Source organism: Brachypodium distachyon, chromosome 1, assembly GCF_000005505.3.
Source record: "Brachypodium distachyon strain Bd21 chromosome 1, Brachypodium_distachyon_v3.0, whole genome shotgun sequence".
Taxonomy (NCBI): Eukaryota; Viridiplantae; Streptophyta; class Magnoliopsida; order Poales; family Poaceae; genus Brachypodium; species Brachypodium distachyon.
Window position 1 is genome coordinate 66,904,199 of NC_016131.3, and position 138,369 is coordinate 67,042,567.

Genomic DNA, 138,369 nt, shown 5'->3' on the forward strand with positions numbered 1-138,369 from the left:
CTTCCAGAGAGAAAAATAATTCATCATCGATCGATCTTCTCTCTGTGTGTACATATATTCATGTTGTATGTTTGTGTGATGGATGTATCGAATATCGATCGATGCGAATTGGGAAGAGGGACGGACACGAACGACGTACAGTGCGTGGTTTTCGTCCGGCCCCCTTTGCTAGCTCTTCTCTCGCATATGCATGTTTGCTTCACGCAATCTTCTAGCCCTTAAGAGAGCGAAAGAGCAGAAAGAGAAGTGTGTAGAGAGGGAAAGAAAGAAAGGAAGAAAGAAAGAAAGAGAAGGAGGCCGGCCGGGTGGTACCAGCCAGCTGCTGCTGCTAGGCTTCCTTCCATGCCGTGGCTTTAAAGTCTCATCAATACCACAAAAACAAAGAAACTACACATATATTGCTAGTAGCAGTAGGACGAGCAGGGAAAGCATATGTGAGAAAACGGAAAGAAAGAGAGGGGAAAAAAACGAAAAATCGAACTGGAGCTGTATCTGTAACCCCCCATGACCTTCTACCAATAGGACAAACACCAAAAAGGAGGAGAGATCGGAGAGAAGTGGGCTTTTCCATATTTACACATATGCCCTTCCGGCCTCTCCAGCCGCTTCTCTTCTTCCCCTATATTGGCAGCCTGGCCTCCCCCATTCGACCCTCTCTCCCCGTCCCTCTCTTTCTCTCAACCTCTGTGCCAAGTACCAACACTGGCGATGAGCACTTGTTTTATCCTATAACGAGCAAGTGCCCAGAGCAGATATAAGGATCGGAGCGCGAGCGCAGCCAGCAGCTGGTAGTAAAACCCTCTCTCGGGAGAGGGGATCGATCGTTCGATCCGGCAATGAGCTCGGGAGGCGGCACCAGCGCGCACGGCGGAGGGCCGAGCGGAAGCGGCAGCGGCGGCGGCGGTGGCGGGCCGTGCGGCGCGTGCAAGTTCCTGCGGCGCAAGTGCGTGAGCGGCTGCATCTTCGCCCCCTACTTCGACTCGGAGCAAGGCGCGGCGCACTTCGCGGCGGTGCACAAGGTGTTCGGCGCCAGCAACGTGTCCAAGCTCCTCCTCCAGATCCCGGCCCACAAGCGCCTCGACGCCGTCGTCACCATCTGCTACGAGGCCCAGGCCCGCCTCCGCGACCCCGTCTACGGCTGCGTCGCCCACATCTTCGCCCTCCAGCAGCAGGTATATCCTAGTACGAATCACCCGGCCGGTGTCAGCTCCATGATCGATGATCACTCCTGTTTGCCTTGCATGTCCATTCGATGATTACCCTCTGGAAACCTAGCTGGTTAGATAGTAGCAGTAATGCCATGCACCGCGAGCGGAGGCTCGAATCGAATTGCTGACCAGTTTTGCATGCCATGCGTATGGATCTGGGGTCTTTCTTCCTCGTCCTGGAAGGAACTTGGCGTGTTTCTTTCTCCAGAAAGGTAAGTCTACTTTGGGGAGGGAGGAGAGGAAATTAACACGGCCAAGCCAAGCAACGGCAGTGCGAAAAGGGGCACGCCAAGCGCTAAACCTGGAGGCTGCTTCCCCCAGCTGGACTTTAATTAATTAATTTGCGATGAATGATATATATATTTGCAGCGCATGACGTCTCATCCGCCGCGTCGACCGATCTTCGAACCCCCCCGTCCGTAAAATCGTACACCCATATCGTCCATCACGCCACGTATGTACACACACAAACGCACCATGCATATACTTGCGTTACTACTAGGAGCAGTAGTAGTCCATCTTGGGTTCCGAAGTTCCATCTGTGACCGGCCCCGTGCATGATGAAAAGAAATTAAGCCCTAGCCAGCCAGCACCGATCTCTAGTCCTAGAAGTCCCAACCAAACTCGATCGCGTCGTTTTTTTAGATCTTTTGTCACCTTTCAGACCCTCACTTCGTCGTGATGTCTCCGTTATTATATACACGCATGCATGTGATCGATGACTCTACATTTTCGCAATATTGTGTGATTTGAATCAATACTAATGTAATGCACGAGTGCATGACTGACTATACTGTATATGTGTCCATAACGCCGTGCGATGATCATTTCCTTCCCTGCAGGTGGTGAATCTCCAGGCCGAGCTGACATACCTGCAGACCCACCTGGCGACCCTGGAGCTGCCGTCCCCGCCGATCCCGGCCGCCACGCCGCAGATGCCGACGATGGCGCCGCCGGGCCCGTTCTCCATCTCCGACCTCCCGTCGTCGACCCTCAACATCCCGACCACCATCGACCTCTCCGCACTCTTCGACCCGCCGGCGCAGCTGCCGCAGTGGGCGCTACAGCAGCAGCATCACCACCACCAACACCAGCTCCGGCAGCCCCCCTACGGCGGCGCACAGGCTCCCAGGGCTTCCTCCAGCATGTCAGCTGCCGAGGCCTCAGGGGCTGGCGGCGGCGGCGGCGACTTGCAGTCGCTGGCGCGGGAGCTACTTGATCGCCACGGCCGGTCCGGCGTGATCAAGCCCGAGCAGCTGCCGCCGCCACGGCCGCCGCATCCAAGATGATCAGAAGCTTCGGTTCTTCAAGCCGCGCGCCATGGCCCGTTCAACGATTACGGACGTGTATTTGTGGAAGAAGGCCGGACGGGTGACATGGCGCGCGCCAGAAGAGAGTTTGGGCCTGCTTGGGGCGCGGGATTAACGTACTAGAGAGGGGTTTTGGGATCGGTGATATGGTGAGCAGCGATCAATTATAATCGAGTAGGTAAAGGATGCAGCTAGCATTGGCCGGTTTTCGCGTATCCACCTTGTTGTTAACCAAGGGTGCAAGGGCGCCCACTTGCTCGATTATTATACCACAATTAACTTGGCTTTCCTCCAACGGAGGACGGTGGAGACTGGAGAGGAGATCGTTTCGTTCGGGTGTCGCGTAGCGCCAGTAGTGGTACGAGCAGGGTACTACTTCCAGTAGCAGTTTGACATGTAGCAGTGTTTTCTTTTGTCACCGGACGTCGTTCCATTGATTGCAAGATTTTTAAGAAGCTTCCATTCCTGGCTTATACTACTCCGTACTCCTATATCTCACCTGTTGATCACACTAGCTACTTACTCAATCGAACTACAGTAGCTGTTTTCAATGCATTTATGACCTTCTCTAAATTGGTTTTTCCATCTATAGATTGTGTGCATATTCGGACGAGCTAGGAGAGATCGTGCACAAGTATAACTTATTTATTTTATTCATTTTTTCGACGGAGAGTTACAGTAGTACGTGCTGTGACGCAACGTACAGTACGCAGAAGTCACTTCCTACTTGGAGTCATGAACAGCTCCTCAGCTTCTCTGGATAGGGGGACATGTGGCTATGCATGATCGACCCCACGTTTGAGTAGATGAGAGATAAAAGGAATATGGTTTTGGTCCGTAGTCGATTTGTCAGCGATCCAGCTTTGACTATGACCAATGTTATGTGTTGTCCGCCGCGCTGTTGCTTGTAGGTTTACGTATGCCCCCGTATCCCGGTGTCGGCTGGAAAGGGAAATTAATGTGTGCAAGTATAACTTGTGTACATCGTTTTTAATTGTTGTAGATTCGTGCATTTTCAAAATGAAATCATGCACATGAATGTCCACTGAATTTCCAACCCCTGTGAAATCCGCCTTGTTGGTCAAACAATCTAGCTGATCGGGTTTTGCCGTTTATAAATTAGAGGCGTGACCTGACCATCAAGTTTAGAGGGATGATCTAGAGTCTGTTCATAATGCAAGAAAGTTGTCACAGCTAATTAATTACCTTTAGCTATCCTTATACGCGACGAAGTACAAGCAGCTTTAAATAAAGTCTCTTCTTAATTTCCCTCCCTATCTAACAATAAAAACGACTGGAAGTGCATGATTACTTGGGCAACCAGTTTGGATTGCTGATCTGCGGAAACAATTCCTGATTGAATCAAGTGATGTTACGTGTTGTGACACTGGGGTGTAGGGCTCCACAAAGAGCACGCAACGGGTCAATCATTTCCCTGCGCACGCATTCCATCAGTACGTACACGAGCTAAGTACACATCACACTTCCTTATCTCCAAAATCCAAATGTACTAGTACTCCGTATTTATGATATGATCGACTTGTCATGTAATGCAAGATCAATAATCCCAGCACCCGCGCATGCCCATATTGATGAACGATCGATCATATCATTTCATGTGATGCACCATCCATTAATCGTGTTTCACAATCGATGGGCATTAGGCCATGTCTCATCTCCTGGTCACATGAGGCAACGAGTCTGTACTGTTTACGTTTTGCTTGGTTTTTTCTGACACTGATCTCTGTATCCATACAGTTTTTTTTTGAGCGACTGAATCCATACAGTTGATGTGCAATAGTCAGACAAGTCGCAGGACACAGGCTGTCAAGTGCAATAGTGGATTTTATTTGGCCCATCGACTGTCTTCTCGATCAAGCTGGGCCTGGTAGCAAAAATTGTATGGGCCTTAAAGCAGACGAGGCTATTAAGTCAATATCGGCCCGGCCCAAGGCTTGTACCCTGCCGCCGTTGAAGTCATCCCACTGTCAGTGGAATAGCATCACTCACCCTCGATCGCAGCAGCCTGCCTCTAATCGCTGACTGGCAAGTGGGGCCGACATATGGTCGTTCCCACCAGCCAAATCTACGCACGCGACCATCTCTCTCTCTTCTTCTCCCTCTTCGCCCCACTCGGCGATCCGAACCCCCGGATCGCACCGCGTCAGTCCCCTCCCCGCCCCGCCCAGATCCAGATCCACACACGGCGCGGCACAGCCGCGGCCACCCGGAATCCTTCGAGGAATAATGGCCTCCGCGGCAGCGGCGCCGCCGCTGTCCTCGCCGGAGTCCGACCCGCGCCTCGTCGAGGCCTTCGTGCCCTTCCTCGAGAAGCTTGTGAAGAACGCCTCGTGGCGCAACAAGGCGCACTCCAAGCTCTCCCACACCGCCAAGTCCATCCTCGACCGCCTCGGGAAGCCCCCGCCCTCCTCACCCACCGCGGCGCAGACCCCGTCCACCCCGACCTCACCATCCACGCCGACATCGTCCTCATGGCAGCCGGGCCCGCTCCGCAGCCTCTCGCTCGAGGACTCGGAGCTGCTCCTCTCTCCCATCTCCTCTGCGCTCGGCTCCGGTAGCGCCAAGCTCGCTGAGGCCGCGCTCGAGCTCCTCCACAGGCTCATCGCGCACTCCTACATCCACGGTGAGGCCGACCCGTCGGCTGATCCCTCGGCCCAGCTTGTGGCGTCCCTTCTCGAGGCAGCCTGCAATGCGCTCCACCTCGACGACGAGCACATTGAGCTCCTCCTCCTTAAGACTCTCCTCTCGGCGGTCACCTCCACCTCGGTGCGCCTCCATGGCGACTGCCTGCTCCGTGCCGTGCGCGCCTGCTATGATATGTACTTGGGGAGCCGTAGCACCGTGAATCAGGCCACTGCCAAGGCGTCGCTCGTGCAGATGTTGGTAATAGTGTTCCGCCGCATGGAGGCAGACTCGTCCACTATTCCGGTGCAACCCATCGTAGTGGCTGAAGTGATCGAGTTGCCTGACGCTAGTTCAGGAGCATCACCCACCGCCGATGCCAACTTTGTACAGGGATTCATTTCAAAGATCATTGGGGACATTGATGGTGCACTCACACCTCTGGCACGGACAACTTCGTCAGCTGGGGCAGGGGCTGCTGTGGCTCATGATGGTGCTTTTGAGACAACAGCAGCAGCGGAGGAAGGGGCAAACCCCGCAGACTTACTTGATTCGACGGATAAGGACATGCTGGATGCCAAGTACTGGGAGATCAGCATGTACAAGACCGCGCTTGAGGGTCGCAAGGATGAGCTTGGTGTAGAGGGAGCAGTGGTGGCCACTTTGGATGACGATGCTGACGTGAGGATTGGGAATAAGTTGCGGAGAGATGCTTTTTTGGTTTTCCGGGCATTGTGTAAGCTCTCGATGAAGACACCGCCAAAGGACGCGCCAGCTGATCCATTAGTAATGCGGGGGAAGATCCTTGCTCTTGAACTTCTTAAGATCTTGCTTGAAAACGCAGGGGCTGTGTTCCGTACCAGCGAGAGGTACAAATGCCCTTCCCTGAAACTTGATCTATTTATTTTGCCTCAGATATTGTAAGTTCCTTTCTATAATCTGGCAACAACAACATTTAGCAAAATTTAGTGTACCACTGTATTCCGTGAAAAGATTAAGGAAAGCAGGAGCTTTTAGCCAATTATCCATGAAAAGATTAGCCACTATTTTTTTTAAGGGTAGCTCAGTTGAATTAATCTGTAGTTATGTTGCTGCTTTTAATACCGATGCTACACAAAATCAGTATTGAAATTCTCGTTGCAATTTACAGAACTTATAGGCGTGAATCAGTATTGAAATTCTCGTTGCAATTTACATAAGTTATAAGCGTGTAGTTTATACTTGTTACTCAGATATTGACATTGGAATTCACTGAAGTTGATCGTTCTCACACAAAAAAGAATTGGTAAGGATGATTCTGCTATCGGCATTTCCTGACAACATTACCAGATCCTGCCCTGATATCGATGTTAGGTTTACAATCGTAATGTGTACCAAAGTGTAGTTGCTAAATTTTATTGGAAATGTGTAATTGCCCTTAACAGTGAGAAGTGCAGCGTGATGTCTGGGAGGTGTTGGGTACTATGTAAACAAAATATATAGAGAGAGATGGTATAGTTGTAAAGACAATCAATGGAAGTGTGAGGCGAAAGGGTTGAAAGTTTGCTAAAGCCCAGCCCTACATAGTCTTTGTTGCCGATTAAGCCAAAAGGTTAACCAGGAGTTCTGTATGTTTGGACCATCAAGCATTTTATGCTACTACTCCACTCTATAAATCTCCATTCGGGGATCAATCCTCCCACCACTAAGCAAATTGCAAACTTGGAAGGTGGCCAAATTACCAGCAGGTACACATTGTTGCCGTGTGTTCTCCAGTGGACCACACGCCTGCACCCTCATGCCATGATGGTTATGCTTTGATGCCATATGTAACGCCCCAGAGGTCTAAAGTTATGTAAATCCAGACACCATGCTCAACGGGCCAGTAACAGTTGCCAGCTTGCTTTGCTGCTGTACACTTTAAGCTCTGGACGTGGGAATTATTCCACAGCTGCTTCTCTTTTGCCACATGGGACACCATTAATTGGACGAGGGTTTTATAGGAAGATCATGGAGTATAAATAGATAGAGAAATATATAAACTCAGTTCCATTTGAGAGGAATTAGAAAGAGAAATATATAAACAAATAGTACAGGATCACTATTCATGCTGATTTATTTGGACTTGAAATTTTACAAGTATTACTTGTTGGGATTTTTTTGGAACAATTATACGTTTTCATGAAGTGATAGCCGCCAAAGATACGCTGCTATGAGAGTCGATTGTGATTATGAGATTATCTGTGTTGTCTTTGCTGGTTGTTTGTGTTAATTGTTAAGTTAGAAACACAGGAAGCTTGTTACTGAGAGATGATTGAAGTAGTAGTATTGGACATGTGGAAGTCAGCCTACCGAGGAATATTGTATTGTGTACTTTCCACATAGAGCAGCGCCTTGTCCAATATTATGCTCCGCTGGTGTAATTAATAAAGTTGTATCTTGATACTGACATTGCTATACTAGCACTTTCTTATCAACTGCAATGGTGTTCTTTTACCCTATGTTACATAGTACGGGGATACGGGTACGGGGATACAGGAGAACTGCATTTTTTAAGCCTTACGGGGATACGGCGAGTATAAGTATAAATACAAGAATAAGCACCAACTAAAAAATATTAAGTGGATGAGAGATTGAAGATGGACCAAGATTGGATGGAGCAGCGACCAGCGAGGTGTTGCTGGCGGCGTGCTGACTTTGGCGTCGTTTGGCGATGCACCTAGAGGAGAGAGCTGCACCGATTTGGCACCTTTGTGCCGTATCCCTGCATCCCTGCCTTTACCCATCTTCTTGATGTTTTTATTCTTCATGAATAACATTACAATTTTGTCTAACTATTTTATTTCATCTTGCTCAGGTTTCTAGGTGCTATTAAGCAGTATCTGTGCCTATCACTTTTGAAGAACTGTGCCTCGTCACATATGATTGTTTTTCAGTTATCTTGTTCTATTTTTATTAGCCTGGTTTCAAGATTCAGGCCAGGATTGAAGGCAGAGATTGGAGTATTTTTTCCCATGATCATTCTGAGAGTTCTGGAAAATATTGCACAACCAAATTTTCAAGCAAAGATGATAGTTCTTCGTTTTTTGGAGAAGCTCTGCACTGATTCTCAAATCTTGGTTGACATTTTCATTAATTACGACTGTGATGTCCACTCATCAAACATATTTGAAAGGTACTGCACCACTCACATTTCATTACTATACTTGAGTATTATTAGTGAGGTTTCTTATTCTTTAAAATGTCATCTCAGAAACTTATTTAGTTCTATGTTACATTTTCTTGATTTTGTGGAACAGGATGGTCAATGGTCTGCTAAAAACTGCTCAAGGACCTCCTGCTGGTGTCTCTACCACACTGGTGCCGCCTCAGGATACCACAATGAAGAGTGAAGCAATGAAATGCTTAGTTTCCATTCTGAGATCCATGGGAGATTGGATGAATAAGCAGCTACGTATTCCAGATCCTGACTCTCCTAATGTTGAATCAGAGCAAAACGATAACGATGGTGGAAGTGAGCTTCCCCAGATAGAGAACAATGGAGATGCTTCTAGTGAAGCATCTGATTCACATTCAGAAATATCGAATGGGGTTTCAGAGGCTGCATCTTTGGAGCAGCGCCGAGCTTACAAAATGGAACTTCAGGTGGATCTCATTCTACATCTAGTTATTTGAATCTGCATTTGTCGATGAGACTGTGACAATGTGCTGTCTGCTGTTCTTTCATGAATGACTTGCCACTGTTGCATTATCTTATAGTTATGTTGTTTTGTTCCCCCTTTTTTAATGTGGCTGATTGATTTTTGAATGGCAGGAGGGTATCTCTCTTTTTAACCGGAAGCCTAGAAAGGGAATTGAATTTCTAATAAATGCAAACAAGGTTGGGGAGTCACCTGAGGAAATAGCTGCTTTCCTAAAAAGTGCTTCTGGCTTGAACAAGACTATGATTGGTGATTACTTAGGGGAGAGGGAAGATTTGTCTCTCAAAGTCATGCATGCATATGTGGATTCATTTGATTTTCAAAACATGGAATTTGATGAAGCGATTAGAGCCTTTCTTCAAGGTTTCAGGTTGCCTGGAGAAGCTCAAAAGATTGACCGGGTTATGGAAAAATTTGCAGAACGTTACTGCAAATGCAACCCAAAGGCTTTCTCCAGTGCAGATACAGCTTATGTCCTTGCTTATTCAGTCATAATGCTTAACACTGATGCACATAACCCAATGGTCAAAAATAAGGTATTTTTAAATTATACTTGTCGAAATTATTTACACATTTTCTGATGCTTTTGTAATTTATATTAATTGATGCAGATGTCGCCTGAAGATTTCATAAGAAACAATCGTGGTATCGATGATGGAAAAGACCTGCCTGAAGAATTTATGAGATCCTTGTATGGAAGAATTTGGAAAAAAGAGATTAAGATGAAAGAAGACGACTTTGTTCCTCAACAGCATCAATCAACAAGCTCTAACAAAATTCTTGGGTTGGATAACATTCTTAACATTGTCATACGCAAACGAGGTTCGGCTATGGAGACGAGCGATGATCTCATTAAGCATATGCAGGAGCAATTCAAGGAAAAGGCTCGTATGTCTGAGTAAGTTAAGCTGGATATCTAGATGGATAATTAGAAATTAAATTGCACCCTTTAATTGATCATTTTATTATGTTTGCGTGTTAGTTTATGCAAGTATTATTTTCTGTTAGTCCCTTTCATTGTTAATAATCTATTTATTGTTTTTTTCTCATGAATGATTTAGGTCAATATTTTATCCAGCAACTGATGTAGTAATTTTGAAGTTCATGGTTGAGGTTTGCTGGGCTCCTATGCTTGCTGCCTTCAGCGTCCCACTTGACCAGAGTGATGATGAGATTGTCATATCCCAGTGCCTCGAAGGATTTCGCTGTGCAATACATGTCACCGCAGCTATGTCGATGAAGACTCAAAGGGATGCTTTCATCACTTCGCTTGCCAAGTTTACATCACTCCACTCTGCTGTGGATATCAAGCAGAAAAATATTGAAGCCATTAAGGTTTGTTCCTCATACTATGGTGTAATCTATAGTGTGCAGCTGGTGTACTGCTCGCAGCAAAGTTAGTGGTTGTCTAAGAAGACAATTAAAATCATTACATGAAACAATGGTACTCAGAATTTTGTTTTGTGTTGGTTGACTTGAAAAGGGTATGTTTAACTGGTTTATGACTTAGATGGTTCTGTGCTAAATGTTATACTCCCTCCGTCTCAAAATCACTTACTTTGGGACGGAGGGAGTATAAGTATTTTGTTGCAGCTGGGATGTGATATTCTGAGGAGAACAGACCAGCCTGGTTTCTCTGTCAGGGCTGCTATATTTACTGCTTGCATGCACTGAATATTTGGCATCTTTGCCATTATCACCGTCATTATGCATGACCGGGAAAATGTTCCAAAATTACTGCCACATAGCTTTTTATCTTTAGTACCTTTTGTTTTGCAAATTGAATCATTGAATGTTTTTGTATTTTTGTTGCACAATGCCACACTTTGTTACAAGCATTTGCTGTGGTGCTAATTGCAGTTTATTGTATTATAGTGTGAGCATAATGATAAAATCCTTTGCCATTCTCACATTCTTGTGATGGTGAATTGCCTCCTAGGCAATTCTGTTAATTGCAGATGAAGATGGAAACTACTTGCAAGAAGCATGGGAGCATATATTGACTTGTGTTTCTCGTTTCGAGAATCTACATCTTGTAGGGGAAGGTTCTCCTCCAGATGCTACTTTCTTTGCACTGCAACAGCCAGACCTTGATAAATCGAAACAGACTAAATCCTCGATTATTCCTGGTTTGAAAAAGAAGGCTCTTAATGCTGGTGCTGCTTCTAAAAGGGGTACTTATGACAGTGCCGGTGTGGGTGGCAAAGCTTCCGGTGTCGATCAAATGAATAATGCGGTGACAAGCCTCTTGGAGCAAGTTGGCATGGTTGAAATGAACCGTGTATTTGTAAGAAGTCAAAAGCTCAACAGCGAAGGTATAATTGATTTTGTCAAGGCTCTTTGTAAGGTTTCGATGGAGGAATTACGGTCTGCATCTGATCCACGAGTTTTCAGTCTGACAAAGATTGTTGAGATCACGTAAGGAATCCAATACTTCAGATAAATGTATCTACATCTGAGTGTCTTTGCATACACTTGTCTTCCTGTTACATACTCACTGAAGTATGATTGTTTTGTTTTCTCTTGTAGGCATTACAATATGGACCGCATCAGGCTTGTCTGGTCAAGCATATGGCATGTCTTGTCTGATTTCTTTGTTACCATTGGCTGCTCTGAAAACTTGTCAATCGCAATATTTGCTATGGACTCATTGCGGCAGCTGGCAATGAAGTTCCTGGAGCGAGAAGAGCTAGCCAACTATAATTTCCAAAATGAATTTATGAAGCCTTTTGTTGTTGTAATGAGGAAGAGCAGAGCTGTTGAGATAAGAGAACTAATTATCAGGTGTGTGTCTCAAATGGTATTGGCTCGTGTTAGCCATGTGAAGTCAGGGTGGAAGAGCATGTTTATGGTATGTTATCTTTACTTGGTACTCATGTACTTTGATTTTGGTATGAGACTCTTTGGAGCAGACTTATCTTTGTTTCTGAGGATTGATTGTTTTGTGCACTATTTTCAGGTCTTTGCAACAGCATCATATGATGACCACAAAAACATTGTACTCTTGGCCTTTGAAATTATCGAGAAGATTTTGCGGGAGTACTTCCCCTATATTACTGAAACCGAGTCAACAACTTTCACTGATTGTGTGAACTGTCTGATTGCATTTACCAACAGTAGGTTTAACAAGGACATAAGCCTTAATGCAATTGGTTTTCTTCGATTCTGTGCGGCAAAACTGGCAGAAGGTGACATTGGATCCTCTTCAAGGTTGAAGGAGAGTCCATCTTCAAGCAGCAATCCACCCTCGCCTCATTTGACCAAGGATGGAAGACAAGACAGTATAGTTCTTGTTGATAAGGATGATCATATTCACTTCTGGTTTCCTCTATTAGCAGGTAACTATATTTCCCTTTTGTTCTACATAGAACTTTCTACAGCTTTCAGCTGACTTATTTACTAGTAATAAACTAATAATGTGTCCCACCAACTTTTCAAACCTTGCAGGATTGTCTGAACTTACTTTTGACCTCAGACCTGAAATCAGAAAAAGTTCACTGCAGGTGTTATTTGACACATTAAGAAACCACGGCCATCTGTTCTCACTCCCTTTGTGGGAGAAGGTGTTTGATTCGGTACTTTTCCCAATATTTGATTATGTACGGCATGCTATTGATCCATCTGGTGGTTCTTCACAAGGGCAAAATGTGGAAAGTGATCCTGCAGAACTTGAACAAGATGCTTGGATGTATGAGACATGCACTTTGGCCCTTCAACTAGTTGTAGACCTTTTTGTCAAGTTCTATGACACTGTCAATCCACTTCTGAAGAAAGTTCTTTCGCTCTTAACAAGTTTCATAAAGCGTCCCCATCAGAGTCTTGCTGGTATAGGAATTGCTGCATTTGTTCGCCTCATGAGCAGTGCTGGATCTGTCTTTGTGGATGAAAAATGGCTAGAGGTCGTATTGTCTTTGAAAGAAGCTACCACCGAGACACTTCCTGACTTCTCTTATATTGCGTCTGGAGCTTACCTTGAAAATGTACCTATAGAAAACGGAGGCTCTTCAGATAACAGAGAAGAAGATTCTCGACCATCAGATGATGGTACTGAAGAAACATCTAGATCAAGGAACTTATATTTTGCAATTGCTGATGCCAAGTGCCGAGCTGCTGTCCAACTCCTATTGATCCAGGTTTGTAGCATTTTTTCTAGAGCTGATGTTTACTTTTGCATGCCTCGATGCATATTGTTTGCATCATCCTTCTATTGTTATGGTCAAATTTTATGCCAACACCTTGGCAGAAATTGTAGCATGTTAAAAAGTGAGGTGAGAGCGTGTTGGAAGGAGGGGAGAAAAGGTATAACTAAAGGCTATATTCCACCTTTCTAGCTAGGGTTCTCTAGTATAATTCAGGGTATATAAAGCTTTGCTGGTCCATATAGATACAACTCTACACGAGAAATCAAATGTCTGTACAGGAATTTCCTGCATCTTAAGGAAAAACATTCTTAGTTCCTGATGATACTGATGGTCTCTCTAGTTGCACTGCAGGAAACGGTTCAGATGCAACAATTGTATTTTTGGGAAATTTATGGCAATGCCACTAGTAGCTCCAGAGATTATGGTTGTGCCATTGCTTTTTGGATAATTATGAACATACCACTGCTGCATTAGTTTTTTTTAATACTTTTCCATTGCCGTTACTCTTTGGTTGTTAGCATCCATCAACCCATTTAACTGACTCCACCAGCCAGTCATTTTGACCGCCGTGTCTTCTCTTCCCTGCATGCTGGAGAGCAAGCTGGAGGAGGCTCTCCGGTGCTGGCAGATGGGCCACCGCCGTCCACCTCAGCGTCTTTGTCTTCATCACCCTGCCCAAGGGCTTCCTCGACGCCAATGGCAGCACAGATTATTTTGATGAGCTCACAGCTTACAAATTTCATTGACTCATCAGTTTTGGTCTTGAATACATATGCAAATAGATTAGGTGCAGGTTCTTGGGCTGATGTAGCAGTTTGGCATCAAACATCACCTACAGCCATGATGAACTCAAGGCATTCAGCTCGCTTGGGCACAAGGGGAAATGCAACAAGGCGCTAGATAAGATGGCGGACGCCAGGAATCGAGCCAGACCCACAGGTGCACAACATCCTAGCTACCGGATACGTCCACGCGCACAGCCCTCTGGCAAGGTGGACGAGCTCCAGCAGCACTTGGACGCCTGAATCGCTGCCACAATTGTCGATCTCCATCTCCCTCCCGTCTCTGCTCGATTCCTCTGGCCCGAAACTCTGAGATGACACCACGAGGGACCCCTTTGTCTATTTGGAGGGATAACGACCATAGCACTGCTGCCGACAGCTTCTTCCTCGACTCTGATTGGCTTTTGCAACCACGGTGCTCTGACACCCGCTACCTTCGGCCACCTCAACACTGGCAAGCCGGGGCCCTCTCCTCCTCTGTTTGTTCCTTTCTTCTCTGTTGGAGGCCTATTTCTGAGGCCGCAGCAAACATGTGCCACATCCACGGGGTACATGGCTTGTTTTGTCAGTTTACACTGCACTAACTACGAAACGTATGATAACAGCTAAGATGTGACGCAGTGGAAAAAATGCAAGAAGTTCTATCGGAGGAGTGGCATTTACATAATTAACCCAAAAACGATTGCAATCATAGTTTGAGAAAAAACTAGTGGCAAGGCATTGTCATAAATTTCCCTAGTAGTTTTGTTGAAGAACCAATTATTGGTTTTAGCTTGCTTTTAGTATGAACCTATCAAGCGTGTCCGCTGGCTTATGATTTTTTTTCCTGAGGGAACCAGTGGCTTATGATTAGTTGAGTATCAGTTATCAACTTATACCTTTTTCCTCCACTCTGAACCTTTTGTCTCGCCATTTTTTAGTTACTGAAGCAATATTCTAGTCCTTCATTAATTATAATTTGTGCATGCGTTCTGCTTTATCATGTTTCTCATGCAATAGGCTGGTAATTTCATCATGACCCCTCTTTTATTTACTTCTATGTGTCCACTTTCTGTAGGCTGTGATGGAGATATATACCATGTACAGAGCTCAGTTGTCATCACAGAACACAGTAATCCTCTTCGAGGCCTTGCACACTGTTGCCACTCATGCTCACAAAATAAACAGTGACAACGACCTGCGGTCTAAGTTGCAGGAGTTGGGCTCGATGACCCAAATGCAGGACCCGCCATTGTTGCGCCTTGAGAATGAGTCATATCAGCTGTGCCTTACTATCCTCCAGAACATATTCTTAGACAGAGCTCCTGATGAAGGGAGCGTAGAGGTGGAAAGCCACCTTGTTGGCCTTTGCAAGGAGGTCCTTGAGGTGTACTTGAGCACAGCAAGGCCTGCTCAGCTTTCCAGTGGTATACAGCCACTTGGCCAGTGGCTTATTCCAGTTGGTTCTTCGAAGCGGAGAGAACTTGCAGCCCGAGCACCCCTTGTTGTCTCAACCTTGCAAGCTATCAGTGGTCTGGGTGACTCGTCTTTTGAGAAGAACCTCGGCCAGTTCTTCCCCCTCCTAGCTGGTCTCATAAGCTGTGAGCATGGTTCAGGCGAAGTGCAGGTGGCCTTGAGTGATATGTTTGGCACTTGGGTTGGCCCGCTCGTGCTGCAGTCCTGTTGATGCCGAGCACCCTGTGATATAGTATACCTCTACATGTAAGTCATTCTTTGTTTCAGTGTCATATCTCTCTGCTGCTCCCTTTCCCCCATTTTGTTGTGTTTATCATTTTAGTCGTTGTGGGAAGTGATTTAGTGCCGAACAAATCATGTAGATCATTTTCCCTTTTATGCTCTTGGTTTTCCGCATTGGGAAGAGTGTATGTTACAGGATGATTAAATTATATGCCGTAGTACAGATTTCACCAAGGTATGTAGTAATGCTGCTTTGCATGGTGTAATTGCCGCTGCTGGAAACACAGGCAGCTTCAGCACTGTGCTCAACGTTTTGTTGATCTCCATTCGGCGTCAGAAATTCACGTCAATGCATTAGAATGACCACAGCGGCGTACTGCACACCCTAGATACTACTAGGCTTACAGTTCTTAAAAAAACCCTCAAATGTTATGCCAGGCAGCGATACCGAGCAGTTGTTCCTCGAGCTTACAGCAGGTCTCAGACGCATGCATTGAATCGTGGTAATATTATTATTATTCAGCTACGGGGTTATATTTGTATGGTCGAGACAGAATACACTGAAGTTTGACAAAAACAAATCAATACTCCAGATTTGTAGAAGCCGTGTTGCATGATTGAGTACATCGCAACCGTGAACGAGACTATGAGAACATAAAGTACAGATTGCACGCTCCTGATATTTAAGGGGAACCGATCTTCCATTGTAATCCATTCGTTCCATATTAAGTGTCAAAATATTACGTGTATCTAATTTTTTTTTAAATACATTCATATTTAGATAAATTTGAGTCACTTAATATGGGACTCCCGGAGTATGAAATTTTGATGTACACGGATCTTCCAATTGTTTTTCTCAGAGGAGGATTTTCCAATCGTTATTCTTTTCTCTGCCTCAAAATGATGCATGCACGCAAGATTGCCGTCGAGCAAAACCCACGAGGATCCAGGGATGAAGTGAATCCATCCAGTTGTCGATGGCAGGTTTACAGGCCTGTTGGATCAAAACGGCCCACCTCGAGCCATCTACTCGGCCTACCTCAAATGTCCACTGAATGTGCGGCGGGGCCCAGAAACGAAATTTCCATTTCCCACGAGAAAGCGCGGAAATTCCCGCCCAGTTTTCTTCTCCGATTTCCATTTCCATTTCCTCCGCGCGCTCCAGCTCCCAAAACGCAACCGTGCCGATCCGCGCTCCCACCGCTCCACCAATAGGAACCAACCCTTTCCCGATCCTACGGCCAGGACCATCCGGTTCGCACCTCATGCGGATCCATCCCCGATCCAACGCTTCCCACGCCCCCCTCCAACTCTATATATCCCCTTCCACTCTCCTGCTCCCAATTCATCCAATTCCTAAGGCGAAGCAAAAATCCCCAAATCTTCCTTCGTTTCAGAGAGAGATGTCTGGGCGCGGCAAGGGTGGCAAGGGGCTGGGCAAGGGCGGCGCCAAGCGCCACAGGAAGGTTCTGCGGGACAACATCCAAGGCATTACGAAGCCGGCGATCCGTCGGCTTGCGAGGAGGGGCGGCGTGAAGCGCATCTCGGGGCTCATCTACGAGGAGACCCGCGGCGTGCTCAAGATCTTCCTGGAGAACGTCATCCGCGACGCCGTCACCTACACCGAGCATGCGCGCCGCAAGACCGTGACCGCCATGGACGTCGTGTACGCGCTCAAGCGCCAGGGCCGCACCCTCTACGGCTTCGGCGGCTAGGCTTTCTCTGTATGGTGGTTGCTTGTTCCGAGAGTACCTGTCTGTGTCGTTGTGATAGTCTGGTGGTGTCAAATGTTGTGTCATTGATGTAATCGTACACTGCTGCAGTGAAGATAATGCTAGTTATGTTTGGATGAATGCTACTAGTTGTGTCCCATTAAATGTCAGCCTCTGTCGTATGAATCTTTGTTTATGTGTATTTTAATTGTTTTTGTGCACATTTCAGGTCTTGCAACATCATATGACGACTAGAAAGTACTTGGTGTGTTCTTGGCCGTTGAAATTGTCGTGAAGATTTTGAGGAGTACTTCCTCTATTGCTGAAATGTTGTATGGGAGAAGAAGCTGAAGAAGGCTTGAGGATGGAGCTCAGATGCTCAATAGAGTGTTCACTGTGTCCTATGCAATAGGACATGGATGGGCACCGGCAGTCTGGTAATTGCGTTGTAGAGCAAAGATTATGGTGGATGTGATCTGCCTCGGGTGGAAGGATGTGCAGGAGTTCCAAGAACTTTGTCTTGTTTCTTTTCAGCTCCTATTTTCTTTCAGCTGCTGCATTTGTTCTTTTAGTTTATGCAGTGTTTTTATTGTTTGAGCTGTAAGGCATCTTGTTTTGTGCTGAAGGGTCTAATAGAAATCGATGCCGGGGTCCCATAGTTTCTGTTTATCTTTTTACCTAAACGGAGTGCACAACTTTTACTGATTGTGTGAACTGTCTGATTGCAGTAACCAGAACTAGGTTTAACAAGATATAACCATTAGTACAATTGCTAAACCTACTTCTTTGGAACTTCTTTGGTTCATTGCTACAAAGCCGGCAGAAGTGACATCGGATCCTGTTCAAGGTTGGAGGAGAGTCCATCTTTAAACAGCAGTCCACCCTTGCCTCATTTGACCAAGGATGGAAAGCAAGACCGTGAAGTTCTTGTTGACAAGGATGATCATATTCACTTCTGATTTCCTCTATTAGCAGGTAATTATATCTTCTTTTTTTGTTCTGCGAACTAGCCCTTGGCGTAATGCTTAAGGGAACAACTCTAGTAGCACTCCTCGGGTCCTGAATTTGACTCCTTGTGGGAGCGAAGTTCAGGTTGGGGTTAAAAAATCCCCTCGTCTGCTCCACGTCTTAAGCACAGACCTAAGGCCTGCCTGCTCTCACACGGGCTTCAGTACCGTTGTGTATGGTGTGGAGCAGGGGTTCGGGGGTTTCTCGACCTGCATGAGAAGGTCTTCTTAATGCAAATGCTTGCGGGTAGCTTACCCATTTGCAGGTGAGTTTTTTTTGTTCTATGTAAACTCAAGCCCTTGTACCACTTTCAGCTGTGACTTATTCACAAGTAATAAACTAATAATGCGTCCCACCAACCTTTCAGACCTTGCAGGACTATCTGAACTTACCTTTGACATCAGACCTGAAATTAGGAAAAGTTCATTGCAGGCGTGTTTTTTTCCATCTAGAATACAAGTTCATTGCAGGTGTTATTTGACATTAAGAAACAATGGACATCTTTTCTGTCTCTGTGGGAGAAGGTATGTGATTCGGTACTTTTCCCAATATTTGATTATGTATGACATGATATTGATCCATCTGGTGGGTAAAATGCTATTGATCCTGCAGAAATTGGACAAGATGCTTGGATGTATGAGACATGCATGTTGTTTCTTGTTTTAAGACCCAGCAACTGCTAGCTTTTGCTGTATAAACAGGTAGAAGGAGCAATGTTCATGCCCAAGGGCAAGGATAGAAATAAGAAGAACAAAACGGAAACCTCAAGCTAAATGTGGATGGATCCTTTTGCTATGAGAATGGGCGAGGAGGAACAGGCGCCATCCTTCGAGATGCTTCTGGGATACTATCTTCATGTCTTGCCAAAACCTTTGATACTGCCAAGATCCTGTGGTGCGGAGCTTGCTGCGTGCGACGATGGTATTCAGATGGCGCTCCATTTGTTAGAGTTGTCTTTTGTCATTGAGAACTGCCCTAACCTTTCTAAGTATAGCTCCCTGTGTCGTCGATCCGACAACTCCTCTGTGAGAGACCTGGTACTAAAATGGCAAAATGTTCTAGAGATCAGAATTCTGTTAGTCATTGCCTGGCAAATGTCGCTAGGATTGAAACTCGTATTGCCTGTTGGCTGGGTGGAAAACCGGATTTTATATCTGTCGCTCCGTGTCAAGACTGTATTCTGTTTAATCTTTAATGAAGTTTTTGCCCGCAAAAACAGGAAACAAAAACTAAAACTGAAGGTGGAACTGCGGTGATGTCTCTCCGGGGGGTTCCCCATACAGGGTATCAAGATGAGCCTTGCGGTCTGCTCGTGCTCGCCATGTAGAGATCAGACATGCATTTTGGCACTTCAGTTAGTTGAAGACCTTTTTGTCAACCCTATGGCACCGTCAACTCACTTCTGAAAAGTTCTTTCTCCCTTGACAAGTTTCATAAATCATAAAGCGTCCCAAATTGGAGTCTTGCTGGTATTGCATTGCTGCATTTGTTCACCTGATCAGCAGTCCTGGATTTGTGGTATTACTGACGTTTCTTATATCACATCTGGAGCTTGCACTAAATGTAACAATAGAAAATGGAGGTTCTTCAGATAACAAAGACGAAGAATCTCGACCATCTGATGATGGTACTGAAGAAACAACTAGTTGAACTGTTAAATGAACTTATATTTGGCAATTATTGATGCTAAGGTCTGTTTGGTTTGAGCCCAAGTTAGCCCTACCAAAAATTTGGCTTGCCAAAATATTGGTCATGGTTTTGCTTGCCCATGAATTGGCCAACTTTGACCTAAAAAATGAACTAGAGTTGGCTATAGAGCATTGACATTGCCAAATACCATCCAAACAAAGACCAACTTTTAGTCAATGACCAAAAAATTGGTGGGGTAGATGTTGGCTTCAATCAAACACACCCTAAGTGCCGAGCTGCTGTCCAACTCCTATCGATCCAGGTCTGTAGCATTTCCATTTAGAACTGATGTTTACTTTTGCATGCCTGGAAGCATATTGTTTGCATCATCCTTTCAATATTCTGGATTCTACAAAATCTGTGCCAAACGCCTTGTCAAGTACAGTAGCACGTTTTGAGGGATTTTTTAATGAGGAAAAGGTGAGCTCGGGCTCCCGAAATAAAAAAAATTCAAAAATCATAAGACGTTTAAAAAATATAAAAACATTTGTATTTACACACACGTGCACACACACACATACATGCATGTACAATTTCATGACTAAATAGTTTAACATGTTAATTACAGAAAAAAGACAAAGGAGTGGATTTCATATAGCTAACAATATACCTATTAGAATTTTTTCCTCTTGTAAAGCACAAATGAACATATATCTCAATCAAATTTTACAGGCATGGAATACACATCCATATGTACATGTATAGTATTTTTTCAGAATTTTTTTGGATACCAAAAATGTAGTTTCTGATTTTTCGAAATAACGGGCTCATTTGAGCACCAGCTCATTTTTAGGCTTTGCTTATAATTGAAGGCTATATCGCATCGTGTCTATCTAGGGTCCACTAATATACTCCAATTGTACAAAGAAATCAAATGTCTGCATGTGAATTTCCTGCATCTTAAGGAAAAACATTCTTGGTTCCAGATGTACACTCTCTAGTTTTTTCGTGTCTGTCAAACAGACACAGTCTCTCTAGGTACACATTGTAGGAAATGACTCCGATGTGATAGTACTCCTTCCGTTCCAAATTAGTTGTACACGAAGTCTTACAAAATGAGGCAAAAGGAAAAAATGTATTCCCATGTAATTTATTACGCCATGTATTCAATCTTTGTCCAATCACTAATTTTCTTCATCTAATAACATAATAACATGATAGCATTAAAATTGTTTGTCTAGCAAAAGTGTCCAATCACTATCTTTCTTCATCTAATAAGATGATAGCATTAAAAGGCAATATGATAGCATTAAAAAGCTAGAACTCGAATTTGAAATCTTTGGCTCTGATACCATGTCAAGCTTCATGCGCTAGCCAACACAACCGAAAGACCGATCTGATGGAAAGGAGACATGAACCGGGAAGACCAACCGACGCTGTGTGATTCCACTGCGACTGCTAGTACTACCCCGATTCATCCACAAGAGACAAGGAGACACGAACCGGGAAGTCCGGGCGGGCAAACAAAGCGGTCCAGTGAAACGAAAATACCCGGAAACTGTAACGGAAAAAACTGGGTTAAACAGTGGAATTCAGAGAACCCGGCTTGAACAAAGGAAGTCGAAAAATGCACTCCACTGTTGAAAACACTTTTCGAATGAGCACTATTCGAACTCTCGGAGAAAACCATCGCAAATAAGACATAATTCGGGGAGAAGAAAAACTCTGGAAAATCCCAAACACATTACAGGAGCGGTAAAGCGCAATCGCACCATAGCAACAGCAGAAAAATACAGTGAGGTCTTATTAAGGTTGCAGACAAACAGCAAACCAGAAAAACTCGAGCAGAAGAAGATACTGACACCTAGCACCCACACACAGTCTAGCCTCACCCGATCGGCTGCAAGATAAGCATTATCCAGCAACTGAACCACCAAAGACATCACCTCAAATAAACACAAGCAGGTTTCGCGAGTGGCTCTTGAGATTCATGACCTGCGCTGATCTGTCAGCCAGGTTCCGCATTAGCGCTTTGGCATCAGTACATTGCAACAATATTCGGTCAGATTTATTCAACGGCAGTCTGCGTAATCATGAACATTTTATTTTTATAAATCAAAAGTATTCAAGAACATCATGAACATTTTACTGTTTCACAAGCTGCATCACAAGAGCACATCAATACAATTTCACAAAGGGAGTGACATTTCACAGCAGCAAAGGTCTCAACATATTCAAAAAGGTCACAGCAAGAAGTATTACAAACTGAAAAAATGCAGCCTACTAGCGTCCTTCAAAGCACGAACCAAATCCAGTTTGTACCTGTTGGTCTTCTAATAAGCCCTGTTGGTCTGCACCGATCTCACAGGTGAAGAGCTGTGACAGAATCCGGTATGTAGTTTGCCGATAGAACTTCACATCATCATTCTTCATATCGACACGGACTAAGTACTGCCTTTTGCACTCCAAATGACTGCCCACCACCCTCATATCATTAAAGACTACATAAACAACGTTGTCTTCATGCTTGCTAAGGAAAGGAAGAGAAGGCGCTAGCTTCCGCATGCCATGTAACAAATGAGTCCCATTCTCCCAGATCTTTCCAAGATTGTACATCTTGCCATCCTTCCACTCTGTAAGGTCAGAAGAAAGAGTCCATATATTCATCTCTAATTTGTGCCCAGGCAGGTGCCCAACTTGATCATCCACGCTAACAAACTTGATCTGGCCGCCAACACACCCAATGGAACGAAATTCTTGCACCTGCAGCGTTTGATTCTCAGGGCTGAAGAGATCATAAGTGGGGCAATTATCAGGCAATGCAATATAACGGAACTTCAAATCGTTGTCTTCTTGCAAGTTACACAACTCACAGACCAGCATGCCTTTGGAGAGATCTACCCAGCAGAGAAAGCCCCCAAATGAGAAGCACTTGTCGGCGCAGAAATCAGTGGTGGGCGAACAAGCCTCGGGCGGCAGCACAGCAATTTTACTAACCCAACCTGGACTAGACGACTGCCACAAGAAGAGTTCGGCTTCGGAGCCTTCCTTGAGCCTTTCTTTTTTCGTCAGTTCGGCAAGAACATATCCGGCTCCCTCACCTGCGCCATCGCCATCGAGGGACACAACAACCGCCGTTTCGTACCCGATGGCGGACTGGGACATGTGGTATGGGATTTCTGGAATCGGCGAGAGAGAGTTCTTCCTGGCGTCGTAGATCAGATAACCTCCTTTTCTACCATAGATGTCACTGCCAGGCCGGTATGGACCGGCATACAGGGCAAACAGATGCTTGTCTATGCTCGAGATCCAGGCTGAGTCAACGACCCCGCACAGGGGTGGGACGGATTCCGTCGGCCGGAGTAGACGGATGTAAGATATCTCCGGTGGATCCGCGAAATGCGCATCGGGTTTCAAGCTTTCTAGGTATGCGGTGATCGCTCCTCGCGTCTCTTCAGGACGTGGTGGTCTTCCTTCGCTCATCCAGCCCTTTGGCTGCTGGCTGGCCTCGCTGAATAGCCCCACGTCGTGGGTGAACGGAAGTTCGGGGCGGAGCAAAACCCACGACGGGGCCATGGTTGGTTGAGGAAGGGGAAAGGCAGCCCTGCGATTTGGGGGTCGAGGAATTGGAGATGGCTAGATCTAAAACGGCGGCGCAAGAAGAGACGGCAACTGGCAAAACCTAACGATCCCGGGCGTCTAAGGAAACGACGGGGCCCAAGTGAGATTGGGATTGGGAGGAGCCCGAGTGACGCGGTACAGATGGCCGGCCATCGGGCCGTTCTTTTTTGAAAATACCAAAAAGCCCAGCAGGCTTGGCCCGTTTGCACCAGGCTCGGAGAAAGGTAGTTTTTTTTTTTCGCCGGAGCTTCGTACCGAGGTCCACGGGCTGGACTAGCCCGGCACAGCCCGATTAACATTTTTCTTAAAAAAAATCTAAAATATGGAGGTGAGGAGAGTGGCCCTCAATATTACATATGTGTTGATCACCAGACCACATTAGTCGTTGTGCTAGGCTACACGGAAGTCAGGTTTTGACCCATTAAGGTAGGACCCACAACATTTTTTTACTACTACTTAATTTCGAGTTTGGTACGTCGTTCGTACGTCATTTTTATCCAAATTACATCGATGCCACCGCCTCCGAGATGGCTCTCCCAGGTCCCGACTCCCTCCCCACGAGCCCACGAACGAAAAAACAGGAACAGAAACTCCTCTTCCCGTACACAAAAACTCCTCTCCCCGACCCCTCTTCCCTTGAAACCGCCGCCGCTTCATGGCCTCCTCGCCCTTCGCCTCGGGACGTCGAAGGCGCGACCAGCAGACGGTGCCGCCGCTCCATCGCCGGCTCCTCCTGCTCCGCAACTCTCTCCCGATGCCGTCAAGATCTGCCTCCCTCGCCACCACCGCGAACACCGCCACCCTTGGCCTCGCGACGCCTCCGTCGGTCGTCTGCGCCGCATATCCTCCTAGCGCCGCTCACTAGCTTGCCTAGGGTTGAATCTAAGTGGTGTTTTTCTTCCCTAATTCGGGTCAGAATCCTGTGGTTCTTGTTTTTTTTTCCTTTGCCAATTTTCTCTGCTCGCTTATATGCTTACGCAATCCGCAAATTTGGTGCGTATTTTGGTTGAGGCTTTCTGATGCTTGATTTTCTGCAAAAATGAAATCTCTTCTTTTCCCACAAAGTTCGGATCTTTACAGCTAAACAATCGCTTTCAGCACTTGTAGGTTACATATGTGTTGACCCTCACGTAACAAATCGGGACTAGCCCAGTACAGCCCGATTAACATTTTTCTTAAAAAAAATCTAAAATATGGAGGTGAGGGGAGTCGCCCCTCAATGTTACATATGTGTTGACCACCAGACCACATGAGTCATTGTGCTAGGCTACGCGGAAGTCAGGTTTTGACCCATTAAGGTAGGACCCACAACATTTGCTATAACAATATAAGAGTTCCACAATGTTTAAGGCCGACTTAAGCCATAAGATGGAGCCCACATGTTTGAACTTCTTTTTCCCACCAACCTCGCCTCTTTCCTTCCTGCGAGCCCACATGTCGAGACAGAGTTGGCTACTTTATATGCCAAACTGCGACTTTAACAAAATTTAAATCCCCGTGATTTCAAGAATTTCAAACTTGTTCCAATTTTTTTGAAACTTTTTCTGTAGGTGGGAAACACCATTTTTAACAAACCCTCTGAGTTCGTTTTGACCATCAAACAATTTGTACAAATATCAAAACGTGTTAGTGTAATAAGAAAGAATACCTATCCAATCTCCGGCGAAGACCCCGGACAGCATCGGCCTTTCTTTCCCCAACCAGCAACCGACGCGCGTCCCACCCGAGTCCCGCGCCCGGTCAAACCGCGTGAGCCCCTCTCTGCCTTCGAATTGGGAGGAACCCAAGTGACGCGGACACAGATGGCCATTGGGCCAGTCTTTTTTTAAAAGACAAAAAAGCCCAGCAGGCTTGACCCGTTTGCACCGGGCCCGGAGATAGCTTGTTTCTTACGTATTTTTTTCGCCGAAGCTTCATACCGAGGTCCACGGGCTGGACTAGCCCGGTACGACCCGATTAACATTTTTATAAAAAAATCTAAAATATAGGGGTGAGTAGAGTCGAACCTGAGACCTCCACCTCAATTGGTATCAGAGCCGTTAGGTTCTGAGGAGTCGCCATGTTTGCCGACGGCGAACGCACTAGCCCGGCGGTGGCCATGGGTGGCGACGCGCGCTCCGTTACTCCGCCATGAACACGGCCGCGTCCCCAGAGCCGTGGGCGGAGCAAGGCGCGCCGTGGAGGCAACTAAATCGTCATCCACGAGCGCACGCTGCAGGAGCGCCTCGTCCCGAGCGGCGCCATTGTCTGGCCGATGCTCACCCCCACCAACTACGTCGAGTGGTCCTTGGTCATGCAGATGAACATGGAGGCGAGCTACATGTTGGACGTCATGGAGGGGCATCCGGCGAGCGTCCACGACGACAAGCTGGCGCACGCCGTGATCCTCCGCGTCGTGCCGCCAGAGATGGTCAACACGCCGGTGATCAAGAGGACGGCCAAGGAGGCATGGGATATGGTCTCCACCATGCGCCTCAGCGTCGAACGCATCCAGGAGGCTACGGCCCAGCGCCTCCGGACTGCATTCGAGAAGATCGAATTCCACGACGGCGAGATGCTGGAGGCATTCGGCATGCGCATCACCACGCTCGTCAACAACCTGCGCACCCTTGGGGACACTGTTGAAGAGGTAAAAATTCTGCAGAAATTCCTCCGGTGTGTGCCTTCGCAGTACATGCAGATCGCCATGTCGATCGAGACTCTCTTGGACCTGAAGACGCTCTCGGTTGAGGATCTCATCGGTCGCCTGCGCTCTGCTGAGGAAAGCTACCTCAGTGGGCGCATGGATGGCGCCGGGGGGCCGCAGCTACTGCTCACGGAGGAGCAGTGGAACGCGCGGCAGAAGGAGCGCACGCAAGGCCAAAGCTCCGGCGGCAACGGCAATCGCCGCCGTGGCAAGCAGCAGGATCGCAGGCGCGGCAACGACAACCGCGGCGCCCGCGACAGCAAAAACCAAGACGGTGGCGCGCCAGATGCCGCGCAAGGCGGCGAGCGCAACATGTCGACTGTCAAATGCTACAACTGCAACAAATATGCCGGCCACTACTCCAAGCACTGTCCCGAGCCTCGTCGCGAGCGCAAGGAGAAGGTGAACCTGGCACGTGCAGATGGGGACGACTCCGAGCCGCCGCTTCTTCTCGCCACGGTGTGCGCGCCTACCACGACAGCGACCTGCGACCGCGTCGAGCAGGTGCATCTCCGAAGAGAGATCCCAGGCCAAGGCGCTGAAGACTGGCGAGAGCTGCGGCACCGCCTGGTACCTTGACACGGGTGCCAGCAACCACATGACCGGGCGGCGTGACATCTTCTCTGAGCTAGACACAGGCACGTACGGCACTATGAAGCTCGGTGACGGCTCCGAGGTGCAAATCGAACGGAGAGGCACGATTCTCTTCCAATGCCGGAATGGCGAGCACCTAACCTTGTCGCAGGTTTACTACATCCCGCGACTACGCAGCAACATCGTCAGTCTTGGCCAGAGGGACGAGGTTGTGCGGCACGGCTTCCTCAGTCTACGTGACCCTGCCGGCCGGCTCCTAGCTCGTGTACAAAGGAACAAGGGGCGCTTGTACGTGCTGCACCTGTCGCTGGCCAGGCCGGCGTGCTTGATGGCTAGCGGCAACGACCCGGCATGGCTATGGCATGGTCGCTATGGCCACCTGAACTTCCGCTCGCTGCGGGAGCTCGAACGCTCTGACATGGCAACGAGCATTCCCCTTGTCGAGCTGGTGCACCAGGTGTGTGATGGCTGTGCGCTTGGAAAGCAACATCGCCTTCCATTCCCGCAGGCGACGACGTACCGCGCCGACGAACTTCTGGAGTTGGTGCACACGGACTTGTGCGGGCCAGTCACGCCAGCTACTGCAGGAGGGAATCGTTACTTCCTCCTGGTGGTGGACGATCACTCACAGTACATGTGGCTGGAGGTGATCAAGACCAAGGCAGAGGCTTTCGCCCGCTTCAAGAAGATTCAGGCACGAGCAGAAGCTGAATCGGGGCGGTGTCTTCTTGCGTTCAGGTCAGACCGAGGCGGCGAGTTCAACTCGATCGCTTTCCGCCAGTACTGTGATGATGGAGGCATCAAGCACTGCACGACGGCGCCGTACACGCCTCAGCAAAATGGCGTCGTGGAGAGGCGCAATCAGACTACCGTGGAGATGGCTCGGTGCTTGCTGAAAAGCATGGGCATGGGGAGAGGCGGTGCGCACGGCTGTGTACCTCCTCAACTGGGCTCCAACGCGTAGCGTTGACGGCATGACTCCCTACGAGGCATGGCATGGGCGCAAACCTGCCACGCACCACCTGCGCACGTGTAACATCCCAAAATTTCAAATCCTTTCATATGCATTGCATTCATGAGCATCATGCCACAATTGCATATTTGAATTCAAATTTGAATCTCAAAAGGCTTTAAAAGATTTTATTTCAGTTTAAACCCTAGGGTTTTCACCCATTTGAGCTTTGGATCTTCAAACCAATAGGGTTTATTTATAAAAGGGGTTTATTGCATAAATAAGCTATCCCATAATTTTTGGATAATTATTTGGAGTTGAAAAACTATTTTATTTAAATAGTTATATAGCCCTAAAGGCATTTATAGGGAAAATGTATTTTTAGATATTTTATTTTGAGGGGTGTCGTCGCACGGTGCTCCGACACCGGGGGCATGCGGCCACGGCCCCCTTTTAGGTTCGGTAGGGGCGTCTGGGCATAGCCCCGGCGATCACCGGCACGGCCGATGGGGCCCTGTGGGACCGGCGAGATGGAGTGATAGTGGTGCGCGCTAACCCAAGAACAAACACACGCATGTTTTTTACCCAGGTTCGGGCCACCCGGAGGTGTAAAACCCTACGTCCTGCTTCTCTGAGCTGGTATTAGTTTGGAATTGAGTGTTTACAAATTGCCAGGCAAGTTCCCGGGCTTCCTCTCGGTGTCTAGGTACTCCTTACCACGCTCTGCCAATGCTGGAAGCTATGAGCCGGTCGAACCCAGCCCCCAATGTCTCCTGTAGCCAACTAATCTTCTGCCTAGCCCTTGAAAACGTCCCCCCCTGACCGTTGGCATGGGTCCTCCTTTCATACACAAGGGGATGCCATAGGTGCCACGGTGCATGGGTTACAAGTGTCCAGCGGAGAGGCACACAACTCCCCCCAGTGAGCTGGTGGCGTGCCTGGGTGCCACCTCCGCTGCTAAGGGCCTAAAACCCTAGGGTAAGATTGGACAACCACTGTTCCTTTGATCGAACGGGTAACTACCCGTCGGTCGGCTCATTTACTGAGCCGTGCGCCTTACTCCTTGCCTTGGTGGGACCGCGCGTCCCACGCCCGTCACACGCCCGCGTGGCGCTGTCCACAGGCACGCGCCCAGGAACCCCCAGTCCCAGCAAGTCGACCCCGGGAAGCACCCGGGCCCAACGCACCCGGGATCCCCCTCCCGGGAAGCAGCTTCCCCGGAGGTGCCCAGGCGGGAACATTCCCCGAAGCCCCGCTAGCCCCTTCCGGGCTGCTAGATTGCCGGGGAGCTCATAGACGCTCCCCGGGATGAGACCTTCCCAGGAACTCGGGAACGGGGCCCACGCGTCGCGCAGCGGTGGAACCCCGGGTGCCACTGGTGCGACAAGGGGAAACTAGTCCCAAAAGTTGAATCATGATAAAACATGATTTTACAAATTTTTCTGGAATTTATTTGTACCAATTTGGAGTTCAAAATCAAAAGATATCAAAGAAATGAGAAAAAGGAACAAAAGAAAAGGCTAAAAGAAAAAAAAAGGGAAAACCGGACCGGCCCGGCCAAATGGGCCGAACCGGCCCAGCTTCACCTGCGCCCGAACCGGACCGAGCCGGCCCAGCTCCGCTCGCGCGCGCAGCCGCAGCCACTGACAGGTGGGGCCCAGCTGTCAGGCGCTTCTTCCCCGGAAGGAAAGCCGCCCGCGCCGCCCGCCAAATCCGCGCCGGACACCACGCCGCCGCCATCTCCGGAATCCGCTAATCCCGACGTTCCCGAAGCAAGCCGAGCGTACCCCTATAAAGCCCCGCCCCTCCTCTCTTCTTTCCCTCTGCTCGTCCCCTCTCGCACGCGCCCACGCCGCCGAATTCCCTCGCCGGAGCAAGGAGCCCGGCGCCGCCGTTTTCGCTTCGGGCCGACCTCGCCGGTGAGTCTCTTCGCCCGAGCCTTGAAATTTCTGGACCGCATCGACCTCGCGCCCGTTTTGACGCGCGCTGTTTTGATCTTGGTGCACCCTAGCAGCCGGAGTAGCGCCGCCCGACCTCGCCGGAGCCCGCGCCCACGCCGCCGAGACCCTCCGTCGTCCCAGGCGTGGCCTCGGACCTCGTCTCGCCGTGCCGACCGCGTCACGGCCTTCACCTCGTCGCGCCGCCCTCGCCGGAGCTTTCCCCGAGCCGCCAGCTCCGCCGGAACGCCGGCCGCCGCCCCGCCCATGCCGCGCCGCCGCCGGACTGCGTCGGCGGAACCCTAGGGTTTCCCGGACGTGAGCGCGAGCCCTCACAGCCGTCGGATCTTGGCCAACGGCCAAGATTAGAACATATTAATTCTTTAAATCTAATTGGTACCGACGAATGAGAAGCCGCCACGTGTCTCGGATTAAAATTAAAAGGTTAAATCCCGGTTTAATTAAATGGCACTTTTGCAGAAAAGCCCCTGTAAGTTCGAATGCTTATAACTTTTAAACCCTTTGGCCAAATTTGACAATTTTTACCTATTTGGAAAGCTCTCAATCGGTAGAATCTTTTGGCACTGTTTAAATTGAAATTTGAATTCTTGAATCACAGTCAATTTATAGAATATGGTTTAATGCCATTTAATTAATAACTAATTATTTAGAAGTCCTTTTTAATCGAAACCAGTGCCCAAAAATTTGTTTTATTATCCTCTGTCAATTGGGATAGAGAAATAAATATTTTGATTTAAATTAATGGGCTGAGTTCAACAAAACCTTGTTTTAGGGTTTAAACCCTAGTTTTTGTTTTTTCTTTTTAAACCTGATGCATTAATTTTAATTACCAATGCTTAGGATCAATGATCACCCAAATAAAATAAACCAAATCATGTCACATGTTTTGCATTGCATCATGGCATATATTTACTTTTGATTGTATTACGTGTTTATATATGCATTGTTTGTATTTGATTAGTTTTCTCGGAGAGCGAACTTTGTGATTGTGAAGAGTGCGTGAATACCAACTGTTATCAAGGCAAGTTCACTTTGACCATCATCCTATTATTTTATTATGCATTAAATTTTATTAGTTACATTGTTAGGATTATTATTGTATCTATGCTAGCTATGACCTCTGCTAGTAGTATATGATACCCTTGCGATGTCCTCGCCATCAATTGCCATCGTAGTAGCAAAATGCTATGCTATGATAATAAACGAGGGTGGTATTATACAATGTGATACTATTGAATTACAATATGGTTTTCCTAGTGTATGGCAAAACAAGTAATTCAATGAACCGTCCTGGGTGGACTGCTTTGAGAATTGGAGATGTATGTGACGTCAGGTCCATTTCTATGGGTCCATTTTTATGAGTAGCGCCATTTCTATGGTAGCGCCTGCATCGCAAATGAGGAATGCCACCCGGGGTAACCAGAGACTGGACTAGTTTCCTGTTTAGTAGCTTCCAGTACAACCACATGGTATTATGGCTCTGTCAGGATGGATGTAAGAAATATGAACCCGGATCCGAGCTGACATCGGTATGTAGCAGTGTAGGTGGGGGCGCGTCCCTCAGGTGGTCTGGGGGATTATGTTCTGAAAATTCCTGTAGTCGATGCCGTTGCTACTCTACCCTGAGGACAACAAGGGATTAACACGTCGATTTCTTGTGAGGAATGTGTACAACTTCTCGAGAGTGTCAAACTAAGTAGTTAGCCATGTCCCCGGTTACGGACAATTATGAGCAACTAGATATTGGGGTTGTAAGAAAGGTCTCACTCATTCCAATTTCCTAATAAAATGAATGGATTGAACTGGGTAGGAGCATTGATGTATCTACTTAATGTGCCTAGGTTAATAGGAGCATGGGTGTTTCTACCCCGTGTCCAATAGAATTTAAAACTATTTATTTAAGAATGATAGGATTGAACTATGATGCTTTTATGCAAACAGCCAAACTCCACATAGCCAAATTATGCATGTACTTGGTAGGTCTTTTATAACTCTGACGAGCTTGCCAATACATTCAAATGTATTGACCACGTTCCAGTCGCACCGCGTCACGGTGGTGTCCGGGTTCTGTCTTGAGCGAGCCCTCACCAACCGTGAAGCCACCGGGAGGGTGGCCGAATGGAGGATGGAGCTGTCGGAGTTCGACCTCCGCTTCGCCACCTCCAAAAGCATTAAGAGCATGGCCCTGGCGGACTTCATCGCGGAGTGGACGTCCACGGGCGTAGAAGAAAGCGAGCCGGAGACCAGCCTTCCCGGCAAGTTGGACGAGGGCCACTGGGTCCCCTCCAGCAATCGAAGGAACCCCTGCAGCAGCGGGGGTCCATACCGCTGATACAACGGCATGCGTTGGCAGGGAGATTCCCCCCTGGGCGGCAGAAATCGCCCGCTGTTTGAAGGGGGAGGCTCTCCCGGAGGATGACGTCGCCGCGGAGCGTGTAGCGCGGCAAGCCAAGATGTACACTGTGGTAGATGGTAACATCTACCGCAGGAGTGCGAATGGTGTCAAACTCATCTGCGTGCCGCAGGAAGAAGGGTGCGCACTGTTGGAGGACATACATCGAGGCACATGTTCACACCATGTGGCCTCCCAGGCTCTAGCCGGCAAGGCGTTCCGGCATGGCTTCTATGGGCCGACGCAGAGCGGCTGGTGAGGACGTGCGAGGCGTGCCAGTTCCACTCGAAGAGGAGCAACCAACCAGCGCAGGCCCTGCATGTCATCCCGTCCTCATGGCTGTTCGCGGTCTGGGGACTGGACATCGTCGGCAAGCTACCAAGGGCGGTTGGCGGTTACGAGTATTTCTTCGTGGCCACCGACAAGTTCTCCAAATGGGTGGAGGTGGAACCAGTGCGGAAGGTGACTGCCCAGGCGGCCATCAAGTTCTTCAAGGGCATTGTGTGCAGGTTTGGTGTTCCCAACAGCATCATCACCGATCACGGCACGCAATTCACGAGCGCAGCATTTCAAGCCTACTGCGAAGACATGGGCACTAAGCTGCGCTTCGCGTCCGTCGCTCACTCGAGGAGCAACGGACAGGCGGAGGGAGCCAACGCAGAGGTTCTGCGGGGGCTCAAGATGAGAACCTTTGACAAGCTCAAAGGCCACGGGAAGCACTGGATCGAAGAACTCCAGCCCGTGCTGTGGTCCATCCGGACCACACCTAGTCGGGCAACGGGCGAAACTCCTTTCGCCCTTGTCTACGGGGCAGAAGCGGTGCTGCCCCTCGAGCTCAAGTACGGATCTCCCCGAGTACGCGCGTACGGCGACACCAGCCAACACGAGCAAAGGGTCGATGATCTAAACTTCATCGAAGAGCTTCGATGCCGGGCTGCTGTGCGAGCCGCGCGCTACCAGCAGGGACTCCGTCGTTATCACGACAGACGAGTCCATGCCCGAGGGCTCGAGAACGGAGACCTTGTCCTGCGCCGGATACAAGGAACGAAGGCCGGGAACAAGTTGACTCCGAAATGGGAGGGGCCCTTCCGGATAGTGCAGGTGACTAGGCCGAGGGCTATCCGCCTGGAAACCGAAGATGATTTGCCGGTGCCCAATAGCTGGAATATTGAGCACTTGCGCAGGTTCTACCCATGAAGCGGCGGAGCCCGACCCTCAGGTGATGCCTCCGATGCATACCTCTCGAACTAGTGTAACCGGGCAGCCCCCGTGTGTAAACCGCTAGTTAATCGTGAATAAAGATAAGTGTTTCGCCCCTGAGCTTTCAGTTTGCCTTGTTTATTCGCGTGTTTTTTCTTCTGTTTCCTGCTTTAAGTGCACAAAGGTGCCTTTCCGTACTTGGTTATGAGCAGGGGGCTGTTGTGGCCTCGAAACGTAAACCCGTTGTCGCATCGCTCCGGCACGGGACATGCCGTTGGCGGGCTTCCCGCAACGTGCATCACTGGCCGAGCAGTTGCTAACCCCCCACCAGCGGCTAGCACCGCACAGTCGCTGCGCCTGGGAAAGGAAATGCTCACATCCAAGTTTGGCATCGACCCCTTTGTGCCCGGGGGCTGGGAAGCAGGAGGGATTTATCTGATTTACCTGTGTTGCTTGTTTTCGTGAGTTTCGAAATTTTTTGCAGCACCTCGGGCCTGGTAAGAGTCTAACCTGCAGGAAAGGGTGGAATCTTGTACACTGTGGTGCCCGTGAGCTGCCCACGGGTCGCACCATACACCGGTGCCTTGTGGTGCGGGAGGACCGCAACACAAGGGGCTCACCGCACTCCGAGGCTTCTGAGTTGACAGGTTGCCGCCACGTGTGCCGCGGTCGCCTGGTAAACCTGGCGGCGGAAACTGCGCCGCGTTCGAGGGAAGAGCGCCACGGTGCTGTGCGGGTCCGTCGCGCGCGGTCGCGAACCCCCCTCCCGCGCCTATAAAAGGCGCGCCCCAACCATGGAACGGCTCAGAGCGAAGCCGAGTTCGGGGCCGTTAAGGCAGGTGGTGCCACGAAGGCACGGAGGCGGTGCTTCCCGCCGGCGCCTAGCTCGGGCGGGTGCGCTGCCATCGCACCCCTGCTGCATCACCCCATCGAGCCCGCCCCGAGGGACGCCACAGAGGCACGATGGGAGTGCATGCCATCGGCGTCCTATGCCGACGGTTGCACTGCCGTTGTGCCCCTGCCGCGCCCCCTCAAGGGGGCGGCTTCTGGGCGAGGGTCGCCGCAGAGGCACTGTTGCACTGCCCTTGTCGCCCCCCTCCATAGGACACCTCCGCAAGGAGCAGGGGCTGCCGCGGAGACTCTATAGTAGTGCATGCCATCCGTGCCTTGTGCCGACGGGTGCACTATCATAGAGACCCGGCCACATTCCCTTTGAGAGAGCCTTTTCGGGCGCGGGTCGTTGCGAGAACGCTGTGATGGCGCCGGTGCCGGTGCTCGTCGCCCGTTCCGGCCCATCACCGCGTCCCTGCCGTGGCCCTCGAGCAGTTTAGCTCCCGGGCAACCAGGGCCATCACATCCCTTGGGACGAGTTCCCCCAGAAAAAACCCAGGTCTCCCCAGTTGTGGGGGCTGTCGCTATGAGGCTATAACTTCCTCGCCACCCGTGCCCGCCGTTCGGGGTGGGGCGAAGCCGGCGGCGAGGACGTTATAGCCGTCTCGCGGCTGCTCCTGGGGCGGAGTCCTTCTAAGCCAGGGTTCCTCCCTAAAAGCCAGGGCCAGTCCCTGAAGGCGAGGGTTGCCGCGTGAGCGGGTGGTAGCATCGTCGGCGGCGGTTGCCGCTGGCGGCGATCCTGCCCCCGCGCTCCTGTCGCATCCCTCAGAGATCGTCTCCCTTGAACAGGTACCCAAGGTGGTTTCCTACCAAGGCAGTGCCCCGTCTGCACTCTACCACCGAGCGTCACGAAGCATTGGACCGAACGGAAAAGCTAAGTGTCTGAACATGAACACTGAATTTGCTAAGAGCTGAACGAAACTGAGCTCTGTCCCGCTGGGTGCGGCCCCAGATCCCGCGCGTAGCCGGAGTGTTAAAAGGGACGCTTGCGGGGGGAGTGCGCTCCCCGTGTGGCTTCGCGGGTCCGTCCCGGAGGGGCACGGCTTGGAGTAGTTACCCCACAAGTGCAGATGCTCCCCGCTACCGCTTGGCCCCAGGTCGGCACCACGGGTCCGTCCCGGGTCCCTGGTCTGGTCAAGGGTGAGGCGCGCGCGAGTCCCCCGCAACACAAGGCAAAATACGCAAGGGTTAAAAGGGGCCACCCCGCTAGACAACATCGAAAACAACGAACTTGTCAAAGAAAAGTTTGCTTAACTAAGAATTAACACTGCTTTGCCGAGTGTGGTCCCGGAACCGGCGCGCGGCCGGGGTGTCAGGAGGACGCTTGCGGGGGGAGTGCGCTCCCCGTGTGGCTGCCGGGTCCGTCCCGGGAGGACACGGCTTGGAGTTGTTACCCCGCAAGCGGAGTGGCTCGCCGCCTACCGCTTGGCCCCAGGTCGGCATTGCGGGTCCGTCCCGGGTCCCTGGTCTGGTCAAGGATGGAGCGCGCGAGTCCCCGGCAACACAAGGCGTATCCTTGGGGTTCGACCCTGCCGGCACCCCCGTCGGCCGGCCTCGGACCCGCTCCGGGGTCGTTCGGGCAATCTCAGGAGAGATGCCCGATGTCGCCACAATTGAAGCAGGCGCCGGCGGCGCGGCGCTCCTCGTGGCGCTGCTCCCGCCGCCGCTTGATCCCTTGTAGGACGTGACAACTCTGCGCGTCGTGGGTGGAGTTGTTGTGGATAGGACAGCGGGACGCGTCGCCCTGCTTCCCGCCAGATTCTCCCCCCGGCGAGGCCTTCTTCGTGGGCCTCGCGGCAGGAGGCCCCGAGTCCGCAGCGAGGACTTGCTTCCCGCTGCGCTTACGGGAACCCTTCTTCTGCGAGCCCTCACCCGGGCTCGCGGCAGCCTGGGCTGCCAGCTCGGGCGCTAGGCGCCCCTCCTCGGCCATGGCGCACTTGTGCGCCAAGGCGTACAAGTCCTGCGTCGTCCGGATCCGATGCGTGCTTAGCTTCTCACGCATCTTGGGATTGCGGACGTTGATGGCGAAGGTGTTTATGATGGCGGCGGCCTCCACCTCCGGGATAGAATATGAGAGATTGGAGAAGCGGTTGACGAAGGCCCGCAACGTCTCTCCCGGTTTTTGCACGATGGTGTGCAGCTCCGCCATGGTTCCTGGGCGCTTATAGCCGCCCTGGAACGCGTTCACGAACTGCTCGCGCAGGTCTGCCCAGGTGGCGACGGATCCGGCGGGCAGGTTGAGCAACCAGGTTCGCGCTGATCCCTTCAGGACCATCGGGAACCAGTTCGCCCTGACCTTGTCGTCGGCGCCGATGGCATGCATGCCCAGCGTATAGGTCAGGAGAAAATCTTTGGGGTTAGCGGTCCCGTCGTACGTACTGAGCGCAGGTGCTCGGAACTTACGGGGCCACACCACCCGCCGCAACTCGCGCGCGAACGCAGTGCAGCCGTCTTCTGGGCACAGGGGAGCATCTTCTTGCTCCAGTGGGTGCCGGCGCTCCAAGCGCCGGCGCAGATCCTCCTGTTGTCAGGCATTCAAGATGCCACGTGCATCGCCCCCTGGGACGGTGGGCGATGAATTCGAGGACCCCTCCGGGCTCCCGTCTACTAGGCCCCGCTGAGGAGGGGGCGGGTTCTCCCCCTGTCGTGAGGCGGACGGCGCGCCTTCGCGCTCTGAGTTCGGCCCGTGGCCGGAGCCTACTGGGGCGCCCTCGCCTTGCGGCTGTTGGGCGGCCAGGGCGAGAAGCGCCTCCAACTCCTCGCCGCACGTCTCGTGCGCCGGCATGCCCTGCTGCGGCTCGTACCGCACCATGACGCGCGCGGCGACGATGGCTTCAGCCGGGGTTCGCACGGGGGGCAACCGGTTTCCTGAACGGCTGCTTCCCGCCCTGGCCCCGGACGCCTCCGGGCGTGCAGGGTGCGAACCTCCAGGGGTCGCTCGGGACGCGGCGTGCTCCGGGTGCCGCTGCCGCGGGGCATCCTCGGGTCGCGTCTCCACCCGTTGGCTGGCCCGGGCGACGCCATGCGTGCTCGCCCGACTGCCCCCAGCGCTGGGGGCAGCCGGTCCCCTCGGCCGATTGTCGGTCGACGGTCGGGGAGGCGGTGGAGGCAGCTGCGTTTGCTGCACCCTCGAGGGCTCGGGATTCTCTTGAGCTCCCGATTCGGGTCGCACGTCATGCGACCGCGTGTGCGCCGCTGGGGCCTCACGCGGGTCTATGCGTGAATCACCAGCCCGCTTGGAGGGCATGGTGACAAGGCTCGTCGACGAAGAAGAGTGAAGCCGATGCCGATGGGAACTTCCGCTGCCGGCGATCTCCGGCGCCGTCCACCCCCGCGCCCCCTACCTGGCGCGCCCGATGTCGTCGCTCGGTGCTCCGACACCGGGGGCGTGCAGCCACGTCCCCCTTTCAGGTTCGGTAGGGGCGTCTGGGGTGGAGACCAGATGATCGCCGGCACGGCCGACGAGGCCCTACTGGGCCGGCGAGGCAAAGTGCTAGGGGTACGCGCTAGTCCAAGAACAGACGTACGCACGATTTTTACCCAGGTTCGGGCCACCCGGAGGTGTAAAACCCTACGTCCTGCCTGTCTGAGCTGATATTGATTACGGATCAAATGTTTACAGGTTGCCGGGCAAGCTCCCGGGCTTTCCCTCAGTGGCTAGGCACTCCTTACCGCTCTCTGCTGGCTGCCTGCTGGAGCCACTAAGCATCTATCGAGCGAGCTTCGTCCGAACCAATTAACTGACCAACTGACTAACGTGTCAACCCTCTTTTTCTTCTCCGTTGGCATGGGTCCTCCTTTTATACGCAAGGGGATGCCACATGTGCCACGGTGCATGGGCTACAAGTGTCCAACGGGGAGGCATGCAACTCTTCCTGGTGAGTTGGTGGCATGCATGGGTGCCACCTCCGCTGCTAGGGGCCTAAGACCCTAGGGTAGGATTGGACAACCACTGTTCCTTCGACCCGACGGGTAATTACCCGTCGGTCGGCTCGTTTACTGAGCCGCGCGCCTTACTCCTTGCCTTGGTGGGACCGCGCGTTCCGCGCCCGCCACGCGCCCGTGTGGCGCTGTCCAGTGGGCCCCACGACCCGAGGCGGGGGCACGCGTCCGGGAGCCTCCAGTCCCCGCAAGTCGGCCCGGGAAGCACCCGGGCCCAGCGCGCCCGGGAACCTCCTCCCGGGAAGCAGCTTCCCGGGAGGTGCCTAATCGGGAATAATCCTGGAAGCCCCGTAGCCCATTTCGGGCTGGTAGCTTGCCGCGAAGCTCGTTGGCGCTCCCCGGGATGAGACCTTCCCGGGAACCCGGGGGAGGGGGCCACGCGTCGCGCAGCGGTGGTACCCCGGGTGCCACTGATGCGACAGTTCCGCATCGGCCAGGGCCGTCGGCCAGTAAAATCCATGCCGGAACGCCTTACCGGCTAGAGCCCGGGAGGCCCCATGGTGTGAACATGCATCTCGATGTATGTCTTCCACAGTGCGCACCCTTCTTCCCAGGACACGCAGATGAGTTTGACACCGTTCGCACGCCTGCGGTAGACGTTACCATCTACCACAGTGTACATCTTAGCTTGCCGCGCTACACGCTCCGCGGCGACGTCATCTTCCGGGAGAGCCTCCCCTTTCAAATAGCGGGCGATTTCTTCCGTCGAGGGGGGAATCTCCCTGCCAACGCATGCCGCCATATCAGCGGCAGGGACCCCTGCTGCTGCAGGGGTTCCTTCGGTTGCCGGAGGGGCGTCCCCGGCAGCCGGCTGGGGGGCAACTGAAGGAGCCACTTGCTTCTGATAGAACACCCTCACCTGAGGCTTCCGGCGCTCTGCTGCCATCTTGGCTAGCTCGTCAGTAGCGAAGTTAGCCTTCCGCTTGATGTGCTCGAAGCGCAAACCTTTGAACTTTCGCTCTAGCTTGCGAACCTCCTCCACGTACGACGCCATTCGAGGGCAGTCGTAGTCCTTGTTCACCTGGTTGATCACGAGCTGGGAATCGCCGCGAACAACCAGGCGCTTAATGTCGAGGGCGACCGCTGCCCGCAACCCGGCAAGCAGGCCTTCGTACTCCGCCGTGTTGTTGGTGGAGTTGGCGAAGTCGAGTTGAATAGCGAACCTCAACTGGTCCACTGTTCGTGACTCGATGACGACCCCAGCGCCTGCTCCCTGAAGACTGAACGCACCGTCGAAGTAGAGGACCCAGTGGTCCTCGTCCAGCTTGCCGGGCAGGCTGGTCTCCGGTTCACTTTCTTCTACGCCCGTGGACGTCCATTCCGCGACGAAGTCCGCCAGGGCCGCGCTCTTAATGCTTTTGGAGTTGGCGAAGTGGAGGTCGAACTCCGACAGCTCCATTCTCCATTCGGCCACCCTCCCGGTGGCTTTACAGTTGGTGAGGGCCCACTCAAGGCAGAACCCGAACACCACCATGACGCGGTGCGCCTGGAAGTAGTGGCGCAGCTTGCGGGACGCAAGGAGAATCCCCAGAAGGAGCTTCTGTACTTGCGGGTACCTTGTCCGCCCGTTGCACAGCACCGTACTAATGAAGTACACCAGGTCCTGCACCAACCGCTTCCGCGGTGCCGAGGTTGCCGACTCGGGGGTGGTCCTCGGGTCCTCGGCGGTTGCCGGGGGCCGCTCAGCCCCCTGCCCCACAGCCCCAGTCCTCGGGACGTATTCCTCCCTCTCAGCAACCAGCACCGAGCTGACCACCGGGTCAGTCGCCGCTAGGTAGAGTAGCAGCGGCTCGCCCAGCTTGGGGGCGACGAGGATGGGCGGCGACTTGAGGTACTGCTTGAGTTCCTGGAACGCCGCCTCGGCCTCGGGAGTCCAATCGACTGGGCCCTTCTTCTTCATTACCCTGAAGAAAGGCAAGGCACGCTCGCCCAGCCTGGAGATGAAACGCCCCAGCGTGGCAACACAGCCGTTGAGGCGTTGGACATCTTTCACCTTGCGGGGGGCCTCCATCTTCTCAATCGCTTCTATCTTGGTCGGGTTGGCCTGTATCCCCCTGTGTGAAACCAAGAAACCTAGAAGCTACCCGGAATTGACACCGAAGGTGCACTTATCGGGGTTCAGCTTGAGCTTGATCCTGTGGAGGTTGTCGAACGTCTCCCGCAGGTCATCAATCAACGAGTCCCCACACTTTGATTTGATGACGATGTCGTCCATGTAGGCCTCCGCGTTGCGGCCTAGCTGGGGCCCCAAACATTCGCGCAAGGCGCGCTGGAATGTGGAGCCCGCATTCTTCAACCCGAAAGGCATGCATGTATAACAATAACAACCAACCGGGGTGATAAATGCTGTCTTTTCCTCATCCTCGACCGCCATCTTGATTTCGTGGTAGCCGGAGAAAGCATCCAGAAAACTCAGCAAGTCACAACCAGCGGTAGAATCAACTATTTGATCGATACGGGGTACAGGGAAGGGATCCTTGGGGCATGCACGATTAAGATCAGTAAAATCTACACACATGCGAAACTTATTCCCTACTTTAGGCACTACTACAGGGTTAGCCAGCCAAGTGGGGTACAGAACTTCCCTGATTGCCCCGGCAGCCTTAAGCTTGTCCACCTCTTGCTTGATGAAATCTTTTCGCTCTTGTGCTTGCCGCCGAATCTTCTGCTTGACGGGGTGCGCATGTGGGCGCACCGCGAGCCAATGCTCAATCACCTCCCTGGGGACTCCGGGAAGATCCGACGGTTCCCAAGCGAACACGTCGGCGTTATCCCAAAGGAAGGAGATGAGGGCGCTTTCCTATTCGGCGGTAAGGTTTGCACCGACGGTTTGGAGGGGCAGCTTCTTCACCTTGAACCCAACTGTTAGTTGGGTTCACCCAGCACGGCTGTTGGGTTCAGGGGTAATACCCTTCGTCGTCTCGCCGATCATTAGCAACATCACGGTGACCAAGGTGCTGGTGGACAACGGAGCGGGGCTTAACCTCCTGTCCGCCAGGCTAGTGGAAAAACTCCAGTTGCCGATGGAGCAGCTGAAACCCACCAACCCGTTCCGGGGGGTGAACCACGGGGTTGTGCGCCCGCTGGGACGCATCATGCTGCCGGTCACCTTCGGGTCCCGGGAAGCGTTCAGGACCGAACACATAGTGTTCGACGTGGCGCATACCCCGTTGCCCTACAACGAGATCCTTGGTCGGCCCGCACTGATCAAGTTCATGGCAGCCACGCATTGCGCCTATGGCGTGATGAAGATGCCGTCCGTCTATGGAGTCCTCTCCATCAGGTGCGACCTCAAGGACGTGGCCTGGTGCGTTGGCGAAGTCGTCCGGGCTGCTGCCACAGCTGACGCCGGCGACGAGGATGCTGCCGGAGACGACAGCTTGCCGGGCGATGCCCCGGCAATGAAGAAGGCCCGCGCTACCCCGCAAGAGCTTGCCGGGGAGGCGCAGGCTCAAGTTCGCACCCCGGCAAGGGGCAGAAGCTCCGGGAGGAGGCCGCCAAGGTGAAGAAGCTGCCCCTCCAAGCCAGCGACAGGGAGCGCGTCCCTCAGAAACAGTTTTCCTTGAACAGGTACCCGAGGTGGGTCCCTACCAAGGCAGTGCTCCAGGTGCACTCTTCCGCCAAGTGTCATGAGGCATTGGACTGAACAGAAAAGCAAAGTGCCTGAACACGAACGCGGAATTCGCTAAGAACTGAACGAAACTGAGCGTTGTCTCGTTGGGTGTGGCCCCAGGTCCTGTGCGTAGCCGGAGTGTTAAAAGGATGCTTGCGGGGGGAGTGCGCTCCTCGTGTGGCTTCGCGGGTCCGTCCCGGAAGGGCACGGCTTGGAGTAGTTACCCCGCAACTGGAATGGCTCCCCGCTACCGCTTGGCCCCAAGTCGGCACCGCGGGTCCGTCCCGGGTCCCTGGTCTGGTCAAGGGTGAGGCGCGCGAGTCCCCTGCAACACAAGGCAAAATGCGGAAATGCTAAAAGGGCCACCCCACTAGACAGCACCGGGAACAATGGACATGTCGAAAAACTTAATTGACTAAGAGTCGAACGATTACATGGGCGAATCTGAAGTATAATTGCTCAAACGGCGCTAAGCGCCACACTTGCAGGGAAAGCAAACAAAAGAAGATACATCGATGAGCAACAAGCACGGCTGGGGGTTGCGGCAACTAGTCACCGCCGTCTTCGGCCGGGGGGTCGGCGGGGAGATCGGAGAAGAAGGGGATCAGCGTCGTGACATCTGTCCCATCCACTTCCGCTGCCTGCAGCTCAAACTTGGGCAGCAGGTCGCGCAGCGCTTGGGCGATCTTCAGCAGCTTCTCCGTCTCGATCTGCCGCTGCCCGATCAGCGTGCCGTGATGGAGTCGAGCGTCGTGCGCGGCCTTTTTAGCCTTGCGGACATTGCCTTCCGTCGCCGCGAGCTCCGCGGTCTTCACCGCGATCTCGTTGCCGGCCTTGGCAAGCTCCTCCCGGACGGCGGCAAGCTCGGTCTCAAGCCTGGCCGCTCTGTCCTTGGCGGAGCCAAGCTCGGTCTCATGCCAAGGCGCCGCTCCCACCGCGTCTTCGGTGGCCTTGACTTGCACCTCCAGCATGACGCAAAGGCCTTGGATTTCGCCGCGGTAGTTGGTGATCAGGACACTCTTCTCGTCCAGCCGGATCTGGGCAGCAGCGACCACCTCGGCATGTTACTTCCTGGTCGCCTCGAGGGTGGCCGCCATTGAGTTGAGCCTCCCCTGGAGCTCCATGCGCTAGGCCTCCAGCTGCCGGTGGAGCTCGGCCTCCGGGACCACCGGCTCCCAGACGTCCTCCAGGGCTTGCCGGGCCAGTCGCGCCTCCTCCTCGACGAAGCGCGTCTCCTCGTGCAGCCGGGACAATTCTCACCGTTCTCTCTCCACAGCCTCCCACACTCGCCGAGCTGGTTCTTGGCGGCAGCGTGGTGCTCCCTCACCTCATTGAAGGAGGTGACGAAGGCCTGTTGCTGGTCCCTAACGGCGTCCAGGAACCGGTGCCCCTGCTCGAAGATGCTCGGATCCCAGGTGAGGGGGTTCCAAGCAACCCCGGCGAGGGTGCCGAGGTCGGTACTGGGGAGAGCAGCCGAGGACGACGAAGCCCCCGCTGCCGATGTGGGGCTGTGCGCGGGATCGCCAGCCTGCTCCCGGGGGTCTTGCTGTCCTTCCCCGGCAACTTCACCTGCGCTTGCGCCCAGGGACCCCGGGACTAGGGAAGCCTCCTTGCTCCCGGCGGGGGCTGTCCCCTGCTGGGCAGCAGGTGAGCCCGCGCCAGTCGCGTCCACAGCTGCGGACGCGTCGCCGGGCGCCGTCACAGCGGCGGCGGTGTCCACCGCGGCCACTGTCTCCGCCACGGCGGGGCTTGACGTGAGAGCCGGTTCTGGCTCCACCTCCGCCCCCGCGGCTTCGGCGACCGGGTCAAGATCGACCACGGTCGCGCCCGTTCCAGATGTAGGCGCACTTGTGCCTACAATGATGAGGAGCATGAGAATCGGCGAGTAACGGGGCTATCAAAAACGGACAAAGGAGACCTGGATGGTTACCTTGCACGGCTGTCAGGCTTGCGGGGGGAGCCTCTCCTGCCTCGCCTGCACCGGCGAGAGCGTCCAAGAGGCTTGCCGCGGGCGAGCTGCCGCTCACTGCGAAAAGAGGTACGTTCATGAGTTTGGCTAAAAAAAATCGTAGCTGCGGAGAAGTAACGAAGACATACCGGTTGCCGGCCCTGCCTCCGTGGGGGCTGGGCCGTCAGGGGGCGTGATCGCAGCGCTACCAACCCCTGCGGCGGTGGGGTCGGCGGCGCCGCTCGCTTCGGCGCACGCCCTCTTGCTTGGTGTGCCGGGCGGGGAATCGCTCCTTGCCCTCTTGCTGGCACCCGCCGGTGAGTTGGACTTCGGGGGGTTACGCCAGAGCGCGAAGCCCTGGAAGACTCCCCAAGTAGGTGGCGCCGTAGGCGCCCGCGGGGTCGACGTGACCCGGAGAGCCCCGGGTGTCAACGGTGATGCCGCCGCCGTGCCGAGAGCCCCCACCGACGGCATCACCCCCACGAACGCCTTGCAGAGGAACTGGAAGGTGGCGAGGAGGAATAGCGACGTGGGGTGGAGCTGCGCCACCCGCAGCTGGTAGGACTCCATCAGTACGTGGAGGAATAGTGAGAAGGGCGGCACCAGGCCGCAGAGGAGGAAGCGCGCGAACACCCGGAAGTCGTTGTCCTGGTGCTCGACGCCCGCCGGGAAGATCAGCGTCTCACCGTGCTCGTTGAAGTTGGAGGCGACGGCGTGGCGGAGTTTCCGCAGCGCCTCGCCGTTGTAGCCGGGGTGGAAGAAGGCGACCGCGGCCCGCATCTCCCGCCTCTTCTGGTCCTTGGCGGCAGCCACTTTGGTTGCCGCCTCGCTCTTGCTGGCCGCGGCTTTCTTTGAGACCTGGACCTCCTTCCCCTTTCTGGTGGTGGGGGGCGCCATGGAAAGTGAGGGCGAAAGCTAGCAGGAGCGCAGGGATACGAGATGCGGAAGGGGATGAAGACGAAGGCTATGGGGGCAGAGCGTTCTTCCCCTTTTGGCAACAGTAATAGCTTTATAACGCCCGGCCGGTTCCGTACCCTACGGGTGCGCGGGGATAACTCCTAATCATTAGGAGTAATGCGCGGAGTGGCTTTAACTTCCTTATTTAGGGGGGGAGTTAGGGCGGAAATCACGCGCCCGCTACTCCGTTTGTAACGGCACCGTACACGGGGCAGCGTAGGGACGCAGGCCCGCGGCAAATCAGGGCCCACACGTCAGTTGAGGGCGTAGCCTGGCAACCGACCAGGGGGAAGACTCTTCCGGGAACAGGTGATGCCGGCCCACGCCCGGGGGCTACTGTCGCACGAGTGGCACCCGGGGTACCACCGCTGCGCGACGCGTGGGCCCTGTCCCTGAGTTCCTGGGGAAGTTCCATCCCGGGCAGCGGCTACGAGCAGCCCGGCAAGCTACCAGCCCGGAAGGGCTAGCGGGGCTTCAGGGAATATTCCTGCCCGGGCACCTCCCGGGAAGCCGCTTCCCGGGGGGAGGTTCCTGGGTGCGTTGGGCCCGGGCGCTTCCCGGGGAGCGCCTTGCTGGGACAGGGGGTTCCCGGGCACATGCCCCCGCCTTAAGCATGGGCCCCAGTTGGCAGATCAACAGCGCCATGCGCCCGCGTGGCATTATTTATACAGAAAATCGATTATTCACTCGGGAAGGCAATAGACACAATCTAGTATAACAAACCAAGATACATTATTTAAAAAACTCACCAGAAGGATGCCTAATAACATTGTGGACTACTCCATACCTAAAACTAAAAAACATCTAATATAAGGGCACTAGCAGTGAGAAACACTAAGAGATTGAAAAAAGCTTATCAGTCCAGTCCAATGTTATTTGGACAGAACCCGAAGAAGCTACTGCCCCATCTACCATTACAACACAAGCAAAAAGCTCCAGGTGTTAGAAGATGCATACCACTGCCACCTCGCCCCCCCATTTGATGCAGCTAACCAAAAACCAGAGCACAAATCCTATGAGCTACCTTTTTTTTCAAAAAAAAGAGAGGTTTTCCCTCTCCGGTTTCCATTAGAGAAACCAAAGTGTCTACAAATTCACAGGCTCGAGCCTGTCAGCTGAACCGAGCAAAGGTTTCAGCCAAACTTTTAACAGCAATAAGAAAGAGAAAATCTACTACTCCTGAGAGCTCAGAACAGAATCAAAAGCAGACAGGCACAGCATTCCCTCCCTTTTGCAAACAGCACCATCAAACTGGAAAAAGACATCGTCAGCATCTTCATCAGCATTGAACAAACTGCAGCCGCGCAGAGTTTCAATCAGCCTTCAATTCTTCACTGAACTGGGTTCCAGCCTCTCGCAGCCTCCCTATCAGGCTACCTAACAGCAGCCAAAACATAGCAGCACAACGACACTCCACACTTAGCTTCTCGATTTGTGAATCTAATCCAAAACAAGCACTCAACCAACGGAACACAGAACATTGCGAACAACCATGGGGCTCCCGCTCCCCACCATAGAACAAACAAATCAACGCGCCAGGGGCTCAAAACCGCACCATAGCCAGCATCAACGAGCACACGGACACTACGAGAAAGCTGAACACTAAGAATCTCAAGCGAACGGCAGACATGGATGATGGAAGAAGACAAGGACTCACCTGAGCGCGATAATCCGGCCGGGGAACCAAATACGCACAGAGCTGCAGAAGTGGGGAGGGGGAGGAATCTCGCTGGAGAAAACGAAGGGTGGAAGAAGAATGGCGAGAAGCAAAATCTCCTTTCCCCTTTCTCCACCGAGCTACTCCGTACGGGAGAAGCTGGAAATGGAAGAGACAGGCCATGGCCCCACCAGCACAGCTCGTCCGACGTAACAAAAGGGACACAAAAGACGCCTGATCTAGCCATCTATTTTTATTATATATTAAAAGCAATATGAGAGGTATCGAGAGGAGGCCACGTTGATTCACGTCACATCAATTATTTTGGACGTTGGATCTGGGATCTAAGGGTCATAGAAATTTGTTTTAGTTACGTGCGTTCCTTGCGAGCTGAGGATCGATTAGGTTGGGAATTCCGGTGCCGTGCGGACGAGTGGCCGGGTCGTTCGCGCGTTCTCGCGTGCACGGGGCCTCGGCACGCTAAGGCCTTACGCGTCGTTTTGATGAGACACATGGTTCCGCATCGAAGCCGTGCACGTCTGACGTCTAAACGAGGACGTGGACTAATTAGGATGTACTCATTGTCAAATCGATGCGCGAGTGCACCACCATGCATGCGAGTAAGATTCGTTAAAGTTTTTTCTGCAGCACCGATCCACAGATATGCTGTACGTACGTGACGTGCTATGTCCGTGTTAGGCATGCATGCACAATTATCGTCAAGTGATCCATTTTTGGGATAATTAAATGTCTGTTAAATATGTCATGCTATTTGGAGATTTTGGCGCTGTTGAAACCATAGTGATTTCAATTGTTCTATTTCATCGATCATGTTTCACTACATGAAATTAATTACTCCCTCTGATCCATAATAAGTGGGAGATTTATTACTAAATTATACTACTCCCTAGAGAGAGAGAGAGAGAGATGACTAGATATTTACTCCAGGGTGGCGTGATTTGGATTTATACCACCCAGGATTTGGAGAGAAAAGAAGAGAAGTTGTGCGAGAGCGGGAAAAGAAAAGGAGAGACGAAGGGACACTAGATTACATAAATGATACCTGAGAAATGCCTCTTGCGACGGTGTGCATCCGCACTCTAAATCTCTAAATCGTCTCAATGTGTTGGGCACTGAGATTGGTCATGGTTTTTATTTCAAAATGTATTAGTCCTATAAATCATGCAGCACTGCTCGTAGTATGTCCAATATGCTAACTAAGTCAAATATTTATTTGTCTGGCGTTAGACGATATATATGCTACGACATGATATCATGAGAATATTAAGTAGTAGGAATATATTTGATGGGCTAAAATAAAATTTTAAAGTGGTTTAAGACCTATATAGACCCAATATGTTATAATTACTGATGATTAAGTTAATATTTTGTTTCTGTGATGCCAACCGTAATATACTATGTTACGTGAAATATGTGTTACGACGTTTCAACTTTAATAATTCATTTTTTTCTTCACATGTCATGAAAATATTAAATAGTGAAGTAGCATGTATCTATATGTATTTTGTAAGAATAAAAAAATTATTCGTATTTAATGCAATCGTAGCACGTGGGGCGGCTCTCTCTTGGTCTCTCTCCCCACCCTGTGTTGCCCCCCTCCTCTCCCTCTCTCTCATAGCCCGTGGCATCGGCTTGTTGGACGGGATGAGGACAGACATACCCCGCTGTGACGGCGGGTGGCATGTCCAGATTCTGTCTATCAAGGGTGGCCCTGGGTCCGACCAGCGATGCACCATCCTGATCACCGGCAGCGTGTAGAGAGAAAGGGAGATAGGAGGGGGATGGGTAGCACGCCTATCGAGCCGTTGGCAACGAGCGGGAAGCTTGCGAGCCCATGACCAACGAGCGCGAGAAGTTCCTTAGACGCCGTTCCTCCCATACGAGCCTCCCTCCCCATTGGCGAGCACGGGAAGTTTGCGTCTATGCCTGGTCCCGTCCCCACCACCGACGCTGAGGAAGTAGGGAATGCACGGTCCGGATGCAAATGCGAGTGGCGCAACGACACTTGACGGAGAGAGAGAGAGGAGGGACAAGGCAGCAGGTGGGGAGTGGGGCCTACCATCATGTATATGGCAGTGTATAGAAGATGTGTTATATTTGCAAAGGAAATATAACGGTACAAATCCAAAGACAGAATCTGATTATTCAGATTTTGGGTACGATTGCATCCAGGTGCCAAAAATCCACTCTGCTTCTAAGTGGTGGAAAAAAAGTTCAGTGATACAAGTTAATATTAAAAATATAAGGCCGTGAAAAAAAATAACTTACTTTTTTAAGTCAATGATGGAATGGGCTAATAAGCTAACGCTATATCCAGCTAACGTTTACAGACTGGATGATACAATAACTGAAGTAACATGATTGTCATTCTTCTAAACATATATGGATTAGTATTTTTTTTTAAACTACCATGGACAACGGGAATCATCATACATCTATTAGGATTTTCTCTATGCATAGGATACTTACAAAAATATAATAATATAACATATATAGGCTAAAATTATACAAAAGCAAATTAAGTAATAAAATGGTTTTGCTATAGAGAAGTCGATCGACTAATTTTTAGTTACAGATAATTCGACGTGCTGACCGTTTGATCTTAATCTAACGGCAACACGTGGGAGATGGGAGAGGGATGACATTCAATTTTTTTAATCCAACCGGCTCTAATGTGGATTTAAATTAAGTTTTTTTCCTAAAAATCAATTGTCTGTGAAATAGCCACGCCCATAATAGAAATAGCTCATGCATATAGGTTACAATTTCAGTCATAGCCCGTGCATTTCGCGTGGGCCAGAAGTTCCGGCCTGTGACTGCGCAGTGCATAACGGTTCGATTTTGGGGACCCCATATAAATACCCCTTCGTCCCCAACGGGTATCTTACCCAAGCTTCAAGCCAAGAACAGCCCACTCTCTCTCAAGAACACCAAAAGTCAATTCCTTCTAGATCTCTCTTCATAGAGCTTCCACCTTGTTGATTCTTTGAGGATTGGAGGAGAAGAGATAGATTTAGGGTTTCACCAAAGCAAAATAGTTGATTCCCCTTGTTTCCTTTGTGGATTTTGTTACTCTTGTGATTTTGGGATCCCTAGCTGGATAGAGTCTCCTCAAGGCCACATCCTTGGTGTGGTGGGGCTTGTGGATTCGGAAAGAAACCTTCAATTAAGTTGTGGAGACGTGCTCTTCTTCTCGGATTGGAAGCTTCCAATTAAGTTGTTGAGAGAGCCCCAATCAAGTTTGTAAGGGTTGGCGTTCGCGCTCAAGGAAGTCATTAGTGGAGCTCACCTCGCCTTTGTGGTGTTGTGAGAGGAGAATAGAGTGATCCTTTGTGGTGCCTCTACCTTTGAGGTCGAACACTCCTCCAAACGGAGACGTACACCTCCCCAAAAGGTGGAACTTTGGTGTCAAATCTTCGTCTTAGCGTGTGGTATCATTCTTGCCCCTTTACTTACTTGCAAAGTTTAATTGATTATCTATTGCTTGTGCTTGTGCTTCGGCTATTGCATCATACTAGAGGTGTGCATCATTTAGACGTTTTAGTGAACCCATGTATTGATGCTTGTATCCCAAAAAAGTGAAAAGAAAAGGTAAAATTGTTAGTCGCCTATTCACCCCTCCTCTAGTCGACCATACCAATCTTTCAATTGGTATTAGAACCAGGTTTCTTAAATAGTCTTAACTGCTTTAAGAGTATGGCCGACGTGAGTGAGGTGGTTGGAAACAAAATCAGATAAATTCATCTGAAAAGAGGAGGAAAAAGACAGAGGATTGGAAACAATATTAAACCTAATTCCTAAAATCTTTGAAAATTTTAGATTAGAAAATGAAATTCCTTGATCAAAAGAGATCAACGGATTAAAAATTGATATCCATTGCCATTTGGGGCAGAGATCAGTGGATTGCAGTCAAATTTGTATTCAAATTACTGCACCACCGCTTGCTCATCTCCTAGAGCTTATGGATTTCATAATTCACCGGATGCAACCAAATAAAATCCAGAGATAAAGAGATCAAATCGAATAGGGCAAGGGAAAGGGCAAATATGAAGACAAAGATCCAAAAGTGAAGCTCTGTACCTACTCCCAGCAACTGCGATGGATGGGGCTAGCTAGGGCCTAGGGCTAGGATGGAGGATGCGGCGGGGTCGCTCCTGGTCGTCAGAGGGAGACGACGGGTCGTCGCTGACGCGTGGTCGCCGAAGGGACGCGAGCGAGCTCGCTGGGGATTTGTTCCTGATGTGCAGGGTCGTGGAAATGTCGCCCATGGAAGAGCCGAGGAAAAAGGCCGGTATCCTTCCCCCTCTGTGGGCTACCAAAGGCGCTTGTGGGCTCCCCAGGGTCAATTCGGCACATGGTTTTTTGACCTAGGGAATCAACGGGTTCCCTGCGGGGATTCGGTCTACGAAACAAAACCTTAGTAGAGATGTAACAGTAAACTGAGGAGTTTTTCAGTCCCTTGTTGCTTTTAGCATTGGAGCTGCTACTTGCTCCGATTCCAATTTTTTGAAATTTGGCATTCTTGCTTTTTTTGAGAAACATCTGACTTTATTAATTCAATAAACAAAGTACAAGATCAAAATTGAAACGAAACCAACAACAAGAAACCCTAATGAAGCTAAAAGTTACATCAAAATTCTTTGAAGTAGACAACTCTTAATCCGTCATCCGTATCTTGAAAACTCTCCATGTTTCCGGTGATGAAATCACAAAAGATCAAAACTACACAAGCTAGACTAACTTTATATGTTTTGAATAGCCGCATGAGTCGCTCACCGCAACCGATGAGAACCTAATATCGTTGAACACACTCTGGCCGGGGACACACCCCTTGCAAGGCAGGTTGTCGATCTGCTGATTCGTCGCCGAACCGACTAGAAAGAAGACCAAAACAACGAAAAAAAAAGCGTGAGATCCGCTAGCTCCATGGAGTAGATAGTGTTGACTACGCCAGGAAGAGGATGGAGCCGGGAGACTATTATTCCATACGTCGTCGTCTCCTCCACCAAGACGCCGTCGCGAGGACACAAAATCTCACAAAAAAGATATACAAACTGCAGCCCGACGTTGATATATGATTACCCCGTCAGCCGATGCCTTGTCGGTGGTCGAAGATGAGGGGGAAAAAACGCTGATTCGAACGCTCTGCCGGCTATGGTTCCGCCTGGCTCCTGCTGGCGGCTACGGCTAAGCAATTGCTCACACTGATTTGGCTATTTGGCATTCTTGCAGTGGAGGCGATGCCGTGCCAAAAGCAAAATTCGCAATTTTGTCACACGAAGGCCCGAATCCGGTTACCAGCATACCCGAACCAATGTTTAAGGGCCAGTACCAAAGGCCTAGTGCCCCCTGCCGAAAGGCCCAGACACCCTAGTAAAAACGCTACTTTCCCCACGATTCCACCACTCCACCCCGATCCGCCGCCCCCAACCCAAGCCGCGAGAGTCCCGACCCGAGCCAGCTCGCCTCCCGCCTGCCCTGCTGCACCGATTGCCCTCCCAACCCTGGCTAGATGATTCCACCGCCCCCGCCGCCGTCATTTCGCCCTCACTCCCTAGTTCGTCTTCCTCAGCCCTTCCACCGTGGTACTCCCTCTGTGTCCATCTGAGTACGACTCCAATAGTTCCACCTTGTTTCTCCGTGTCCGAGTCCAACTACAAGAGCTCGCCTTTCTGTCGTTAAATACCAGTTAGATCCACAAGTTTGACAAGGATCCGTCTCCATGTTCAGCAAGTATGATGATGGCTCGCTGCATCCGCCGACTCTGCGCCTCAAATCCGGCGACTGCGATGGCGACGACGGCCCCATGGAGGAAGTCCTCCTCGAGAAATTCGCCTACATCGTCGACGAGCGGAACCACACCACCGCCACTTCCAAGACAAGGGACAACAAGGATATGCAGGTCACCTTCTTCCTTACTCCGCCGCCGCGCGTCTCCTACTTCTCCTGCGTCTGCACGGAGAAAGTGAACTACTTCGTCTCCGAGCCTAAGATAATCGCCGCGGAGGGTAACCTGGCCCTCATCGTCTTGGGGCTCGGATCATTGTGCGGCCGAGGCCGCACCGAGCATGACTAGTACGTCTACCGGGGCCCCGTCCGTGATGGGGGGCGGCCGATGCTCAGGCTGCTCGGGCACCCCCCTGACCCCGACCTTTTCCTGCACGGCAGACCATACTACTTCCATGATGATGAGGTTGGACTCCTGCGGTACCACATCAACCGCGACCACATCACCACTCTTGGTCGTGGTCATAACAACCGGCACGACTATGAGTACATGGTAGCCGCAGTCTGCGCTCGGTATGCCGAACCGGATCAGTACGACCTCTACACCTATGACTCCACAACTCAGGATTGGGCGCGTCAGTCCACCACCCTGCCGGAACCGGACAGACAACAACTTTTGGGGTATCAGTGTGAGAGGGTGATCACCGTGGGGGGAGACGCCGGCACCATGGGCTGGGTCGACTTCGGTCGGGGTATCATCCTCTGCGACCTGCTCCGGAAGGAGACCAGCCCCAAGCATCTTCGCTACATTAAGCTGCCAGACCCGATCGAGCCAGACAATAGGCTCCGCTGCACACCGCGGTGGTTTCAGGACATCGCCTGTGTTCAAGGCCGGATCAAGTTACTTGAGCTGCAGATGGACATCTGGCAGCCGTTCTCACGCACTGATGGCCCCTATGTCCAAACTGGTTGGACAGCTGTCCAATGGAGCAGGACGGTGGAGGACGACAGCTCGGAATGGTGCCTGGACAAGGAGCTCAGCGCTTCTGAGATCATCATCCCCGCGGATATCGAAGAAATGCTGCCTAGGCTGCCGGACAACGGTGGCAAAGGCACGGTGTTGGAGAGGTTACACGTTAAATATCCCACACTCAGCTTGCTGCCTGGTGATGATGTTGTCTGCTTCATGGCTAAGCTCGACGAATACGACGATGACGCATGGATGATTTCCCTTGACATGAAGAAGAACACTCTGGTAGCAGTGGCACAGTTTGCGACTCAGAGAGGCTTCCGCGCCTTCAGGAAAACCACCATCTCCAAGTATCTCACCACGGCTCTAGGTAATTACATCACCATTTTCTTTCTACCATTGGATCGCATGCCTAATTTCTGTACACTAGATGGTAAACTGATTTATATGTTGAGGGGCAGGGGAAGTGGGGGAGTTAGTACTTGTGGTCAAAGACAAAAACTAATACAGGGGATGCTTTGCTGCTTGCAGGTAGTACAAAACATAACGTGAAACGACCGGGGTGTCGTTGCCAGGATTCTCTCACAAGAAGCTGCGTCCGACCTCTTCCAGGTATCATGATCAACAAGGGGAAGGAACAGGTGAAGGCATGGATGATATGGACCTGGAGTAATTAGGGCATTGTTCCTTTATTATTGCCAAGAAACCCCTGGGTGGTCCGAATTTTATTTATTAAGGTTATGTACGGCTCAGTAGGAATGAAGGGTGTCAAGGCTCAAGGGAGACAATATTCTAAACTCTCTTCAGATGATGTTGGCTCTGCCCGGCCGAATTGTTGTAACATCCCAAATTTTTTAAATACGGATGTTTGCATCTTTTTATTTCTTATGCATATCACTTTGATCGTATCTTAAAATATTAATGTTCGTTATGATGCATTATTGAAAGTGTTTGAAATGGTGTTTTGGAATGTTTTAGGTCGAGAGAAATTGATTTGAGAATTTTCTAGAATTTAAAAATGCATTCTAGGATTATATATATATTAGGTCTAAATATAACATTTGCAAAAATCATTGACAGATGGACCATACATCACTCAACTATTCCTAAATGTGGTGATAAGAGTTTATAATAATAACTTAGAAGAGAACAAAATGATTAAAAAAGATCCTGCAGTAAAACAATAGAGATTAACCTGGGTATGTAAATTCAGTAGGAGTGGAGGTAGCATTAATTGGGGAGTTTGAGTAGCAAAATTACAGGAAGAAAGCAATCAGTTTATGGACCATACGTGTTGGTGTGTGCATGCGATTTCTCCTGATTGTCTATGCGTGGTTTTCTAAGTAATAATTCCTGGCACTGACGGCCGGCGCGCTTTAGCCGTTCGCAAGGGCTCCTGTTGCTACTCCCTCCGTTCCAGGGCTCCTGTTGCTACTCTCTCCGTTCCATATTAATTGTTTCAGATTTGTCTAAATAGATGTATCTATAACTTAAAAATGTCTAGATACATGTAATATTTCGACGCTTAATATGGGACGGAGGGAGTACCATACACATATGCCTTTTCTCTTGTTCACTTATTAAACTCAACTTATTAGTGCTAAGTTTAGATTATCAATTAGATCGTGTTTTATTGTGTAGTTGAGTTGTAAAACACTAGAAGCTGTGGCTTGTGTGCACTAGAGAGCTAGATGCGACCAATTAAGTGCATGCAGGAAAGCTGGTACTGTGTTTAGTTTAGAATAGTTGCACGTAGCTGCTAGATGTGAGGAGATAAGCATGTGTGTTAATTACGCAGCTGCATGCATGGGCCGGGTTGACCGAGTCGTGTGTGGCCGTTGGGAGAAGGCTGTGCAATTAAGTGCTAACCGTATGCATGCTAGCTACGGGTGAGTAAAAATCGGATCAGCCGGTGCGTGCGTGTGCGTCGTTTCCCTATAATCAGTTTCCCACGGACAGCGACCTGCCCCTAGCTCCACCGCCCCCGCATCCGCCCCGACGTGCTCGCCGTGGAGGACGCTGGACGAGCCGCACTGTACGTCGCCGGTCGGGTCGTGCCTAGCTGCCTCGTCGCCTGATCCAGGTCTCCCCGCACCACCCCTCCCTCCGCCTCTCCTCTCCCAATCTGTTCTCGATCTCTCTGCACGTACGGGAGAGGCCAAAATAGGAGAATTAACAGACGCTGTTTCTGTTGAATCTTTTTGGTTTACCCGATCACTGATTATTGGGATTGGGTAGCCCATCGCCTGCGTGCTACTCCGACGTACACCGGCATCTACATCTTGGACTGCTCGCCTTCGGGTTCTTCGATGAGTCCGCTCTCGGCAACGACATATATGGCAACCCGACCACAACTACGTACGCCGACCTCGGCTATCTTCAGCACGGCTTCTTCAACCTGATCTATCGGCAGCTGCGCCCTTACGCTCGGCTATCTCGACATTTGCACAAAGTAAGGGCTATCATACGCGCGCATGAGCTAGCTCCTTGTTAGTTGCTACTCTAGCAGTCTAGCTAGTCGGGGGATATTGATGTTAGCCTTTGGCTCCTCTTCTCCAGTCTGACCGTCTGCGATGCTCCCGGCCGCTACGACTGTGGGGGGATGTTATAGAGTATATTTGCTAGTTTAGTTATTGTGTATCGTAGACTGCCATTTGTATCCGTGGGTTGCCTAGCTTGGCTCCCAAGTCTTGTACTCTATATAAACTGCCTAAGGACTCAATGCAATCCATCCATCCAATTACACCAATTCTATTCTCCTGCACATCCTAATATGACTGCGCCCTAACTGTACTGTTGCTGATGACCAAATCCTAAGTAATAGCACGCTATTTGAAAGCAAGTCACACAAGCCGTAATTCTATTCTCCTGCACATCCTAGCTAGCCTGATGAATTTACCGCTTCTCGTTATTGTATTCATGTGTGCTTATGTTACACTTCTTCATCCTTTAAGAAGAACTGAAGCTTCAGACTCCTTGGTGCTCTTCTCAGGAGCTTGGAGCTATATATTGCCGTTCTCCAATATATGTGCATCTGTAACACATTGCAGGCGTGACTCCACCATCTAGCTCTACTTGGCACAACCTTCTACTGACCTGGTTTAAAAAAAATGTAGTATTTGCTCTGGCCCCTGATAGACCACTTTTAGTATGTTGCCTCAATGATGTAGAATGTCTATTTTCCTTATTGGATACTTCTATGTAATATGTAATCTGCATGGCTACATTGCAGAGGTTAATCCAGTTTATTTCAGGAATCAATCAACATGCTTAATTTGCGATTTTTGGAATTATTTATATCTTTATGTTATTTATTCGTATTCTTCATGCTATTCTGACAAATAGGAGCCACCAGCCATGACGAGGAAGCACCGTCCCGGCCGCCTCCTACCTGGTAATTTTCTGTCTGGTGCAGACATAAATGTTAATGTTATGTTTCACTTGGTTACCGTAGCTTACTAAAATCAGGAAAGTATCGTGTTGGACTTCCAATCGGTCATTTTGACAGCAATTACCTGAAAAACTAAGACATACAATGATTAGGATGTTGCATATATTGCATCTTCTTGATTGTTTTTCCATGATAAACAGAGTTAGAAAGAAAACGTGATCCGCGGAATCCTGCTTATAGTTATAGAATGGTACATGCTTCAGTCTCAATATTACTTTTTTTTTGCGAAAGACAATCTCAATATTACTCAGGGAATGTGTCCAGTCTGTACAGATTATGCTAATATCATTGTCAATTATCTCTTTATAGATTCAAAATAAGATGAAGACGGACTGCACAGAGGAAGCTGAATATCACTTTTTGCAAAAGATGTGTGGAGCTCATAAACTTAGATCTCATGAAGCGTGGTACAAAAAAGTTGTCGTCGTTAGTATTGGACGACTTAAAGGAAAATTTGCTTAGAATTACTGAAATGAAGTTCGAACACAAACCACTGCAAAGTAAGTGGTATAAGCTAAGATACTATTACCAACTAGTCATGGATTATGAACGGAATCGAATAATGGGAAAAGATTTGATGAAGAAAGCAAAGGTACTCCTTTGCGCACACATGTTATTTTGTTAAATCTTGATGGTTAGTTCTATATTGCCTATTATTGTTGGATAATTTCAATGTTGTTTGGATTTCAGAAACAAACATAGGATGTTCATGGATATTGTAAAAGGTCAAAAAGTTAATTATTTTGCATTGCTAGAGATGCTGTTTGAAGATGCGAAAAGTGGCAGCCAGGTATACTCCTAATTCTTTCTCTCTGCTATGTTCACGAAGCCTTCTGATTTAATTGTGAATAATCCTCTTTGTAGTTTGTAGATATGATCTCATCTATCTATGGCCATCTGTATTACCAAAACTTTATTCTCTTATATGGGGAGTTTGACGCGTTACTGTAGAATTAAATGGTTGAGCATGTTCAGGTAGTACTGTGCCTGCCCCTGTATCACTGTGTGAAGTTTGTTGGAACAAGCCGCCTGAGCAAAGCATAAATATTTGGTGGATCAACTGCCACATCTTTTTTTATTTGAATCATTTTCCTAACTATTCCAACTTACTTGAGCAAACATGTATTTGCTTATAATTTATTTATTAGGCTTCGTTCCTTTTGCAGAAAATTGATGCTGTCAACCTGTGTGGTGTCCCTGCAGAGGAGGTGACTGAGGAGCTGCTGTTGGCTTCTGATGCGGCTGCTGGTGCCGAGCAAGTCTAATTCTTGCTTTTCTATTAACTTATCTTTCTGTTTGGTGTGCTGGAGATATATTTCTCTCTAATCTTTTGCTATGTCTAAGACTTGAGTGTGTTAAGTTGGAACATCCGAGGTTTGAATGCTCGGCTAAGCAACAAGCTTTAAGAACTCATTAATGCGTCTGGCTGTGCTATAGTTTGTTTGCAAGAAACGAAAAAGTTTCATTTTGATCATTCGTTTATTCGGTCCTTTTGCCCCAAGCGTCTGGACAAATTCGCTTATGTGGCTTCAAATGGCGCTTCAGGGGGGCTCATCACTGTTTGGAATAGTTCATTCTTTACAGGAGAAATTATTTATGAGGAGATTTTTGGTCTGGTCATTCACTTTGTATCCACTCAATGCGGCACTGATTTTTACTTAGCAAATATATACAGCCCCTGCCGAGGAATTGACAGAGAAAATTTTGTTGCTTGGCTCTATGGTCTTGACATCCAACCTCATAGCTTATGGATGCTGCTTGGAGACTTTAATTATATTCGCTCGCATGAGAATCGAAGTAGGGCGGGAGGCGATCCTAATGACATGCTGTTATTCAACGACATTATCCGCTCTCTTTTGCTCTCTCTGAAATTGCCATCAAAGGAAGATCCTTCACCTGGAGTAACATGCAATCATCTCCTCTCATGGAGCATCTTGATTGGGTTTTTACATCGATTGAGTGGGTTACAAAATTCCCAAACACATCTGCTGCCCCCTTGCGAAGCCTGTTTCTGACCATACTCAAGTGCTTGTCCAGATTCAGTCTCATATTCCTAAAAGCACCATTTTCAGATTCGAAAACTTCTGGCCGTCTCATCCGGGGTTCTTTCAAGTAGTTAGCACATGCCGGCTGACTCCGGTCCGAGCTTCTTCGTCAGCTACTACTGTAGTTGCAAAGTTAAAAAATGTTCGACGAGGCCTCAAGCACTGGAGCAAGTCTCTGTCCAAACTCTCCCTTTTTTTTTTTGCAGGGAAATAAAACTTCAATTAATCAGGAAATCCGTTACAGTCCTTACACATAGCACGTAAAATAAATCTTGGCTTTTCCCCTAGCCAACACCTAGTGTGTTTTTCAGTTCTTCCACGATTCGCAAGGCAATGAGCCACACCATTCTGGTCTCTGCAAATCTTGACACAACGGACACCTGAGCCACACCATTCTGGTCTCTGCAAATCTTAACACAACGGACACCTGAGGTTGTGTATTGCCGCTATACGATTGCTATAGCGGGATAGATTTGCCGACTGGTCTTCAACGAGTGCCAAAGCTTCTGCACAATCAGTTTCAGCCAAGAAAACAGAATCAGTCCAGGCGATTCCAAGTTGCAGACCAAAAATAGCGACTACGGAGTATATTTTTTCAGGAACGCATAAATGCCAACGTTAATCTCATAAAAAAACAAGTTAAATTGCACGTTAACACACACACCATTGTACATTTGTACATACAGCATGACCACATCAACAGCCAAACACTCATCTCGTTTTGCGACGTAAAATTCACATCTCAGAAGTGTTACACGTACAACCAACTAAAACCGACTAACTGAAGAAACTTGACATCAACATTAGTACATTTCAGTGTATTACAAAGACCACCTAGCTCACACCTTCACACGACAAATTCGACATCAACATAGTACAAAGGAGCTATCGACCACGTACGTTGCCTACTTTCTCTTCTGCCGACCTATCGATTCTTTAGCTACAGCGTGCGCTGCTGCGCTCGCCATGGAAGACTTCTTCAAGTTCCCCTTTGGGTCCAGTGCTTTCCGAATCTTGAACACCGCCCACGCAACTCCAAGGGCATTGCCAGTGGCGTGAAGGTAGTCTTGTGTTATCTCGCCTGCTTGGTCACCGTACCTGCACAAAACCAATATCAAGGATCGTAACCAGTATTAGGCAGTGCGTATTTTGGTAGAAACAAGGATCAAACAATAATTGATTTAAAAAATTGCTCATGACTCCTTTTTGAACCAAACTCTCATCTTATTTAGATTCAGTGCTTAATTTTCATTACTAAGATTGTCTGAAGTATGGCTATTTTGCTGCAACTTTGCTTCCTTTTTTGGTAAGACTATATTAGACTCTCTGCTGTTACACTGACAGACAAGTAGGAGTAGTACTGTACACATAATTATTTGCCTTCCGAAATGGAAGACAAATACACAACACATTAGCTATGCATTGTGTTAACGACAATAGGGTTTCACATAATTAAACTTACACAAATGAACATTTGAATGAAATAGATACACAATACAGAGTACATTACCTGTGTGTTACAACTGAAGTTGTGACAACTGAAGATGTTTGCATCACGTTCTTCCCAGACACCTCAACAGCATCCCATACTTTACCTGAACCATTGATTATTAAGTGCGAATTAGCTAATCAAAATGAGTGATGCAGCAACAATTATTCGTATCACATCTGATCTAAGGAGGTTGCATGCTATAAAATCTTATTGCGGACAATGTTAGGATACTTGCATTCAATCTAGTCTTAGTAAGCCAAGTTGTAAACTGCCCTTTCGGATTCCATTGTATTGGTACAGACTTCATTATGAGCATATTAGCTCTTTCAGCTTTGTTTAAAATCACTTCCGAGTCATAAACTTAACTGTCAGTTTTTTTGCAGGTAAGAACACACCCAAGTTTTTTAGGGAAGGAGCTCCTCCTCAGACTTAAATGAAGGCATCTGTTGCATAGATCTTACTAGTAAACACTTCGGGATTTGCAAGAGAAGTCATACAATGTAAAACATAACAAACAAAATCTCTAACCATAACATGATTTGATTTTATCTAGTGCTTTGTGAACTTGAACATTAATTCAGTCCATCTAAGATCATATGTATGGAAAACCCATTTCATTTTTAGTTCAGAATAGAACCGATGTGCGTTTGTTCCTTAGAAACCACAACGCATTATCAAGACTTCTAACTTCTAAGTTCTAACTTAAAAATGCACTAACTAGAAAACACCAAATATCCTATATAGCATTATATCCAATCCTTCTACAAGAATATAGATACCACCAGTTCAACTTCGTATAAGCAAATTTAACATGTAAAACTAGTGACAGAAGCGTACCAAATCCATCGAGTGAAGCAAGAATAACTTCGCCAGGCATTAATTTGAAGAACTTCTGGGCAGGTTTCGAGTTCAACACAGTGCTGGTAACAAACCCGGAGACCTTGAGAACTCCTGATAGGATTGAATTTGCCACCCTGTTGGACATTTTCGTAACTCTTCTAGCCCTGAGGAGGACAGAGCAGAAAATCGTAAGGGCATATAAAATTGCTTGCGCAGTTCAATAAAAATGATAAAAATAAATAACCGAAAGAGAAATGAGAATTCTCTTCAGTGAAAGGGAGATGAGGAATACCCCATACTGTTGAAAATAAAAGTAGAACTTCCAAATATATTTCCGTTAAGAAAGCCCGATACTGGATTGCACCTTATTGATTATTGCATATATGTGGGCAATGCCAAAAATATCTCTGGTTGCTATCAAGAGATGCCAGGTGCCTTCCAGGATAGGAAGCAACTAGTTCAATAATGGAAACTGGTGGTGTTGGCTAAGTTCACTGTCAATTCACCATAATAATCACCCAAAGATGAATGGCCCCCTCCAGATGCAACAACTGAGATGATTATGTGGTTCAAATACCGACCGATCACCCAGCTATTGTCAAATGTGAATCAAACTTACTCATTAAATTCAAATCATCTAATACTACAACTTAACCAGAGCAGTGGCATTCTAAATTGTGCGGAGAATCTAATTCGTCACATTTCACATAAAGACTGTAATTCTAAATCATTACATTCCACACAAAAATTGTATCGAACCTAATCCAGCGTGAGATACTCTGTGACATACGAATATACAAGACCGTAATAGTAAGCTAATAAAGAGAGTAGAAAGTTTCTTCACCATCCATACCTCTTCATCCTCCTGAGGGAGCTCGGCTTCACCTGCGCCGGCTTCCCGCTCGGCCCCACGCTCTTCTTCAACACCGCCTCCCCGCATTTCAAGCCCCCTGCTGTGATGTCCCCGCACCAGATGATGCCCCTTACCAGCTGCCCCGAACCCTTGGCGATAAGCCTCGCCACTGATGAGCTGTAGTCGTCCACGTTTGGTGCGATTGTGGTCCAGAACGCCGCCGACTGCTCCTCCATTAACTCCTTCTTGTCCCCGACGGCCTCCTCCGGAGTGATCTCCGTCACCGCCCTCGTGTCCATCACCTCCGACTTCTCGTTCGCCGCAGCATCCACTTGCTTCACGGAGAAGGTCGTGTACTCCTTGAGCACCGTGTCCAGCTCCTCCAGGACTTTCTCCTGCCCTTTCCCCGCGACCGTGAGCCCGTAGCTCAACGCCGACTCCCCGTCCGCCGCGTCCTTCTCCGCCTCGGCGGCCTCCTCCGCGTCGTCCGGGTGGTCGGTATGCGGGACGTGGAGCGAGAAGAAGTAGTGCGCGGCGTCGAGCTTGACGGCGGCGACATCGCGGGCGAGCGGCCACTGCACGGGCTCCTGCGCCTCGCTGGACCGCCCGCCGCCGCTCAGGAAGCGGAAGAGGCCGCGCCGCTGCTGGGACTTGTCCGGGGTGAGGCGCGCGAGGACGGCGACGGCGTGGTCGCCCTGGCGGAGGCGGACGATGGAGAGCGTGCCGGCGCCGAGGTCGAGGCTGCGGTCGGGGTCGACGAGGTGGAGCTGCGTGCCCGGCACGGCGACGAGGGTCTCCTCGACGGTGGGCGGGGCCGGGGCGGCGTCCTCCGCCGCGTCGGCCGGGAATAGGTCCTCGGCGAGTTCCCGGGGGTCGACGGTGGGGTAGAGCGAGGCGCCGGTGGCGCCGGCAGCGGGGGGATTGGAGTGGAAGGCTGCGTTGTGGTCGGGGTGGGATTGGGCTACCTCAGGGTAGAGGCTCTTCTGGTTGGTGTTGGAGGCGGAAGCCATGGCGGATTCGCTTCGCTCGCTGCTGGTCGGCTGTGTGTCGTGTCACCGTTAGCGGATCGAGACGGAGGATGAAATGAAACGGGAGAGGGAGGAGGGGATTCTAATACTACTCGAAGTGTGGAACCGGCGAAGGCGACGGTTGATTCGCGGTGGCGTTCAGGGACGCGGAGATTTTCTGCACTCGTGACGCCGACGCGAAACTGGTCGGCTGACGCGCTCAGCTGTTCCGTTCCAGGGATCCCCGCGCAGCACACCGGAAGCTACAGAGATGGTGGTGGTAAAGGAGGATCCGGGTTTCCGATAGACGAGAGACTTTCGAAGAAAGGAGCCAGAAGCAAAGCGGGAACGACGCGTAGACGCCGTGGGGAAGGCCCTGGGGGACAGCTCACCGGCCACGGAGACGCGAGGGACAGAACAGCTTTTCCGAAGCATTGACGAACCCGGCCGCTCTCGCTTCGGCGTTCGGAGCGTTGTCGTTCTGTTTAAAGAAAGCAAAGCATAAGAGAAAAGGCAAAATTTAGGATTGGCATAGGATGACACTTGCTAAGGAATTGTGTCCAACTTCAGTTTTTTATCTATACTCGTCTAAAAAATACGGACCGCTGCGTTTTCACCGCGTCTTTCGTCGCCTGTCAAACTCCTTCGTACCCCTTCGTCGGCCTCCCGTCCATCCAACGCAGAAAGAAAAAGAAAACACCCCACTCGTCCGCCGGCTACTCTCCCTCTCCTCCACACCTCGCACCTCCTCCTCACCTCGCCGCCGTCCTGCCCTTCTCCACAAGGCGTGACCGCGCCGCTTCCGAGAGCTCGATCTCTCAACCAACGCGCTCTCCGGAGAGCTCCCCTGCTCCCGCCCGCGCTTGCTCGTCGACCTCGACCTCTCCCGCAACGCGCTCGTCGGGGCCGTCCCTACCTGCCTCCCCGCCTCGCTCTCTGTCCTCTGCACCCTCAACCTCTCCGCCAACTCCCTCCGGCTCCCGCTCTCCCTGTCGCTCTCCTTCTATGCGCGCCTCGTCGCCCTCCCTCGAATTCTACCGCAATGCGCTTTTCGGAGCGATGCCACCGCGAATCGTCGCTGACCCTGATGCTTCCGGTTTCCTCCTCCTCGACCTCTCCCACAACCACTTCTCTGGTGATATCCCTCCGGGATAACCACGATTGGGAGACTGCAGGGCCTGTTTCTTGCGGACAATCAGCTGTCCGGCGAGATTCCCCCCGAGATTGGGAACCTGATCTACTTGCAGGCGCTGGACCGAGCAGATGCTTTTAGGGACAAACACTGTTATCTGAAGCTTATGGTCTCATATGTATACTTGTCAATCGTTTCTTAGCTTCTTCACAACTCATTTAGAAACTGTTAGAGCCAATCATATTATTTTCTGAAGCTTTCCATCTCCTCTGTATAGCTATCCATTTTGATCTGTATACTCTGTATTGTTGAAATAAATGAACCTGGCATTTGTTGGATCTTGATCGATTGAGTAGATACTTTTTGAGTCAAGCATGTCGTTATTGCAGCTTATGATCTCTGTGTACTTACCATTTTGATGTGTGTTACTTCACCATCTCTTAGATTCTTTGTCAATCGATAAGAGACTTTTAGAGCCATGCATATTGTTATCTTAAGCTTATGTATGCTCCGTGAAGTTCATAATTTGATCAGCATACGAGCATCCTGGTTCGAGAAAAAAAAGCCATCCTTGAAAAAATTGAACCTGATCATTAGTTGGATTCTTGATTGATCCAGTATATTCTTGGAGCTAAAAATATTGTTATCTGAATTTTTATGAATCCCCCTTTCTGAATAAGTGCTAATTGTGTGCCAAAGTCTGTCCATGGAGTTCCAACTCCTCAGCTGTTGATTCCCTATTTGTTCAGATTTACCTAAAAAATATTACATGTTCCGAACAGTTGCAGTTAACATATTGCTGTTGGTTTCCTTAGCTTCTTTGGTTTTTGGTTCATCAATCTCAGTCTGTACATGAGCCAGAGGTGGAAGTGTCCTAGAGTGAGTATGTCGGCATCAGTCTCCCTCTTCCTCAGCTAGCACTCTAGGTATTTGTGATTTTCTTCATGTTTAAATTGGTTCGCGATGGGTATGTGTGACACGTGAGATGCAGCAGCTAGACTATCATTAAGGTGTTCGGTATCATGTTACTAATTTGGTGTCACCGGTGCTTCCAGTCAATTTTGGTGTATTGGTGAGGATGGTATATTCGCAAGGATATGGTTTAGGTGAAAGGAGTCTAGGACCATGCAACCAGATATTGTAGACGTATGTTACTTTAAATGGATTTAATTTGCATACCAACAAAATATGGGTCTATATATACTGTCAATGATATCTAAGACTATGCAACAAAATTCAGTAGCACTGACATTACCTGATTGATCGTTTATTGCTCTGATAGATAAGCTTTTGTTGCTGGAATGAGAGGTGTTGTGGGACTTCATGCGCTTCTCCGCGTATCTGTAGGTCCATACGCATGGGGAAAAGTTATTTGGTTGTTATTGTTAGTTGATTGATACTAATTGTCCTTCTTCTGAGAGGGTATAGAGACAATATATTCGGAAGAACCCGTTTTTAAAGGGACGTTTAGTGGTCATCAAAGAAGGAAGGTATTGTTGTCTTCCGAGAGAGTAGAATATATATAGAGAGAAAAATCTTCAGAAGAAACCTTTTCCAAAGAGACGTTTGCTACTTGTCAAAGAGGACCAAAGAGAAAAAGTTTTGATGCATAGCGTTAAAAAAAAAGAAGCTTCTATGTATTTCATTTTGTTGCAACCACAAACGCTTTTCAAAAAACAACGAATTGACAAATGCAACGTCGCCACCAATTAAAATGACAATGACAAACCGTCAGTTGAAGAGAGAAATAGGGACGACGAAAAAACAACACCATAATATGATGAGTTCTTTCTGATCATGGTCCGTAGCCGAGTTGAAAAGAGAAATAGGGACGATAAAGAATACAACAAAATGTGATGAGTTCTTTGTGATAATGGTCTGTGCTGCGGCCGAGGCAACGCACGGGCATTTCAGCTAGTGAAAAAAACCGTTTGGACATGTCATTTTCCTTTAAAAACGAAGAAATTTAGCGAGAATCCTAAGAAATCAGTTTATGTTACCTACGAAACGAATGCATCTACAATGATTTTTTCTAAGTAATCCCCATCCTTTGGATTTCCTGTGAAAATCTTATGAAACAAATGAGGCCTTATTCGCGAGACTTTGTCGCGGTTTCCGATTCACCGCGTCGTTGACAGCAGACGGTACTCGCGGCTATCTCCGGTTGCTGGGGACGTGCACATCAGCGCGACGCGGCGCGTTGGAGCTACAATCTGAACTGGAATGTGTGGTGACTGTTGGTATGGATGCAGGACCTGCTGCTAACATACGACGATAAGGAAAAAAAATTGCTTGTCTTCCTTCCTCTTCTTCGCTTGCCCTTTACCCTAGCACCGCCACCGCCATGGCTCCCAAGAGTATGTGGCCGGCTACTCGTTGGTGCCACGCCGTTCTCGTTTGTTGCCGACGGTGATGTCGTTCCGCATCACGTCGGCGAGGGGGTCCGGGCCACGTCAACGTCGACGTGAGGACGACGCAGCACTACTGGGACCACGGCATTCCGCTGCCGTGGTCCGACGTGCACCTGCCACACTGGTGGCATCTGAATCCCGAGATTTGGCGCCGTCGGAGCTCACTTCCTGACGACCTACGCGATGACCCCAACTTCACCAAGGAGTCGCCCTACTGGGACGCCTGGTTCGAGAAGGAGCACGACATGCATCGCCGCTCCTTCCTAGCTTGCCTCCGCCGCGCTGGGGTTCGGATCCACGGCGGTGCGCAGCCCATCACCGTGGTGAAGGAGGAAGAGGACGAGTACAACGCCAAGCTTGAGGCCACCCTGGAGGGCCTCCAATGTCGAGGCGGCGACGAGCACGACGCATCGGAGCTGGAGGAGACCTCGGTGCGGCGCTCTACATGTCAACCCTCCAAACTGTCGGTGCCCCTGCACCTGTCACCGGTGCCCGTGCAGGTGAAGGAAGGAGGAGGAGGAGCCAGGGTCTCCATGGTCGGCGGACGAGGTCATCGACTTGGATTCGGAATCTGAGTAGATGGCGTAGTAGTGGTTATTTTAATTTCATAGTTAAATCTCTGTAGGTTTGAATTATCTATGTTAAAATATCAATTTTTAAATTAAAATGGGTCGTCCTGTTGGACGCACCCTGCGACCCAAATAGACAGCATGAGATTTTGTGTTTGGGTCGCAAACTCTCAATGCAACTGGACCAAAACACGAACACGAACTGACCTAAGTTCTACCGCTAATACCAAGGGCGATCGATGCTAGCGATATTCGTACGGTTTTGCCCCACGCTTCGAATGTTTTTTTTTAGAGAAATACCCCACTTTATTAATTCAGAGCAAGATTTGGAATACAACAAATATCTGGGGTATTTAGGAGCCAAAGACAGCGCCCGGCAGGGAGAGTCGCCGCCGCTTTAGAGTGTGGGCATGCATCAGAATTAGTATCCCTCTTCGCATGGGCAAGATGGATCGAGCTGAAGTGTTTCTTCCTCTCCTTGAATTCTCTTGCAGTAGTATTGTACTGGCATAAACTCTCCTCATGGAAATTCTTCACAACACCAAGGCAATCAGAGGCAATTTGAACATGATGAACACTAAGGTCTGCAGCCAGAGCTAGAGCTTCACAGCACACAATCGCTTCAAGAACTTCGGGTGAACTGGTCCCAGCATAAGTCACAGCTGAAGCCCCCAAATAGACCCCATGTTCATCACGACAGACAGCTGCCACCGCACCCGAGGATCCCGAGCGTGACAGACCCGCATCGACATTGATCTTCACACGCCCTAGGACTGGTGCGATCCATCTGGTAGAGACTGCAGGCCGAGCCGCCTGCGGAGCTGGATTATACATTTTTGCCATAGGAATCTGAAGATCGCCCAGAAATTTCTGATAAACCCGAAAGTGGACAAGGGACTCTGAAACTCATCATCATGCATCGCCCGACGCCACGCCCACCAGATCACCCATAACGTAACAGGAATTTTGTTCAGATCTTCATGCTGGCAAGTTTCAAAAAGTGTCGCAAGCCATAGTCGGGCATCAGAAACGGAGGAAGCAAACACATGTTTTCCACTAGATCATCATCGACTAGCGACCAAACACATCTTGACATAGAACAGTGAATAAGGGCATGGCGCCAATCATCATTAGCCTCCTTACAGATAGGGCAGGCCATCGAGTCTGCCATATGCCGCTTCATCCTTACTTCTCCCGTTGGAATTGAGTTCCCAGCCAAACACCAATCAAAAACTTTGATCTTCGAAGGAACTTTAACTTTCCACAAAGAGGACCACTGCTTGCGGGTCTTTTCTTCATCTGAGGTAGCAGGCCGTTTGTCAAGCCAATCTTCTCTACGTTTCTTTGTCTCCACAAGCATACGATAAGCCGATCTGACAGAAAAACGCCTTTCTTCTCAAAGTGCCAAGCCCAAAAAATCTTGCCGGCGAACGGTACTGAGCGGGATGTTGCGGATAAGGCCGATGTCCATATCATAAAAGTGCTCAGCTAGGGCATCCATCTTCCACGTGCATGAAGCTGCATCAATCAACTCTAATACAAGCTCAGGGGGATGCAAAGTTTAGCACAGACTGGCCAAAGCAAGTGATCGCGGGGGAGCCGATTATCCTGCCAGATCCGAGTATCCGAGCCCGAGCCGATTCTCCTAATCAGACCTTGACAGAGCACGCGTTTTCCTTCATAAATAGAACGCCAAACCTGAGATGGATTACTTTCGAGGTGAGCATTAAGAACATCACCATCCGGGAAGGTACCTTGCCTTGAGAACCCGGGCGCTCAAGGAGTCCGGGACCTGCAGAATGCGCCAGGCCTGACGAGCTAGCAGTTCAAGGTTGAACAATTCAAAATCCTTGAATCCGATTCCTCCCATGTACTTTGGCATCGTCATATTGTCCCACGAAACCCAAGCGGTATTACGTTCACCTTTTTTACTTCCCAACCAAAACTTGCGAACCAAAGAATTGATATGGAGGCACAACCCTCTTGGCAACAAAAAACACGACATAGAGTATGTCGGGGTTGCTTGCACCACCGACTTTATCAGAATTTCTTTTCCTCCCGCGGAAAGACACTTCTCCATCCACCCCTAGATCCATTTCCAAACTCGATCTTCGAGGTACTTGAAGGCCCCTTACTTTGATGTACCCACATCCGTCGGGAGCCCTAGATATCTCTCCGAGAGAGATTCATTAGTAACATTGAGGATCTTCTTGACAGTCTCTCTAGCAACAGTTTGGACACCCTTAGAGAAGAAGATAGACGACTTCTGAAAGTTTATCCCTTGTCCCGACGCAAGGCAATACTCATGCACAGTATCATGGATTTGCGATGCACCCACCTCATTTGCCTTGAAAAGCAGAAGACTATCGTCACCAAAGAGAAGATGGTTAACATGCGGTGCCGTTGGAGCAACAGCCACGCCACGGACAGCTTCATCTGCACCTCTTGCCCGGAGTAAGCAGGATAAACCTTCCGCAGCAAGCAAGAATAAGTAGGGAGAAATAGGGTCTCCCTGTCGAATACCTCTCGTAGGTTTGAAACACTGGGACTTTCCGCCATTAAATAGCAGAGAAAAGGAGACCGTAGAGACCCCTCTCATAACAGATCTGACAAAGTCAACGTGAAGACCAATTTTCAGCCTCATGGCCTCAAGATAGCTCCACTCCACCCTATCATAAGCCTTCATCATGTCCAGTTTTAAGGCGCAATAACCATTACTCTTGCTCTTCGATCTCTTCATAAAGTGAAGGCACTCATACGCCGTAATGATGTTATCTGTGATCAGGCGGCCCGGAACGAACACCGACTGCTCATGAGAAATTATTGCCGGAAGGATAAGTTTCAACCTATTGGCCTACACTTTGGAGATGATCTTGTAGACCACATTGCACAAGCTAATTGGTCGATACTGCACTAGGGAGGTGGGGTTAGATACCTTAGGGATTAAAACAATGAACGTACCATTAATCACCTCCGGAGAATCGATTCCGTTGAGCACTCGAAGAACGATCTTCACCACATCCGCACCACAAATATCCCAATTACGCTGGAAAAAATGAGCTGGGAATCCATCTGGACCCGGCGCCTTTGTAGGAAACATTTGAAACAATGCTTGTTTCACTTCCTCTGCTCGATATGGTTCAGTTAATTTCCTGTTCATGTCATCAGTAACTTTACGAGGGACATGCGATAAGACCTCCTCAATGCCAATAGTGCCCTCAGAAGCATAAAGGTCCTCATAAAAACTAGATGCCATCGTCTGGGTCCGTACAGATCGAACCATCAGCTCTAGCTAGCTGAGAAATCCCATTCTTTTTACGCCTGGCATTAGCTTTCTGATGAAAAAATCATGTGTTTGAATCGCTCTCAGAAAGCCATTGGATCCTCGACCTTTGACGCCACATAATCTCCTCTCTATAATTAAGTTCAGCAATTTTCTCCTCTATTTTCAATTCCTCATGCAGTGGGACGGCCCACCACCTGTCGGCAGTCGGCAAGATGCGATTTGAGCTGGCGTAACTCCTTCCTGACACTTCCAAAAGAATCAGATCCACCGCTGAAGAGATCCTGCTGCATACTGAATTTTTAGTTGCAAATCTTCGACAGAAATACACTCATCAGATCCCCAAGATTGAGCAATGACTTGTTTGAGATCCTCATGCCGTTCCCACATGAGTTCGTATCGGAACGGTTGATCGATCGCAATGCGCCTATTTGACGCCTCCTGTTCATTCAACAGCAAGATAGGAGCATGATCCGATTTCACTGCCATAAGATGTTGAAGGGACGCATAAGGAAAGCGAGCACTCCAATCTGCCATGGCCAGGGCGCGATCGAGACAAACTCGGCAGTAGGATCCTCCCGCGACACGCTTCTCCTAGGTCCAATCAAGACCCACGTATCCAATATCATTGAAGCCACAAACATCAACAACTTCACGGAACGCTTCCATCTACCAGCATTCACGTTCATTGACGCCCATATGCTCCTCTCCGCGGAGGACCTCATTAAAATCCCCAAGGCACATCCAAGGTAATGTAGATTCACCCCTCAGGAACCGCAGCATAGGCCAAGATAAATGTCTTTCACTTCTAGCCGCCTCCCCATAGAAGCACGTTAAACGCCATGGATCCTTACTGGGTTCTGTAATCACTGAGTCGACATGATACTTCGAATAAGATTTTATTTGTAAATCAAAGTTGTCCTTCCAAAAGATACAAAGACCACCACTTCTACCACTACTGCTCACACCAAAAGAGGAATCAAAACCTAAAGTGACTCTCAAACCCTCAACATGCTGCTTAGGAAGTTGAGTTTCTACTAAACAAAGCACACCCGGCTCACACTCTCGCACGAGGTCGCGCAGTTCTTTAACTGTCGCGGGGTTGCCAATCCCCGGACAGTTCCAACATAAGGCTTCGAATGGTAAGCATCCCGAAAGTTTTCTATTCCCCACTACGCCACGGCCCATTCTCTAACCTCGCACCTCTGCCCCAGCCAGATCCACAACGTCGTTTCCCTCTTATTGCTTCTGCTCCGCCCCGTCCTCGATGCTCCCCTCCGTGGGTCAGTTCCTGCTCTCTATCTAGGACACCGCCGCTCGCCGACAGGTCCCGTCATGTACCCACATGCGTGGCCTCAAGGGAAACGTTGTACTGGACCTGTCCCTGCTCGTCGGCTCGAGCTTTTCTTCTCTCCCGCAACGGCAATGCGCTGTCCTCTTGGCCTCTGGCACGCACCGCTACGCCTTGCAAGACGAGTCGTGGCTCCCCGTGCATGCCCGGCCAGTGCAATAGGAGCCAATGCAAAGCCAACGCCTGAAGCAACGGCAAGGGGAGGATGAGCTGCCCGGCGCCTGAGCCTAGCACCTGCTACACCTCTCTTCTACCTCCCTTTCCATGGTTGCTGCCAGATATGGTTTGTTGAATTGGAGAAAAGAAGACGCATCGGTGGGATATTTCTTTACTGGGGAGTCAGAGCATCTTCACTTCTTCAACAGGACCCTGTACATCCCTATTCATGTTTTAGACCTTTTTAAGGGTGAGGAAAAAAAAGCTTTTTAGCAGGACCCCTACTTGGTTCCCTAAAGTAGGGAGGTCCCTAAATCTCCCTCCCCAATCCTCACTCCGAGGGACCCAGAGGGGAGCCCCTATTCTCTTTTTCCCATGCCACGTCTGTTTTCTTCCTCCCGTCCCTGTGCCTCCCCGCCGGCCAGTCTGCCGGCACCGCACAACCCCGCCACCGGTCCGCCTTTCCCCGCAGCCCCATGCTCGCCGTGCCCTGTGCCTCCCCGGAGGCTGCGGCTTCCCCCTTGATCGCCGCTGCCCCGCCCCGCCGCTCTGCCTTCGCCGCACCGACCTCGCTCCTCCTCCACTGCGCCGCCCTCACTTCGCCCCATCGCTCTGCCTTCGCCGCGCTGACTTCGCTCCTCCACCGTGCCGCCCTCGCTCCTCCGCCGCATCGCCGACCTGTGACCCCGCACTGCTCCCTGCGTAGTGGTTGCCCTACGCTGCTGCACAAATCACTGCCGTGCTGTCGATGGCCGTCCTGCGTCCCGAGTCTCCTGTGCCGCCAGCCAGCCCGTGCTCTGGCTTTGTGCCGCCTAAGCCCTTGGCGACTACCTTTCCTGTCGCACTAGTGACACCCAGGGTACCACCGCTGCACGACGCGTGGGTCGCTTCACCTGCTCCCCGAGAGGATCACACCCCGAGTGGCAGTGTGCAAGCAGCCCGGCAAGCTACCAGCCCGGCAGGGCTAGCAGGGCTTCGGGGGAGAATTCCCGCCTGGGCGCCTCCCGGGAAGCTACTTGCCGGGAGGGGCGTTCCCGGGCGCAGGTTTCCGTTGTGAGAGCGGGACCGAGCAAGCAGAACAGCGACGCCACGTGGGCGCGCGGCAGGCACCCTGTGCGCAGGGGTTCGTCAGGACAAGGAGTGAGGCGCACGGCGCATTTAATGAACCGACAGAAAGGGGATTCCCCGTCAAGTCAAGCAAACAGTGACTGTTCAAGAGTAGTTTTTAGACCTTTAGACCACTAGTGACGGGGCTAGTATTCTTGCATGTATGCCAACGCACCGAGGAGGAGCTGCCCGAGCTCCCTGCTCGCCACTTGTAAACCATGCATCGTGGCACCTGTGGTATCCCCTTGGCTATAAAAGGAGGACCCCCGCCAACGGTCAAAGGGTTCGTTGGACCAACTCGTGGTACCGCACTAGCAGTAGCCCGAAGTAGCAAAGGACACTTAGCCAAAAAGAGAGCACCCGGGGGCTCCCCCCGGCAACGTGTAAGCACTTGTTCTCCTGTCAATACAAGCTCGGACAAGCATGACGTAGGGTTTTACACCTCTGGGTGTCCCGAACCTGGGTAAAAACGCGCGCTCGTGTTCATTGTGTGTTGGCATGCGGTCGCATTGGCCCCGCCGGCGATCGCCGAAGCGATCCCCGCCGCCCAGTGCCGAACCAAAAAGGGGGTGCCCGTGCACCCCCGGTGTCAAAGCCCCGTGCTACGACATTTCCTCTGCCGACTGCCGCCCTCGCCTGCCTCTTCTATGCCGCCCGCGGCCGTGCCCACCCTTGCCCTCGCCTGCCCCTGCTCATCGGAGAAGAAGACAAGAGAAAGAAAAATGTTCCATTGAACAGATGGGTCCCGCGTATCATTGTAAAAGGAAAAATAAATAGGGGCTAAGATTTAGACGGTACTGCTGAAGTTTGAATTAAAATAGGGACTAAATTTTTTAAGAAAAGCCTCTAAAATAGGATTTAGGGACCCTATTTTAAGTTTTAAGGGCTCCCGCTCAAAGGATGCTCTCACCGTGGTGACAGGGGAGGGCAGGGTTGCGTCGGACCGCAGTTTCGGCGGTAATTTTGGTACTATACATCCATTGCCAAACAGTTGTAGGCGCTTTATAAATCGGAGTAACAGCCCAAGACTTATGCGCCATATAAATAGGAACGGACAACGGAGGGAGTATCACACTTCACACACAGGACATCGAGCGCGGAGATGGTAACACCGAGGCTATCTAGCCCCATCTTCCCAGCCACAAGTTTCATCTCAGGCCCACTAAATTAGTATCTTTTGTCTTATACTACAGAGAGATTAATAGACTAGTACTATTTGTGTCAGGCACATACTTTTTTCTGACAACTCTTTATTTTTCTCGAGTTCTTTCTTTCTCTCTCTCGTTGTCCCACTTTCAAGTACATTTGTGGTACATGACATATGTTTAAGTACATATTTAGTACATTACGGTAAATAAATTGTACTTATCAGTTTTCAAATACCTCGTGTACATGAACTTATGAGACAAGTACATCGTATGGTACATCACAGGTACCTTATTAGTTTTTAAGTACCTCGTGTACATAGATTTATGACACGATTACATCGTATGGTACATCACATGTAACTTATTAGTTTTTAAGTACCTCATGTACATAGATTTATGACACGATTACATCGTATGGTACATCACATATAACATATTAGTTTTTAAGTACCTCGTGTACATAGATTTATGAAACGCCTACATCGTATGGTACATCACATTATCCAGAAAAAATCATAGTACATGACAAGTACACGAAGGTACATCACATATACATCAAGTTACAGGACAAATATATTAAGGTACATCTCGATACCTAAGACCTAAGTACCTCATCAATCCTCAATATAACAAGGATCAAACAGATAGAAAATATAACAAGGATCAAAGATAGAAAGAAGAACTCGAATTCAACTTTAAATTCAACAAAACAAAGTACTTAAGTACCTATGTACTCGAATTCTAACAACCATCATCACAGGAGACCGAAAACTCCTTTCTAAGTACCTCATAAATTACAATCACAGTACCTCGATGGGTTACCAAATCAGCATCTTCCATAGCCCGCGATGAGATACCGAAAAAAAAAATACCAAATCCGCACGGGGGTGGCGGCGGAAGAGCAAGGGCCGGCGGCCGGCGGGGGAGGCAGCGGAGGAGCACGGGCCGGCGGCCGGTGAGGGCTGTGGAGGAGGAGGCCGGGACCTGTAGATCGCCGCCTCCAAGGAGTAGGCCGCCGTTGTGGGGACGTGTAGGCGGCGGCGAGCGGGGCAGCAGAGACACGGCGTCAGCAGCGAGGAGGAGCAGGACTGCAGGAGGCAGGGACACGGACTAGAGAGAGAAGGGCGAGAGAGAAGCGCTGTGGCAGAGAGAAAATGACCACGTGAGGAGACAGAGACGAGATATAAAAAGAGAGAGATCACATGATGCAGTTAATTAGACAGAGAGGATTAAGGAAAGAAAGGGGACACGTGTTTGATAAGTAAGATGGGGCTAGACCGCTAGATAGCGGTGGAGTCACCGGGATGTTTGGCCAGGACATCTCGGATGCGTTTGGTTGGGAGCCAACACTACCATGTCAAATAATTGTCAACCAATGATTTTTTGACTCTTGTTTGGTTTGTTACCAAAAGTTTGATTGTCAATGTGAAATACTATTTCTCACTCACATATTCTTACCAGATAGTTGGCAAAGTGAGGGTTGGCAAATTGTTGGCCAAAAAATTGGCAAGCCAATTCTTGCCCAGGTTTGGTAGGGTTAGATTTGTCACAAACCAAACACACCCCTCCTCTTCCTCAAACGAGCCCCTACCCTTCGTGCCCCCTTGTTGTATATCATCCACCTCCCCTAGCCTGACGCCCGGACCAAAATCTCGACTACCCTTCGTGCCCCCTTGTTGTATCGGTCCCTGGCATCACTTATCGTAGTATTTACCACCGCCGGCGAATCCGAAACTGTAAGCCTCCTCCTGTATGCGCTCTCTCTCTATCCCTCTCTCAATTATCGATCTGTTATCTCTGCGCCATGCTTTTATTTTATTTTGCCCTACACTCCTAGTATGTTAGATCTGCTGGCAGGGAAAAAATGGTTTCTTTGTGCGTCTGTGGCACTGTAGGCAGGAGGGATTTCTATTTGCATGGGAGTTGGACGAAACTCCATCGCTTCGATGATCTAACTCGGCTGGCCTATGTTTATTCGGGCGCAAGATTGAGGAAATGAACGAAAATTGAGTGTGCTAGGCCTCAAAATGTCCCTCTTAATATCCTCATAGTGCCAACTTGCTAAATACCCATGCTTTGCTACGGAGAAAGCACACACAATTGTTCATGTTAAATACTATTCCTCCGTCCAACAAAGGATGTCTCAAATTTGACTAAATTTGAATGCATCTATACACTAAGTCATGTCTAGATACATCCAAATTTTGACAAAGTTAAGACATCTTTTGTTGAACGGAGGGAGTATTTCTGATGGTTCAGCCTGCTCCTCATTTGCCATGTGATGAGATATCAGAAACAAATGCTGCCATGTTTATTTTGTTGACTCCTAAATGGCTAGAGATCTTTCCACCACAGAAATTAAATTTTGTGGCAGATGCAACATTTTCGTTTATAACAATTAACAAGTATACCTGGAAGCAAACTGCAAAAGATAGTTTCAACTATGTGTTTAGCAAAGTTGAAATGGCAAACCAAGAATGCCTAATGAAACAAGTATGGCCTGAATATTTGAAATAGTAGTGCAAGAGAATAAACACTTGGAATTCATCCACGACACACGCTACTTTGTTACTGCTGGTTTGCACCGTGATGCTCTGTCTCGCATGCCTGGCTCCTGGATTCAGAGCGAGGCAGGCTAGGCTCCGTTTTGGCTTTGTTGAGGAAATCAAGGAACACGCAGTACGTACGAGAGCAAGCATAATGTCAACAAAGACTTGTTAGTGTGAGTTCGTTACATAGTTGTGTACCATGAGAAGAACAAGGGATAAAACCATCAAGTGTAACAACAATTGTGTGTGGGAAGAGGTGGGGATGAACCGCCAACTCCCCTTAAATATTGAAGGTAATGATATCTGCTTGAAGAGATTACTTTGCAAGAAAAAATTAATGGAAATAATTGAAAAGGTATTTTGATTGGAGGGGGAGGCAGCATACACTTAGTGTCTTGAGCCAAGGATGCAATCCTTTCGAATAACCTACCCCTAGAGGGATACTTCTTATTTTTCACATATAGGATCTGATGTGCATACTTGATGTTCTTCTTGAGCTTCCGTTATAATATCTGTTCTCGCCATAACTGTGGTCTATTGCAGGTGGATCGGCTGTTTTGGTGGCTAGAAGAGAGAATCTGCTCAGCCAGAAAGATGATAACTATCAAGTTGTCAGAGGAATATCACGTCCCGACCTTCCAGAGGTACAGAATGCTGATGTTTCAAGAATTCCGTTTCAAGTAAAATCATATTTTGTCTGCTGGAAGTCACTGCTAGGCTTATACTTGCTGGATAAAAATGAGCATTTCTTTTAGTGCTGCATGATATGTTTGGTTTCTGAGAGTGTACAGGCAGGAAGGGGAACTGAAAATGAGTGATTGGGGGCTCTTAAGTCGCTGTTCGGTTATTCGGCTGTAGGCATCCGAACAACTTGTGACTCATGAATAGGAATTTGAATTTCGAGGTATACAGTCGGTACTCAGTTTGGTCATTGCATTTTAGTCCAAATCTCCCGTCTGGCAGGTGATTGGAATTTCTGTTCTTAGTAGTTTTCTGTCACCGCAGTGATATCAAAGGACTTTGGCTTGTCTCCTCTCCAGGATGGGGAGGCGATAGATTATCTTTTCGGATGATTTGATTGGAGAACCTCAGATGATTGCTAGGAATTTGGGTATGTAGCCGTTTGGGCGAGATGTTTCACTTCTGAACTCCGTAGCTCGTGGTTTCTGTTAATGTATATTAGGGGAAACCTTATTGAAAAGTTCATACAGTTTAAGAGGAAATCAATTTTTGAAGCTAAATTCATGTGAAATTACTAGGCTCCTTGCAAGGCATCAGCCACCCACAAGCTCCATTCAACAATCCAATTATGCCCAAAGAAGATGTTACTAATTTGCCACTGTTGCAGTTTGTAATAAAAGTAAAGTCCATCTATCTAAAATTGAGACATTTGGCTATGGTGCAACCATCAGGCTTGTAATGCTGGCATAGTCCTAATGCCGCCTTAAAAACTATGCCCATGATCCTAACCAAGCTTTGCGGTGGAGGCACATTCAGACTAGAAGGATATGGAAATAAACATTTTCTCTGCATACTTTATTACCTTTCTGAGGTGTTACCAGTTGTAAAACCTGTAATCAGTGTTCTCCGTCCTCCAAAAGAAAATCGTATCGATGGTTCGATGCATATCTGTGCCCTGTCACTCGTTTCACTGTTCACTTTATAATTTCTAATTCAAATTTATAGGTGTAATGAATTGCTGTTTATTCTTAGGAATTACTATTCTGGTTTGTTCAATCTATTTTCTTGCATCTATAATTCCAATGTGTGTATTCTCCTATTCTGGTGCATGCAGGACATCTTGCGGCATATTCATGCCCAAATGACACTTCGAGATGCTGCCCGTGCTGCTTGCGCATCGCACACATTTCGACACTCCTGGATATGCCGTCCCAACCTTACATTCAGTCGTGAAACACTTGGATTATATAGCAACAATGCGTCTGGGGATGTAGTAACAAGAGATATTATCAGCAAGATTGACCAGATTCTGCAAAATCGCTCAGGCATTGGCGTGAAGACACTAAAGTTTGATCTCCTATGTTGTGACAACATCGACTTCAGCTATCTTGATAGTTGGCTTCACATTGCTGTTACACCAGGGATTGAAGAAGTCATCCTGAACCTCCCTCTACCCACCATGTCAGTGTACAACTTCCCATGTTCACTTTTATCTAATGGGAGCGGAAACTCGATCCAATATCTCGACCTGTCTCGCTGTGCCTTACGTCCCACTGTAGGTCTTGGTTGCCTAAGAAGCTTGACAAGACTGCATTTGTTTTGCGTGCGGATTACTGGGGATGAACTGTGGTGTCTTCTTTCCAATTCTTCCGCTTTGGTGCGCTTGGAACTCTGGTACTGCAATGAGATAATTTCCTTGAAGATACCTTCTCTGCAGCGATTCCGTTCCTTGGATGTGGTTGAATGCAATAGCCTGCAGGTGGTAGAGAGCAATTCTCCAAATCTCTCCAAATTTTACTTTAGTGGCTTGCTAGGTCAGATCTCACTTGGTGGTTCACTGCAAGTGAAGAACCTAAGCATGATATGCTCGTATCAGGCCAACATTGTGTGGTACGCTCGGAATAATCTTTTGTATATTGCGCCAAATGTTGAGACACTTGCCATATCATCACCAAGTGAGGTATACTCTGAAACATAAGATGATGATAGACTTGCTATTTGTGCCAATAACAGTAGTTATACATTGGAATACAATTAAGAACTGAGATGTTTTTATGCAGACGGTGAACACACCGATGCTATCTGGCAAGTTTCTCCACCTCAGGCATTTGGAGATTTCATTAGTGGGAATGGCTGCATATGATTATTTATCTTTGGTTTCTTTTCTCGACGCTTCTCCTCACCTGGAGAAATTCATGCTGGCTGTAAGTCATTTCATCCAGCATTCATATTTTGTATCCATGGGTGGACTGCCAATTCAATTATGTTGGTTTCTTTAGAGGGTAGTGGTACTGATATTGGCCATATGCAAATAACGCAGCATCGCATGGAGCATGATTCAATTCTTGGAGGTCCCCCCCATGATTTGAGGCAGATTCCAGAGCAGCGTTATGACAAGCTAAAAAACGTGAAGATCTCTGGCTTTTGCTCGGCAAAGAGCTTAGTTGAGTTAACATGTCATATCCTTGAGAATACAACATCACTAGACTGCCTTACATTGGACACTACTTGGTATCCTAGATGCTCTGTCACGAAATCTGGCAAATGTTACCCCCTCATGGATAGGGATAGCCTCGTGGAAGCCCAGAAAGCGCTCGTGGCCATTAGAAGATACGTCGTGGGGAAAGTACCCTCTATGGTTAAGTTAAATGTTTTGGAGCCTTGCAGCCGGTGCCATACCATTGAACCTTTGGTGTGAACCTCAAGTGTTACTTCAGGTATGGCAACTGGCCATTCTTCAGGTTTTGTAATACTAGTAAAACAGCATCTTTTTCTTTATGAGAGAATATGGAAAATTCTATTGCCTGATTATTCGACCCTAAAGTATATTCTCTGTTAAGTCTGCCTACAAACTGCTGGACAAGTTATCTTCCTACAAATCATGCAGAAATCTTCAAATCTCCCGTACTTACCATCAGACTCTTCCTACTATTGGTTGAGTTTCACAATCAAAATAACTGTTACTCTAGTTAAATTTGACCGTGAGACAAGTTGCCATTAATAACCTGCCAGATAGGGAAATGCCCATTAGATAACTTGGATTTTTCCTTCAGGAATCATGATCTTATGAACATTTGCCTGTTAGCATCTTGGATCAAGAGATAACTATTTGGATGAAAATAAGCCTTGGAGACAGATTATAGACAATAAGTATGGCACTCATAATCCAAACATTTTCTATTGCCCTAGCAATAATGTTTCTCCTATCTGTAAAGGTATTATGTGGGCCTGTAATGCGGCCAAACTGGGTTACCAGTGCAATGTAGGGAATGGTAAGTCTGTGAAATTCTGGGAGGATTGTTGGTTGGACTTGGGAGGCACTAGCCTCGCTATATTTATTGATCAAACATGTTTGTTCAGTGCAGAACAGGAAACTGATTATCATCTATTTTAATGTTATTTTTGGTGGTCTGAAATTTCTGATATATTTGGATGTCATATGGGTGGGAATTATCAACACCTTGCTGTGGCAAATTTTTTTACATTGATCAATATGTTCTCAGCTGCTGTGCTGTGGACTTTGTGGAAAACAAGGAATAATATTCATTTTCGCAAATGCAGGTATTTGGCAAACGCTGTTGTGCATGCTACAAATATGGTGGCCGTTATGCCCAGCAAGCAAGGAGGAACGAGGGCTAACCTTGATGGCTATGTTGGAAACAAAGTGCCTGGAAGATCCCTGGATCCGAAGATGCTGTTGGGTGACTTCGTGGGAGATGCGACTCATGGAGGATCAAGCTTTGTTATGTAGAGAGCACTCGTAACGATGCTGTAAACTTCCATTTCATTGGATGTTTGGCTCTAAAGAAGGAATCATGATTTTAGTCAGTTAGTTCTGGAAACTCGGAGTGACTCAAACATGTTTGTAATATTATGCAACCAAACTCTAGTGTGAGAATGTTAGCACATCCTGCAGGAACGCTCACTCGCCGTCGAGGTTTTGTTATCATTAAGGTTTCGGCCGTTTAGTTATTTCACTGAATACATTACATGGAGTATCTCTTACAAAATGAAAATAAGGTGATACATGCGATTGACACCCGTCACCTTGAGACCATGACAACATATTCTTTTAGCTAGATAAATGTCAAGATAGCCCATACAACAAAATTAGTCCATAAGTTTCTAAAAAATGTTAATACTCTGGACAGCACAGCCTTGGCTTGATTAGCACAGAGACACTGTAGGTACATCACATGCATCGAAGTTACGCACCTCGCCACCTAAAATGAAAATGCAGTGGTAAAGGCATAGATTCCTAGTGTGGTCTGCCACCCTCAAGCGCTAGACGTGCAGTACCACCTTTATGTGTCTTATTCCGGACTATATATGTAATCTCAGCTTGAGGCCAAACCTTTTATGATTAATGAGAAAATCCAGGTGGCGGCCCCTCTCAAGTAAGCCTGAATTGTCCAAACTGGACATCATAGTTATTGTTATCTGCTTTCAGCATATATATTTTTGTAAGAAGGAACATGGCATAATTGAAATCTAGTCAGAAGTGTAGATAACTGACTGGTGATCTCTTATGAACATGTCTTTTTTTTTCTGAGAGTAGAAGCTGCCTTTTTTTCTTCTAAACATAGCATATTATGGCTTGATTAGTTCATTCCTGACGTGGCTGTATGTCACAAATGGAATCTAATGGACTGTAAAAATAGCATTTCAATAGATCACAAGGGGATATAGTTTGCATAAATGTTTCATGCAGTGAGAATTTACAAGATACACACAAACCGTATATATAGGAAATATGCAAACATGAATTAAGTTTTAGATTCTAGGAAATATACAGTAAAAGAGGGGAGTCTTGCGTATAAATCTCAGTTAGAAACTTCTACCAACTTGCGAATTTTTGGCAATGTTCTGCACCTAAAAAGTGTAAAAAATTTGCATGGTTGATGCTGAGAGGAAGGATCAAAGCTAGAACTACACTTCACCTCCAAGGAGTAATCGATTCTGACGCCTGTCCTTTTGTTTGCGGTTGCTCTGAAACTGTTCACCATCTGGCAATCTCGTGTCCAAGATCTGCAGCTGTTTAGCATGCCTTTGGTTTCCCTGTATCTGCTACCTACGAGGTTCAGGACCTCTTTACTTCAATCAAGGAGCTAATCCCTTCAGCACGGTTAAGAGCCTGGGACACCATGGTTGTGCCAATTCTTTGGAATATATGGTTGGCTAGAAATCGTAAAGTATTCGACAATGCACGTTTTACTGTTCCCATGGTGGTTCGACAATGTCAAGATACTTTCAAGTTGTGGTTTTTCAGAATGAAAAAAGTCGAGAAGAAGGCTGCCCAGCATTTGATAGATTCATGGCCTGAATAGAAGATTTGCATGTTGTAATCTTTTGTCTTTCTATTTTCCCTTGCTCCTTTCTACCCCCCCCCCCCCCCCTCCCTTGTTCTTCTTGCACAACCCTCTTCGTAAGATGAATGCCTGTTTCTGGCACTGTTTTTATAAAATTAAGGTAGGGGTCTCCCCTTCCGTTTAGCTCAAAAAAAAATCTCAGTATCATGCGATACATGGATTTGTGCCCAATTTTCATGAGGAAATAATGTCAAAGTAATTCTGAGAATTTGTCTTTGTCAAATAAATGAAACAATATCTCCTACTAAAAGATACTCCTTCCGATCCATAATAAGTGTCTCAGAGTCAGTAAAACTTTATACTAAGTTAGTACAAAATCTGATACACTTGTTTTGGATCGGAGGGAGTACGTAATACTTAAATTTTTTCCATAAATGTTGAATAGGAGAATGGCAAGTGACTAAAACCTTTTCAAGTTGACAAGATAGATGACGCCATACTGCGACTAATGCTCATAGAAATAAATAGTGCGCGATTTGGCCGCGGTAGTGCCACTATAGCGGTACGGAAGCCTCAGTGCGACGCTGTGCCACTTGCCGCGAAATAAACGTTAATCCCTAATTTTGCATTAATTTCTTCATTAGATATGACGCTAATTTTTTGTACGCGATGGCACGATTGCGGCTGGAAGATACCACCGCGAAATGATTTAGCGCGCGATTTTAAACCTTGCTTACGCTAGTTTCAGTCAAAGAGCGATGGGATCGTTTAAGAAAGATGGGCAATAGAGCGGGGTACCTCATTTTCGGCGAAGCTGCTCGAACGCGCACCGAAAAGAGGCCAAAGTAGCACATTAGCATCATTAGGAGTATCCAAATCTATACACTTAAGTACCCTGACCCCATCATCAAGCGCTGGAATAACATTGGTGCAATAAAAATCAAGGTTGGAAGAACATTTGCATCTGGGCAGTATGACTTGCTTGATGGTAAGTTGATACAAAGAGATTATACAAAATTAAGTATAACTCGCAATCCGGAAAATTGTGTAGAATTTAGAAAAGATATTAAGTAGAACTCATACAATAAGTATATTAGATGTTACCGGTCAAAATAGTGACGGCAGGTAAGACAAAAGTACTGACCAGGTCTGCATTTTCATAGGATGCTAAAACTATAATAGACGTCTGAGGCCTAAAGTATAAGAGATAATTTACATGGTTATATTATTAATGGAAACCATCCAGGGGGTGTATTCAGCATGAAAGAAAAAGACCAGAATAATAATTGCTTCAAATAGGCTAGAATTAGAGGACTGCCACTTCTATGTATTACAGATGTTCCCATGAAGTTAAATTCTTAGATTTCCTATGTCCATCTTCGTCTCCTCTGTCTCTTTCACACAGACACACAGACACCCACACCCACACCCAAATTGATCCAATCTCCGACAGTGTCCAAGCAAACAAACTTTAGTGCTCAGTGCATAACTTTTAGTTTGGACAATAAATTACAAATAAAATGCATTCAGTATCAAAATGTGGTCAGAAACCATGACTTCTTCTATGTAATTAGGTTCCAAAGAAGGCGAAGAATTAACTTCTGAAGCAAACAAACAATTAAATCTAGATTTGAGATGCAGAATTAAATATAGAACATTATGAATGTTTAATATGATGCGAGTCAAATCCTGAAAAGTAAGATCCCACAAAGGCAAATACCATTTATGAGATAACTTCTTAAAAATTACAAGCCTACTTTGGAGATCAAAATATCATAATTATTCCACCCAAAAGCTGCAGCAGAGGACTAACTAACGTGGCACAGTAAACCAACATCATCTTCGAGTCTCCTCATATTCTTCACCGGAAAATCTCTCGAATCTCTCTCGATGTTGAAAGGAGAGGAGGAGGAGAGAATCGTTGCAGGCCGGGCAGAGGCAGGTTAAGCGCCACTGATTTGTTTCGGTTGCCTCAGTTTGACGAATCAGAGCTGGATTTGACAGCATGTGTGTACGGTTTTCAATGATGCCGCAACAAACATAAGAATCTTGTTTTATTTGCAATTTGGTTTTCAATGAAGTTCTAACTATACTCGCCTTACCTTAATTTAATAATAAATGAAAGACGTCATGAAGCAATGACAATCTATATCATGACAAAGGCATGACGACGACAAAACTGTTTCACCTTCAATTCGACCGTCACAATGAGCTCGTATAATCTAAGCATGTTGGCTTATAGTATGATAGAAAGGTACTCGTGCACTGCAATGGAGTAACAACGGGATGTCGAGAAACATTGCTCAAATGTATTGTATCATTTTGCGACTAAGCATATCCAGAAGAACTTTCTGCGTTAATTCTGACATCAACAATCAATCTAGTCACTGTTGTTTCGCTGTGCATCTAACGACAGTATCGGATAGAGATAGAAATCGTACGTGAAATATGTCCATAGCAAATTCGAAGTAAAACGAACTAAGTAATTCGAAAATCAACCATCTCCGACAATCACACATTGGCATCATCGCCAGCATCGTCGAGGTCGACGGTGGGAGGCTCGTCGGCGGCTGGCCTCTCCTGCTTCGCGGTCGCGGCGTCGAGGTCGACGGTGGGAGGCCCGTCGCCGGCTGGCTTGGCCTCCTCCTCCGCGGACGTGGCGTTGAGGACGATGGTGGGAGGCACGTCGGGGGCTGGCTTCCCCTTCTTCTTCGTGGTCGCGGCGTCGAGGTCGACGGTCGCGGTTGCGGCGTCGAGGTCGGAGGTCGCGGCGTCGAGATCGACGTCGCGGTCGCGGTCGCGGCGTCGAGGAGGTCGACGGTCGCGGTTGCGGCGTCGAGGTCGGAGGTCGCGTCGGCGGCTGCCTTGTCCTTTTCCTTGGACGCGGACGCGTGAACCTCATCCTTGGGCGCGGGCTCCTCGAGCGCCTCGTCGACGAGAAGAGGCGCGGGCGCAGTGGCGGGCTGCGGGGAGGAGGTGCCGACGACGACTGGGCCGAGGGAGAGGCCGATGACGACCGGACCGAGCGCCGGCGGCAGATGAGGTGCGACGCTCGGGAACACGACCTGACGATCTCGAAGCTGGGTGATGGTGACGCGGAGATTCACGAGCTGGGTGATGGTGACGCGCGAAGTCGCGGTGGAAGGGCCGCTCCATGCTGCGGGCGATGGTGATCATCTCCTGCGCGACGTCGGTGACGAAGACGAAGAAGCTGTCGCCGATGAGCTCGTCGCGGAGATACGCGGCATTCCCGCGAAATGCCTCCACGTGCTCGGGATTGAGGCGGCGCGACTCCACCTCTCCCAGCAGGTCATCCACGATCATGTCGGCGCACTCTAGCATGAAGGAGGCGGTGGAGAGGGCATCGAGCCTGCTGAAGTTGGCGACGACGAGCTCGCCGCTGCGGTGCGACGGACCGAGAAACTCCATGGCGGCTCGGCCGTCGCGGAGTTGTAGCCTCCCGATGCGGACTCGCTCATGGTGGAATACGCGGCCATTGGCTTGGAGGAAGAGCCTGATCCCCTCGAGGGAATCGAGCTCGAAGGCCATGGCGAGCAGTGAGCTCTGTCTGTTTCTGGGTTGAGGCGCTGTGTTTGTTTCGGTTGGGGCGCTCTGTTTGTTTGTGGGGTTTGGGGATGGGGCGTGGAAGCAGATATGCTATGGAAGCCGTCTCTCTCGCCAATTTCTCTCCCCGCCTACTACTACGCGCCTAGAGCCCTACCCAAACCCCAAGCGGCCAAGCCCACCCTGCGGCGGAACAAAATACGAACCCCGGGACCCCACCATCTCGCCGTGCGGCCTCCCGAGTTCTAACCCCTAGCCTGACCGGTCCGGATCCCCATCGCTGCGTCCAATGGGGAAGCGGCCGCCGCTGGTCGTCCTCTCTTCTTCCGACGATGATGACGGCGGGGGTCGCTGTACGGGTAGCCGCGCCCCTTCGGCCCGCAGGACAAGGACTCCTGCGCCGCCGCCGCCGGCGGCTAAGCAAGCACCCAGCAGCTCGAGGAAGAAGCTGCGCCGCGGGAGCAGCGGTGGAAGGGGGCGCCGTGGTGCTTCGGACCCCGCGCCGTCCGGCTCCCTGAAGGTGCTAAACTCGAGTTAGAGTTCGTTTTACGGCTAAATTTTTGTAGGTTGCTCGTAGCTACTACTGCGATTCGCTTTCTCTTTGGAATGGGATACATCTTGAATGCGGAATTGGTACCCAACACATTTTGGTTACCTTTAGCGGCACAGGTTCTTAATTCAGAATTCTTATGCTCTGCTTCCACGATCTATACTTGATATTATCATTTTAGGCTGTCACCAAATCTGCTACTGTAACATCTGAAACTTGTACAGCATTTAGGTTGCATTTTGCTGGATGCCAGCATCAGCTTATGAACTCGAACTAAACCATCGTGTCTGTTTAGTACCGCCTAACCTCATCTATCATTTTTGTTTCATTTCCAGTCACAATGAAAGAAATGTTAATTTTATTTTATTTCTCTTTCTGAAAAGAGTTTTGAACCTGATACCACGAATTTTAGAGTATTTATTATCAGTAGTAACTACTTGAGACTGAACTTGTACGCTCTTGCGTGATTTTTTTTTCCACCCGCCCGCAAACAGCGGCCGCACTCCATTCAAAAGCAACGAACAGAGCAGTAAGTTCGTCTTGCGTGATTTATGATCTTAAACTTACAAGATTGTTCAAGCCTGGCTCCGATTGGGACTGCAAGCTGACTTATTGCAAAATAATTTCCTATCAACTATCAAGTACTCCTTACTGATGTGTTCTCTCCTTGTCTTGTAAAGGCTGAATTTGATATGCTCTCTGAAGATTTCACTGAATGTCTGAATGACTTGGGCACGTCAGGTACATTTACTTAACCATCTCCCTTTTCTGGTTCTTTTTAATATGATAGGTACCCAGTTTACCTTTGTGAACATTTCTAATCAGTGTAAACTACAAAATAAAGCATAAAAAATGCATTTCTTTTACTAAGTTACATTGCATTACGTTTAGTTATTCCATTGACAATGATGTGTACAGTACGTGCAGTGTACCTCAGTTAAATTACGAGTCCTGTTGGTACTTGGTAAACTCAATACAGTTGCAGTTGTTTTTATACAGATTGAACACTGGACAGATGCACAGTTAGATATTCTTTGCAGTAATATGATGCTTGTCCACAGTAGGCTAAAGTTGCTTATTAAGATGCCCATGGTTGTTACAGTTTTAAACAATCTGTTAACAATATTTAGGAGATGACATGTTGTCCAGTAGGCTAACGTTACTTATTTAGATGTCTGTGGTAGTTTGTACCAGACATTGCCAATGTCAGTATTATAAAAATTGTATTATAAAAATTATCTATGGAAGAATGATTTCTAGTTTTCCGGGGCCCAGTAGACTGCGAATAACTCAGCAGTTCAGGTGTCTTTCCTTTGGCAGGAAAACAGTTATAAATACCACTCAGCATATGTTGAAGTTTATGCGGTACTTGGCCTTCAGTTTGCTGCTTGAGAACACCTTCTATATGTGATCCTCTTTAAAGGAATATAATTCTAGACTCAATGAAGTGTATCTGTTTCTTTGGGACTGATCTTATGTAGTAAACCCAGTGCCGTGGACAATTTTATCTTTTTTGTTTGTGTTCAAGTTTCCCTTTGGTGGCACTTACAAGCAGAGCAATAATTTGCAAGAATAATCTTGCCTGTCCTTTTGTGGCATTCACAAGCAGAGCAATAACTTGCAAGAATCAGCTTTCCTGACCTTATGTGTCATTCACAGCAGAGTACTAGCTTGCAAGAATCATGCTATTTTTACTATGTAGCTCGCTTAGGTTTCTATACTTAAGTAATATCGCCATTTACTGTTCCTAAATTACCAATATGTCTTTTCCAGGGAATACTGACATGTGCATGTCTTTCTTTCTTATTGTTTCTAAAATTAAAAGATTATTACATAAGCTACCTTTTTATATTGTGACTCTTGCAAGTTTTTCAATTTGTTGATTAGCCTACTTCTAGGCAGGGTCTATGCATCAAACGAAAGAGCTATGGGTTGACAAGTACAGACCACACTCACTGGCAGAGCTTGCTGTTCACAAAAAGAAGGTTGATTGCTTTTCTTTGTTGCTATGTATACTGTTTGTATCACTGGTTTTTAATTCATCCCGTGATAGGCCTGCTTGATCTAATCTCTAAGGTTCTGCACAGCTGGAATTTTGTTTTCTTATTTTGATCCATAGTTTCAAATAGGCAAGCTTCCTGGCTTTTAAACCTTTCTTGTGTATCAGAGTGTTGATCTATGTCATAGTTATGTTTCACCATCCATACACTCAAGGTTTACGGGTCAAAGAGTTGAGTCGAGTTGCTGGGATACCAACTCATAGACTAGTCATGACATGACTAGTCACAACTGAATTACTGGAGTAATGGACTACTTGTATTTGGCTATACTTGCTACACATACCACACTAGTGTACCACGCTACAGAATTTGGAGGGAGGAAAGCAGCCATACATGGGTTCATGCTGAATCAGGAGCACAATATCTCGCTATCAGATTACCAGAGGCATCAGGCGCGTGTAAACAAGTACTTGCTGAATTAGAACTCATAAGTAAATCACAACTTTGTAAAACTAGATACTAATCATCTAACTACATATTGCTAGTCTGCTACACACTAGATAATATTGAGCACAGCGGGGCGTGAAAGGCAGGAGAGGAGCGGAGAGCAGAGCAGGAGGAAGAAGAGGAGCTCAGTTTTGGTGTTGAAGAGTGTGTCTGCATTGCTTTGTGTATGGTATGGACAGTTCAGTGAAGGTACTGCTCAATTTTTTTCCCACGTCAGCAGCATGAGCTGGCAGCAGGGGGTACTGAGATGGTTTTCTTGTTCTGTGGAACGGTCGCATGAAGGCCTCGTATGGTCAGAGTGGATAAGAAATTTTGTGTATGGTTAATTTTATAGCTATTTGATACAAAATGCCTCTACTTGTGGTGTTATGTCGAACTGATCCTTTTAGTGTACATTTGTTCTGTTTGTACATTAAACTTGTAATGTTGCAACATTTACTCCATAAAGCATGAAAACAAATTATCTCTGTGTAATATTAATCTGTCTTGTAGGTTGAAGATGTAAAGAAATGGTTGGAAGAAAAGCTGATGGCACCGAAGGTGATAGATCTTTGAATACATGCCACTGAATAGCCAAAAATTGTCAGCTAACCTTCTGATTCATCAATGTCATGTGATAAAGTTATGATTTAACCATGGGTTAGGGTAATCAGAAAATATGCTACTGCAAATCAGATAGGACTGTTATTTTGTTATTTTCACTTTCAGTCATGCCCAAAGCATTAGCACTTTTGAAACGAGTGGTTCATCTTTACTTCTCAAATTGGTATTAATTGATTTTATGAGCTAAATGATTACTGAAAGCCACATCTAATCATAGAAATCTTTTAACTTACTCGTTCTGAGCCAGTACAGTGCTGCCTGTGATGGTGAGAAAGTGATTACAAGTTTGATTTTACCAAACATCTTGCACCGAAAATTCTAGGCATGAACTAGTTACTGTTCTTATCGTTGTATACTATTTTTCACAAGAGAAGTACTGAGAGTGAAATGCAAATTTTGTAGGGAACACATGGAGGATGGAGTCTTGTCCTTACTGGCCAAGCTGGTGTTGGAAAATCTGTATGTCCTTTCTTTATGCTAGTATTGTCACACTATTTTATATTTATTTTGGGGTGGACCATAAACAGTCAACACCATGCTACAAATTTAATTAAAGCACTCTGAGTATAGCTGTTTGATCTTTAGTCTGCTAGACATGATATGGCGCAACATGAACCAGGTGCGTCTTAACCTGTTGAAAATTCAATGCATCTTGGGTGATAGCAGATCCAATAGACAGGCACGAGAAAATATATATTTTTGGTAAACAAAAGAGAATTGTCCCACAACTTGAAATAATGTGCTGCTAGTGGCTGATAGTTGACACAAATGCTTCCTCTAAACTCTTTGTACTCCTACTGTTCTCCTTTTTCTTAATACTTAAGCTAAGCCAATAATGCAATCATAAACACCAGTACTTTGGAGTTGAGAGCTTTAGCAGTTATGAAGGCCTGGTGAACTATTTTAGCCGATAAGTGATAATTGACTATTTGTTGCTTACTGCAGGCAACTGTCAAAGCGATCGCCGCTGAGATAGGAGCCGACATGTGTGAGTGGACAACCCCGGTACCAACGCTATGGGCTGAGCACATGCATGCTAGTTCTGGTAACCTATCCTTGACGTCTAAATTTTCTCCCTTACTCTGCAAATTATTTGAACCTTCTGATAGAAGTATTGTCGAAGTCTATGCACTTCTATGGTAAAGTGAAACGTACCACTAGCCACCAAACTTGCGTTCACAGTCAAATTTAGTCCTCGAACTCTGAAAAACCCTTCTGGATCACTGAGGACTTATTGGTTTACAGGATTTTGAAATCATAGGAATAGGAAAAGTAGAGGATTGAGATGTCATGGGCACTTGAATCCTTAGGAATTTTCCATGAGGTCTCACCTAATGTGCAGAATCCTTTGGAATTAGGTCAATTTGGGCTCAATCCTTACGAATCTATGATCTCAATTCCTGTGAAACGAATGCCACACATAGGAAAAATTCCTAAGGGTTTCCTGTAAAAATCCTCTATGTATCCTACAAACCGAATGAGCCCTGAACCTGTGAATATGGTCCCATACACAGTGCATACGGGTTGTGCCGATGTGGCGCTTATCTGACACATGGCCTGCCAAATTAGGTTAGGAGCATCCCTTTTTGCATAAGCCCCGAATTTGTTAACACTTTGACATTTCCTCCCCCCCCCCCTCCCCCCCTCCGCTCTCTCTGCAAAAGCAGCCTCGACAGACCCTTCCCCTCTGGCGCTGCCACCCCTTGACCTGGTGAAATTACTCTCTGCGGGAATGATGTGCAGGCCATCTCAAAGGTGTTCTCTTGTCTGGGCTCCATCCACGTTATCATGTCTCTTCCTTCCGCCCTCACAATCGTTCTCCACAGAAGCTCCTGTCATGCGAGCTAGGCGGCTCGATGGCAGTCGAGCGGCTGAGGGTGAGCTCACCGCTCACAACTCCATGAGAGACGGCCAGGTATGGCCAGCAGCGAGCTTCGTGTGGCACAGCAAGAGGTGGGCTGCAGGTAGCGCGGGCACCGTCTCCTTTGTGTGTTCCTAGTGCTTTGGGCGCAGAGGGCCGGCGACCAACCGCAAGAAGGGCAGCAGCTGCAACATGTCCTGTGGGTTTGGTTGATCCTGAAAGGCTCCTAATCTTGATTCTCATGTCTCTTTCCCCTATCAGTTGTGAAACTGGTAAGTTGTGGGATTTTTGTTGAACTGATTTTTGTTGAACTGATTGGCTCAACACTACAGCCTGCGTGTCGAGTCCGGACTCGTGCTGCGTGCTCCCTGGCATGGGGCACACCGGCCATCCCAAAGGCAGTGCTGTCATCATAAGCAACAAAGCTTTGATCTGTAACCAACAAAGCTTCAATTTGTTGCCGCCCCTTGTTATAAACTTTGACCTCATCGTTGTACCATTATTCACATGGCTGGGGTTTCATGTGTACCCATGATACCGATGAAGACGACGACGACAAAGAAGGTATTGGCGGAGACGATGCCCTACAGGGCCTTCACGGAGAGAAGATGAGAGCTTCTGGTTGGTTGTCTTTGCTGTATGGCAACTCATTGGCATCTTGCTGTATGGCACGGCGGGCTCAGGCGTGCGGCTGCTTCATGGAGCAGATGGGGGTTTAGGGATGGGAATTGGGGAGTGGAAGGGATTTAGAGATTTATGGTAAATTATTAGCTTGGAGCTTCTGCAAATTTACACTGGCTTCATGGTGGGCCCCGTATGCTAGTTATGTGCCACATAAGCGTAATATGTCGGGATAATGCGTATAGGACCGTATAAGAACCGTATTCGCAAGTTCAGTGACCCAAAATGGCAGTTTCAGAGCTCGAGAACTAAATTGGACTGTCAACGCAAGTTTAATGACTAATGGTGCATTTCACTCTCTATGGTATTCCTTATTACTTGCAAGTGCCCTTCGCAGATAATTTATGTTTTTATTCTTCAATGATCATTTGAAGGACTTCAGTATGTATCCAAGTTGGAGGAATTTGAGAACTTTGTTGAGAAGATAAGGAAATTTTCGTTACTTTTTCCGACAACCATCGGATCCCAAAGAAAGCTCATTATTGCTCTGATTGATGACATCCCTGTAACAAGTGGAAATGCTTCTTTAGCAAGATTGGGTAAATGTTTAACAAGCCTAATTCAAAGTACTCAAATACCAACTGTCATTTCACTTACTCACTATCACAAAAGTGAGGCTAATGATACTGCAATGTGGAACTCTGAGGAACTTGAGTCCTTACTTCAACGTGCCGGTGCTCACAAGGTACACTTCCCTAGTATAACTGCAGAATTTGTTCGGCAGCTTTGACCATCATAATGGTAACATATTTTTAAAACCTTGGTGTGTGACTCTCATAGAACACCATTAATTCCCATGCAGATTGTCTTCAATCCGGTAACCATAAGTTCTATCAAGAAAATTCTTTTTAGAATTTGCAAACAAGAAAGTTCTAGCACAACTGAAGAGTTAGTGCATGAAATTGCTACATCTTGTGGAGGTGATATCAGACATGCGATAATGTCTCTTCAATACTATTGTCTTAATCCAAGAAGGCTAAATTCTGCACTGGCAACAAGTGCTACTCTGTTGGAATCAACGGGTTTTGGTGCTCTGGCTCAAGGGCAGGACTGTTACAGTCGCAGCTCGTCAATGCCCTCTCCATGTGGAAGAGATGAGACCCTTACATTATTCCATGCATTAGGGAAGTTTTTGCACAATAAAAGGGAATCACATGGTGATGTCAATATCGGTACGTAAGAATTATGTCATCTTTGTACACTCCTCTTCTTGTCTTTGGTGCCTTTTCAAATAAATCTTCATTGTCCTGTGTTGTTCATTAAAGCAGCATCTTGTAATTAAAAAATTTATGCACATTATTTCTTTCTTTTTCTGTAGGTTTGTTTTATGGAACACTATTGATTCATATTTTTTGATTGAATTGTTTGAACTAAATAAAATTCCATCTGATCTGCTAGTGCACTGGTTTTATTTTGTACAGTAAGAGGATTGTACAAAATAGTTGCTTATTGAATAATGGGCAGCGCATCCTTTGCAGTTTATCAGATCTCTATTTGACATATAAGTTCCATAGTAATGTGCGTTTTAATTGTTTCTTTTAAATGTTTCTTGTCCTCATTGGCTATGTTGCTGATACGCAACACTTGCAAGTTCGTGTTTGTTTTTCAGCATTTGACATGGTTGGAATTTGTGCTTGATTTGTAGTAGGTTTGTTTTCCCTAATTTACGTTGTCTAATACTTCCTTGATTTCCATGCCCTTGAGCTTCACGTTTTCCATTAATGCACAGTGGTTACTGGCTTCACACCACTACATCTACTTTGTATCTTTTGTCTGGATTAACAATTGATTATGATGGACTATTGGATGGAAGGTTGTGTTTTTCAGTGTGCTTGGGAGCGTAGTTGTTCTCGTTTATGTATAACCGAGCTTTTGGTCTCTGAACCTTGCTTTATTTGAGCTGTAGATCTGGACTCGTTTCCTCTCAAAGAAAAGCTAAGAAGAAATCCACTAAAAATGGACGTTCCAGAGATGATTCTTTCTCAAGCACACGGAAAAGTACGGACTGTTGCTGACTTTCTACATGAAAACGGTAAACAACAGAGTTCATATTTATGTAGGGGTTTTTAAATACCTTCCATGTTCTCTTTATTTTGCTTGCTTTTGACTATAAGCTTACTTGATAGTGCATGGTGGGTAGAACTATACATTATGGAGTGAATTTTGTGAAACTACCGCGTGTACAGCCTATCGTAAAAGTACAGAGCTACGGGTCATTTCACAAAGCTAGAGATCTAGGAAGTACAGAGATAAGGATCATTTCACGAAACTAGAAATGTTGGGACTGATTCTATCATAAAACTAGGTCTTAGGGTGCACATAAATCCGGCCTGTATTGACACCTCACACCCACTAATCCTGGACTGGTTTGATCTGGCAAGCCAAGTTGTCTCCGATTTGACACAGTAATTTTCAGCATGTAAATGGTCAAAAAATTGTGAGTATGGCAAATGGCATATGAGTGCACCCTAAAGCGTCTTGTTTTGAGATACAATTGACCCCTAAATCTTAAGTTTTGTAAAATTGGTCCTTAAACCTGTAGTTTTATGATAGCTTGTACATTAGACCGGTTTTGCCAAATTTACATGTTACTCGTTTACGCTTGTCACAGGCTCTTACAGATGTCAGCTGATCTCATGCTCATTAGTGAAACAATGATTCTAGAAGTAGAACTTCCAATAATACTCATGCAGGTGTAGGGGTATATAGCCCAAGTGCAGCTTTAACAAAACATGCTGCATTTCTGTTCAGTTCTTTAATGCATTAATATCCCTCACATATGAACATGAATCCACGAGTCATTTGATTAGTATTATTCTAATAGGCATAAATTCTAGTTTTGTGTTGCAGGAGTGAGGGTAGTGCAAGACTGTATGAATGATTCTGTTGTACCCTGACTCTAGCTTCCCTCTAGGAAATAGTGTGCTCAGTTATTGATAATTTGTTCTCGCTTTATTTATTTAAATGAATTGGTAATTGATGTTTGGTGTTTTACAGCTCTTGATTTCATTGATGATGATGCTGTTGATGATGCATGGGTTGTTATGTCATATTTGAGTGAAGCAGACTGCCTTCTTGCTGGTAGTCCAATCACATCAGCTCGTTGGACTGTAAATGAATCAAACGAGTCAGGAAGCATGTCACAACTTATTGCTGCATCTGTTGCAGCACGAGGTGTACTTTTTGGGAATGCACATGCATCACTCTCAAGGTACTTGCTTACAATGTTATTTAATTTGAGGGATCACGAGGTAATAATTTTTTCTTTGGTTTGGCCTAAGCAGATGGCATACAATCCGCAGCCCGAAGGTTTGGCAAATTGAGCGTACATTTCGATCCACAAAGGTAAATTTGACAGCATGCCATCTTTCATCAATTATTTAGATTCTAATTCAGAAAAATGAGTTACTGTATGTTCTGATCCATTGTCTGCCTTTTGTCTTCTGTATAAAGAATAAACATTGTGAGCAACACTATATTCCTATATCACCTTTTCTTCCTTCTACAGTCCAGCTGTACAGAAATTCTGCGAGCCTCTTGAGACATTCAGATGCTCAGCATCTTGACATATAAATTTTGTTTTACTTCAATGTTGAACTGTCTTGATGAAAAGATCATAGTAGTACTATTAAGACCAGTTTGGTGGTGATTAATTTCCATTTTCTTTCTACTCATCTTTGTCGGCTGGTATCTGACGATCTGCATTTTCATTTTGTTGGGGACAACACAGGATCAGATTCTTAATGAAAGATTTGATTGTTCAAGTACGCCTGGCTCTCGCAACTTCTCCGAGATAGTCAATGATTTTAGGCCTTTTGAGAGGTGGATCTGCCCTCGCAGTTATATGCCTAGAAACGTTTCCGTGCACCACGATGTGGATGGAAATAACTCCGAAGAAGATGTGATAGAAGATTGCTAAAACCATGCATCCGTAGGCTGGATGACATTGCTTGCTGAGATGGCAACAAATGGTTAGTGGATGCTGCGCTGCTGTGCGTTACTGCGTTTTTGTGAAGGTTTGCAGTCAGGTTCTTAATGCTGTGGTCAAAGAGGCAGCTTCAAACTATACTGACGGCCGCAGATCTTCAAACAACAATTTTGAACCAATTGCTACGCGTCTTCGGCCGTGCTGCCTCATCTATCATTCTGTTCATATAACATACATCTAATCTAGTTATTCACTTATCTGTAGAGATCCCTTGGGCTTTACTAACATGTAAAGACCTGGGTGGCTGGGTCACGTGCTTAGCCATCTTTGTTACTGAAGGTGTCTTGTTGCCTACTCCTAACTTTTTTTATTTGATGTCCCAATTTGCGGCTGTGTCGTGGGCGTGTTATGCAGGCTAATCTAACAGCGCTGCGCATTAGGCCGTGTTAGCAACTCTCAAGCTGCGGGATCATCCTGTGTTGGCTGATGCTATCTGACCTGCACAGATCTAAGCCGTTGACTTACTTTAGGGCGTCATGTGCTCCCACGTCGAAGAGGATCCAAGCGTACATTATTTTTATCGATGGTCAATCCTGGAGTACACGTAAAGGTTAACCACCTTCCAACAAAATCAATGACCTGAAGTTCACATCTCCATCTCCATCGCCATCCGCATCCCCAGGTACCGTCCATGAGCCAATCGATGAAAGAGTACTGACTGCTGAGCCGCAGCCACCGACACGCGAAACTCTTCCGCATCGATTCCAACCCCTAGAATGCTTCGTTGTGCCTCCCTCGGCTCAGAATCATCCCGTTCCCGCTGCCAGTCCGACCCAGGTGACCGATTCGAGCCTACGTGTCTGGTGATCTAGCCTCCAGGGCGTTTCCTCGCGGGCGGGTGACGGCGGCGGCGGCGGAGGCGACCATGTTCTGGAAGGACAGCAGTGGCTGGAAGGACAGCAGTGGGCGGGAGCAGAACGGTGTAGGGCCGTTCGGCCAGGTGCGCGTCCTCGTCGTCGGCGACTCAGGTCCGTCTCCGTGCCCCCTGTTTGTGTTATGGGTAGGGTACTCGTGGAACCTCTGGTACTTGACGAATGACGAGTGTTATGAGATTTTGAGAACGGAGCATAGACATGTGTTTGCCGATGACTTTGATCGGTTGTGAATTGTCCATTCGGTGTCAGGTTTCCACCTTCGGGAAGCACTCTGATTACGAACGGTGAAAAAAAAGAACCGAGCAAGCAGGCTTCGGATTGTGCTGCTAGTTTTGAATTCGGGATAGGATAGTGATGCAGGCTTGATCTTTCTGTTAATCTTTGCCTGGATGTGGGTGATTGGGCTGTGATTTAGAGTGGGTCACTAGTAGTGCGACAAGACTAATGGAGTCTCTGTCGTTAGCCTGGTACATCGTGTGCTTGAATTAGGATTTTCCTAGAAATCATCATCACACAGCACAAAAGTTAGTTTTTTCGATTGTTAAGTGCTTGAATCATTAATCGGGCTTGTTCCTTATTGTTAACAAAATTAAGAGCACATATGTAAAAAAGATAAGTAAGAGCACTTCGGTTTGTTGGTAAACTATGAAGCCTTCATAGTCCCTTTGGTCTCGACTCTAAAAATCTTCTAGGACACTGCATAAATCTTTAGATCCCTTGTTTGCATCTGCAAAACAATGCCATCAAAGCCATCTCTCTGTCAAGACCCAGCCTTCAAAGACCTTTTTTTGCCTCTGAATTCACCTGTTAAGCTGTGAAATCAGAAATCGCTCTATGCTACTGTGTTTATGTACTCCCTCCGATCCATAATAAGTGTCTCAGACTTAGTGCAACTTTGTACTAAGTTAGTACAAAATATGAGACACTTATTATGGATCGGAGGGAGTAGTTCTTTCTACACCACTAAGCAATCGGTGCAAAAAACAAATGTCTGTACCTTGTTTTCCAGAATAGAAAATTCCTTCCAGGTTGTGACGAGCAAAAATCTGACTGAGAACTCACCAACTGCAACCTTCTATCACATACACCCAGTACCATGTATCCTGTATCTTTGAACAAACATTCAAACCTCCAGTATTTCTGTCACATATCAAGGAACAAAACCGTCATGTCTCAGTGCACTTGACATCAGGATAACTGCAATGGTATACAAGGAATTGTTTCCACAAAGTGGTGGTGTATAAGTGACAGGCAATTTTTTGGCGCAAATAGGGGACTCGAGTAGTACTCTGTGTACCAGAGATTTTCTCTCTTTTCTAGGAACAAGTATTCATTAGTCGTAGTGTCTCATTCATGGCTGTACTTGTCCTGCTATCCATCATAATTTGGATTGGACCATGAAACAATGCCTAGTCAGAAAAATAGTGCAGACAGAACGTAGAACCCTGTTATTTATGTTGAGATATGTTGAAGAAGCTTCATTGCGTTCCTCATCCTGACAAGCATAGACAATGTAAGCATTTAATAGATTTTCTAATCTTTGCTCATACAATTTACTATGTTAGTATGGTATGGACTGCAATTAGTATGCTCCTGATTTGCTTGCTGTTGTACGCTGCTGCTTATGGTTCTTCAGTTCCTTATTCTCTCGATCTCTAGGTGTAGGGAAATCTTCACTGGTGCATCTTATTTTGAAAGGTTCTTCTATTGCTCGACCAGCCCAAACAGTAGGATGTGCGGTTGGCATTAAAGTAGGTACTCCCGTTCTGTGCATTCCCTGCTTGTACCTTTTACATTCTGTATCACTTACGTTTTTACTGTTATTATTTCAGCATGTTACTTATGGAAGTGCAGGGGGGTCTTCTAATAACATCAGCAATGATGCTGAAAGGAACTTCTTTGTTGAGCTTTGGGATGTCTCAGGACATGAACGCTACAAAGCTTGTCGTTCGATTTTCTATACGCAAATTAACGGTAAATGATGTTTTTTAATCTTAATTACCAATATTTTACCGCCCTTCATTTCTATAACCATCGCGACATGTCTTAGTAGTTTCTTCCTGTATGAGTATTCTGAACCATTGTGATTGTTATTTAACTCTAATAAACTGTAGAAAGTAAGGAATTCCTATTATATTCACAACTGCTAATGCCAAATTCCAGAGCTTGGGCTACATGTAGAAAATCTTTTACCTGTATCCAGTGTACTCTTTGTAGAAAATCTGTTATCTGTATCCAGTGACCAATGGCAGCTCTTTTGTACTCCCTCCGTTCCTAAATACTTGTCATGGTTTTAGGGCTTCGTTTTGTTTTCCACTTCTGTTTTGTCAGTTGGAGAAGCCTCTTAGCGAAACTTTCCCCTTTTTCAGATCTATAAACAAATACTTGGTGTATTTCTTATTAAAAATATACTACAAATACACATATTCACCGTTGCCAATATTATCTGTCAGGTGTCATATTTGTCTATGACCTCTCCCAGAGGAAGACCAAAACAAATTTGAATAAATGGGCTGTTGAGGTTGCGGAAACTGGCACCTTTTCAGCTCCACTTGGATCTGGTGGACCAGGAGGACTTCCAGTACCTTACCTTGTAATTGCTAATAAAGTGGATACTGTTCCAAGAGATGGCACGAGAGTTAGAAGCGGAAGTATTGTTGATGTTGCTCGTCAATGGATCGAAAAGCAGGGTCTTCTTCCTTGTAGTGAAGAACTTCCTCTCACAGAGAGCTTTCCTGGGAACTCTGGTCTTGTCTCGGTTAGGTTTCTTCTTTAAGACCTTCTGTTCACATCTTGCTCTATTTGCAATTCATGTTCTCTTATGGAACAATCATTCTTTTTCGGTCTGTGTTGTTTCAGTTACATCTTGCATAATAGATGGTCCTTTGACTGCAGGCTGCCAAAGAAGCAAGATACGACAAAGAAGCTGTGATCAAGTTTTTCCGCATGGTTTGTTTAGAATTCTTCCATTGGTTCGTTTTCCCTCTACTTATTTTGATCTGCTAATACTGTTGAAATGCATCTTCTAGTTGATCAGGAGAAGATACTTTTCGAATGAGCCTGCCACCCCAAGTCCCTGGTCTCTTACTCCAAGGGAAGATACCGTCCTTCCTGTAGCGACTCTCAAAGATGATAACTTTCAAAGGAAAAGGTGAGCGTGGCTAACTGAACACACGCACACACACAACACTCACACCAGCACTACTTAAAATAAATGGAAAGAAAGTACAAAGGACAGGAATTTGTCCTTCTGAGGCATAATTGTAGCATGAATGTATATTTATTTTTTCTAGAATACAGCATGAATGTATATGTTGTACCGTTGCACTTATGCCCACTTTTTTTGCAGCTACAGCGGCGAGGAATTTACAATCAATGGAGTATCACCACTGCCAGCACAGTGGAACCTCACACCGCCACCAACCCTTGATCCACAGCTGCCAGTGTCTTCTTCAGATAACTACAGATATCACAGATTCTCCTCCCCTTCGCTTGCTGAGATGAGCAACAATAGAACAAGCCGTGAACATATTGATGTATAATATAGCGTGAAAAGGTCTAAAGGCCATTACCTGCAACCTGAGAAGCATATGGCATCTGCTGCCTTGATGTTGGTTCCCAGCTGGTATCCGGAACCATCTGATTCCTTGCCTTGCAGCATATGGAAGGTACTAACTTGATCTTCTTTGTTCGCTCAATCTCTAGCTGATTACTAATGAGCGATCTTTTTATTTGTTTTCTTTCCGATCTGTTTATTTAATAGTGACTTATTGTTGTTTCCATTATGGAAAAAGAAAGAAAGAAACAGGGACGAGCCTAGGACAATGTCCTGTCCGCGGCTGCCTGTATGTTGTAGTGTAGGACCACTTTACCTGAGTGCAGATATTTGGCTCCCGAGCTCCATCCAGCTCTTTATTTAAAAAAAAATCAAAAGTATATTTAGATGTTAAAAGATCTAAAAATATTCTAGCAGATACATGTTAGAATGCACTATAAATCTGTTAGATTTTTCATGGAAAAATACTTTCAACACGACCTGCACAAAAAATACAAATATGATGATCTAGAATAGCAAATGGTGGTGGTGCAGTGGCACTACTCACTACTTTCAATAGTACATTATTTTTGTGCAGTCCGCAAATAAAACCATTTTGGTTGAAACTTTTTTTTATCCGTAGCGTATTCTCACATCTACAGATGATGTTTTTTGGAACATGTAAATTTATGTTATTTTTATTTTTTCAAAACAAGGAACTTATTGGAGTTCGCAATTGGGAGCCCAAAGCAATTCTCGCACTACTACGGTGTTCTATTTTCCGTAGCATAAAAAGTGGAAAGTGAAATGGCCAAAACTCCTTAGGACCTTTTGGAACTCAAATCAAATTTTAAAAGGCAGCAGCAGCTAGTAAAATGAAACAATTCCATATGAATAGATCAAAAGATAGGGTGTTACTATAACTGAGTACAAAGAAGGGAGAAAGTAGAAAATGTGCATTAGCTCAAGTCAAAGCGTTAGAAGAAACCCCCGCGTCGCCCTCCTCTGGCGACGCGGGGAGAAACCCTAGCCACCGCCAGCCCTCAACCCCACCCGGTCTCCCCCGCATCGCCGCTGTCGGAGGGTGTGCCTACGAAGCCCGCGCACAGCCCAAGGAAGGTGGTGGTGGATCCTGGGTGGCGCGTGGTGGCTCCTCGGTCGGCGCATGGTGGCTCCTCGGGCGGCGCATGGTGGCGGAGGTGCTGCAGCGGCGGCGCGTGGTGGCGGCGGTGCTGCAGGCGGGCGGCGCGGGGCTCCGGTGGGGCGCGAGCGTGCGCCGCAGGCGCATGGAGATATCTTGGCGGCTCGGATGCTGGTGGCGAAGCAGCGGCAGGCGGCACGGCCTGCGTGGTGGAGGTGAGCCCTTTGGGCGTGGTGGAGGCGTGCCAAGGCTGCCGCTTTCCCTAGCGGGCGGCTGCGAAGGTGCGGTGCGGCTGGCTTAGTCTGCAGTGGCGTTGTCGTGGTGGTTCGGATCCGGCTGGTGCGGGCCGGAATCGAGGTCGGAGCCTATGTGGTTTTCCCTCCCTTCAGCAGCGGCTCGCCGGCATGATCCCCTTGGCAGTGGTTCGTGGTCAGGTGCCAGGGAGAAATCTCTGGGTGTGGCTGTTGCCAACAACGATGACGGTTGCGGCCCATAACCTTCTTGGAGGCGTCGTTGTGGCTTGAATGCGGCTTCCTCCTCCTTTGGCATCGGGGGAAACCCTTGGTCTGGCTGACGAACCCGGCAACGGTGGCGCTACAGCGTCGTTCTCCTCTCTTGAGCATTGTCTCAGTGGCCTTGGAGCCTTTCAGCGAGCATGGTGGCCGTCGGTGATCATGCCTGGGACGATGGGCCTCTGGGCGCGATGTACCCCTCGTCGATGCATCTTGGACAATCTCTTCCTCAGTTCCGACCTGCTGCTACCCCACTTGCCGATCTTCTCTCTTTGCGTTATGGTGGCTTTGTCCGGAGCGGTCCTTATGTTGTGGTCATTCTTCGAGAGGCTTGGCAGCGGGTGTGAAGCGGTTGTTGAGGTCCTGTACGCGACTTCATCGTCTCTTAGGCTTGTTGTGTAGGGTTCTGCGGTGGTTACGGTTTAGTTCTAGTCCAAACTAGCTAGAGTCGGTGGTGAGGTCTTTCTTTTGCCACTTGTTGGCGTTGTTCTTGCCGTTTCGGCATTGTACTAGCCTTCTGCCTCTTCTCTTTTAATCGATGATGCACCTGCTGGATCGCATTCTAGGGAAAAAAAATGTGCATTGAAACTCTTAATAAAGAAAAGTTTACACGAGGGCAGATCGTGCTACTCCCATTTTCCTTCATAAGTTCTTGCAGTTTTTTTACCCTGAAGGCATTTGTTTGGCCGAATTTGTTTTTGCAAAGTTTGTCCTACTCTTGGGCTGGAAACCTTACCCTTGCACGGTAGATACAAGGACAAGTGTGCAATGGTTGGCTGGAAACCTTACCCTTGCACGGTAGATACAAGGACAACTGTGCAACGGTGAACCACCTGGCGAAGCAGGGATGCCTACAACGCGGAGACGCTCGCTCGTTGCAAGAAGAACTCGAGTCACTTGGACGCGAACGGTGATGCCATGTCTTGTCCCTACCGTCGACGCTGGAGTTCATCTCCCCGCCTCTCAATTCATTTTCCTCAAGCTTGCGGCCTCCCTTCTTCACCGGTGCGCACACCGCTACTTCATCCACCATTATTCCACCAGCCACTTCTTCTCTTTTTAATTTGTGCTGCCGCCATCGTCAAATCAGGACTACTCCGTTGTGTACACATTAAAAAGATGTACTCCGTCCGTTCAGTTGTAGTCCTCATCAGGACATCGTCAAATTAGGACATGTCCTGATCGATCATTCCAACTGCAATGAGCCAAGAAGTGTTGCCAGAGTTTACCGAAGACTAGCTACCTGCCGAACGTTGCTCAATTAATAAGGTAGCTTGGGAAATTACCCATTCTTGTTGGTCGGTTGATTTTTCAACTGGAATAAGTACATAGCAAATGTCTAGACAAGCAGTCGACCACTCATTTCATCCCCGAAATTCACGCGACCGTGTAATCCACGTACGGGATGGATACATCACAAGAAAACAATATGTATACACACCTCATATTCGAGTCACTTGTACGGACATACATTACCATACTAATTAATCTCTTGATACAGGGCAATTCAAAAAACTCATCACCCAATCAAGAACAATAGCAACACTACTACTACGTGGATACCATAATTAAGCACGCAAGCACGTTTACGTAAAACCTAGACATCGATCTACGACACACGGAGCTGGATTAACATCTTCTTCATCACCTCGACGTACGTCCCAATCAACCCCCTTTAATTTGCACCGCAGCACAGAAGCAGGCCAGAGCGTCCATCCAACGCCCACATCACGGTCACGCCACCGGACAACTCCACCGACCATTGCTCCAGCGTCACACAGCTTTTCTCCCTGTCTTCTTCTAATACACAAACATTATTCTTTTTCTTTCTACTTTCAATACGAGTAGTACCTGTATATTTTCCCCAGCCAAGAAATAATAGTTTTGGAGGGGAAACCAATAATAATAATCAAGTCGTTGTAGATCAAACTTAACGGCACGCCGATCCGGCCGGCCGGCCGGCCTAGAGGCGGAGGAGGCGGCGGAGGCCGTCGGCGTTGGCCACCTCCGCGTTGCAGAACGGGGCGGCGGCGGCTGCCGGCCCCACCAGCTTGCCGCGCGGGGGCGACGACGCTGCTTTGCCGACGAGGGAGAAGGTCGGCAGCGGCAGGCTGCTGGGCGGCGGCGCCAGCGCGTGCAGCAGGTCCTGGACGAAGGTCCGGGCCACCTCGCGCTCGAGGTCGTCCAGCGCCTCGGCCACCGCCGGCGCCGGCGGCAGCGGCGCCGCCCGCTCCAGCGGCCTCGTCTTCTTCTGCGCCCTCGCCTGCTCTGGCGGCGGCCTAGCCGGCCTCCTCCTCCTCCTGTCCCCCTGGCCCTGCCGCGAGGCCGGTGCCGGGACGACGTTTGCCGCCGTCATCGCTGCCGGCCTGATCATGACGCCACGCGGCGGCGTTGGAGGCGGTGGGTAGGGGACGTACTGGGGGGCGGTGGGTGGGAGAGGCAGGAGCGGCGGCTGGTTGGAAGGCAGGAGAGGGAGGGACGGCGACGAGTATATCTGAGGCCTCGTCGCCCTCGCGCGTGGAGGCGCCGAGCTCCACGCGCCGCCTTTCTGGAAGTGGTGGTACTGCGGGCAGTACGTAGGCATGTAGCCGTAGGCGCCGCGCGGTCTCGCTCCGGGTCCCGGATGGCAACCGGCGCCGTAGTATGCGACGTCCCTCCTCGGGAACGACTCGAAGCTCCCGGAAGATCGATCCAGCAGAACGTTTTCCATCTCTCTGGGCCGGGCTTGCTGGTAGGATCGAGGAGGAGAGGAGTGTTAGGTCTCTGGATCTACACGTACGTGGGCTCTTTCTTTTTTTTCGGAAGAAGAACAAGTTTTGGTGAGAACGACGAATATTAGGAGAAAACTGAAAACAAGGATGGAAACTGGAAGAGAACCCTTGTAGTATTAGTTTTGCATGGAAAAACTGGCAAGAAGATCGAACTAGATCCTTGGGGAGAAAAACAGCAAGGATGCCAGGACGGTGCGGTACGGTGTGGTCTTGCAGATCGAGAGGGGAGATCAAGAACAAGAACGAAATAAACGAAAAATGATCGATCCAACGCTGTCGATCTATATGATCAGTGAAGAACTGAAGATCTTGTCTTCCTCTCCTCCTTAATTAAGAAAAGGGGCTCTATCTAGCTAAGGTAGAGATGAGGGAACAGCCATGCACTAAGCCCACCCTCGCCTCCGGGCTACAGCTCAGAGGGGTTCAGTGCCCCCTCTTTTATAGGGAAAGCTAGGTTGGTCGGTCGGCTCGGGTCCTCGGGGGTGTGTGCTGTAGAGGGATTTGACCTCAAAACTACCGTCCTCAATTTCTTGTGGTGTTGCTAATGGTAGGTTTGCACGTGTTAATTACAATCCTCGGAGAGGTTAGAAACTTTTGTTGATGCTGGTATATAGTTCTTTGCCACTCGTGAGGAGCATTATTCTGAGAATAGTTGAGCAATAATTGTTTTTTTCCGTAAAAGAACCCCATCTTACATTTCTAGCTCTTTAATCATTTATACACGCACATTTCATTCGATCATTTAGTTATTTTTAGTGATTTAAAGTTAGAACTTTATTTTAGACTTGTTTTTTTTTGCCGGCTATATATCTATGAATGTTATCTCTGAAGATATTTGAATAACTATCCACTCCATTGAGAATTGGAGTAGTACGGTTAGAAGATTGGTTGCAAATCGATAAAATTGACCATGTTTTAAAAGTTTAGCAAAAAGTGGTCATGTGCAAAAATTTAACAAAATTTAGCCCATTTGCTCAACACTATGCCCCGGCGCTGAGGTTGGATAGGTCAATGCTACACGACACGGCATTGAAAAACACTCGGGGCTCAACGCCAAATACGGTAATACCGAGTTGTGTGAGTTGAATACTTTATTTTACCTAATTTTCTAACTCATAATAATTATTTGAAAACTCTGGTCGTTGCTGCTCCTGCCCGGTGTTTTGCACTTAGGAACATTTTCTCTTTGATTCGCAAGATTCGCAAAATGCAGGAATAAGAAATTCAGAGGATCAAAGTGGCATGTCATCTTCAATACTACAAGAATCGGATGATGTTTGATGTGCAAAGGAAAAATGTAGGATTCTTATAAAGAGGTTGGAGTGGATGTAATTTTTCATGCAAAATGTACATCAATACAGGAAAAAAAATGATTGTTCGAAAACATGGAATATAAGAATTTTTTATTGATTGTTTGAAAACATGGAATATCAAACGATCAAAATTGAATCAAACCTGAGGAAAAAATCTCATGGTTTGCAATCCTTTGAATCAAACGATCAATATAGGAAAAATCCCTGAGGATTGGAATCCTCCAAAAATCCTTTCAAATTACTTTGAATCAAAGGGGGTCTTTCACCCTTTCTTGAGTTTGTACATCAAAGCTTTTGAAAGCATCATAGTAAGTTGTGACATCATTTTTTAAGAGTATCCTGCAAGTGCCACTTGCAAACCGTAGAAAAATTTATTGCTCCATGGAGAAGCCACCATCAACAATCATATGCCAATGACTCTGCGTTTACCTTTCAATTGTTCTGCAATAGGGGTCGTGGACTAATATAAGAAGTGCAAGTGGGTCGTTTTGCAAAACAAATAAATGCCGACATGCTGAGATTGGACAACCGCTGCCGTCTGATCTCGCACAAGATTACGAAAACAACTGCGCGTCAATGACGGTGGTCCCGAGAGTCCGCGCGAAAAATATCGGCCCCACAGCGCAGCCAGCCAGCCACCCCACGTACACCCAAAACCCGCCCATAAAGATGTGCTTTTCCGGCTGTTTTCTTTTTTTGACAGCTGATTTCTGGCCGGGTTGTGATCCAACTGCAGCGCGAATCCGGAGGACAAGGACCAACTGCGGATAGGCCGGCAACCGCCAAACCGACGCGGGCCGCCGGATGGGGGGTTTGGCAGGTGCCGCTGAGCCGCATCCTGCCGTCCGTTCAGCTTTCCCGTGTTTGATCCCGGCGCAGGCAAGGGACACGTGGAAAGCGACGCCGTCTTACTTTCCTCGTCCGCCTTTTGCTGGGTCCGCCGTACCACGACAGGGTCCACCGGCCGGCGCCTGCGTCTGCGCCGCCCGCAGATTTCTGTAGCTGCCTATAGCCTTCTTTTTCAAAGACTTTGTGTCAATGGCTGAGCAAACTTTTCGCCTAAACGAGCGTTGCGTCGTTGCACGGTACCGCCGGATGGATGCCAGAAGCCCAGAACTAATGGTCAGTCGCAAGGATGACCTCATGAAGCCTTATCGTTGGATGAAGAACAGTAGACTGTTGTTTGGTGTATTGGTGATCACCGTTATGTAAGACACACACGGCCCAGACACGGGCCTTGCGAATTGGATGGTGGAGCTCAGCAGGTACGTACAATGAAAGGCGTGGATTGCAATCTGACTGATTTGCCACACGACAAAAATCATATAAATGGAACAATAGCATTTTGGTCAAAATGAATTTGGATTTAAGATAAATAGTAAGATACCTTGAATGTGTGCTAAGTGCCAACCGCATACTTAGGAAGTAAAGCATGTGGTTACTTACCGAAAAGGAAAAGAATAATGCGATTTTTAGCACTGATTTGATCGAGGCCAAATAATCTTTATGGGGTTTCGATAAAAAAGATGAGGTTCTTTTGAGAAAGCGACGGCCGAAGACCTGATGATCCTTTCGGAAGAAGATCAATCTAAGAATCCTGTGAAGCTCGTAAGTGGGCTCATGTTGAGGTGAATAAGCCTTGTACTGCGATTCAGTAGAGGGCTTGAAGATTTGGTAATGCACCGATCTGGTTTAAAAAGGAAACATCAAAATATTCCTAGGATCGATAGCAACTATCTCACGGTAGATATTTGTCCGCACTATGCTAGCAGCACTTTGTTCAAATGGAGTTAATTTTGATTATTAACCGCACTTTTAGCACTTTAATCGCAGATTTTGTCAATAAAAATGCGTCAAATACTTTTGCCAACACAAGTATATTCAACATTTTTAAAATGCCACGCATATAAATTTGACGCACTTTGAAGCCAAATTGACACGCTTTGAATGCGTCCGATAATCTATCGTGACGTAGTGCAAACACGTTTAATCAGGTTAGCTACGTACCTACACAATGATGTGCTATTGATCGAGTAATCCATGGATGCTAGGGTATGAAGCAAGAATAATATAATTTTAGAGTAGGAGAAAAAATATGTGGAGATGGCCTCTGAGCTTTGTTAAAGGGAAGCTCAATACGTAGCTTAACAAATGGTTTTACTTTTACATGCACCTGAAAAGTATAGTGGAAAAGTAAGGTAAAGTATATATATAAGTAGCTAAGGTACGACCAAATTAGGTTAATCCTACTTCATTACGAAAAGAAAGTAAGGCCCCAGCTGGTTTTAATGGTTGACGTACCTTCCTTGCTATGGTAATGATTATAGTTAGCCTACTCATGAAAGGTTACTTTGCTGATATCTTACCGTAGATTATTGCTTTACTAAAGTAGTTAGGCCCGTCTTGATCGAGTATAGCATAGCAAACCAACATGGTGAAAATGCTTGAAGTATAATTCGCATTTGGATTTACACAGAGATCGAATTCTTGTAACAAATCATGTACTGTACATACTCGTAAAATAAACTAGGAAGCAACTTGATCGGATAAAATGAGTTGAAAATATCAGGACCAACAAACAATATGTGTTCTCTTGTTTTATTTATTTTGTGTGAAGAGCAAGCTAGCTTACGTATAACGAAACTGTCAGTTAGATCTTTTCGTAGTTTCTTCAAGTGGGCATATATCATAATGTTACTAATTAACAACATTAATTTGCAGGTCACAGGGCCTCAATGGATGGGCGGTGGCCCTTAGATTTCTTACACCCAATTGCATTTCTTTTCTGCCAATGACGAGATAGATCAAGATAACCAACTACTCTCTGGTACAACTAAACAATTAAACCGGACGGTCATCGATCATTAGCTCCAGCCCATTTCTAAACATAGTTAAATGTCTCGAACAATCTCGAAGCGTATCTCCTTAGTGCAACCACCCCCATGAATGCCAATTCTTCCATGGCGTGTACTCCAGAATGTTCGCTAGCTAGCTGAACTCTTGAGCTAGCGACGTCCGGCCTTAATTATTCTGAGCTGGAGCAGCTATGAGTAGGACAGCTAATTCCGACAACTACTTCTAACCAATTCGTAGTACTGAGTACTGACGACATCACATGCCAAATTGCCAATTCGTAGCACTGACGACATCAACATATATACGTACTCACAAAAACGTAATCAGCAACATAATAGTCTCCATTGGCCAGAGTCGTATGGGTACATGGCAGTATTTGGCAATGGAATGCGATCAATTTCGAGAAAATATCGGCCGTACCCCGTGGGCTGGTCGGCGGCTGGGCTGCACCGCCGCGCGGCGGCTTTCCCTTTCAGAAACGGAGAACGGCCCGAGGGAGAAGTCGGCATACCATAGATACTCGTGCGGATCGTGCGCGAGAGCTAGCTAGCGTCAGCCGCGCTTCCGGAGAAGGTTCTGGATCGTCGACTAAATCCCTCCGAGAAACGGTAGATATATAGCTATTGCTAGCCTCATACGTGTTCTTATTTGCTCTCGATGTCGACCCTGATTTCCGGAGGCGGGTGAGGCCGCAATTAGACCATATCATCAAGAAAAAAGGAAATTCGTCGTGTGGTGCAGCGGCCGGCCGGCGGTTTGCCGTGCTGTGTTACAGGAAGAAGAGTCCAACGTACGTACAGCACGTATCTTTTCTACGGGAGCGTGCGGTGGTAGTACATGTGGAAAATGGCAGGTGGATCTATCGATCGACAGGCTGTGCCGCTGTGCTACCGTCTATCACGAGTCATTATACGGTAAGGATCTGCCCATGCATTTTACTCCCTCCGTTTCATAATTCTTGTCGAAATATTACATATATGTGACGTTTTTAGGAATAAATACATTCATTTTTAAGCAAATTTGAGACAAAATTATAAAACGAAGTTAGTAGTATTTTATGACATAGATCAAATTACAACGAGGATATGTGCTTTACTTGGTCAAAGAGGCTGTGTTGAATAATCAGTACGTAAGTAGTATTGCGGTCAACAACTCGCTCGGTATATCTTAGTCTTGACCACGAGTTAGGACGGAGGTCTTCTGAGGTTTCTTGCTTAGTAGCGTCACCTAACTTTTGTTTTGACAAATCCTGTCATCATCTCCATTTTGGCGGTTAACCATGCATCCCGTGGAATAGAATAGCACAACCCGGGTCGGTGTTTCGGCGTTTTGCCCTGCGCCGACCGTTGTATCACGTCCACTTCTTCGTCCAGTTGCGCTAGTATAAGCAAAGCAGCGCCCATTCGCAAGGAAAAAGACATGGCAGGCTCTGCCAGTTTTTCCGATTTTATTGCCGCCCCTGCCCAACTCCGGCATCTGCTTTGCTTAAACTAGCGCCCATTTTTGCCCTCTGCATCAATAGAAAAGAGTCAGCGATGGTGCCCGGCCCCCTTTCTATCGATAATCGATCGACCTCGCAGGCAATTTTTGTTGTGCACTTTGTGGTCTCTTGTGAACTTGTTATTCATTAGAAATTGATGGTAAAGACATCTAAAAGATTGCATTCGCTTCTTTTGGAGTGGTTTTTCTACATTTTTTTTGGGAGTGGTTTTTCTACATAGGAAGAAGAAAATACTATGCTGGTGTGTACGTACCCTTGATTTTTTCTTTCTGAGCGAAGTGTACGTATGAATCTGCATCATAGCTGTGGGCCCATGTGATTTATTGCTCGCCAGCCTGGCCCTATGTGGCCCAACTGTCCAAGCCAAGCCAACCCAACGGAGATTACCTGGGCTGGCAGGCTAGGTAAACGAAACCTGGGCTCCCCTAAAAAACCTCGGCTGGGCGCCTCCGAGCCGTGGGCCCCTATAGCAAACCAAAACTACCATGATGCTTAAGGAACACTCTGGGCCTTAAGATGGAGAGCCCATGTGTTAGACTGTTCCCCGGCCGTAATCTCCACGCACGTACAACACTCCGCAGAATTTCCCGTCAGCCATCTCTCTCTCCTGGAGCACAAATCCTCGAAAAACAAAAGACTCCGGTGAACTAGCATTTCTCTTTCTTTTTTTGCGAAAGTGAACTAGCATACCTCGATGAACTAGATATGTGCTCCTACGGTGAGTATTCATGAAGGGATAGTCAATTAGCCGCTCGATCTATTTGCTGCAGAACGTTCACCAGTTTGAGATTGATCGTTACCAATTTCTCTATGATTGCTAGTACATCACCCCGCGCTTCTTCCTAGGCGGAAGCTAACACAAAACTCCGTTGACTCACGCTCGAAACTGGGCGTCGGGCGAGGCCATCGGGACACGCTACGTGCCTCGCTTCAACGCTCAGATGCACGTCGCCGGAGAGGAGGGAGAGAAGAGGCGGAAGAAGAGCTCTGAGCTGTTGTAGCAGTGGAGACGAGAGAGGGGAAGAAAGGGGAGAATCCTTTTATGCAGACAAACTACAGAACTTACTACTCATACACCACACTGCACATTCCAGTCAAAAATCAAGATTGCAGAAAACATCTAATATCTAATTGAAATAACAGAAATTCTATGACGTAGATTGTCTTAAAGTTATCGTACGGCTGAAAATAAATCAACCCATCGCTATATACGGAGTATTTGCCTTCTAATTTTTTCTGCGAGTAATTTACCTTCTAATCTTAGATGGACAAGCACAGGGACACCGAAAGTCTTACAGCATATGGTCACGTGCTGTACAAAGTAAGAAACCAATTGCTACAAGGAGAAAAAGGAATCCGATTAGAATTCTAACACGAGTCAATTAATTCCCCGGTTAAGTCCCTAGCTAGGCCCCAGCGACTGCTGCTACCGTAGAGAGATGCCTGAGAAAAGAAAAAAAAAGTCATATACATTCAGTGATGATGTTGGTGGAATATTCAAATTTAAGCGATCAGTTCAAATAATTTAGTTCTGTATCACGAGAAAAAACTAGAAATTACTATGTAAATAAATGGGTGCATCGTGGACCACCAGACCCAATGCGACCTCTCCTTTGTTCCAATCATGAATAACCCAATAGACTTAATAAACAGAAGTCTCTAAAATTCCAATTTTGTTAGCTTGACACAAAAATGTTGGCAATAATATGACTAATTAGAGTAGCAGAAACTCATGGATACAAGAAAAAAAGTATTATCCATAACCAGCCATAACGCTGTATTCGGATCGACCGTATCGGGTGCCGGTAAGTGGCTTTCAGGTTGTACCCCTAAAACCAAGTGCAAAGCAAACAAAACCACATTTCAAATCTATGAACAAATTAAAAAAAATGACATACACCAATTAGGAAGAATAAAAAAGAGGAGAGCTGGAAATTATGCAAATTTATCATATGTTTGAGACCTTAAGACTATAGCGAAAAAGACAAGCTGGAACCAACTACTCCAACTGTCAGTGACGTTTTGCCGTGCGACAATCATACCTCATATGAGATGTTTAGTAAAACAAATTGATACTTAGTGGGGACAAATTTTGAAAATGAAATGGAAAAAGAAACAACATGGCATAAATGCTAACACATCCGGATTCCATACATCCACATATGCACCGTCACTGAATCCATGCATGCGTCATCATCAGTCGGCCAGTAGTAGCACGGTTGCAACGAAAACACAAGCTAGAAGTCAATTTACCATAGATGCACCCAAACCCACGGTTGCAAATAACACACCTAAAGTCGAACATCTATCGCTATCAGCTGCAGTTAGAAAAATAAATACCAGACAATATGATGAAAATAAGGAGGATTTTCATGTCAAACGAAAAAAAAACCCGGAAAAGTCATAAAAGCCATTGGATGATGGGCCTAATAGATACAAATTTTTTTTCGAAAAGGAGGCTGAGACCTCCGGCCTCTCCATCAAAATGATGCACACAACCATTTTTTGTTGATTTATTTAACAAGCCTGGCAAAACGGATAATCAATCAAACAACCCAAAGCCACCAAGCTATACCTATTAGCTTGATGAAAAGAGTGGTCATTGTCAGGGCCGTATGCCCTGACCGCACACCACCGCCCAACATCTAAACCCGGAAGTCACGAAGACACAACTGGTCAAGCTAATTTCCAGCGTGTGTCGAGAACAACGCATTGAACTTGCCAGGCAAGGCAGCGACGAGCAGCACGCGCTCAGTAGCCGCCCTGCGACCAACACACCCTCACACACCAATCTTGCGTTTCCCAAACGGTGCCCCAAGGGGGAGAACGACGCAAACAACGCTGTCGCCGTCCAGTCTTGGGTTTTCGCCCGAGAACCTAGAACGGGTGGTGTAGAACTACCTCGGCAACGCATCAGGGATGGGAAGAGACGTCCAAAGACGTCACCGCTGTCATGGTCGGATTAGCCAACGTCAGACGCCAACTCCTAGATCCAGCGAGAGGGAGAGAGTCCACCGTCGGCTGCACCCGCCACCGCATGGATTCCCAAACCCGCCACACCACACCTTTCCCGAGAAACTGCGGGGCGGAACCAGGAGGAAGTGACGCGGAGCAGCACCACCGAGAAGATCCACCAGGCCAGAGAATGGCTGCCGAAGGCCCGGCCTCGCGAACGCCCACGCCCGCCTCCGGGAGGGCTGTAACCAGGGAGCCCGCAGCAACTAAGCCGAGCTGCCGTAGCAGCTACCGAACAAGCCTCGCGCTGAGCAACTCCAAAGGGCCGTTGGTGCCGTGCGGGCTTGGCGATTCGGACCAACCGTATCGGACGTCGATATGTGGTCTTCAGGTGGTAGCCATGACCATGAGGTAGGTGTAAAGTAAAAAAACATATTTTTGAATCTATGAACCAATAAAAAATGCATACATCAATTGCGAAGGAAAAAAATTAGGAAAATTATAAATGATGCAAATTTATCATACGTTGGAGACCTGAAAACTCGAACGGAAAAAGATTAAAACCCATCCAAGAATTTAGAACTATATTTTTTGGTACGTAAAAAATAAAACAAATCACATATTTCAAAAATTGAACAATTCCAAATACGATACATCTGGATTGCATACAAAATGAATCAGTTAGAAAAAAAATTAAAAAATATCATTTCATTATACAAGTCTATCCGCGCAATCTGCGCGGGTCACCACGCTGGTTCACATTAAATAAGGATAAAAGTGTAACCGTGTAAGATGGATTTTGTGGCAAAAGAAAAGATGAAAATAAGTGGCCCTTCCAAGGAGGAATAAGAGAAATGGTTTTCATTGTCATAGAGTACAAGACAGCAAAGCGGAATTGGGGAAATTGGCTTCTCCACTACCGATCGACCAGCTTATCGAAAAGCACAAGATAATGCATTGCCTTTGGATAAAGAAAAGTATATCTTCCAAAAGAGACAAAGAAAAGGATCACGAATTAGTAATCTGGTACTGCCACCTTGTGTAGTACTCCTACTGTGCTAGTACTCCGTATAACAAAACAAGTGAGTGGAGAGCCGCATCCGCATCACTAGATGTCGAGGGACGCACTCGATCGATCAGGGCAAATTCCTTTGCCATGATTTCACCAGGTAGATTCACAGTGCGTCGATGTACATGGCCGGGTGCGGCCGTGCTGGTGCCCAAGAACGATCGCATTTGCTTATTCGAGTACTACCTGCAAACCTCGAGAAGCATGAAGCATCGCCTGCTTTCCTCGTTGTTGGCGCTGCCGGGTAAAGAGCTTGTGGAAAACGACGCAAAAGGCACCGAATACCGAGTCTGACTGGCTTGTAAGAAAAACATCCAACGAACTTTATCGTTTCTTCAGCTTAAAAAGCATTATTGCCCGTCCATCTGAAAATTGACCTGTCGATACTCACGTGCAGGAAAAGAAAATGGGTAGCCACAGATGGCTCTCCATAAACTGACAAAGCTTAGATTAGATTTAGTACAAGAGAACGCAGCTACATGAGTTATCCGTAGTCCACACTCGAACTAATATAAGTAGTGGAATTTCTCAGCTTTTGTCTTGTTTCACCCTTTGTTTCCGTTGCTCCTGACACTAGTGTCACCATGGCCCGGCAACCGGCGTTGCCCGCAAAAGCAAACAAACTACACAGTCTACACTCCACACTGCTGTCACTGTACTCCACACTGCCACAGCCTGGGCTTTAATCAATTTCTCAACAGAGAAAAAGACCCCACGTAATTAAAGTACTACTGCGTGCGCCCTGACACCTTCATTGCGCAGTCCCGACCGCAGCCGTTGCCGCTACGGCGGTACGGCCCACCTCCTTTTGACTTCTGATGCAAGGGTGACTGGGTCGGGGTGTCCGTCCCAACTTGCCACTCACATAGGCTGCAGCCACGTCACCACGATGGGGCTCCGGACGTCGTGCCCGCGGCCGTCTGACCAGACGAGGTGCCCGTACACCGGCGCCGCGGCGGGACCGGCCGGCGCCTCCACGGTCACCGCGAAGCTCTGCTTCTTCACGGCCGGGGAGAAGACGAGCTTCTCCGGCTTCACTGCCACGGACACGCCGCTGCTCGCCGCCGCGCCGGACATCTCCACGCGCGCCTTGTACGTCGCGGATGCCTCGGCGCCGACGTTGGTCGCCGTGCGGATCACCGTCCTGGACTGGTTGCTGCCGTGGAACACCACGGAGATCGACGGGTAGTTCAGGTCGGAGCCCGAGAGCTTCCTGTTCGTCGCCGCGGGGCAGGACACCGGCTTGTGAGTGATCACCTCGATCGCGTTGGCCTCGTAGCCAATGCTGCACATGAACACCACGTAGTCTTCGTCCCCGATGTCGTAGACCAAGCCCGGGTCTAGGGCCTTGCTCAAAGTGATGTGCCCCGCGCCGTAGTCGAACGGCGTCGCGGCGCGCCCGTGCTCGGCCTCGTCGCTCACCGCGCCGCCACGGTTGTCGGTGACGATTGCCGTGGTCATCAACGCGGAGCGGATCGCTGCCGGCGACCACCCGGGGTGCGCGGACCGGAGCAGCGCGGCGGCGCCGCTGGCGTGCGGGCACGCCATGGACGTGCCCGACAGGATGTTGAACTCTGTCCGCCGGGGGTCGGATTCCAGGCCCGTAGGACCAGTGGCACCCGTCCAGGCCGCGAGGATGTTGACTCCAGGGGCGATGAAGTCCGGCTTGAGGATCTCCGGGACGAGTCCGTTGGGCCCGCGGGCAGAGAAGGAGGCCACCAACGGAGCCGGCTTGACGCCGACGATAGTGCCCCTGAAGACAATTGTCGCAGTCGGATTGGTGGTGTTGGCAGCATATGCCTTGAGCGTGTCGCCCTCGCTCTCGCCCACCGAGCAAGCCGGGAGGACATGAGCGTCGCCTACTAGACCTTCGCCGTTGGCCTCTCCGTTGGCGAGAACCATTGCTGCGCCACCAGCTTCCTTCACGACCATCCCCTTGGCCACGCGCGGGCTGCTGCCGCGGTCGCAGATGACGATCTTCCCTGCCACAAGCGACGGCTCGATGGAATTCTCCATGCACAGCGAAGCGGACAGCCCACCTGAACGCCCGGGGTAGTACAGAGACAGCATGGTGTTGTTGGCCAGGGGCTTGCCGGAGTAGAGGGACACTCCCGCCATACGCCTCCCGTCGCCGAGCACGATTTCGGCGGGGAAGCTGCGGTCGATCGTGCCGGCGCCCACGGTGGCGAGCCACGGCGCGAGGTTGGTCACCGACATGGCGGCGGGCCCTTCGTTCCCGGCGGAGGTGGCCACGAAGACTCCCCGCGAGACGGCGCCGTACGCGCCGATCGCGATCGGGTCGATGTAGAAGGGCGACGTGGCGCCATTGCCGCCGCCGATGGAGACGGAGATGACGTCCACGCCGTCCGCGACGGCGCGGTCGAAGCCGGCGAGGATGTCGGAGTCGAGGCAGCCGGCGCCCTTCCAGCACACCTTGTACGCGGCCACCCTTGCCTTGGGCGCGACGCCCTTGGCGACGCCGGGCGCGTACCCCTCCATGCTCGCCGCGTAGGACACGCTGCCTGCCGCCGTGGTGGCCGTGTGCGTCCCGTGCCCGTCGGCGTCGCGCGGCGACATGTACTCCACGGAGCCGTTGGACGCCACCGCCGCGGTATCGCCGTAGTGCGCGGCGTGGCCCTGCGAGAAGAACCGCGCGCCGACCAGCTTCCTGTTGCAAGACGACGCCGGGAAAGCGGCGCCCGCGTCGCAGCCGCCACGCCATCTGGCGGGGACCGGCGGGAGGTTCCTGTCAGAGAGGCTGCGGCGCTCGGGCCACACGCCGGTGTCTAGCACCCCGACGATGACGTCGGAGCCGTAGTCGGCGAGAGACCACAGCCCGAGGCGCGCGCGGAGGCCCATGAACTGCGGCGACCTGGTGGTGTGCAGCGGGCGGACCCGGTCCTCGAACGCGGCGAGCACGGCCGGGTGGCGGCGCAGCGCGTCGGCGCGGGGAGCGGAGACCGACGCGGAGAAGCCGTGGAAGACGGTGTCGTAGACGTGGAGAGGCTCGAGGAGGGGCCCGTCGGCATCGGCGCCCGAGGCGAAAGCGGCGGAGGAGTACCAGTGCGCGTGGGTCGGGAACACGGACGGCTTGGCGCGGTGGTCGACGCGGAAGATGTACGTTTTCTTCGCTTGGCGGCCGCCATCGTCGGCGTCGGTCGCGCCGGCGGTTTGGGACAGTAGCGTCGTCGCGGTAAGCACGAGGAGGAGGAAGAGCAGGAGGCGGCGGCGAGTGGCCATTGGATAGACCGGCGAGAGCGACGGTGTCGTGGAGCGGTGGAAAGGGGAGGAGTTATAGCAAGGCGCAGACTGCAGGTGGGGGAGTACCGGGCGTCGTCGTGGGCCTCGTACGGCTCTGCTAGACTGCTAGCAGTTATGTCGCGTCACGTTTTCGCACCCTCCGACCGTAGGATGGTTTAAATGCTGCCGCTCTGGATCGGTGCGATGGTGCAGGCGTGTAGCTGCCATGCGCTGCGTTGCTGATCGGTTCGAGACTCAAGAGTGCCTTCCGTGGGAGTTGGATCGAGTGAGCCGGATTCTGGCACCGTCAAATTATCTGCGGCAGCACGTGTTTCTTGATGAGAATCTCGAGTGCCACAGTCGTGATAGTATGTCGCTAACACGTGGGGTCAGCTTCTTCGGGCCGACCGATGAGTCGATGAATGGTCCCGCCGGCGCCGGGCGGCGTCGCGAAGGCTATCCGTGGATTTGGCACGTTGTGCGCTAGCGAGTGCCTGGGGCAACATATTGCACCGGTTGTAAACCGATTCCGGGAAACGCGCGAAAGGGGGGAGCGTGCTTTGGAGGTAAAGTGCACGCTTCGGGGCTCTAGCCATATGCTCGTTTTCCAGTGGTTTGTCGTTACCAAATGATGAGTTTCTGCCTGCAGAACTGAATGCCTGATTGACTTGTGCTCCCCGTTCACGAGGCTGGGCCAGTGACTGATGCCCAAATTGCGGCATGAAGCCAGTGGAAAGGGACCGAGGCAGGGTAGAACGTAGCCGATGAACCGATTTAATTTCTCAGGATACATCCGCCGGCGGCGAGAGCCAAGAGACCGGGAGCTCGACCTGCTTGGAGGCGCGCAAAGCTGAAAATGTGCGTCCGGCAAGGCCGGGAAGGAGAGCAAGATGCGTCACTTCCCAGCAGAGGGTGCGGCACAGCACAACCGCTTTTTTTTTTTGCGTGTGTATGTTTTTTTTTTTCAAGAACAACAGAAGTACAGAACCGCTCGTTTAAATGGCTGGCTGGACTGGACTGCAACGGCCCATTTTTCAGCCCACCCAGAGTTTAGCCTTATTTTGCAGGACCTTTTCTCTATTCTTTTCCCAGGCCGCAGTGCTTCTTTTTTTGTGCGCGCTTGTGTTTTTCTTTCCGAAAAAGGGGGCAACTCCAGGCCTCGGCATCGATTGATGCACAAAGCCATCAATTATTTGTACATGATATTATATCAGTATAAGAATTACTACGATGATTATATCAGTATATGTTAGTGGAATTTAGGTCAGGTCGAACGTTTATAGAAGACAACATGTTGTGTTTGATGTGATATCAGAGTAGAGTAACAAACTCGGATGAAGTATGAATCAGGAACACGGCTGTTAGCAAGGCAAGATTAATCAACCCCGGTACATGTAAAAAAGTAAAATTAATCAACCACGGTTCACCTAGAAGTTCGGAAGCATACCGTGTGTTGTATGTGGTTTCAGAGGAGGTATGGACATCTCGGATTCTAGTACCTTCTCCAACGGTATCTGGCTAGCGAGGTATCTTTAATTAGCGAGTCAAGTGCTAATGGTAGAAGCGGCTTTGACGACGAGTATGTTCACTCCAATGAAAACACATGATCCCTGATCGGGCAATGTTGACACGCGCATCTGTCGTGTCCTTGTTGAAGTTGGTGGCTTCAAGCTCGGCTTTGGGACTGAAAATCTACAATTGGACTCGTCGTTCGTTTGAAAGTTTTGCCTAAGAATTGTGTACTTTTCGTTTCTTCAGCCTTTTATCGTAGTGGGAATGGGAGTGTTGTGGAGTTCATCCCTCTCTTTTTTTTTGATGTCTTTTTTACCTGATTTTTAATAATATTGACTATATGCATCATCGATTGATGGAGAGGCCAGATGTATCCTTCTTTCTAAAGAAAAATAACTCTTCCAAAATACCGTGGTTGTGCATCTGTACCCAAGAATTCTGCTTCGTCTACGGATACTTGAAACTCTAAATACTTCATTCGGAACCAAGAAGTCGCACCCTCACTAAGGAGCTTATCCGCCCGCAAAATTACGTTTAGATTAAAGCATTCTCGCAAAGGAGGTGATGGAAAATACAAAGAAAATCACCTTACATTGGTGAAGTGATCCGAAATCAAAAGTTGCTCGTTCTATATGACAAGAAGTTTGGAGGGAATACCGAAATAGTTTAGGATTTACTTATCTCTTTCCGAGGGAAAACCGGTACGACACCATCTAACGAAACACGTGCTGTACATGCAATGCATAATATTTGCTACAAGTGTGGATAGTCGATCTTGTCCTTACAATATTCGTTTTGAGTTAGCAAATCTGAACAGAGGTGATCAAGCGAGTAAGGCCTGCAATAATTTCACCGAAGCACCCCGTCGCATTTCACTTTACACAATAAGAGGATGATTCGCTGGGCATGCTTACATCGATCTTGCGATGCACACAACCAAGTGGATCGTATCCAGAAACATAAAGAGCATTAGAGCAACCAAGTGGGGGAGCATCATGAGTCTCAGTGGAATTCTACGTCGCAGAGATGGACGTTTCATTAATCCGCTGCCACTCCCTCAGCTCCTATATAACACACGGCACACCTCCTGCTCTCCAGACAGCAAACAACACGTACAGGCGAACGCTGAACGCAGGGTCTAAACCAAGCACAAACCCTCGTCAGATTGCATCAAAGGCTAGGAGTCGGAGAGGACACCAGCGCCCAATTAGCATCCCTTCGATTATACTACAACGGTGGGTGACAGGCAACGCAGATTTTTATAAAAACTCACTCTTGGGCACGCACTCTCGCCGAAGAGCCCGAAAGCACGCGGCGAGGCCTCATTGCGCGCGGCCTCTGATGACATCGAAGCCCATCTCGGAGGGGTCCGTGGCCTGCACCTCGTAGTGGACCCCGTCCAGCACCCGCCTCAGCCCTTGCTTAGACGTCGCGTACAGAATCTTGGCTCTTATCCTCGATGCCGCCGGTGACCTGACAAAAAAAGGCGCATAAACAAAGCAACGAATCAATCCATCGAACCCACTGATGAGCTCCTCTGCATCCCAATCCCAATCCCACTGGTCATTGCTGTTGCCAAGTGTATATGGAGTACTCGCATGAGACAATCCAACAGCGGCAGTTGCCATCAAAACAAAAGAGCTTTAACAGAAGGAAATTGGAGCTGGTGGACTAGCTAGCTAGCTAACGGCACTAAAACATAAACTTGTTTTGTTATTAAAGTGGTTTGATCGTGTTTGCTTTTCAGTTCTCTGAATAATCCAAAGATGGAAGTGGTTAAACTGCAGTAAAAGACAGTGAAGTGTTGACCGAGAGGCCAATTGCAGCTGTGGTTGGGCGATGCCTTGTTTTCAGGAGGGGTCTAGAAATCTGATGTAGAAAGAAGGACAGACAGATCTCCACACAGGGCCAGATCTGATCTGATAAAAGACAGTGGAGGTGAAGCGAAAAGTAATGCCGTAATGCACTAATGCGTGGAGGAGTACTAAAGACAACAGTAGCAAAGATGCCGGCCAGGGAGAAAGGAAGAGAGAAGGATGATGGCCTTGTCAAGAAAGTTTGGTCCCCGTCATGATCTCGACTAAAGTTGCGTTTGAGTTTGACAAGGCAGCGGGGATGGGTCGGGCAAGCAACTTTTGTGGAAAATAGAAAAAGCTTGATGCATATTCCTTCTTCGTGATAAGTATGTGGGGACTGATTGCGGAGTCATTTGGTCTGCAGATTTCTTGTCTATTTCTTGGTGCTCGCTGGCACGTATGTGGTGTGCGGATGGAGAGGGGACGCCTCATCTTAATTTCCATCTGGGCTTATATATCTACTCCGTAGGAAGGACAGATAGATAAGACTATAGAAGTGTCAATGATTTTCTAAAAAAAATATGTGTCAAATGCAGCTAACAGGTTAGATATTATCGATTTTTTTTATCTCAATGACGATGCGAGATGTGATTGCTGGACTGCGATTTGCTTGTACTACTATGGTCAACGGATGTATGTAATTACCAACTTTAGCGTTTTCGATAGCGCACAAAACCAAAAAGGAATTCATTTCTCAGCGTAGTTGGCAGTTGCCGTATTTCATGAATGACTTGCATATCCTCCAAACTCTCGGTGTGCTTACGGAGAAAAACTTGGTAGTTTACGGTTTGGACGATCAAAGCTGTTTATTGTACCGTGTGCCGCCAGCAAGGAATGCCTAAGCTAGAATGAACTGGAGCATGAAAGCCTTTTTCTAAACCGAGATGCGAGAATTCTAGTATACGCATCAAGAATTACTATTACCAAGTGGGGTATTATTCCTAAGAAAATACTTATGGTCAGTAATCAAGGAGGAAGAGTAGATAATGTTCCTCACGACGGTATAGAATTGACCAAGTGGTTGATGGCAAAATTAGTACTAGAATGGAGTGAAACAATTAAGGATCGACCGAAATTACCAGGCGATGAAGAAGATCTTGCTCTTCTGGCAGTTGTCGACGGAGACGAAGTCGAAGTCAAAGACGGCGTAGCGGCAGTCGTCGGTGGGCAGCGCGGCGACGAGCTCGTCGTAGCCCTCGCCGGGGCCGCCCACCTTGTCCACCATGACGGCGCGGGTCCGCTCGTCGATCTTGTAGACCACGAAGCGGTGCACCTTCTTCCACTTCATCTCCGTGAACCACCGCTTGCACTCCTCCTTGATGTTCATCCCCTCCGTCGCCTGCACTCGCACAATCACAAAAACATTGTAAGCCAGATGATATGACGCTGCCGGGGCATGACAAAAGGGAGCACTGCTGGCGACTTATTACCATCTTGTAAGCCATTGCCATGGCTGCAGATCGTCGCCGGTGGACGCAGCGATGACGATGGAGCAATGAAGTTCTTGTTTGGTGTGTTGCCTTTTGCTGGTTTGAGGAGAGGAGGCTGCGGGTTTGGTTCTCTTGTCTCTTGACGTTAGGTGCGGTTGGGTCGACTTTATAAATAAATAAAAAGCGTGCAAGCAGCCCAAAATTCCATTCTGCTCGGTTTATAAAATGGAAAAGCGAGAATGCATCGGGTACAGGCCATTCTCCCCCCACATGCCTTCCTTGTGCTCGTTTGTTTTCTTTTAGAAAAAAAAAACGATTTATGATGCAGATCTGGAATTGTTACTTTCGCACGAGATATCTGATCGAGTAAGTGAATATCTCTTGCAAGATACCATTAGATATTCCAGGACTGTTTAAAAGCTTGCCTTGATCCACTGAAATGTCGTTAATCATCACCTGTAGTGCAATAGGCTCTGTAATTAACCAAGAGAGAGCGAAAGAGGCGACGTGACACGCCACAGCGGGGGGCACTAATACGCTGTAGCGTGTAATCACCGTCCCGTCGGCAAGAAAGTCTGTCGCGAGATTCGCGCTAGCCACCGGTCCAGTAGAAGCCAGGCGAGCGTGGGGCACGGGAAGAAGAAGCTAGCGCACGCACGCACGCTCCGCCTAAGGGCTACTGTAGCACGGGCCAGGCCACACCGCCCGGCCGAGGCTCGTCATGAAGCCGTGCCCACCGTTTCCCCCGCCCGTCCATTCTTTGCTTGGAAGGTAAGCGAGGAAATGGAGAGAGCCATGCGCCATTTTGCCAATCGGGCCCGCGAGAAAAGAAGAGAAAGGAGAGAGGGGCTCCTCCAACCAGGCACATTTGCTATTTGCCTCTCTGTTTTACACCTTCTTCCTCTTCTCCTCCTCGCTCCAACAGTGTGAATTTCACATTTTCACGTGCGCGTCGGTGACCCGAGACGGCGGTTGGTGCGCAGCAGCAGAGGCAGGCAGGCACATCCGGGAGGCAACACAACATCTGGGGCTCTGGGCCTTTTCTTTCTTTTTCAATTTTAAGATGAGGTCCGTGTGCGGTGAATTTTTCTCGGTGGGATGAGGAGACCCGCTCGCGCGGAAATTAAAAGCTGCTGCGTGCGGGCTGCGTTTCAACAAACAGATTGATGAGGATTTATGACGTGCAGTAGTAGTAGCAGTGGTCGCCGGTGGCATTACTGATTTCTGACGATGAAGAGACATTTAATACGCGGGCCAAACATACACATGATCGAGGAAATGCAGAGTGCTCTCTATCCTCTAGGATCTCCCGAGATTTGCTTGTGTAAAGATTGCACGAATTAGGAGTACATGGTTTTCCTTCTGAAAATAAGCACAGATCGCAGCTAGTATCGCGAAACATGATGAGCCTACTCAGCTGCAGGCCCAAAATTACCTTGCTCTAGCCACTAGAGTTCTGTCCCGACCAGCTATCATGTGTTCAGCATGTGCGAGTGTTCGCTCATGACTCATGAGTCCGGTTTAGGCTAGTAGGCGGCTCTCCAGTGTGTCGATGTTCCTTGTTTCAGACCATTTTGCATCAATCGCCTGGAAACATTAGTGTTAAGAGAGTTCTCTCAGTTTCCTTCTTCTTGCAGTCTTCTGATCTTTTGTCTATTTCTCCCCTGCTATGTCCCCACAATTCATCGTTTTGTTTTTGCATTTTTAATCAGTTCTTCTGCGTCAATGATTGAATCACGGCACGCACTTATTTCGACGCGATCAGAACGCCGCGTCCCTTAACGAAAATTGAAGACGTGCAGTGGTATGACCCTTTGCCAAACAGAACGACGACAGAGACATCTGATGCGCACGTCAAATACAAGTTTTTTTTTTGAGAGAGTCAAATACAAGAAGACAGAAGCACGGGTACGGGAGAGCACGAGGATGGATCAGATCAAGATCAACTAGCAAAAGCATGGTATTTGCCGACGGGGAAACCCGGCCAAACACGACAGCTGCCATATATCCATCTGACCTGTATCGGTTTTACCTGGCCAAGAAAAGCTTGGGCTTCGTGGGCGCGCGAGCTAGTGCGCGACACGCCGAAACGCCCGTCTTGCACGCCCGAGCCGACGACGACGAACAGAAAGAAAGGCCACCCTGACACAACTGGCTAGAAAATAAAGCAGAAAGCGACCGATTGAGACGCCTACGCACAGCGCATAGTTTCCTCGTCGATGTGCGCCGCACCGCCGATTTGCTGCCCAAATTACACGGGACACCGGCGAGACGACCGGGTCCTCCGTGATTTGGATTTGCCCGTGGAGTCCCTAGCTAGCGACTAGCGAGCGTGCGTTGCGTCTGGGCGCTGGTCTAAAGGGAATCAAAGGACATGAAGCTGGGTAAACATCGTAAAAATAAAAAATGGGGGCACCAAGGCCATTATGTAGCGTAGATGAAGCCTGATTCACCACATCACTCCATTTTGGTACCTGTGTTGAAATGCTACAATGTGTAACCTCAGGCCGACCAGATGATGGGACAACTTAGTGTAAAAGTCAGACTCCTTAAGATGGTTTAGTACTCCCTCCAATCCATATTAATTGTCTCAAATTTGTCCAAATATGAATGCATCTATATATCTAAAAAGCGTCTAGATACATGTATTATTTCGACAATTAATATGAATCGGAGGGAGTAGAAAACTTGTAAGTGAAGAAACCTTCTAGATTAAGAAAGAGAGTCCATGTATGAGTTGTACACGACCCCCAAAACCCTAGTCGTCCGACAATATAAAGCTGGGACAGGTGTCATCGATAAGAAAAACAATCTCTTGTAACCGATATTACACATCAATTACAGTACGTAGAACTACCTCCAAGAGAAGGGGTAGCCGGACCTGGAGAAATCTCGTGTTTCTTGCCTGACAAGTCTCCGACACCGCACTTCCCTTCTTCTGATCATCTCCTATGATGATACGTGTCCCTAAGAACTCTTGACAGTACTTCTGCGCTAATTTAAAGATGAGACACATATACATGTTCTTGGTCTTCCAACAAAGCTTTTGACGAGTTCTCCTCTCTGTCTCCCTTCTATTTCTCATTTGTTTAATAGTTGTTCGGAGGCTTCGGTTCTCTTGTTCTTTTTGTTAAAGATTCACTATGTTCCAAAGGTTTCCTCCGGTTCAAGACTTGCTACCTCACATTTAGGGTTCGGTAAAATGATACACTAGAACATTTAGGGTTCACGTAAATGTTAAAATGGCCCAACAAAGTTCGAATTTGCTATGTTTCATGGGTTCTATGGCACTGATCTTGGCACGCGGTTCAGTTGTGTACTTGTGTGATTGCATCTCGTCGACGGTGCTCGGTCTTCCTTTCGATAAGCTCAGAGGATGCTACCAGAGTACCAGTATACTAGCATTCACCCTTAGAGGCATACTTTAAAAAACTGGACCAGATGCCGGTTGAACCGAAAAACCTCGGAATCGAAGACCTCGCTAGTCTACCCCCCCCCCCCCCACTGAACCGGGATAAACCGGCTGAAATCGACAAACTAGCCGGGCGGATTGGGTTGAGTCACCGGTTCAATTTCCGTTCCAAATATCCCCCGTCTCCCTTGTCCTGCCGCCACTAAGCAAAGGCTGACACGGTGCCGCCATGTCAGTTTTGGACCTGCCGGCCGCCGCTTGAATGAAGCTCGGATGCACGAGTCGGCCGCCGCTTGATTCTGCAGCCACCCGCCACCACCGCCGCCCGACTGTCTCCTCTGCATACGCCTTCACCCTGCTTCGTCTGCTCTACTTGACGAGCGTCGGTCCGCTCCTTCTCTGTCCGAGTGCAGCATCACACGAGGGTTGCTGGGATTTATGCGAGAATTAATGGAATCTAGGAGATTAGAGTACGCATCGAGATTTACTTGAATCTTGTGAGGGAAGCAAAGAACGCAGAGGATTTACGAGAATATATGGGTGTATGCATCGGCAGAAGAAGCTGAGAGAGGCTTGGAGAGACGAAGTGACGCTGTGGTAGTGGCTATGCTATGCATCAAAAATTCGGGCTGTCACAATTCACAAGTCACAGAAACCGAGATAGATGGTCGAATAGATGGGGTATGGGGCTAGGGGTTTGCTAATTATATCTGTGAACAAAACTATAATATTTTATACTCTCTCTCCATCCAAATAAGTGACGTGAAACCGGAGACGGAGAGAGTACATTAAAGAACCGGAGAGTGAACCGGTGAAGCAACGGCCCAACCAGTAAAAACCTAAACCGAGAATCCCAACGGTCTAGTTTTTGGCACCTCTACTCAACCTCCGCGTAAGGGGTCATGAGCAAACACCTGTTGACTACTCCTTGGAAGTTTAGCGAATCAAATCCTAATTCATGCATAACTCACAAAACACGAAGGATCCCACACAATCCCTGTGTGGTGAAACCATATGACAATCCTTTTAAGTTTAACAAGCCTAAAAACACTGCACAAAATGAATTAAAACACAGCAACACATCCGGTGAAAACCATCGTTAGGTGCATACTTTCTATCTGGCCCGTTAGATCTACAACATCCGGCTCAAATGAGAGGTGTGAATCAAATTCCTCACTTCAACGCAATTTCACACAAAACCCCCTGCTTGAATCATTTGCTCTGTATCGATACACACAAAAACAACTCACGAGTAAAACAAGGAAGCAACAGTTCCTCTTCCAGCCTCCTTGCTGCTGGTCTTTCTGCCGATCCCGCGGCCGGACGTGACTCAACGCCCACCGGCCGTTCTTCTACGCGAGACCGCCGCCGAACGTGACTCCGCGCCCGCCGGCCGTTTTCTGCGCGACCCGGCCACTGAGCCTGCCGCCGGACGTGACTCCGCGCCCGCTGGCTGTGCTTCCGCACGAGCCCGCCGCTAGATCGACCTGGATCTTGCCCGCCGGTCGTGCTTTCGCGCGAGTCCGCCCTTGGCCGTGCTTTTCCAGCCGCCGTGCTGCCGAGCCTGCCGCGCGGCGAACTTGTCGTTTCGGTCTCCGTTGCGTCAACCAAAGTCACAGGGTCACCGCCGCTGCAGCTGTGACCGGAGGTCGCCAACGGGTGGACGCTGAGTGGGGCCAACGCCTCCGCCTCGAGCGCGTCAAGCAAGCTCCGCCGTCGCCAACGCATGCGGCTTGGTCGTGGTCAGGCATCACCGTGTCTTCTGACTCTCCTGTGTGGCGCCCCAGTCGCCGTCGGCCTGGCAGGTCGCCGACGCGCGACCGCTCGCATGGGGAACGAGAATCAGAGGAAGGAGATAACTCCTTCATGAAAAATAGTTTCTTTGTGTATTGTTACGAGCCAGGGGGGTTTGTGAGAAATTGCGCTGAAGTGAGTAGTTTGATTCTCACCTCTCATCGGAGCTGCACGTTGTGGATCTAACGCATCAGACAGAAAGTTTGCAAGTTTGCACCTAACAATGATTTTCACCAGATACGTCACCTAAAAACACAAGCACAAAACGCCACATAAAAACAGTCTAGAAACTACCACAGCAATAGCTCCTGCCATCTATGAACACAAAAAACGGGTCTTCGAGCAAGCAAATGAACGCCGCAGCAGACACACACAATTCTTATCGACGGTCATAATGCTGGCAAATTATCAGTTTCACTTTGAACATAAACAGAGAGTAACAACGAATCTGCGAACATACATGGAGGGGCGTTTGTGGGAAAAGGCATAATACAAATTCTCTCGGCATTTAAGTTATGGTCAAGTTACAGGAGGATAAGTAAACCCACGACCAATCGTAGAAGCAGCTAAGGCAGGTAACCTTCAATGCTCAGAAAGCCTGAAAGATTAGATCAGAGATGTTAATTGAATTAAGTAGACAGAATAACATGAATAACTGCAAACATTGTAGATTTCCGAGGAAAACATGGAACAGTATAATGAAAGTTCATCTCCTCATGCATGATGCATCAAATCTAACTACGGTGCTGCTGCTCACAGCAAAATATATATCGAGCCGTTAATCCAACTCAATTGATCACTTGTGTCCAGTATGAGAAAGGCCACTTAAGGAGCTGAACGGGCTATGCAAAATATGCATTTCAACATTATAGACGGAAGAAACACAACACTGAATTCTTACAGGGAAGCTGCAAAGATGCTTTAGTTTTTCCCGTCTTCTGGGGTGTTCGGCTTGTCGGAGTTGTCTTTCTTCTCCTCTTGCTGACATACAAAAAGTATAGTGAGGTTTAGTAATGACAGTACCCAAAACAGAAAAACCACGTGGGAAAGTAAAACTAATTTCTAAAATTACATTAACTCCGTACAGATTCAGATCCCCTATCTAAAGAAAACATGATTACATATATAATGATTACTTACATATTTGGTTAAAATGAGGCAGAAAAACAGTAAATAATTATCTTATCCACAGGAAAGGGCCAAAACTAAGAAATTCATTACTTTGTCAGTCAACATAACAGATCCAGAAATGGAAGATGACATGAAACCAACAATGCGGTACAAACTGAGATACCAGGACATGTGGTTGCAGGGATGTTAAAATGGAGAAAGCACTGTGATGGAATAATAACTAGACTAGGATACATTCTAACAAAAAACTCAACAGAAGAGCAGATAACATACCTCCCCTTGGCCATTCAAGGATGCCAGCAGATCTTTCACAGATGGATCATTGGGGTCAACACCAGGAAGCTGTGAAAAAAGAAAAAAAGGGAACCAATTATATGCAACTGAAAAAGCATAATTCATATGTAGATGTGATCAGTTATAATAGAAGACTTACTGAATTAAGAATGGATGTCACAAATGATCTGTCTTCAAACACCTTGGTCATATCAGACTGACCAGACATCTGGGTATCCTCGACAGACATTTGAAGGGCTGCATCAAACACACAGAAGAATACCCATCAGAACATGCAAGTCTGCATCATATCAACTATTAACAGAAAAAAGAAGCAATAATTGATATACAAAGCATCCTACATTGTCATAAACATGGGACAAGCTAGATATCTCTAGTGAACTAGTCTAAGAAACAAACATGCCCTACGTAAGAAGGATGGATAAACATGGACAAGCTACATATCTCTAGTGAAATATATCCTGAGGATAAACATGGGACAAGCTAAATTGGTAATTTGTCACCTCCGAAATTTGAAACAAACATCTTTTAGAAACACCAAATTAACTTAAGAGAAAAAAAGCCTTACCTAATGCCAATTCATCATCATCTGCACCAGCTTCTGCCATAGCAGCATCTGCCACAGCTGCAGCTCCTGAAGCACCCTCATCCATTGACATCGCCAGTGCCTGCTGTAGTAGCTGAGCATCTTCATCTTCCTGCGATCACAACTATATTAGTCGACTGGTATCACTACTCAGACGGAACATACAGCGAATAAGATATAGCTGAAACCGATCCTAGTGAAATAAACTTTAGCTAACAATATTGTTGGACAGTAAGAAACAATTGTTCTCTATACTACCAAGAGGTAGTTCACACGCGTAATTTAAGCAAAGGTCACCACAGCAGAAATTAAACAAGTCCTAAAACATAAGTCTGAATACTGTATATTCAGTGGGGCTTTCATTTGATCATAAACAACCCACAATAAAAATGTTTATGAGTTGCCACCAAAAAAAACTTGGACATATTATTGCAGAATTAACTGGGTCTTTAGCTGGCCACAGCTGTATCATCAGTACATCATTCCTGTTCATGCAAAAGCATATTGTTACAGGACAACATACTAAAAATTTGGACCTGCATTACCATGGTATGTGTTCACAATCAACCACCAAGTCATCATGGTTCAATAATCATGAATTACGTATATAAGCACTGATCATAATGTATTTCATCTACATCGCTAGGAGTTTTATGTCATGATAAAGCTACCAATGATTTATGTTATTATAATATGCTACTCAAGATTAGAAACTTCACCGCACAAGTAGATGTTGGATGACGGAAATACCTTTGGTAGATCTCTCTTATCATCAGCTGAAGCATTTGAGGCAGGTTCTGCTTCAGCCATAACAGAATCACTGTTTGAGCTCGAGGCATGGTCTTTGGTTTCACCAGAAGATTCTTCTGCAGCCTTTTTCGCAATAGCCTCTTGCCTTGCTCGCTCCTCTTCCATAGACAACCGTAGGGCAAGTGCCAACTCTGGATCTACATTTGGGTCCACACCAAAATCATATCCAGTAGCTCCTGTAGCTGCTGCAGCTGCTGCAGAAGCAGCAAAACCACTCCCACCTTCTTCACCGGTAAAGATAGGAGTGCTGTGACAAAAGATAATGATAATAAGGTGGTCAACAGAAGTAAATTATCACATACACAAAGAACACAAATGAAATGAACAAATTCAGATACCTTATAAGAACATCAGAAAGGGCATTTTCACCGGGAGGGACATGGACAATATGGCTGCTATCACTGCTGTTCACAGCAGAGATCAGTGCTTCCAGTTTCTCTGGCTTTTCATCATCAGTTTCACCAAAATCAACAACGTCAAGCGCAACATTGTTCTTCTTCAACTTTTTCCCTATTGTCTCCAAAACTTTCTTGTCGTATTTCACAGGGCTGAGAGATAATGACAATGTCATTAGCCATAATTCAGACAGAACTGAAAAACGCACATACAGGTAATATCGCTCAACGCACCTTCCAATAAAGACTATAATCCTCTGTTGTTGCCTCTTATTCTGGCGATGCTTTAGTGCTAGCTGAGCAACCTGGATGGCTGCAGCCAAGTTTGCCTCAGCTCCAACTTCCAGCCCTGCGTTTAATTTGTTCAACATGTCATTAATAATTTGCCAGATGACTAAAATTACAATAATTTTCCAAACCCAAGGGCCTAGCCTCCTAGTACAGACATACTATCACCAAGCCTCATCTGAAAAGCTACTGCATAATATCCTATACATGCCCAAAGTGATTGCACAGTTACAGTGAAACCATAAACAATTAGGTACACGATCTGCACTGGGACGACACAAGACACTCTAGCAAGGGAGGGATTGCTTCGGGGATTGACGAGTGCATACCGTGCATACAGGCGAGGATCTTGCCGAGGTCGCTGGTGGGCGTGACGAGCACGCGCACACCCTTGCCGGCCATCGTCATGACGCCCACTGTGTTCTCCGGGTTCGACTGCAAGCGGCCACCGAAAAACAATCAGATCCGGAGCCCAAAACCCTAACCCAAACACAGCGAGGCGAATCCGATCTATCGGATCAGGGGAGGGGGGTAGTCAGTACCTGGGTCTTGGCACCGCAGATGAGGTTCACGGCGTCGGCCTGCGCCTGGAACCGGGACGGCGCGTAGTCGCCGTTCCGCATCCACTCCGAGTTGTCTATGCAGATCATCGTTGACTGCAAAAGGGGGAACCCGTCAACGGCGAGAAATCAATTGGAATCGGAACTCGGCAAAAGCGATCTGAGAGGTCGGCGAGCTGTACAGACCTCGAGCACCATGGTTGCGCCGGCTCTGTGTCGCTGCCTGCTGCGGACGAGGGTTTGGTTTGGGGAACACGCTGATCCACGGAGGAGAGGACGGGTGAGTTCTTTATTTGCAGTTCACCTTTTTTTTTGCAGTTTACCTTTGTGGACGCCGATTGCGTTCCGACTTCCGAAGAGGAAACCGAGCCGGGCCCGAAGAGAAACCGGATAATTCTGTGGTCATCAGTTGGGCCTCGTCTGGAGGCCCATAATAAGTGTTATGGGTCCAGTCCTAATTTTGTTGGGCCGATACCTTTTTAGACGGAGTTGGGCCCAGATTGGGTAGACCGCATCCCAGTTTCTAGTTAAAAAAAGTCATACACGTTCCTCTAAAAAAACATTATATCTGCAACGGTTCTCTTATTTAGGATAAAGTTACAGGCTATTCTTAAATAAATAAAAAATCCTACACGCACCCACTCGAAAAAAAATATTCCTACACGCTTCCTCTAAAAAAGAAAAGGTTGCTAAAAAAAATCTAAAAAATAGTCCTACACTCATATGGTACGACTTCATCAAGGGATCATATCCTGTGAATCCAACCAGGGCCGTGCATCCGTGTATCCATTTGTTACCAACCATCCGATGCAAAACATGTGGCTGAGAGTGCTTGTGCGGCAAAGTTACAAAAAAACGCCCACCTTGACCCAACTTAGCCTCCAAATTTTTGAAAACCCCCTCGTCAAATTGCATCTTCCCCAACTCACAGCCTCCCTCTATGGTGACCAAAAGTTCAAAATCCTCACGTGTGATACACTGAGATCGATATTAGCATGTCCATCCGCCACTGCTGTTAGGGACAGCTAGATTTCTTGCCAACGACTGAGGCAACCTGCTCGCCCTCCTCCCTCCAAGATCATGGCGCGATGATCCTAAGATTCATGGCCTTGGCCGCAACCGCCCTTGTCTGTTTTCTCAAAGCCCTACTGGCTACTGCTGCAGCAGATCATGGCTTCACTAGGAGGATCAGAAAACGAAGAAGAAAGTAGCAAAGGAATCCGCTACTGCTGCTGCTGGGATGTGGTGTCCGTCCACCGGAGTCTCCGTCACAACCTACAGTAATCAACGGAATCTGCTAGGAGTAACAGCCTGCTCGGCGGATATTGGGGGATTTGGGAGTTAGCAGGCGGGAGGCTTGGGCGAGATAACTATCGTTGGGGGGTTTTCTAGATAATTGGCAAGCCTATCTTGGGCGAGGCGGGTGTGTTTTCAGAAAATTGTCACGGAGGCATTTAAGGCGCAGGATTTCAATCTGAAGGCAGGAAAGAAAAGGATGTGGGGTACATCAGGGCAATGGATGCACAGGATATGGTGCCCTTCATCAAATCTTTTTTTTTTGTGCAAAAATCGACTTCATCGAATCTTGGCATTCATCTTATCTTATCATCATATATCACCGATTGCTTTCACGCGACATGGAAAGAAATATGTGTCACTGTCCTCAAATTGTTGGGCATATTTGGATCTCTACGAATGAAGATGGTTTTAGGCTGTGTGCATCTTGTTATGCAGAGGCCGGGTGTGAACTTTCTTGATGTATCTTATTGATGCGACTTTGAAGTTCAATAAAATCTCTCTTTATCGAAAAAAATTATGAAGATGGTTTTGATCACGTAAAATTATGGAGTCTACCCAAAGATGCTAATTTTGCTCGAATATACTAAGTCACCACATAAAGCTATCCTTGTAATCGACGCAGAAAGCACTCTGGCCAGTTTCAAATATAAACCATGCTAAATTTTATTAAAAACTTGGATAAAAAAAACCTTGTTATATGCGTTTTATGTGACATGAAATAAGTAGCACTGCATTCGTTTCCATACAAGTTATAGATAATTTAAATTTCATAGCAATGAAACTATATTAATGTTGAGGTAATTCTTGGCAAAAACCTTGCCCGATGAAATTTAATTTCATAGGAGTATGTCTTGTGCTACAAAAGGAATGGAGTACATATAAGATCATTGATGATGTGGATATCGGAGTAAAAAGGAGCTTTGTTGTCACCTTTGATGATTAAGGAAAAATTCAAGCATATTTTTTTTCAAATATCTTTGGTGGCAGCAGCTACCGTTTTGTAATGGGTTAATTATGATAACCCTATGTCTATCCGTATTTGCTTATCTCATCAATTATTAACAAAAAATATGGACAACATGCTTGACAATTACTAAATCATACTTCCACCGTTCCATAATTCTTGTCGAAATATTACATGTATCTAGACTCTTTTTAGGAATAGATACATCCATTTTTGGACAAATTTGAGACAAGAATTATGAAACGGAGGGAATAACATTTTTTGTGGGTAATTAATAAATCAAAACTGAGGGAATGTTTTCCACAAAGCAGATCAAAGCTCAAAATAATGACAACGGAACTACACCGAACAAACACCGCAAGCACGCTTACGTAGTCTACTGTCAACAACAACTATCAGCTCTCCAAGGGTCACTATGCAGCGAAAACGAGCACGACTGAGGCGCCCCAAGAAATAACCACAGGCAACCGCACAAAACAACCAACGACAAATATGCAAGAGAAGCACAAAGATCAACAAAGGCTACAAAAGTTCATAGGAAGAAGATGGTAACAACGATATACACAAAGGAGATGAATTCAGGCTCGGAGTAGCAAAAGTAACTGGAGGTAGACAAGGTTGCACCGTCATAATCTGCCAGACCTTGTCGCGCCACTCAACATTGAAACAGCCCGAGAACAACACTTTACCTTTAAGCCCTTGTTGGACCTGTTTGTAACTTAATTAATGTTGTCATGTTTACATTTGCATCCATGCATGCATTCTTGCTTGTGCATTGCACTCTATGCATGCTTATTCATACGTACGTTGTGTGTTTGGGTCTTATCGTTAGCGTCTACGCGACACTCCGTCGACGAACCGGGTTCCCACACCTACTCGGACCCTCTCTCTCGGTGCCTAGCGACCGAGGATCCAAGCAAGCAGCCATTCCTTAACCATGTTGTTTATACCCAATGCCTCTCTCTCATTCTTGTACTAAGATACCTTCTCAGTCTTGTCACGATGCCTCTAGGATTGCATGGCTTTTAGTCAGCTCTACTCAATTGCTTTTGTCTTGTTACTTGTCCTATTACCATGTCACATGTTTGTTTATTGTCCTACTTGGTCATTAGAAGTCTTGCTTAGATTGTTGGTCTAGTGTCCTTATTTGGGGTTATACAATTGCTACATCCACATGCTACTTCTTGTATTCAAATTGCAATTATTAAACTGTGACATGTTATTACCTGCAACAAGGCAATGATGGGAGGCCGTGCTCACGCACTGGTGATTTGTTCCATTTGTGCCGACCTAAGGACCGAGTTCTCGTTTTCACCGATCCAAGAAACTTCGCGCTAACCGCTCGTGGGAGAAGATATGGCTTCCCCCTCGGCCTAGTACTCGTTTCATGGCTCTTCCAAGGACCACATAGTTCGGGCGTTCCATTTAGCATATCGCATATACACTGGTGTTGTGTTGGAGACTTGTTGGTGACCTTACATTCATATAGGACTTGCGGCACTAGTCTGGAGTGGTCATCCTGCGGGCTCTGAACCGCAACCAGCTGTCCTCGCAACTCTTGAGTCCGTACGACGCTTCGGTCGGGCTCTCGTTTCGGATAGACTCAGTTGGATGGTACCCTGGATTAGTTGTGGGCTTGGAAACGCCGTGTTACCCAATCCTACCGACACACGCCTTCGTGTGTTCCTACTCGAGTGGCAACAAAGGTTGGACGAACGTGTACGGGTAAATTGGTGCACCCTGCAGGGACAAAATCTTTCGGAAAGCCGTGTCCGCGGTTATGGACGACTTGGTTGGTCATTACTTGATCATAGAGAACTTAATCCAAACTAATCTCAAAACTTGAGTAGTAATTAGCCTTAATCTTGGATATGCTTAAAACTGCTTAAGTGTGAGTGCCTTTGGATCATTTCCTCACAAGGGGTTGAGGGGGTGATAAGAAGTTGTGTTTGGTTGGTGTTAGATATTAGAAGATCACCTCACTCAGTAGACGCTTCTTATCCTCTATTTAGACGGTGTCATTAGCGTGTCTCTCCAGATATTGTTGCTGCTGCATAACCCTACCATGTTTATCCATCCTTTAAAAATTGTTGCATAATTAGATTAGTTCTCCCTATAAGTCTTGCGGGTACTTTGTACTCAGTTGCTTTGCAACGTTGTTTTCTCCAGAGTTCCCAGAGGAGCAGGTGAGTGGTTACTTCGTGGAGTTCGACAACGACAGCTTCGACGTTTAGCCAGCAGATTCCAGAACAGGGTTCTGTGAACTTGTGGCGGGCTCTCTTTTCAGTTTCAGCCTCTTAGGCAATAAATGTAAACTTGACCGTACTCGAGCCTATTTTGCTTCTGCTGGTGTAATGATGATTGTGGACATGTGTCCGTGAGTTGTAATAACTTGGTATTTTGCTCCTTGTATGAGGTTAACTTAATCTTGTGTCGTATGTCATGATATCATTTTTGTTCCAACCTGCGATGAACACATTGCGTGTATGTTGTGAAGTGTTTATCGTGGGGAGGCACTGGGGCTTAATTTATGCGCGAGTTAGCATTTGAGGCTAAATTGCATAAATTCGGTCCCGGAGTCTCACAAACATGACCGTCGGCCCGCTCTGGATTGAGAAGCAGTGCTCCTGTTGGCAGATAGAACCTTAGAGCACAAAATGATCCCCGACAAAGACATGAGACGAAGTAACCACCAAGCGAGTCCCACAAGTACAGCAAAAACCATTCCAAGACGCCCTGCAATCCATTCCCAGCGCGAAGGGGGGCTTAGAGCATCTCTAGCAGTTATCGATCATTTTGAACCGAGAAAACACCCATTCGGTCGACCGAAGTCGTGTCATTCGGTTTCATTTTTACCCGACTAGAACAGAACCCGCAAACTAGCCCGAAAAACCAGTATGCGGATTCTGTTCTGGCCGAGTCAACGCAAACCCATACAAATCCATACGTGCGTGTGATGAATCAAAGTTTGACAGATAAAAACTGACAATTTGCAAAATTCGTGCGCGTGATGAATCAAAGTTTGCACAACAGAATACAAACATAGAATGAATCAAAGATGGATTTCGTCGCCTTGGCCATCACCATTCGCCGGTGAGCTCCATCTCTGGCTGCTGAGGCGGCTGCCGGTGCAGGGGCACGAAATGCTTGGTTGGCCTACCGCTTCCGTTTGGACGCCGCCAACACCGGGTTGCCGACGGCGGCGGGGAAGGCTCTGTCGAAAGCCGCGGGAGGGACGCCGCTACCGGGAGTTGCTGTCAAACCGGTGTAGAAGGATTTCGGTTACTCCATGCCGGACTTTTTTGCGGCGAGCCCGGGCCGGTTGGAGCTCGGGCGAGTAGATCTACGGCGGCGACGGCGAATGGCAGCTCGGGCATGTAGTGGAAATTTCCCTCCCGCCAACGTTGAGTGGTGCTTTTCGCTTCCCCGCCCACCCGATCTCGGATCCGAGTATATTGGGATTTTTCGCCCGCGAGATGGGATATTACCGGTTCAGTCCCCCTGTTCGATATCTATTTGGATCCGTTTTTTCCTTCCAAATCTTTAAAGTGGCGGTTATTTCTCGGTTCGGGACTGTTTGTTTTCGTTAACTGCATGTTCGGAGCTAGGAAGCGCAGAGAAAACATGTCGAAACCGTGACAACATCCGAAAGATGGAAGCGCCGCCCGTTTGCGGCCCCATCACTGGTGCTAAGTCGAACGTCGGCCCCATAGCTTTGCAGCACCCCAGCGTAACAATTCACGGAAAAAATCTGAACGCAACAACACAAGCCTCGTAGCCACAAACCGAGACTAAGCACGTAGGCTCCAGACGAACATCCGTGCTAAGCTTCAAATCTAACGCTGCTGTTTGGTACGGAGCACCGACCAAAAGTGAACACCAATACACCACAGAAGCCTCAAACCAACGTTCAACAACTGTACTCATCAGCCCGTGAATTCTGCACAGCTGAGTCAAGGCTAATGATATCCAGAGCAATTTCCACCAAAAGCGCGCGACACACGCAAAGCAAAAAAGGCCGAAAGCTCCAAATTTCCAAGCTTGGGCAGCCCGGCACTCGCAGTCGATCTCTGTCCGTCCGTCCCCGTCGCCGTCGCCGCTCTCTCATTGCTGGGCAGTGCGGCAGTGGGGTGACTCCCCTCCCCCGTCTCGCGCCTATTCTTGACGACGTGCGGAGCCAAACGAAAATCCCCTGAGAGGCCTCTCTGCATC

At 48.2% G+C, this 138,369-nt stretch overlaps 14 protein-coding genes and 1 long non-coding RNA gene across 19 annotated transcripts; 8 read left to right on the forward strand and 7 right to left on the reverse strand.

Annotated features, from left to right (window-relative positions):
* The first annotated feature begins 413 nt into the window (after nt 1–413).
* LOC100845762 (LOB domain-containing protein 30) lies at nt 414–2,991 on the forward strand. Its single transcript, XM_010230575.3, has 2 exons — nt 414–1,172; nt 2,051–2,991. The coding sequence occupies exons 1-2, from the start codon at nt 837–839 to the stop codon at nt 2,495–2,497; spliced, it is 783 nt and encodes a 260-aa protein (XP_010228877.1). The 5' UTR covers nt 414–836; the 3' UTR covers nt 2,498–2,991.
* Nucleotides 2,992–4,634: 1,643 nt separating this feature from the next.
* On the forward strand, nt 4,635–15,688 carry LOC100840767 (brefeldin A-inhibited guanine nucleotide-exchange protein 2). The gene is made up of 11 exons (XM_003558305.4): nt 4,635–6,030; nt 7,998–8,315; nt 8,440–8,785; nt 8,955–9,377; nt 9,453–9,739; nt 9,903–10,176; nt 10,781–11,259; nt 11,371–11,692; nt 11,801–12,179; nt 12,289–12,974; nt 14,823–15,688. The coding sequence occupies exons 1-11, from the start codon at nt 4,766–4,768 to the stop codon at nt 15,429–15,431; spliced, it is 5,388 nt and encodes a 1,795-aa protein (XP_003558353.1). The 5' UTR covers nt 4,635–4,765; the 3' UTR covers nt 15,432–15,688.
* A 1,086-nt stretch (nt 15,689–16,774) lies between these two features.
* Nucleotides 16,775–17,356, forward strand: LOC100845838 (histone H4). Its single transcript, XM_003558322.4, has one exon. It carries the CDS (start codon nt 16,846–16,848, stop codon nt 17,155–17,157), a length of 312 nt encoding a protein of 103 aa, XP_003558370.1. The 5' UTR covers nt 16,775–16,845; the 3' UTR covers nt 17,158–17,356.
* Nucleotides 17,357–21,387: 4,031 nt separating this feature from the next.
* On the reverse strand, nt 21,388–46,415 carry LOC100846065. Of its 3 annotated transcripts, none has more exons than XM_014897821.2 (2): nt 22,072–25,274; nt 21,388–21,874 (listed from the first exon to the last, which is right to left on the reverse strand). In XM_014897821.2, exon 1 carries the CDS (start codon nt 23,365–23,367, stop codon nt 22,075–22,077), a length of 1,293 nt encoding a protein of 430 aa, XP_014753307.1. In that variant the 5' UTR covers nt 23,368–25,274; the 3' UTR covers nt 21,388–21,874; nt 22,072–22,074. The 3 variants fall into 3 exon arrangements, 2 of the variants coding, with proteins under 2 accessions (XP_014753307.1, XP_024313268.1); XM_024457500.1 differs by lacking the exon at nt 21,388–21,874 and adding an exon at nt 46,203–46,415 and having other exon boundaries at nt 21,916–22,554; XR_001405605.2 differs by lacking the exons at nt 21,388–21,874; nt 22,072–25,274 and adding exons at nt 45,225–45,922; nt 46,203–46,407.
* On the reverse strand, nt 42,031–44,096 carry LOC112269949. The gene is made up of 2 exons (XM_024457501.1): nt 43,571–44,096; nt 42,031–43,494 (listed from the first exon to the last, which is right to left on the reverse strand). Exons 1-2 carry the CDS (start codon nt 43,686–43,688, stop codon nt 42,650–42,652), a joined length of 963 nt encoding a protein of 320 aa, XP_024313269.1. The 5' UTR covers nt 43,689–44,096; the 3' UTR covers nt 42,031–42,649.
* A 5,246-nt stretch (nt 46,416–51,661) lies between the features above and the next one.
* On the forward strand, nt 51,662–53,738 carry LOC106865707. The gene is made up of 2 exons (XM_014896333.2): nt 51,662–53,290; nt 53,452–53,738. The coding sequence occupies exons 1-2, from the start codon at nt 52,339–52,341 to the stop codon at nt 53,595–53,597; spliced, it is 1,098 nt and encodes a 365-aa protein (XP_014751819.1). The 5' UTR covers nt 51,662–52,338; the 3' UTR covers nt 53,598–53,738.
* A 2,488-nt stretch (nt 53,739–56,226) lies between these two features.
* On the forward strand, nt 56,227–57,788 carry LOC104581825. The gene is made up of 4 exons (XR_730008.2): nt 56,227–56,314; nt 56,681–56,963; nt 57,062–57,161; nt 57,538–57,788. It is a non-coding gene; the product is annotated as an uncharacterized LOC104581825 (long non-coding RNA).
* A 1,252-nt stretch (nt 57,789–59,040) lies between these two features.
* Nucleotides 59,041–62,901, reverse strand: LOC100842789 (protein EARLY-RESPONSIVE TO DEHYDRATION 7, chloroplastic). Its single transcript, XM_003558312.4, has 4 exons — nt 61,602–62,901; nt 60,746–60,912; nt 59,927–60,011; nt 59,041–59,514 (listed from the first exon to the last, which is right to left on the reverse strand). The coding sequence occupies exons 1-4, from the start codon at nt 62,609–62,611 to the stop codon at nt 59,322–59,324; spliced, it is 1,455 nt and encodes a 484-aa protein (XP_003558360.1). The 5' UTR covers nt 62,612–62,901; the 3' UTR covers nt 59,041–59,321.
* A 12,586-nt stretch (nt 62,902–75,487) lies between these two features.
* On the forward strand, nt 75,488–80,906 carry LOC100846676. Its single transcript, XM_024462368.1, has 6 exons — nt 75,488–75,501; nt 76,858–76,958; nt 78,110–78,955; nt 79,056–79,199; nt 79,307–79,712; nt 80,557–80,906. The coding sequence occupies exons 3-5, from the start codon at nt 78,137–78,139 to the stop codon at nt 79,691–79,693; spliced, it is 1,350 nt and encodes a 449-aa protein (XP_024318136.1). The 5' UTR covers nt 75,488–75,501; nt 76,858–76,958; nt 78,110–78,136; the 3' UTR covers nt 79,694–79,712; nt 80,557–80,906.
* A 5,077-nt stretch (nt 80,907–85,983) lies between these two features.
* On the forward strand, nt 85,984–96,368 carry LOC100820871 (cell cycle checkpoint protein RAD17). 2 transcript variants are annotated; one of them, XM_003561777.4, is made up of 12 exons: nt 85,984–86,388; nt 87,099–87,159; nt 88,321–88,403; nt 89,418–89,465; nt 89,931–89,987; nt 90,474–90,573; nt 92,445–92,755; nt 92,873–93,242; nt 93,977–94,102; nt 95,068–95,281; nt 95,355–95,415; nt 95,801–96,368. In XM_003561777.4, the coding sequence occupies exons 1-12, from the start codon at nt 86,158–86,160 to the stop codon at nt 95,987–95,989; spliced, it is 1,851 nt and encodes a 616-aa protein (XP_003561825.1). In that variant the 5' UTR covers nt 85,984–86,157; the 3' UTR covers nt 95,990–96,368. The 2 variants fall into 2 exon arrangements, with proteins under 2 accessions (XP_003561825.1, XP_010228879.1); XM_010230577.3 differs by having other exon boundaries at nt 86,248–86,388; nt 88,317–88,403.
* Nucleotides 96,369–96,546: 178 nt separating this feature from the next.
* On the forward strand, nt 96,547–100,814 carry LOC100845228 (small GTPase LIP1). 2 transcript variants are annotated; one of them, XM_014896924.2, is made up of 7 exons: nt 96,547–97,026; nt 98,593–98,688; nt 98,788–98,907; nt 99,387–99,691; nt 99,829–99,882; nt 99,963–100,084; nt 100,283–100,713. In XM_014896924.2, the coding sequence occupies exons 1-7, from the start codon at nt 96,924–96,926 to the stop codon at nt 100,473–100,475; spliced, it is 993 nt and encodes a 330-aa protein (XP_014752410.1). In that variant the 5' UTR covers nt 96,547–96,923; the 3' UTR covers nt 100,476–100,713. The 2 variants fall into 2 exon arrangements, with proteins under 2 accessions (XP_014752410.1, XP_003558368.1); XM_003558320.4 differs by having other exon boundaries at nt 96,589–97,026; nt 98,593–98,684; nt 98,766–98,907; nt 100,283–100,814.
* Nucleotides 100,815–103,403: 2,589 nt separating this feature from the next.
* LOC100821044 (amyloid beta A4 precursor protein-binding family B member 1-interacting protein) lies at nt 103,404–105,299 on the reverse strand. Its single transcript, XM_010230580.3, has one exon. It carries the CDS (start codon nt 104,829–104,831, stop codon nt 104,085–104,087), a length of 747 nt encoding a protein of 248 aa, XP_010228882.1. The 5' UTR covers nt 104,832–105,299; the 3' UTR covers nt 103,404–104,084.
* Nucleotides 105,300–114,952: 9,653 nt separating this feature from the next.
* LOC100841071 (subtilisin-like protease SBT1.6) lies at nt 114,953–118,075 on the reverse strand. The gene has a single exon (XM_003558306.4). The coding sequence runs from the start codon at nt 117,824–117,826 to the stop codon at nt 115,448–115,450; it is 2,379 nt and encodes a 792-aa protein (XP_003558354.1). The 5' UTR covers nt 117,827–118,075; the 3' UTR covers nt 114,953–115,447.
* A 2,086-nt stretch (nt 118,076–120,161) lies between these two features.
* LOC100843703 (actin-depolymerizing factor 5) lies at nt 120,162–122,807 on the reverse strand. The gene is made up of 3 exons (XM_003558315.4): nt 122,625–122,807; nt 122,274–122,533; nt 120,162–120,811 (listed from the first exon to the last, which is right to left on the reverse strand). The coding sequence occupies exons 1-3, from the start codon at nt 122,643–122,645 to the stop codon at nt 120,661–120,663; spliced, it is 432 nt and encodes a 143-aa protein (XP_003558363.1). The 5' UTR covers nt 122,646–122,807; the 3' UTR covers nt 120,162–120,660.
* Nucleotides 122,808–128,206: 5,399 nt separating this feature from the next.
* On the reverse strand, nt 128,207–132,240 carry LOC100841877 (26S proteasome non-ATPase regulatory subunit 4 homolog). Its single transcript, XM_003558309.4, has 11 exons — nt 132,081–132,240; nt 131,877–131,990; nt 131,664–131,769; nt 131,281–131,395; nt 130,990–131,199; nt 130,592–130,898; nt 129,824–129,953; nt 129,395–129,492; nt 129,235–129,303; nt 128,732–128,811; nt 128,207–128,428 (listed from the first exon to the last, which is right to left on the reverse strand). Exons 1-10 carry the CDS (start codon nt 132,090–132,092, stop codon nt 128,752–128,754), a joined length of 1,221 nt encoding a protein of 406 aa, XP_003558357.1. The 5' UTR covers nt 132,093–132,240; the 3' UTR covers nt 128,207–128,428; nt 128,732–128,751.
* Between the last annotated feature and the right edge of the window lie 6,129 nt (nt 132,241–138,369).

Coding starts and splice junctions, on each gene's coding strand:
- LOC100845228 (XM_003558320.4), top strand. CDS start 96,924: ATGTTCTGGAAGGACAGCAGTGGCTGGAAGGACAGCAGTGGGCGGGAG. Junction 98,685..98,765: donor GATGTGCGGTTGGCATTAAA/GTAGGTACTCCC, acceptor TTATTATTTCAG/CATGTTACTTATGGAAGTGC. Junction 99,692..99,828: donor GGAACTCTGGTCTTGTCTCG/GTTAGGTTTCTT, acceptor CTTTGACTGCAG/GCTGCCAAAGAAGCAAGATA.
- LOC100821044 (XM_010230580.3), bottom strand. CDS start 104,831: ATGGAAAACGTTCTGCTGGATCGATCTTCCGGGAGCTTCGAGTCGTTC.
- LOC106865707 (XM_014896333.2), top strand. CDS start 52,339: ATGCTCAGGCTGCTCGGGCACCCCCCTGACCCCGACCTTTTCCTGCAC. Junction 53,291..53,451: donor GTATCTCACCACGGCTCTAG/GTAATTACATCA, acceptor TGCTGCTTGCAG/GTAGTACAAAACATAACGTG.
- LOC100843703 (XM_003558315.4), bottom strand. CDS start 122,645: ATGGCAATGGCTTACAAGATG. Junction 122,534..122,624: donor TGGCAATGGCTTACAAGATG/GTAATAAGTCGC, acceptor GTGCGAGTGCAG/GCGACGGAGGGGATGAACAT. Junction 120,812..122,273: donor AAGATCTTCTTCATCGCCTG/GTAATTTCGGTC, acceptor TTTTTTTGTCAG/GTCACCGGCGGCATCGAGGA.
- LOC100842789 (XM_003558312.4), bottom strand. CDS start 62,611: ATGGCTTCCGCCTCCAACACCAACCAGAAGAGCCTCTACCCTGAGGTA. Junction 60,913..61,601: donor TCCCTCAGGAGGATGAAGAG/GTATGGATGGTG, acceptor TGTCCTCCTCAG/GGCTAGAAGAGTTACGAAAA. Junction 59,515..59,926: donor ACTTCAGTTGTAACACACAG/GTAATGTACTCT, acceptor GGTTTTGTGCAG/GTACGGTGACCAAGCAGGCG.
- LOC100841071 (XM_003558306.4), bottom strand. CDS start 117,826: ATGGCCACTCGCCGCCGCCTCCTGCTCTTCCTCCTCCTCGTGCTTACC.
- LOC100846676 (XM_024462368.1), top strand. CDS start 78,137: ATGACACTTCGAGATGCTGCCCGTGCTGCTTGCGCATCGCACACATTT. Junction 78,956..79,055: donor CCATATCATCACCAAGTGAG/GTATACTCTGAA, acceptor GTTTTTATGCAG/ACGGTGAACACACCGATGCT. Junction 79,200..79,306: donor TGGAGAAATTCATGCTGGCT/GTAAGTCATTTC, acceptor GGCCATATGCAA/ATAACGCAGCATCGCATGGA.
- LOC100845838 (XM_003558322.4), top strand. CDS start 16,846: ATGTCTGGGCGCGGCAAGGGTGGCAAGGGGCTGGGCAAGGGCGGCGCC.
- LOC100841877 (XM_003558309.4), bottom strand. Junction 131,770..131,876: donor TCTGCGGTGCCAAGACCCAG/GTACTGACTACC, acceptor GGCCGCTTGCAG/TCGAACCCGGAGAACACAGT. Junction 129,954..130,591: donor ATAAGAGAGATCTACCAAAG/GTATTTCCGTCA, acceptor TTGTGATCGCAG/GAAGATGAAGATGCTCAGCT.
- LOC100846065 (XM_014897821.2), bottom strand. CDS start 23,367: ATGGCCCCGTCGTGGGTTTTGCTCCGCCCCGAACTTCCGTTCACCCAC.
- LOC100845762 (XM_010230575.3), top strand. CDS start 837: ATGAGCTCGGGAGGCGGCACCAGCGCGCACGGCGGAGGGCCGAGCGGA. Junction 1,173..2,050: donor TCTTCGCCCTCCAGCAGCAG/GTATATCCTAGT, acceptor CCTTCCCTGCAG/GTGGTGAATCTCCAGGCCGA.
- LOC100840767 (XM_003558305.4), top strand. CDS start 4,766: ATGGCCTCCGCGGCAGCGGCGCCGCCGCTGTCCTCGCCGGAGTCCGAC. Junction 8,786..8,954: donor CTTACAAAATGGAACTTCAG/GTGGATCTCATT, acceptor TTTGAATGGCAG/GAGGGTATCTCTCTTTTTAA. Junction 12,180..12,288: donor CTGGTTTCCTCTATTAGCAG/GTAACTATATTT, acceptor CAAACCTTGCAG/GATTGTCTGAACTTACTTTT.
- LOC112269949 (XM_024457501.1), bottom strand. CDS start 43,688: ATGAACGTACCTCTTTTCGCAGTGAGCGGCAGCTCGCCCGCGGCAAGC. Junction 43,495..43,570: donor AAGCCTGACAGCCGTGCAAG/GTAACCATCCAG, acceptor TCATCATTGTAG/GCACAAGTGCGCCTACATCT.
- LOC100820871 (XM_003561777.4), top strand. CDS start 86,158: ATGGGGAAGCGGCCGCCGCTGGTCGTCCTCTCTTCTTCCGACGATGAT. Junction 90,574..92,444: donor GCACATGCATGCTAGTTCTG/GTAACCTATCCT, acceptor GATCATTTGAAG/GACTTCAGTATGTATCCAAG. Junction 93,243..93,976: donor ACATGGTGATGTCAATATCG/GTACGTAAGAAT, acceptor TTTGAGCTGTAG/ATCTGGACTCGTTTCCTCTC.